This window comes from Lissotriton vulgaris, chromosome 1_1 (assembly GCF_964263255.1).
Source record: "Lissotriton vulgaris chromosome 1_1, aLisVul1.2, whole genome shotgun sequence".
Classification (NCBI taxonomy): domain Eukaryota; kingdom Metazoa; phylum Chordata; class Amphibia; order Caudata; family Salamandridae; genus Lissotriton; species Lissotriton vulgaris.
This window is the reverse complement of record NC_141685.1, coordinates 1,302,102,489-1,302,246,667: the sequence shown is the minus strand read 5'-3', so window position 1 is coordinate 1,302,246,667 and position 144,179 is coordinate 1,302,102,489.

Genomic DNA, 144,179 nt, shown 5'->3' with positions numbered 1-144,179 from the left:
ACAAAGTTAATGATTTTCAAGGTCTCTTTGATTTAATTGCATGGGAGCACTTGTCTGATCACTGTTTTCCTGAGTTACGCCAACACCTGATCGATAGCAAGCTGTCCAACCCGAGGAAGCTTGCTGAGGAGGCGGACCGCTGGCTCAGCACCAGGGTCCACAAGGGTCCCGTGGGAGATTCCGCCAAGAGTGGGCAGGGTCCCCAGCAGAAGAGTGGGGGGGACAAGGGGGGAAAACAGAAAGGGTTCCAAAAAGGCCCCCAAAGTAGTTCCCAAGGGAATCCGCAGCAGGGTTCTCAGCCTCCCCCACCCCCGAAGCAGAATGGGGCCCCGACAGGTAAACCTGTTCCAAAGGGGCCCTTCAATTGTTTCAAATGTGGCGAGCCTGGGCACATATCCAGTGACCCCAAGTGTCGCCTATTTGGAAAACCCGCACCCACTGGTGCTCCGCCCCGACAAGTGACTAGCGTTCACCTGGAAGAAGAAATGATGGTCCCGGGGGGTGGAGATCCCGTTCACATGACCCTGGTCTCGTTAGGAGACAGCGAGATGATCCCTACGAACTACCTGCCCTCTAACACTAAAAAATATGGGCAGGTGGTGATCATCAATGGTAAGGAAGCCGAGGCTCTTAGAGACACAGGAGCCAGTGTGACTGCAGTGAGGCAGCATCTGGTGTCTCAAGAGCAGGTTGTACCCCATGCCTACTGTAGGGTTATCAACGCTGATAATTCTGAGAGTCAGTGTCTGATGGCTCAAGTTCCCTTCGAGTGGGGGGGGTCTCTGGTACTCTGCAGGTCTGTGTGAGAAAAACCATGCCTGTTGACTGTTTGCTAGGGAACGACTTGGAGCACTCCCCTTGGGAAAAGGTGGAGAAAACGACTCACCTGCGGATGGTGGGTCTGCCTGACTGGGCGTGCGTGACCACCCGGTCAATGGCCGCCAGTAGGGGTGATCGAGAGGTCCTGGGGCCTGAAGGAGAGGCCCAGGAACCGGCCTTAGGGAGAAGGCGCAGGGGGCGCGGGAAGCCGGCCCCTGAAGTTCCTACGGTCCAGGAAGAGGCAGACCTTGAGGGGGATGCCCTGGAGCCTACAGGGGAACAGATCACCGAACTGGGGGACCTGCCTGAGCTGACCCATTGGCAGCAAGAAGGAGGACCCTCCAGGGAGGAATTCTGCAGGGAGCAGAAAGAATGCCCTTCTCTCATGGGTATGCGGCAGCAGGCTGCAGACCAGGCCAATGGTGTTCAGGCCAAAACACATTACGTGTACTGGGAGAACGACCTCCTGTATTCGGAGCCTAAGGCTGCTGAACCTGGGTCAGCCCGTGTGCTGGTGGTACCCCAGAAGTTCAGAGCCTTCCTACTGGGTCTGGCTCATGATGTGCCTTTAGCAGGACATTTGGGGATGGACAAGACCTATGACAGGCTTGTCACCCACTTTTACTGGCCCCAAATGCACAAGAGTTCCGATGCTTATTGCAGAACCTGTCCGACTTGCCAGGCAAGTGGAAAGACGGGAGGGAAGAACAAGGCTCCCCTCCAACCCTTCCCTGTGGTCGGTACGCCATTCCAGCGAGTGGGTATTGACATCGTTGGGCCTCTGGACCCCAAGACAGCCATGGGCAACAGGTTCATCCTGGTCTTGGTGGACCATGCCACCCGGTACCCTGAAGCCATCCCTCTGAGGACAGTGACGGCTCCCGTGGTGGGGCGTGCACTGATGGGAATTTTCTCACGAGTAGGATTCCCTCTAGAGGTGGTGAGCGACAGGGGGACCAATTTCATATCGAAATATATGAAGTCTCTTTGGCAGGAGTGTGGCGTAACGTACAAGTTCACCACACCCTACCATCCCCAAGGTAACAGGTTGGCTGAAAGATTCAACCGAACCCTCAAAGGCATGATCATGGGCCTGGAAGGTCCGATGAGGCGTAAGTGGGACGTCCTCTTGCCATGCCTGCTTTTTGCATATCACGAGGTACCACAGAAGTCCCTAGGGTTCAGCCCCTTTGAACTACTGTACGGCCACCCCGTGAGAGGACCACTGAGTTTGGTAAAGGAAGGCTGGGAGCAATCTCCCAGGAAACCTCCCCAGAATGTATATAGCTACATGCTGGCCTTCAGAAACCAAACCAGACGCTTCAGACAACTTGCCGAGGCAAATCTGGAAGCGAGCCAGGAGGAAATGAAGCGGTGGTACGATCAGAATGCCACTCTGGTCGAGCTTCAGCCTGGACAGAAGGTGTATGTCCTGGCCCCAGTGGAGCCCTGTGCCCTTCAGGATAAGTGGACAGGACCATTTGAGGTTGTGGAGCGCAAGAGCCCCGTGACATACTTGGTGGACATGAAGACGCCCAGGAACCCTTTGCGGGTCCTACATGTCAACCGCCTCAAGCCCCACTTGCGAAGGTCTGAAGTGGGCATGTTGTTGGCAACCGATGACGGAATGGAGGAGGAGTCGGAGCCTCTTCCTGACCTCTTGGTGGCCTGTGAGAAGGATGGGTCAGTGGATGGAGTTAACCTCTCACCCTCCCTGACCGCCGAACAACAGGAGGACTGCCGCCAGTTGCTGGGGCAGTTTCCAGACCTGTTCTCCCTGGTTCCGAGTGTCACAGATTGGTGCGTCCATGATGTGGACACTGGAGACAGCTTACCGGTGAAGCATAAGGCTTACCGGGTAACTGACAGGGTACGGGCCTGCATCAAGGAGGAGGTCTCCAAGATGCTTGCCCTCGGGGTGGTTGAGTCTTCCAGCAGTCCTTGGTCCAGCCCCGTGGTCTTGGTTCCGAAGGCTGCTGCGCCGGGAGCCACACCCGAACTCCGGTTCTGTGTGGACTACAGAGGACTCAATTCAGTCACGAAGACTGACGCGCACCCCATCCCCAGAGCTGACGAGCTCATTGATCGGCTAGGGGCTGCCCGGTTCCTCAGCACGTTTGATTTAACGTCTGGGTACTGGCAGATCGCCTTGACCGATGGGGCAAAGGAGAGGTCGGCATTCTCAACCCCAGATGGGCATTTCCAGTTCCGGGTTATGCCATTTGGAATGAAGAATGCCCCTGCCACCTTTCAGAGATTGGTCAACCAGGTGTTGGCTGGACTGGACGAGTTCAGTGCCGCCTACCTGGATGACATCGCGGTGTTCAGCGGCACTTGGCCCGAACACCTGCGACACCTCTGGGAAGTGTTGATGGCCCTGCGCAGAGCAGGCCTCACAATCAAGGCAAGCAAGTGCCAGATTGGGCAGGGTTCAGTGGTGTACTTGGGACACCAAGTTGGGAGTGGCAAGGTAGCCCCCTTGCAGCCCAAAATCGAAACCATCCTGGCTTGGGAACCCCCCAAGACCCAGACTGCAGTGAGAGCCTTCCTGGGGCTCACTGGGTATTACAGGAGGTTTGTCAAGGGCTATGGCACGATCGTGACCCCCTTGACAGAGCTGACTTCGAAAAAGCAGCCCAGGAATGTGATTTGGACTGACACCTGTCAGAAGGCTTTCGACACCCTGAAGACTGCCATGTGCACGGCGCCCGTGCTCCTGGCCCCCGATTTCTCCAAGGAGTTCATTGTGCAAACAGACGCTTCAGAGCATGGTGTAGGGGCTGTTCTTTCACAGATGACTGAGGAGGGCTTTGACCAACCCGTAGCCTTCATAAGTCGGAGGTTACTTCCACGGGAAAGTAGGTGGAGTGCAATAGAACGTGAAGCATTTGCTGTGGTCTGGGCGCTGAAGAAGCTAAGACCCTACTTGTTTGGGTCTCACTTCCGAGTTCAGACGGACCACAGGCCCCTCAGATGGTTGATGCAAATGAGGGGTGAGAACCCGAAACTGTTGAGGTGGTCCATTTCTCTACAGAGTATGGACTTTACGGTGGAACACCGCCCTGGCACCGATCACGCCAACGCTGACGGTCTGTCCAGATTTTTCCGCCTTAGTGATGTGGAACTCCCTGGGGAAGGGTAGTTCCCCCCACATTTCAGCTGGAGGGGACACATGTTAGACCTGGCACCTTGGCGTGAGTCTCCCTTCCACTTTTTGCTGATGTGCCTCCGATGTTTTGCTGGTTTTCCGATACTCAGGGCACTGCGCCACGGCTGATCCGTGCCGCAGTGCAAGTGCTCCCTACTGTAAATTGTACATACGATTGGTATCCATGATTGGTGCATTGGATTTACTGTTAGTCCCTAGTAAAGTGCACGAGAGAGTGCCGGGGCTTGTAGATGCCAATACTGCTGGTGGGCCTGCAGCGCTGGTTGCGCCACCCACCGAAGCAGCCATAAAGATGTGTCTGGGAACTGCGACCGCAGAACCCGCGTGCGGTCTCGTACTGTCACGCTAGCTGGGCAAGTGTCCCCACTTGCCCGCACCGACCCTTCCCTTGACTACATATTAGTCACCCCTATGGTAGGCCTGCGGGCAGGGTGCGTTGTAGGTGTAAGGTAGGACAAGCCCTGATGTGCGTGGCATGTCCTAGTAGTGACTTACAACGAAGACCGTATTTCACTACTGAAGGCTACCTGCTCCATTAGGCCAGACTGAGCTGCGAGGATTATTACACCCTATAATCCCCGCAGGCTCAAGGAGCATGGTAGTGAGTCATGTTTAGTATGCCTGAACTCAGGATAATGAGATATTTCTTGTAGTCAAGTTTATTTTAGTATCCTGGGTTTGCAAATGCTACTTTTAGAAAGTTAGCATTTGCTTGCTTAACCATTTCAGCCGCCTCTGCTGGTATGTGTATCTGTCTGTCTGGGATGTGTGAGTGACAGGGCTGGAGGGATGACAGGTGGTGAATGCGCAGATTACACCTTAGTGGGAGGTAGGAGTGCCTCTTGACTCGAACTGTCACTGTGCTCGGCCACCACAATGCTGGCTCCACCCTCCTGGGGAGCGGCGGATGACTCTGCCGGCACCTGGCCCAGGAAGGGCGAAGCCCCCATCAACAAGGTACTTTGGCCACCCCTGTCCGGACAATGCTGGCTCCACCTCCTGTGGGGCGTCTGATGCGCCTGCCCCTCACACTTGAAGCAGAAGCCGGAGTACACCCGCCGGGGTACTCCAGAACTGAGAGTGGCTATGCAAAGGCCCCCCTGGCCTGCGAGAACAAAAGAATTGGCCTATAAAAGAAGGAGCCCTGCTCCTTGAAAATTAGATCCGGTTTGGGCCACAGAAGGACTCTGCCCTACGAGAAGGACCGTGAGAGACAAGGAAGGGTGCTGACTCTTGCCTGTGTCTGGTGCCTTGCTGCTGAAGGAGAGGAAGACGAAAAGACTACGAAAAGACTTTTGCTCTACTTGTGCCAAACTCTGCTAAAGAGATCTCCAAGGGCTTGCAACTGAACTTGCCCCCTGACCAGCGTCCCAGGACCAGTGGACGCTACCCCCTTGGAAGAAAGCGACTGCGGGTGCTGACCATCGCCGCAGCACTGACGGAGGAATCTCCTCCAAGGCAACGACATCCACCTGACCACCGTGACCGGGGCCCACAGCAACAGCGGGAGCAAAGTAAGGACCAGCCGCCGCTGGCCCGAACACCGTGACCGCAACTGCACCGGGAGCCCGAGAGCAAAGCAAAGGAGGACCCGTCCGGTCCGAGCTCTCGAGGTGACTTTATAACGAGCAGCCACTCACCTGCAAAGACGGACAGTTGCCCTACGAGAATCCGCAAAGTCGGTAGTCTGCCCGCCAGCCCAGCTGTGAGCCCACAGCTGCACCGACATTTGGCTGGGTACGTCCTGCACTTGGGGACCGTACTACCACTTGTCACCACCGCACAGCCGCCGCCTCCAGGGTCGGAGCGGACGACGAGGAGAGGACCCTGCTGCCACAGAACACCGCTGCCCCGGAGGACCAGTGACCTGCTCGGCTGAAGAGCCGCAACGATCAACGACCCCGGGAAGGCAACGCGACGTGGGACAGATCCCCTGGAAGCCGCCGGCTCCACAAGAACTTTGAGTAACACCGGCCTACGGGCCTCAAGAGAACTGCATAAGAACTGTGGTAACCCGAATCAAGTAATCTGCAACCGTTTCCATAAAGTATATTGACTGTATTCACAAGCCTGCTTAAAATCTATATAAAGATATATATTTTTACAGAATACAGTCTGGTCTCGTTGTGTGGTAGGTTGGTTGTAAAGGTGTACTGTTGCAAGTGTTTAACCCTATGTGCCCCAAAGATTAGCCTGCGACTGCTTAAGCCACACTACCTAGAGGGTAAGCAGAGGTTGTCTGGAAGGTAACCCTCAGCCCTGACGAGGAAGAGAGAGTCCCTGCTTGTCGCTAGTGCTACACTGTGCCAACTAGAGCCTCCCCCTTCCTACAGTGTGTGTGTGTGCCTGGTGAAAGCGTGCACAGACAGCTGGTGGTGTGTGTGTGCCTGGTGAAAGCATGCACTGACGGCTGGTGGTGTGTGTGTGCCTGTTGAAAGCGCGCACTGACAGCTGGTGGTGTGTGTGTGCCTGGTGAAAGCGTGCACTGATGGCTGGTGGTGTGTGTGTGCCTGGTGAAAATGCACACTGACGTCTGGTGGTGTGTGCCTGGTGGGAGTGTGCACTAATGGCTGGTGGTGTTTGCGTCCGGTGAAAGGTGCACTTACGGCTGGTGGTGTTTGTGCCCGGTGAAAGCGTGCACTGATGACTGATGGTGTCTGTGCTTGGTGAAGTGTGCACTGACGGTTTGTTCTGTGTGTGGTTGTGTGTGTGTGGTTGTGTATGGTTGTATGTGTGGTTGTATGTGTGGTTGTGTGTGGTTATGTGTGTGTTTGTGTTGTTGTGTGTGTTGTGTGTGTGTGTGCTTGTGTGTGTGTGTGCTTGTGTGTGTTGTGTTTGTGGTTATGTGTGTATGGGTGTGTGGTTGTGTGTGTGTGTGTGTGTGTGGTTGTGTGTGTGGCTGTGTGTGTGTGGCTGTGTGAGTATGTGTGGTTGTGCGTGTGTGTGGTTGTGTGTGTGTGTGGCTGTGTGTGTGTGTGTGGGGCGGGTGAGGGGGCAGATAAGCATAATGTTGTCAGCTCTGACGAGCACACAGTTTATGCTCATATTCTGAAGCATGTGTTTCCAGACTCCCTGCTCCCTCTTGAGGGTCGGTCCGAGTTATACCTTGCACTGCTGTTAAGCCTCAATACATCCCAGGCACACTTCCGCTTTGCATCTATCGCCACTGGGAAGACGCAGTGTACCAGTACATTGATTAATCAGCAGGCTGATGGAGACACTCCTGTGAAATCTAAAGCATTTATTAAAATAACCCTCATGTTAGCTCTTAAAGTGACCCTCACATTATATCCTCCAATGACCTTCACATGAGATAATAAAGTGACCCTCCGGTGAGACCAAAGAGTTAGCCTCTTGAGATCCAAGGGTGATTATACCTGGGACGCCAAAAGAAGCTGCTGTGACATGTCCAGGAGCCACCTAAATGACCCAACTGTATTTACAAAAACTACCGAAATGTGAGAAAATAGATGCAAAATAGGTCATGTGCGAGACCCCGACATGCCCCCCTACGCTAGACGATTAGAAAAGTATGCACATGCCTATTTCTGAGCTTTTAATCTCTCCTGACATAGAAATAGTGGTCTAACTAGAACATTATATCTAGGACCACTGGGATTATGTGGCAGTGATGGACCAAAGTATGCTACTAAATTATTTGGCAAGAAACTGCAAATTATGCTGCATAATGCAACATATTTTGTTGTATTACTTAACTATTTTGTCTTTTTTTACTCACGGTAACACCATCTGGGCAAAGATTTTACCTTATTAGCAGTACCTGTTTAACATCCAAATGCACCAATAAACAAATGAAAGATAACTAGTCAACTATAGTAAAAGATCTTCCATTGCGCTTGAACTCATCGTCAAGCTTTAGTGAGCTAGAAGCATGCAGCACTAGGAGAAAGCAGCTGTGTGTAGAGCAAGGTGCTACGGGAGATAGATGTACAGAGAAGGAGAAGAGACGCCTTGTGTGTAGAGCCATCAGGAAGGGAGCGAGGTCTTGTGGCATCACCTTACAGTACACTCTTCGTTTAATGCCGTCCACATCAGCAGAGCAGAGGCCTGTAGAGAGGTCCTGGCAGGCTCGGCTCAGCTCCCTGAATACTGGAGGGTGGTGGGAGATGCCTGGCTCTGGCTCAGCCCGAGGACCTGTTGGCACCTCGAGCTCATGACGAGCTGAGCCTTCTTGTGGCATTGCCTGCCCCTCTCCCCTTACCCCAGGATGCGGTGTAATGGCCAGACCTGCTGACTTTAGAACTGAGAATCGGGTTTGATTCATGGAGTTGCTCGACATCCTATAGTTCTGGACGAATAAGCTAATATTCCCAGGACAATAAAAATGAATGTGACCTTGTGTAAGGTAACTGGAATGAATGACGTCCCTTAACAGGAGACACACCCATCCAATACCTGACCTCTCTGAAGAGAGCACGCAGCAATGGTCAGCTATGTGAAGGGGTGCACAGCGCTGAAGGAGGTTACAATGAGTTGAGAGCGGGTGAAGGGTAAAATAACTTGCAATACCACCTACCATCGTCCTGCCCTAACAGCCCCACATAACGCCTTAATTTGCTAAAATGTGAGGGACAGTACAGCAGCAACAAGTGGATTGAAAGGATAACGCCAGCAGCAAGGGTATTGTAATAAGGGGAGTGGCTTAAATAACGTGCAAAAAAAAAATCGTGCTTAGCTTAGTGTGCTGCCCCACTTGTATTTTGGCTGTTTCTGTCATTGCATCCAGATATATGATACAAAGAGTAGTGGCATACCGACAATAATTCGGGTATATTGGCTTTGTCAATGGTTGTTAGTTGCATAAGATAAATAAGCAGCAACGATGGCTTGGGTTATATTATGCAGCAGGGTTGTGTATAAAAAATAATTAAAAAAAGAGGCCAAATTATGCGGCATAATGCAGCACATTTGGGTGCTTGGGAGGACTAAACAGGCGCAAGTTGCGGAAAGATAGTGGGAACACAAGTCACTTGGGGGACATTACCTGGCCTGTAGTCACATGACAGGGCTGATGTACGCCCATCCAATACCTGGCCTCTCTGAAGAGAGCACGTAGCGATGATCAGCTATGTGCGAGTGTGTGAAGGAGTGCACAGCGCTGAAGGAGGTTACAATGGGTTGAGAGGGGGTGAAGGATGAAATAACTTGCAATACCACTTACCATCGTCCTGCCCTAACAGCCCCATAATAACGCCTTCATTTGTTAAAATGTGAGGGACAGTACAGCAGCAAAAAGTGGATTGAAAGGATAACGCCAGCAGCAAGGGTAATGTAATAAAGGGAGTGGCTTAAATAACGTGCAAAAAAAAGAAATCGTGCTTAGCTTAGGGTGCTGCCCCACTTGTATTTCGGCTGTTTCTGTCATTGCATCCAGATATATGATACAACGAGTAGCAGCATACTGACAATAAGTTGGGTCTATTGTCTTTGTCAATGGTTGTTAGTTGCATAAGATAAATAAGCGGCAACGATGGCTTGGGCTATGGTATGAAGCAAGGCTGGGTATAATTTTTTTTTTAAAAAGAGGCAAATTATGCGGTATATTGCAGCACATTTGGGTGCATGGGTGGACTAAACAGGCGCAAGCTGCGGAAAGATAGTGGGAACACAAGTAACTTGGGGGACATTACCTGGCCTGTAGTCACATCACACAGCTGATGTACGCTCATCCAATTCCTGGCCTCTCTGAAGAGAGCACGCAGCGATGGTCAGCTATGTGCGAGTGTGTGAAGGGGTGCACAGCGCTGAAGGTTACAATGGGTTGAGAGGGGGTGAAGGGTGAAATAACTTGCAATACCACCTACCGTCGTCCTGCCCTAACAGCCCCACATAACGCCTAACTTTGCTAAAATGTGAGGGACAGTACAGCAGCAAAAAGTGGATTGAAAGGAGAACGCTAGCAGCGTGGGTAATGTAATAAAGGGAGTGGCTTAAATAACGTGCAAAAAAAAATAAGAAATCGTGCTTAGCTTAGTGTGCTGCCCCACTTGTATTTTGGCTGTTTCTGTCATTGCATCCAGATATATGAAACAACGAGTAGCAGCATACTGACAATAAGTCGGGTCTATTGGCTTTGTCAATGGTTGTTAGTTGCATAAGATAACTAAGCAGCAACGAGGGCTTGGGCTATAGCATGCGGCAGCGTTGGGTATAAAAAATAAAAAAAGAGGCCAAATTATGCGATATAATGCAGCACATTTGGGTGCATGGGGGGACTAAACAGGCGTAAGCTGTGGAAAGATAGTGGGAACACAAGTCACTTGGGGGACATTATCTGGCCTGTAGTCACATCACACGGCTGATGTACGCCCATCCAATACCTGGCTTCTCTGAAGATGGCATGCAGCGATGGTCCGCTATGTGCGAGTGTGTGAAGGGGAGCACAGCGCTGAAGGTTACAATGGGTTGAGAGGGGGTGAAGGGTGAAATAACTTGCAATGCCACCTACCATCGTCCTACCCTAACAGCCCCACATAACTCCTTAATTTGCTCAAATGTGAGGGACAGTACAGCAGCAAAAAGTGGATTGAAAGGATAAAGCCAGCAGCGTGGGTAATGTAATAAAGGGAGTAGCTTAAATAACTTGCAAAATAATAAATAAATCGTGCTTAGCTTAGTGTGCTGCCCCACTTGTATTTTGGCTGTTTCTGTCATTGCATCCAGATATATGATACAAGGAGTAGCAGCATACTGATAATAAGTCGGGTCTATTGGCTTTGTCAATGGTTGTTAGTTGCATAAGATAAATAAGCAGCAACGATGGCTTGGGCTATAGCATGCGGCAGCATTGGGTATAAAAAATAATAAAAAGAGGTCAAATTATGCGGTATAATGCAGCACATTTGGGTGCATGGGGGGACTAAACAGGTGCAAGCTGCGGAAAGATAGTGGGAACAAAAGTCACTTGGGGGACATTACCTGGCCTGTAGTCACATCACACGGCTGATGTGCGCCCATCCAATACCTGGCCTCTCTGAAGAGAGCACGAAGCAATGGTCAGCTATGTGCGAGTGTGTGAAGGGGTGCACAGCGCTGAAGGAGGTTACAGTGGGTTGAGAGGGAGTGAAGGGTGAAATAATTTGCAATACCACCTACCATCGTCCTGCCCTGACAGCCCCACATAACGCCTTAATTTGCTAAAATGTGAGGGACAGTACAGCAGCAAAAAGTGGATTGAAAGGATAACGCCAGGAGCGTGGGTAATGTAATAAAGGGAGTGGCTTAAATAATAAGCAAACAAAAAAAAAATCTTGCTTAGCTTAATGTGCTGCCCCACTTGTATTTTGGCTGTTTCTGTCGTTTCATCCAGATATATGATACAAGAGTAGCAGCATACTGACAATAAGTCGGGTCTATTGGCTTTGTCAATGGTTGTTAGTTGCATAAGATAAATAAGCAGCAACGATGGCTTGGGCTATAGTATGCGGCTGGGTTGGGTATAAAAAGAAACAAAAAACAAGCGATGCGCGCTCTGTGCTGGGGGAGGGCCATTAAAGGAAGGGGGCGGAGAGGAGCCTGTGAGTACTTGCGCTGAAAGTTCAAAGAAAAGGGGAGATCAAAGGAAGGGTGGGAGGGACATTGGCGAGCGAGCATATGGGGGGTGAGGGGGTGTGCAGCCTGGTGAGTTGAATGCGTGTGGCAGTAGAGGCGGAGCGCTGCGCACGCGCACAAAGTGTCTGGTGGCAAATGGACGCTGTGCACAATGCGCGTGGTTGTGCTCACATGCACTGCACCCAATCCGCATTTTAGGAGCACTTTTCTAAGCCCTTATCTTATATCTTATAGCTAACGCAATGGCTCAGCGAGTCCTAAAAAGGGGCAAGGGAGTGCTTTGGGAAGGGGCAACATACCATACCTCAACTGTGAGTGGCTCCCTTGGTGCTGTGGACTTTCTCAGAGGGATCACTGAGACTCCAGAGTATAAATAATTGGATCTTTTCCCAACTAGGGGAGAAGGAGTGCTTAGTTAAAGGGCACAAGGGACAGGGGGCTAGGCAGAGTAGCACGCAAGGGAAGAGATTCAGGTGAGAGGGGATAGGAGCAGAGAAAGTAGACAAAGAATGAAAGAGGGAAAGCGGTGGGGGAGGGTGAGAGACAGAGCAAGAAAGGGGGGGAGGGTGAAGGGTGCACAAACCGGTAAACGGGGTAAAAAACACGTCCAAGGTCCGGTAAGCTGTGATCCCAGGGGAAGTGGTATCATTCCCACATCTCCGCTGCGTGAGGCTCACTTTATGCAGTTGCCTCTCACAGAGGGGTCTCTTAGACTCCAAGGTCTACTTACTGGATCCTTTCCCAACAAGGGGAGAGGGAGTGCTTTGGTAAGGGGCGCCATACCATGCCTCAGCTGTACGTGGTTCCATTGACACTGTGGACTCTCTCAGAGGGGTCACTTCAACTCCAGAGTATGAATATTGGATCTTTCCCCAACTAGGGGAGAAGGAGTGCTTAGTCAAAGGGCAACAAGGGACAGGGGGCTAGGAAGTGGGTCGGAACTGGCAGGTCAACAGAGGTGGAACAAACGTCAAAAGAAAAAATCACATTAATTACAGAAAGATAACACATTCAATACCGGGGTAAATTAGCAATCCAGAAAAAGACAGGATCCACGAAAGGCAAGGGTCAGGGAGGACAAAGGGAGAGTCAGCGAGTTGAAGAGTTCCACAAGGAAGACATACAGACAGCAGAAAAGGAAAAGTATACGCTGTAGAGTCACTCAGGAGAGAGAGGCAAACGGGAAAGCTCAGAATCACAAAATAGTTATATTAAGTACTAAGAACTACTACATATACTAGTGGTTAGAGTTGTAACCATGCAAATAGTAAATTCACTCAGGGTTCCATATTTCTGCAAAGCAATGCATAAAACATTTAAGATGAGATTCTTGCATTCCAACCCAGAGGCTCTCACATGGACTGGGAGTCTAGGAGCTGCCTAGTAATTAGGAAAGTGCAAAGGTTCATGTTTTTCTCTCATGAACTTCCAGTAAATCTCGTTAATACTATAATTAATATCTTTAGTTGAAAAAGTCTTCTGTATGTGGGTTTTCTCATTGAAATTGAAACTTTCCCGCCCTTTTTAAGTTGTTTCAAGAAATAAAATCTCAATAATCATCCATCTAGTTAGAAATCACAAGAGAACTTTTTAATGGTAATTTGTGAATCCTGTCTTGTGCCAACTTCCCCTCTGATAGTTCTACCGTCCAGCTTGCCCGTAGTCCGCAACCTTCTGCTGCCTGTCTTCTTGCTATCCTCTGTTTGTACCTCCTCTGCTCGTTTTATTGCTGTTTTGCCTTTCCTGCTTGTTTTTCTGCCCTCTGTTTTACCTTTTCTGCTCATTTTTTCTGCCCTATGTTTTGACCTCTTCTGTTCTGTTTTGCCTTTTCTGACCATTTTTAGGTTTTGACTTTTCTGCTTGTTTTTCTGCCCTCCGTTTTACCTTTTCTGCTCATTTTTATGCCCTGTTTTTCCTCTTCTGCTCGTTTTTCTACCCTGTTTTACCTTTCCTGCTTATTTTTATGTCATGTTTTGCCTTTTCTGTTCGTTTCTCTGTCGTCGGTTTTGCCCTGTCTGCTCTGTTTTGCCCTGTCTGATCGTTTTTCTATTTTGATTTCTGCTTGTTTCTCTGCCCTTAGTTTTGCCGTTTCTGCTTGGTTTTTTTTGCTACCTGTTATTCCCTTTTTTGCTCTGTTTTGCCGTTTTCTGCTCATTTTTCTGCCCTCTTTTGTGTGCCTTTTTTTGTTTCTTTCCACCGTTTCCCTCCTCTCGCCACCCAGTGTCCCTTTCTCCCCCAGAACCTACCTAATGGAGGCCAAAGCCTAACCCCATTGAGCGGGTCCTCCAACCAGGTCCCCCGTGACAGTTTTCCTGTCTAACTTGCGCCCAGTCTGCTATACTCGGCTGCCCATCTACATGCTCCACTCTGTTTGTGCCGCCTCTGGTCATTTCCTGCTCTGTTTTGCCTTTTTTCTGTTCATTTTTCTGCCCTCCATTTTGCCTGTTCTGCTTGTTATTGTGCCCTCTGTTTTACTCTCTCCTGCTCTGTTTTGCATTTTCTGCTTGTTTGTCTGCACTGTTTTGCTTTTTCTGCTTATTTTTTGGCCCTCTGTTTTGCCTTTTTGTTTTTTCGGCCCTCTGTTGTCCCTTTTCTGTTTTGCGTTTCCTGCTCGCTCATTTTCTACCCTCTGTTTTGTGTTTTCCTGCTAATTTCTTCCCTCTTCCTGCTGTTTTCTCAAGATCTGGCTTTTTGACTGAGACCTTGCACCCCAGCGCCCAGATACCCCCAAGGGTGATATTGCCGAGCTCCACAAATGCTGATTGATTGATTGAAAAAAGTTCCTACTGCCATCTAGTACTTGTGAGGAAATATCACCAGTTTGCATGGAAAAAGTATGCCAGTGTAAACACAGAAAAAAACAAAAAACTCTGCAAACAACAGCTAGAGAAATAATCTGGGTCTATGTGATAAATTGTGTGTGTAATAAAAACTTTGCAAGCCTTTGTGGTTGGCCTAGTTAGCTCCCTTTGTTCTGGCAGTGCCATTTAAAGATTTTGGGCAAGATGTATTTTAGGGCTCCCTGTTTGAAACAGCTTTACCTTTATCACTTATTTTCTTCTAATTTATGCCCCAGTGATGCCAAACAATGTTGAATTATATGTTAAACTTTCAAAAACTGATGCATGCAAAAACAGCCAGGAGCTGAAGCTGCCTAGAATCACAGGCAACCCTCAAATTAACCTGTGCTCAACCCGTTAGTAGCTTGGCACAGAACAGTCAGGCTTAACTTAGAGGCAATGTGCAAAATATTTATGCAGCAACTCAAAGAGTAATAAGGTAATACACAACACAAGAAAAATCCCACACAAATTTAGAAAGATAGAGTACAATGCAATAATAATTTAAGACTGAAATGACAAAGATCCAATCAGTAGAACTGTCGATACGCAATTTAAAAGATTTAAGACAAAATAGTGCCTAGAAGACACACAAAGCGACAACTGTGGTTATCTGGTTGTACCAGACCGGGACAAAGTCATAAGTTCAAGCTGATTGCGATGGAGCGTGGGCTGGCTATCAGGACCAATCAAAGCATGCTGAACAAGAGTACCTTAATACCTGGTTGTGGAGCATTGTGAGATCCTGCTTCCCCGATGCATCGCTCATGGAGGCTATGTGAGGTCCGGGTGTGGATATGTGTGACACAGCATCAGTTCCCGGAAGCTGTGAGGCTGCAATGCGAGGTCCTTTTCGATGATATTATTGATGAGGGCTTGTGATGCGAGGTCCTGCTTCCAAGAATAAGCACGTACTGGCTAGTTCCGAAGAAGTTTCTGGCCTTGCGATGCATAGTCCTGCGTCATCATCAAGGATGTAGTTGAGGAGGGGCTTGGGGTGGGAAGGTCTGCATCGAGGATCTGTCTCGCAGCGGTGGTTCTGAGGTGGCTGCGATGGGAAGCCCTGCATCGGTGATGCATTGTGCAGCGTTTTTGATGTAGAGTCCTGTGAGGCATTGCGTTGCGGCTCCCATGCAAAGTTTTGTGAGGTGATGCATCGTGTTGCATCGGTTCTGCTGGGACCACAGCTGGACTGGCAGAGCACCTTCAGGCCAACTTCCAAGGGTCCAGGACTATGATGGTGTTACTGGGGGGTGGGCAGGACTCACAGCTGGCAGAGTCCAGGTGCCAGGTTTAAGGCAGTTGGAGCCCATTCTGTCCCTGAGTCTCTGATCAGGAGGCCTGAAAACTAGCCTTTGGAGTCACTCTGTTGGTCCTGGGTTCAAGATGCAGGTCCAGTCTTTCTCACTCAGACAGGAGGGCAGCACAGCAGGGTAGCAGAGTGGCAGTCCAGCTTGCAGCAAATCAGTCCTTCTTCTGAGTCTTCCACAGGTCCAGATGAGTACTGAAGAGTTGGGTATGAGGGTCCATTGTTTTTGCCTGGTGGCCTTTTTAAAGTAGGAGAAGGTTCTGGAGGTTTCCACCCCCTGAGGTGTCAGGCATCCACTTCCTCACTGCCCTGACCCAAGCTTGTCTGAGGGGGCAAGGCTAGTAGCAAACCCTCTGTGAGTGTGTTCAGGGCCTTTTGTGATGTACACGTATGGTAGGTGACAAATCTACCACCTCAATAAGTCAGAGTGGCCCGTCTTACCAACACCTATCGCCCCTTGGTTTTAATGTCTGGGAGCAATACACAAGAACCAACTACCAGGTACACCTAGTCATGTGACTCAGGGACTGGCTGCAGGTACCAAATGGTTAGGATAAGAAAATGCCAACTTTCTAAAAGTAAAAAGAACAGATGATGGACGGAATGCTGAACAAATCAAATATTAACCCCCCAGTCACAATTCTGGGTTAATTCTATTGTTTTTTTGCTCGCCATGCCATTCCAGTTTGGACCCAGCCATGTGCAACTTAGTCTTGACACTCCTCCCCATGGGAACAATCCAGCCCAAGCTGCCAAGCCAGGTCCTCCCTGGACCAGAAGTATTTGATTAATTTTTGTATTTTTTAACGTATTTTGCTTTGACTGTGAATGATTTGCTGTCACCATCTCCTGCAAATCTACAGTTGTGTTTAAGGACACAGTTTACACAATGATACAGAGACCCTGCTGCAGGATTCATGCAAGCATACCAACCTGTTTTACCACTGTAAACAGAAAGCATCCCTAACAGGCTGGCAGGGCTGAGACAGCCATTCTCCTGCCGAGCTAAATCTGACTGTCCCCTGCCCCTATCATCATTTCAGAGGCTGTTTGCTGGTGGTACCTCTCTCCATTTTCCATTGGCCAGTCCATGATTGTTACCACACACTTTCTAGTTCACTTTCTCAACAGTGCAGACAACTCCTGATGTTGTTAAGTGAGCGTGCATCATGCTAAGGTTCACCTGTGTGTGAACTTCTGGAATCGGCAGGTCATTAACCTAGGTCATTAGGCACCATTAACCTGATTTAAGACGTCTTGCACCACCTATGTATACACATAACAGCACACCTGAGGGCATGTAATTGCACATCTATAGCGTTTTGTTCTGTAGTCTTTAATAATCCATTGACATAAAGGGAGGGACTTTTCTGCTCTTGCTTTCACCCTTCAGGCTTTCCTTTAACCCCCATGAACTGGTTCTCCATTGAATTTATCGAGATATTCTCTGCCCAACTTTTATCTCATTAAAAATCCATTTATAGTTTTGTGGTAGTCCAAGTCTCCCTGCACACAGGAGTCTCCAAGGCTAATTTGCTCTCTCCTCAGTGGTGACAAAGTTCTCCAGAACCTGCCAGGAAATTATGAACTAAAAACCCCAACTATTTTGAGGATATTAGTATTTAAGCTTATTTTTTAAATGGAGAGGCTCGCTACCTGCGGATTTATATGACAACCTGAAAAACCTTCTTTACAAATTCATAATTTGCAGCTCCTCGAAACAAGGACGGCATGACACTTCCAATTTTCTCCTCGTATTACTTGGTCTCATTTATGTATGGACTCGCTGCTGTCATGGGACTTCATGAATAGCCATTACCTTTGTTGATAAACCCAGCAGAGGACCTCTTGACTCCACCCACTTCAACACACCAGATTTCAATCACTTTTGGTCTACCATAAAATCCTGGGACCGGTTTTGGAGTATCATCCCCTCATCAGCTAGGCTAGCTTTGATTCCAGTGGCATAGCGAGCATGGGGTCTACATCTGACATACCCTTCCCACTTAAGGGACAAATGGAAAAAGAACAGATGATGGAAGGAATGCTTACAATTTAACCATTCACCCACAGTCATCGATCTAGGTTAAATCCATTGTTTTTGCTCGCCATGCCATTCCAGCTTGGAGCATGGTGAGTGAGTCTGCCATAGTGAGGAAGGTGAAGCAGGTGGAGAAGGGTGGCAAAGATGGAGCTGAAGTAAGAAGCATATGTGGCATAAGGAGCGATGTAAAGTAACGAGGACGGTGAGATAGTCAGAGAAAAAATACAGAGAGGTATAATGAGGTAGAGGTAGGTAGAGAAAAAGGGGTAGCAAGAAAGATAACGTTTTAGAATGAGGTACAGAGAGTAAGGGATAGTGAGGAGAAAATACAGAGAGACGGTTAAGGTCCAGAGAGAAGTAAGGAGGTAGGGTAGAGAGGTGAAATTATGTAGAGTATTGAGAGAAGGGGGTAGAGGTAAATGGGAAGAAAGATACAGTAGTAATACAAATCTAATGATACAAGGTAGAGTATGTAGTGACTGACAGAAGGGCAAAATGAGACGTGATAAACAGAAGAGAACAATAAAGAAAGTCATGAAGCAAAGAGAAAGGGGCCGGAGAGGGGCGAAGGGTAGAAAGATATGGGTTGTAGAGAGAAAAGAGGTTACATACAGAGGCTGAGGTGAGGTAGATAAAGAGAAGTGAGGTTAATGAAGAGGATAAGGTAGAGAGAGTTGAATTAGAGACAGAGGTGAGGTAGAGAGATGCAAAAAGAAAGAAAAGTAATATAGAAAGTGTGAGTTTAAAAAGAAAAGGAGGTACAAAGAGAGATACAGGGAAGAGAGCAGGTAGCTTTGTTGATAGAAAAAAGTGATAGAGCTAGAAAAAGAAAGGTATCTTTTCAATACTTTTTTTAAATCATCTTAATATAAAAACAACAACAAAATTACAATATTCGGATGATACAAGCACATAAAAAATAACATCAAATCATGTATATAATGTAAAATCATGTTGAAGAAACATTAGAGAAGTCAAGGATTCCAAGTCACCTAGTGACAGATGTAAGGTAAAGGGAGGAGACAGAGGTAGAAAGAGATGAGACGTGAGATAAGATAACAAATGGATGGGGAGGGTTATTGAAAGATTAGGTAGTGAGAGGCAGAGAGAGTGGGGTGGACTAAGAAAGAGATGAGATAGTGCGATCTGAGTTAGAGACATGAGTACGAGGGATGTGATAAAGAGCTGTGAGACAGAGAGATTGGTGTTTGAAAAGTGGAGAGAGGCGAGGCATTGAGTGAGGAGGCGAGAGAGATAACGAGGTGAGGTAAAGTCTAAAGAGAGAAATAAGGTTGAAAGAGAGGTAAAGTATATTTAATATTTAAGAGAGCACTGTTTCACAAAAGGCCGTAACTTTAAATGTGGGCCTTTTTTTATTTTGGTGCCATTGCCCGGCCTGCTTTTAGTGCCAATCCCGACCATGGTGGCTCAGGAAGGGGCTCTGGGCATCGGCTGACTTTGTATTTCTGACAGACTTCACTCTAAATTTCCAAGCTCTTGCTCCTCAAGTCCAATCAACTTTCAGCACCTCGCCAACCACAGTAGACACGTATTCAAAGTAAACTATTCCGCTGCCCATAACCGCCTGCCCCCACAGGGCCCCCAGGCAGGCAGGCATCAGGTCGACAGTGCCTGGCCCACAACATCAAACCTGCTCAGCGCCACTAAGAAACCTTGCTGGCTCAATAAAAAGGACTTCCTCGACTTAAGAGAAGCACAGAGGCACATTATGCCCGGCACGTCCCTCGGTTCTAGTTTAAGCTCTAGCAGCCATGGGTTTGGCACTCATAACTGCTCGCTTTCAAAAGACCCGTTTGCGGCTCCGGGTAAATGTTGAGCTCGGGGTGGGCACCGGATGTGGGGGTCAGGGGAGGATGGCGCACTTTGGAATTAACGGGAAATATAACCGCCGTTGGGCTGGAGCAGTAAACCAGCAAGTTGGCACTGGCACCGTTTTCAGCACTGGGGGACTTTGTGTGCCAAGCAGCTGGGCATGCGGGTCGGAGGTGTGCTGTTAATTAACCCTTTGTGGATCTCACTACTGATATAGGGAAGTTGATGGTGTGCGAGACTGAGGTGCACTTGCATAGCCATGTATAAAAGGTCAGCAGTGAAATGAGAGGTACCTCTACTCTGCAGTAGTGAGGAGTTTTCATAGACCGAGGACGAAATAACAAGTTATTTATGGATAGATAGAAAATTCTCAACAGCAGGGGAACTGTGTGCAAGGCACAAGTCCTAAAGAAAGGAAGTGGGGGGGGGGACTAACCAGGCTAGGCAGTATGCAAGTGAAATAATCATGACGTGTGCCATCACAGCGTATGATGTCCCGACATGTGGCATTGCACCTGACATCACAGGAAGTGACATCAGATATTAAGATATGTTTATCAGGTATATCATGAGTACATTTAAGAACATTAAGAGATTTAACAAATGAGATTTGGCGTTGAGGTGGTGCCAAAAAAGTGGCGCAATCCCGATGCAAAATCAGGGACTCAACTAATACATTTCTTTTTTAAATCTAACCACAAAGAAATAGGCAACAAGGAGAAGCATGGTAGTATATGTTATGCTTAATTGGTTGCAAAGTCTACTTTTCAAAATATTTGATTTGGTTAAAGCATCTGCTGTGAAGGTGCCCAGTAAATCTCAGGGAATAGTAATTATGATAAGATAACTCTGGTGGTTAATGCACTTGCTGGAGAGATCTGTGTTTTGTAAAGTCCCGGATTTGAATCAAAGTAGTACAGAAGGTAAATGTGTGTCCTGCAAAGCACATCATCGAACATGCAAATTACAGATTTTTATTTTATATGTAGATAGTAAAGTGGGTTACTGCTTTAACACAGAGATCCTTTTGTTACCCTCAGTTCATAAATTGTAATCCTTCTAAAAGACCTCAGTGAGGTATGAAGGACATGTGACTCCTACACCTTGTAACCCTCACTGTCTCATGCAACTCATCTTGTACACTGATTTACACATTTACAAGATTTATTGTCAATGTATAATGTGTATGTTACCTAAAGAGCTTTGAAACCCTGCATTGGGTTGCATAGTGCTATAAAAGAAATAAAATAGTGCTATTGAAATTGTTATTTGTGTAAATACTGGCACAGACCAACACACCTGACATTCTTACAATACATGCATCTCTTATATACAGGGATTGAACAAAGGCAAAATCTGCCTCCCTTAAGTACTTGTGAAGAGATAACCAGTAACCAGTAACCAGTAAGTAGTTTATTGTGTATGGTTAATTAAAACCTTTCCAATTTTGCTAGAATTAAAAACTTGTGAAGAGATAACAAGCTGTGTGCCGTTGTTTCCACTCCGTGGGATTTACATTGAAGTGTGAAGTTCCAGGCCGCCTTTAGTCAGGATATTCAAACAAAAGGAGGCCTGATGGCCCCTTAACTTCGGCCCAGCTGGAGGTAAAAACAAGTTTCTGGGAATAGAAAGCAGACAACATGCAGGTGCTGCTGAACGTGTCCCGTTGGCTGAAAATTACACCGGGACACGTCAGCACATTTCTGTGGGGCCCAACTTCTTGGCTGCGGGGGGAATGCCATCCACCATGTGAAAAGACTGGGTGGACCCTGTGTACCTGCGTGTACCCCCGACTTGTGCCCTAACTGTTTGTCAGGGTTGGGGTGTACTGGAACAGCTGTGTTCCTGGCTCACTACTGAAACAATGGGTGCTGTTAGAAACAATAGGTGCTGTTATTCTTCAGGATTGAGATGCATTGGCAAATCATTGTTTGCGGAGCAGGCACAGCTCTGAAAAAGCAGGGTCATTTTAGGTTCCGATTAGGACACTGGGAAGGCTCTTGGTGCAGCCAGATCTGCAGCTGTATGCAGTGGTTGAAGTGAGAGGGATCGGAAGGGCGCGGCGTGCCCCTACTTCTTCAATTCAATAGATTCCGTTCCCCTACTTTTTTATTTTTTTAAACATGCGTCCCAGGACGGCAGAAATAGCCAATGCCTATAGATGAGCCTCTGCGTTCCTGGACGTTTGTGGACGGGCGGGTTGGCACAGAAGTGAAAGGACTCTCTTTCCTTCTTGCCCAAAGAAGGCAAGGACAGTGTCCATTTCGGCGCTGCCACTGTGCCTTTAAGAAATGGCTCTTACCCTCTCTTTCCTCCTTTCGTTCCTGTGAAATGAATCCAAAAAAGAAAAACACTTTTGCGGGAAATGTTTATTTTTGTTGACACTTTTCTATTCCAAAGTGCAGCCTCTGAAATAAAAGGTTCAAAATATGAAAAAAAGAACTAAAAATAGCAACACAGAGTGGTCACAAAGTGGCCAGATTGATTTTATTTACACCCAAACACATCAGAGTCACTTTACAGAGTTTGCCAATGAAGCACAACTTTTATTTTTTCAGCTTTCGTTGAAGAGCATCGTTTTCCATGGGTGGGGAAGTGCACCAATCCTGAAGGTACTGCAATGCCTGATTGATGGGTGGATTGGAAAACAAAATGTGTATCCCAGCTCTCTGTTCACGGATGTGGTCTTTTTAAGCCACACTGCTTACATTTTGTAATGATATAAGCAATGGACTTTGAAATGGGTCCTTCTGGGCCCTGATGTTATGTCCTTAACTTTTCATGCAAAAGCCTTCACTAGGTTCTGAATAGTGAGTGCAAAAACATAAAGGTAACTATGTTGTTCCTGCTTACATTTCACATGCCTTACTTAATCTTGCATTCCCTATGAGTGTTTGCTTATTGAAGGATGTTACTTTTTTGGCAACATATTGCTCTTGTCTAGTGCGTAATTTGAATTGAGTCGCATCCAGGTGTTTATAGCTGTGCACAATTGGGTTGTAGTTCAAGGCAGTGCAAGGTTCTCTCAGTGGGGATATTATTGTGTTCAGTGGTAGAGAGGATGTGGCACTATGGTCAGAGCTGCCAAATTTGGAACTGAGGATCCAGGTTCAGCCTTCATGAGCAGTACCCCAGACCACTCTCCTGAGGAAGCACATTCCCATACTAGACAGTAGAATGACCCACAAGACCTTAGAAGCCCTGGTGTCTTAGTGGCAGCAGGTGGACCCGAGCGATGGTAAGTGCAGGTTAACCTGGAAGGCTTGTCCACCACAATCCATAATGAAGTTCACCTCCAGTCTGGCAGACAGGCTTGTGAAGCAGTACACCCTACAGCGACAGTACCTCTGTCACTGAGGTCACAGTACCCTTGAGGAGGGCCGGCTCTAGGGCGGTACGACCTGTGTGACCACATGAGGTTCTGACTTTAGATGGGGGTGTCAGAAACAATAAAAATGTCATGATAAATCCAGTGATTAATGTTCTTTCTAGAGATGTCAGAGTGTTTTCTAGTGGAATTTTGACTCATAGAATGGTAGCGCAGATGGTTAATGTGCCTGCTGTAAAGAACATGTACCATGCACATAATGTAAATGGGTCAGTGGATTACTGCTTTTTTCAGAGAGATCCTTTTGTTAGTTGCAGTTTATAAATTAATCTAAGAGCTACATGCAAACTGCAAGGTATAACTTAGACCATTATGTTTTTCCCCCAGTCTTTGACTATCCTAATGTTGGAAAAAGTGTTCATTTTGATAAAAATCCATTCTGATTATTAAAGAGAACACCCAACCGTGGTATTATGGTTTAACATTCTGACTTTGTGTTTCAGATCAATCACTATTAAACTATACTGCCAACTAGTATGGTTGTCAGGTGACTCCAACACCTTGTAGTCCTTAGTCATATATATAATTTCCTATACAGTGAGTACACATGTATAATTGATTGTTTCTGTGTAATATGTGTGATGTGAAGAGCTCTGACACCCTACACTGGTATGATTGGCACTGTAAATCAAATTAAATGCATATGAGAGTGTGGTTATGGAGACTTGAGGGGCACTGTTGAAGAGTGGTAGTGAGGAAATCCGTGGCGGAGGTGATCATTGGGAGGTACCTACAAACATTGTTGCACAAGACAAGGCGCCACAGGCCCGAAAGCCGGCCCTGCCCTTGAGGCCAGTCTGCCTCACCCATCGGTACCTGCATTGGCCTTGTTTCAGCAGTAGTAGCTGCAACTCAGCAGGGATCGGCAATGTAGGATTTTCAGGCACACCAAACTAAGTTTGCAAACTTCACAGTCTCTTCGCTTAATGCACAAGCACATTTAACATGTGCTACCTGCTTTGAGGTCATTGGAATTATGCATCAAAGGAGGCCAAAATGATGCCGCATAGTTGACTAAATCATGCTGCAAAAAAAGGCTGGAGCGTAATGCATCATATTTTCTGATACTTTATCATTTTGACATCTTTACACGTGCTAACAGTCTATGGAAAGATTTTGCCTTATTTGTACCAGTGTAACATACAAATGCAGCAGTGAGAAAGGTGATCAGTCAACATTTGCAAAGGGCCGTCCACTTCGCAATGACACAAGTCACATTTTTTTGGTAACTTTTGGTCCGTTTGAGCTACAATGTATTAGTTAAAATTGTCAGACTATGCAGCAGATGTTGTATTATGTGGCAAATATGTCAGAGCCATAATTATATAGAAAACATTTGCAAACTAGGATATTTCGCCATTCAAGTTTGAACATCTCTTGTGGAAAAAGGGAGAAGTGCTGATGACAGAAACTCCATGGCTCAGAGTCAAATGGCTTACGCTTCCAATTTTAAGAGTATTTGGGACATTCTTTGGTTGGAAACATATACCACTTTGTGAATGTATTTTAATGTCAATAACTCATATTAAACCTTAAATAATCATGAGTATCCATTGGTTGCATTGAATACCATAATAGGCTGTAACTGGTCAGTGAAATACCAAACAAATACTACAAATTGTAATGTTTTGTGCATTCTGGCCACACCTCTGACCACCCACTGATCCCATTCTCGGGTTATTCCCATCCTCTGATTCTCCGCCACAGTTCCCCTACTATTTTCCCCCACTTTGTCCACTGGCTGTATGGTAGGTAATGCACGCCAAGAATTAGACTTGTTGGCAGCGATACCTTTGGGACTCTGCTGGAGAGTAGCAAGGGCTACTGAGGGTCATGCCTGGGGTGCAGTTCTCGGGATGTTTAGGGGTTCCGTTCTGCAATAGCAGGGCCATGTTACCATCTAGAGCATTTCGAAGAGATATATGTGGGTCTTATTATAGTAGAATAGCAGGGGTACTGTCTTCATCAGAGAAGTGATGCGCTTTGGGAGGCCTGCTTATGTGTCCTAGCGTTGATACAGCCCTGGCTATGGAAGGAAGAGGTGACAAACAGGACTGAAGTGCATTTCCAAGCCGATGTGCAGGTATTAGTTGTATGGAACAACCAAGGTTGCTTTAGGCCAACAGCGTTAGCAGAGCTTCATGTGTGCCCCAGATCTGGAATATTGGGGAGAGTAGCAGGTCAACATTGGCGTGCACCCGCAGAGGTGCGTGTAGCTCCCAGTACTGTAATAGTAGGGGCTGTGCAGTGAGGTGCACTGGCAGACTGTGGCGTGGGTCACTGAAACCGCAAATGTGGCTGCGTGGCAGGAATGAGGTGCGCGTGCACCTGTGTGTGGGCATCAGGATTGGAACAGTAGGAGCAAATGTGGGACAGAGAGTTCTAGAATAGATGGCGGTGTCTGTAGCAGGTGAGACGGGAGATGCATCGGGTGAGCTCCGGGTGAGTCCCCGTGCTGCACTGAGAGGATGGAGCAGAGCTGGACTGAGGTGCCTCTGCAGGCGCCACTGGAGTCTGCTCACTGTCCTTCCGCGCCGTGCCTAGCTGTGACTATTGGTATGCGCGCCTTGAGCTCAGATATGGGTCCCCCGCGGATTACATCACCAGTTCCATCCAGCCTGGGAGCATGCTGTCGCCCTGACAACCCGCTGCATTTTCATAAAGTCCAACCAGAGGCCCCGTTGGAAGTGAGAGCCAAAGTCTGCCACTCACCCCGCCTCGGAAAATAAACGCGGTGACAGACTCACGTACAGAAAACTTCGAATCCACGTCCTGCCAGCAGCACTTAAAACGCACAAGCTCCAAGGAGAAAGCAATATCCAGGGCCACTAGCCCAGGACCCTTGCCTTGCTACTAGCTACGCGATATGTGCGAGTTCATACATGTAATTCTATATACCACAAACACACGCGTTGCCGTTTTCCTGCATCTAGCTTTTTCCTAGTCAGAAAAAGAGGAATTGCCACCACCTAGCGTAGGGACAATGAACTGCTCCCAACAAACAGATGTAGGCAAAGCTTTGTGCTGTAAGCATTCATCATAAATGCAGCGCATGCGCACTCAGAACGTTGCCCTTGCTGCTTAACGAAACCACGTCAGCTTCCTGTTTTAATCTTTTCCCTTTCCTGCCCATATTCTCGAGTTCTGGCTCCTTCGCTTACATACTAATTTTTTTTCATATTTTTGCTGATATCTTCTGTCTACTTTATCTACCTTTTCATTTTTATCTCAGTTTTTTCCCTCCTCTGGTCTCTTCTTGCTTTTCCGGCTCTCTCAACTTGTTCTCTCCTTCCTGTTGAAGTGAGCAGAATTTTTTCAAGAGCTGCTACTTTTGAGCTACTGATCCTAAATATCTCAGAGAGGAGAGTCCCAGAAGAGCGTCTGACAACCCCTGGAACATCTGCTAAGACAGGCCCTCTGCAAAGCGGTAGGCCCAAAAAACACTGCAAACACGCCTCATACAGACACACACACTGAATTCATTTTGGTCACTCCCTCTCTCCTGCTTTGCTTCTCTGATCCTACCTCCCATCACACAAGAACTTGATTTTTTGCAACTATACCCACTACACTACACCTTGCCAACTAGATTAATTTGTGGGACACCCCCGTGCCGCACGGCCACCAGCTGCTGCGTGTGCCCCATTGCCTGCCTTCTGCCTCACCGCCGGCCTCGCTGCCGCCTTGGTCGCTCCCCTTTGGTTTTCGCCAGTTGTTTTGCCCTAAATTTGTGCTTGTTTATTTTTGTGCCGTGTGATAGTTTCTTTAGCTGTTTTTCCATTGTTTTGCCCGCCATTTGTGCCTGTATTTTTTGTGCCGTGACATCGTTTTCCTTCCTGTTTTGCCTTTCATTTTGCCCTCCATTTGTGCCTGTTTAATTGATTGTAACCTCTGTGCCGTGTTTCAGTCTCCTTCCTGTTTGCCCGCCTACCTCGCCGCCCTCCGCTCTCCCTCCCCGCTTCCCGCTTCCCGCCACCGCCATTTGCCCCGCCCCTTTTCTCTTCTGTTCCCTCCCCGCTCCCGCCTCCCAGCTGCTCCGCCCACCCGCGCACTTGGCCTTAAATGGCGACCGTGCGACGCAGGTGAGTGTGACCCACTTGTGGGACATCCCCGCGCCGCACGGCCACCAGCTGCTGCGTGTGCCCCATTGCCTGCCTTCTGCCTCACCGCCGGCCTCGCTGCCGCCTTGGTCGCTCCCCTTTGGTTTTCGCCAGTTGTTTTGCCCTAAATTTGTGCTTGTTTCTTTTTGTGCCGTGTGATCGTTTCTTTAGCTGTTTTTCCATTGTTTTGCCCGCCATTTGTGCCTGTATTTTTTGTGCCGTGACATCGTTTTCCTTCCTGTTTTGCCTTTCATTTTGCCCTCCATTTGTGCCTGTTTAATTGATTGTAACCTCTGTGCCGTGTTTCAGTCTCCTTCCTGTTTGCCCGCCTACCTCGTCGCCCTCCGCTCTCCCTCCCCGCTTCCCGCCACCGCCATTTGCCCCGCCCCTTTTCTCTTCTGTTCCCTCCCCGCTCCCGCCTCCAAGCTGCTCCGCCCACCTGCGCACTTCGCCTTAAATGGCGACCGTGCGAATGCGCAGCGGGCGCGCCGATTGTGCGCCGAAGGCGCGCCAAAGGTAAGCCCGTCTGCGCCCGTCCGCGACCGGATCGCGACCTGCGCCAGGACCCCTGGCCCCCGAAGACCCCGACCGACCCGCCTGACGTACTCCGCCGCCACCCTCATCGCACTCAACACCGGCCGACTCCCAGAATGCCATCAAGCCACTCCACGACGTACCCACGGACCTTTCAGCTGCCACGCCTGCAAATTCACCTGCATCCGGACCTGCCTCGCACCAGCACCCGCCAAGTCGAACACCAGCAGCACCCACCTCAAGTGCATCCTGCTCAACACCCGCTCCGTCCACAGACACGCCATCGAACTCTGGAACCTCCTAGACGCCACAGCCCCTGACGTTGCCTTCCTCACGGAGACCTGGATGAACGCCTCTTCAGCTCCCGACATCGCCATCGCTATCCCAGAGGGCTACAAGATCGTCCGGAGGGACCGCAACGCCAACCAGATGGGAGGAGGCATCGCCATCATCCACAGGAACACCATCCGTCTCACGACCAGCACCGACAACACCCTGACCACCGCCGAACACCTGCATTTCCAGATCCACACCAACCCGAACACCACCCTCAGAGGCACCCTGATCTACCGACCCCCTGGACCACGCACACAATTCAGCGAGGACATCGCCGACTTCGTCAGCCCGCTTGCCCTCCCATACTCTGACTACATCCTCCTGGGGGACCTCAACTTCCACCTGGAGAACAACAACGACCGCAACACCACCACCCTGCTGGACAACCTCGCCAACCTGGGACTCAAGCAACTGGTGTCCACCCCCACCCACCTCGCCGGACACACACTCGACGCAGTCTTCTCTTCCAGCACAGACATCGACTTCAGCCACGCCACAGAGCTTCAATGGACGGACCACAGCTGCGTCCACTTCACCTTCAAGAGAACGACGACCCACCACCACCAGCAACAGGCCGCCCGCAGAAGCTGGAACAAGATCACAGCAGACCAGCTCGCCACCTCCCTGAGCCAGCACCCTCCTGCCAGCTCAGCGAACCCCAGCCAGGCCGCCGACAACCTCACGAAGTGGATCAGCATCTGCGCGGACGAGCTCGCCCCGCTGAGGACCCCGCCCAGCAGACCCGGCAGCAAGAAAGCCCCGTGGTTCACCGACGAACTCAAGAGCTCCAAGAAGAACTGCCGAGCCCTCGAGAAAGTCTGGAGAAGGGAACCTACACCGGACAACAGGACCTCCTTCAAGCTTGTCACCCGGAAGCACCACCAGCTGATCTGCGCAGCCAAGAAAACAGCATTCAAGGACCGGTTGGACAACAACGCACACAACTGCAAGGAACTCTTCAACATCGTGAAAGAGCTTCCCAACCCCAGCGCAGGAAACAACGACATCACCCCATCGCAAGACCTCTGCAACTCCCTTGCTTCATACTTCCACAACAAGATCGCGGACATACACAACAGCTTCAACAACCAACCAACGCACACCATGACCGAACAACCACCCCCCACCACCACCCTCCACGCCTGGACCCCGATCAGCACCGAAGACACCATCCGCACGATGAACTCCATCCACTCCGGATCACCGACCGACCCCTGCCCTCACCACGTCTTCAACAAGGCCGACGCTGTCATCGCACCCCACCTGCGAGACATCATCAACACATCCTTCGACACCGCCACCTTCCCTGAGAGCTGGAAACATGACGAACTCAGCGCTCTACTCAAGAAACCAACAGCGGACCCCACCGAACTCAAGAACTACCGCCCCATCTCGCTCCTCCCGTTTCCAGCCAAAGTCATCGAGAAGACCGTCAACAAGCAGATGGCCGCCTTCCTCGAGACGAACGGATCCCTCGACCCCTCACAGTCCGGCTTCCGAGCCAATCGCCGCCACCGATGACATCCGAGCCCTGATGGACAATGGAGAAACAGCGGCCCTCATCCTCCTAGACCTCTCCGCGGCATTCGACACGGTCTGCCACCGCACCCTAGTACAGCGCCTCAGCAACATCGGAATCCAGGACAAGGCGCTGGAATGGATCATCTCCTTCCTCGACGGAAGAACACAGAGAGTCTGCCTATCACCGTACAAGTCAGAGGCCTCCGAAGTCATCTGCGGCGTCCCTCAAGGATCATCTCTGAGCCCCACCCTCTTCAACGTCTACATGAGCCCCCTCGGGGCCATCGTACGCAAACACAACCTCAGCATAATCTCCTACGCCGACGACACCCAGCTGATCCTCTCCCTGACCAACGACCCCGCCTCCGCCAGAGCCAACCTGCACGAAGGGATGAAAGAGGTAGCCGAGTGGATGACGACCAGCCGCCTGAAACTGAACTCTGACAAGACGGAGGTCCTCATCCTGGGCTCTTCACCCTCCGCCTGGGACGACTCCTGGTGGCCTCCCGCCCTGGGCACCGCACCCAAACCGACAGATCATGCACGCAACCTGGGCTTCATCCTGGACTCCTCCCTCTCCATGACCAGGCAAGTCAACAACGTCTCCTCGGCGTGCTTCAACATCCTACGCATGCTACGGAAGATCTTCCGGTGGATCCCCACCGAGACCAGGAAGACCGTCACCCAGGCCCTCGTCACCAGCCGACTGGACTATGGCAACGCCCTCTACGCCGGTACCACCGCCAAGCTCCAGAAGAGACTCCAGCGGATCCAGAACGCCTCAGCCAGACTCATCCTCGACATCCCACGAACCAGCCACATCACCGGACATCTGAGAGACCTTCACTGGCTCCCCGTCAACAAAAGAATCACCTTCCGCCTCCTCACCCACGCACACAAAGCCCTACACGACCAAGGCCCGAGCTACCTCAACAGCCGGATCAACTTCTACGCTCCCAAACGCCACCTCCGATCAGCCAACCACGCCCTCGCCGCCGTCCCCCGCATCCGAAGAGCGACTACAGGAGGAAGGTCCTTCTCCTACCTGGCCGCCAAGACCTGGAACTCCCTCCCGACCGACCTGCGCCTGACCCAAGACCACCTCTCCTTCAGGAAGAAGCTGAAGACCTGGCTGTTCGAGCAGTAGCGGCACCCCCTCCCCCCCAGCGCCTTGAGACCCTACGGGTATGTAGCGCGCTATATAAGTGTCACTGATTGATTGATTGATTGATCTTTATTTTCTCAAACACAAAAGATAGCTTCACTGACTGCACATGAGAACACCAAAGTCATATCCATCAATCAATCAGACGGTATTGGTATAGCGCTGCTTATCACCCTGGGGGTAGCCTGGCACTGTATACAGTTGGCAAAGTGCTGCCAGCTCTACAGCTCTACCCAAGTAACACATCAACATACGCCTTGTAGGCATTCAGATAATCTTAACCTAAATCTACTACACACATTGCATCAGTAACTTTTACCAGACTAGTGATGCTGCCAGAAAACAATCTCCCTTGGCCGGCCAATGGACAACTGACCACCCAGCTCAATAAAATACACAAAAGTGCTTCAGCACACCACAAACTCCGACCACTAAAAAGGCCTTTACTAGAATCAGCTCATGCTAGTTTCATGTTAAGTAACAATAAACTTTACTAAACAAGACCTTTAAGGAATTACTACTAACCATCACAATCAAACAATTAACAATTGATTGAAGGAAATCTGCCAATGTATGAAAGGGCACAAATGTGAAAACACTACAATACCACAGCGGCGGCTCCTTTGATAAGGGCGAGAAGTGTCGACCCCCCCTCCCCCCCACAGACCCCCTCACCCTGCCGGCTGTCTCAAAATGGCAGGAAAGGAATAGTAAAACGATAATAAATACTTTTTATTATTGTTTTATTTTTCCTTTACTGACCAGTCTTTGGGGGTGGGCAGGGGGAGTTACAGGCACTGAGGGGTAGTGGTGGGCCCTGCCTTCAGTGAGCAAGACGGTTTGGCCGGCCAAACCCACATGCGCACTGAAGCTGTCTCTATCCCGAGCTGGAGAAAGCAGGCACAGGCTCCCAGTCTCACTGGGAGCGTAAGTTCATGGCGCTCGGGACAATCCTGACACTGCTTTCATGCTGCAACCAGCAGCATGAGAGCAGCGTCCGGATTGGCCGCAGTGGAGTCTGGGAGCCTGTGCTTGGAGGAGAGGAGAAGAGAGGAGAGGAGCAAAAGAGTGTGAAGCGGCAGGTCGAAGGTACATTTTTTTTTCCATCTCCCCACCCGCCATTCTTGGTCAACACCAACCGCTAACGCAATACCATACTAATGGTACAAGCCTAACAGAACAGATAACATGACAACATAACATTAGAAAACCAGATACCTACACATTACATACATTATCTCTTTGCTGCCAAGTCTAATGCCCCTTGACATACCCTACTAACTCAGCATGGCACATATTCGCCCATTTTTCAGAACCCAATAGAAATGTACTCACTTGCCCCATTTCCACAATGTCACAACAATGCACATATTACCACAACATAGCACAATTCAGTGACACACGGGCGGAGGAATGCACCCCATACCGAGAGGCTGGGGAATCAGCAGAAGGGTAGATAGATGTGGCGGACAGGCAGAGGTTGGCGGGAAAAACTTTGAGAAAATCAGCTTTCTGCTATGCAACACACATTGGGAATGGGCATGCCCACTCCATGTGCTGGTACTTGTATGTGGGGGGCTTAAACCCGGTTCCTCCCCATGCTACTCCTTCATTTACCACCAGACCCAACGACGACAACCAACAGTGGACAATGCAGTCAGTTAGAACTGGCCCACACTGGCTGTCAGTCTAGCACTGAGGGAGAGCACTGGCCCTCTATTCCAGCCTCCAATTATTCTGCCCTTGCACCACAGCCTCCATTTATTTTCACACTCATCAAACTGATGACATCTTCTGACTTCACTACCTCTCTAATCCCCCCAAAGCTAATCCTCAACCCCAGTCAAACCCATGACCACATCGTCATCGTAGAAGCTCGTCCTTTGCTTGATAAACATGCCACAACTCTCTCTCCCTAAACCCACAACTCCCTCCTCTGACTCACCAAGCTCTACCCATCCCTTAACTCTCCCTGAGGTCTCCTTTTATCAGATTCCCCAGCCTCGACGCGCTCCTTGACTCTCCCAGAGGTCTCCCTTCATCTCACTCCCCAGCCTCTACCCACCCCTTGACTCTCCCGAGGTCTCCCTTCATCTCACTCGACAGCCTCTACCCACCCCTTGACTCTCCCCTGAGGTCTCCCTTCATCTTACTCCCCAGCCTCTATCCATCCCTTGACTCTCCCTGAGGTCTCCCTTCATCTCACTCCCCAGCCTCTACCCATCCCTTGACTTTCCCAGAGGTCTCCCTTCATCTCACTCCCCAGCCTCTACCCACCCCCTGACTCTCCCCGAGGTCTCCCTTCATCTCACTCCTCAGCCTCTACCAATCCCTTGACTCTCCCTGAGGTCTCCCTTCATCTCACTCCCCCGCCTCTACCCATCCCTTGACTCTCCTCTGAGGCCTCCCTTAATTTACCTCCGCAGCCTCTACCCATCCCTTGACTCTCCCCGAGGTCTCCCTTCATCTCACTCCCCATCCTCTTCCCATCACTACACTCTCAACGAGGTCTCACTTCATCTCACTCCCCAGCCTCTACCCATCCATTGACTCTCCCCGAGGTCTCCCTTCATCTTACTCCTCAGCCTCTACCCATCCCTTGACTCTCCCCCGAGGTCTACCTTCATCTCACTCCCCAGCCTCTACCCACCCCTTGACTCTCCCGCGAGGTCTCCCTTCATCTCACTCCCCCGCCTCTACCCATCCCTTGACTCTCCCCCGAGGTCTCCCTTCATCTCACTCCCAAGCCTCTACCCATCCCTTGACTTTCCAGAGGTCTCCCTTCATCTCACTCCCCATCCTCTACCCATCCCTCGACTCTCCTCTGAGGTCTCCCTTCATCTCACTCCTCAGCCTCTCCCCATCCCTTGACTCTCCCTGAGGTCTCCCGTCATCTCACTCCTCAGCCTCTACCCATTCCTTGACTCTCCCCCGAGGTCTCCCTTCATCTCACTCCCCATCCTCTACCCATCCCTTGTCTCTCCCCGAGGTCTCCCTTCATCTCACTCCTCAGCCTCTACCCATCCCTTGACTCTCCCCCAAGGTTTCCCTTCATCTCACTCCTCAGCCTCTACCCATCACGTGACTCTCCTCTGAGGTCTCCCTTCATCTCTCTCCAGCCTCTACCCATCCCTTGACTCTCCCCGAGGTCTCCCTTTCTCTCGCTCTCCAGCCTCTACCCATCCCTTGACTCTCCTCTGAGGTCTCCCTTCATCTCAGTTCTCAGCCTCTACCGATCCCTTGACTCTCCCCCGAGGTCTCCTTTCATCTCACTCCCCCGCCTCTACCCATCCCTTGACTCTCCCCTAGGTCTCCATTCATCTCAGTCCTCAGCCTCTACCCATCCCTTGACTCTCCTCTGAGGTCTCCCTTCCTCTCACTTCCCAGCCTCTACCCACCCCTTGACTCTCCCTGAGGCCTCCCTTCATCTTACTCCCCCGCCTCTACCCATCCCTTGACTCTCCTCTGAGGCCTCCCTTCATCTCACTCCCCAGCCTCTACCCATCCCTTGACTCTCCCCGAGGTCTCCCTTCATCTCACTCCCCAGCCTCTTCCCATCCCTTGACTCTCCCCGAGGTCTCACTTCTGCTCATTCCCCAGCCTCTACTCATCCCTTGACTCTCCCCCGGGGTCTCCCTTCATCTCACTCCCCAGCCTCTACCCACCCCTTGACTCTCCCCCGAAGTCTCCCTTCATCTCACTCCCCCGCCTCTACCCATCCCTTGACTCTCCCCCGAGGTCTCCCTTCATCCTACTCCCCAGCCTCTATCCATCCCTTGACTCTCTCCGGGGTCTCCCTTCATCTCACTCCCCAGCCTCTACCCATCCCTTGACTTTCCCCGAGGTCTCCCTTCATCTCACTCCCCATCCTCTACCCATCCCTCGAATCTCCTTTGAGGGCTCCCTTCATCTCACTCCTCAGCCTCTCCCCATCCATTGACTCTCCATGAGGTCTCCCGTCATCTCACTCCTCAGCCTCTACCAATACCTTGACTCTCCCCCGAGGTCTCCCTTCATCTCACTCCCCAGCCTCTACCCACCCCCTGACTCTCCCCGAGGTCTCCCTTCATCTCACTCCCCAGCCTCTACCCATCTCTTGACTCTCCCTGAGGTCTCCCTTCATCTCACTCCCCCGCCTCTACCCATCCCTTGACTCTCCCCCGAGGTCTCCCTTCATCTCACTCCTCAGCCTCTACCCATCCCTTGACTCTCCCCGAGATCTCCCTTCATCTCACTCCTCATCCTCCACCCATCCCTTGACTCTCCCCGAGGTCTCCCTTTATCTCACTCCCCAGCCTCTACCTATCCCTTGACTCTCCCTGAGGTCTCCCTTCATCTCACTCCCCAGCCTCTACCCATCCCTTGACTTTCCCCGAGGTCTCCCTTCATCTCACTCCCCAACCTCTACCCACCCCTTGACTCTCCCCCGAGGTCTCCCTTCATCTCACTCCCCCGCCTCTACCCATCCCTTGACTCTCCCCAAGATCTCCCTTCATCTCACTCCCCAGCCTCTACCCATCCCTTGACTCTCCCCGAGGTCTCCCTTCATCTCACTCCTCAACCTCTACCCATCCCCTGACTCTCCCCGAGGTCTCCCTTCATCTCACTCCTCAGCCTCTACCCATCCCCTGACTCTCCCCGAGGTCTCCCTTCATCTCACTCCTCTGCCTCTACCCATCCCCTGACTCTCCCCGAGGTCTCCCTTCATCTCTCTCCAGCCTCTACCCATCCCTTGACTCTCCTCTGAGGTCTCCCTTCATCTCTCTGCAGCCTCTACCCATCCCTTGACTGTCCCCGAGGCCTCCCTTCATCTCACTCCTCAGCCTCTACCCATCCCCTGACTCTCCCCGAGGTCTCCCTTTATCTCACTCCTCAGCCTCTACCCATCCCCTGACTCTCCCCGAGGTCTCCCTTCATCTCACTCCCCCGCCTCTACCCACCCCTTGACTCTCCCCGAGGTCTCCCTTTCTCTCGCTCCCCAGCCTCTACCCATCCTTTGACTCTCCCCGAGGTCTCCCTTCATCTCACTCCTCATCCTCCACCCATCACTTGACTCTCCTCGAGGTCTCCCTTCATCTCACTCCCCATCCTCTACCCAACCCCTTGACTCCCCCTGTGGTCTCCCTTCATCTCACTCCCCCGCCTCTACCCACCCCTTGACTCTCCCCGAGGTCTCCCTTCATCTCACTCCCCAGCCTCTACCCACCCCTTGACTCTCCCCAAGGTCCCCCTTCATCTCACTCCCCAGCCTCTACCCACCCCTTGACTCTCCCCGAGGTCTCCCTTCATCTCACTCCCCAGCCTCTACCCACCCCTTGACTCTCCCCCGAGGTCTCCCTTCATCTCACTCCCCCGCCTCTACCCATACCTTGCCTCTCCCCCGAGGTCTCCCTTCATCTCACTCCCCAGCCTCCACCCACTCCTTGACTCCCCTCGAGGTCTTCCTTCATCTCACTCCTCAGCCTCTACCCACCCCTTGACTCTCCTCAAGGTTTCCCTTCATCTCACTCCCCCGCCTCTACCAACCCCCTGACTCTCCCCCAAGGTCTCCCTTCATCTCACTCCCCCGCCTCTATCCATCCCTTGACTCTCCCCCGAGGTCTCTCTTCATCTCACTCCTCAGCCTCTACCCATCCCTTGACTCCCCCCGAGGTCTCCCTTCATCTCACTCCCCCGCCGCTATCCATCCCTTGACTCTCCCCCGAGGTCTCACTTCCCATCCTCTACCCAACCCCTTGACTCCCCCTGTGGTCTCCCTTCATCTCACTCCCCCGCCTCTACCCATCCCTTGACTCTCCCCCGAGGTCTCCCTTCATCTCACTTCCCCGCCTCTATCCATCCCTTGACTCTCCCCCGAGGTCTCTCTTCATCTCACTCCCCCGCCTCTACCCATCCCTTGACTCTCCCCGAGGTCTCCCTTCATCTCACTCCCCCGCCTCTACCCATCCCTTGTCTCTCCCCGAGGTCTCCCTTCATCTCACTCCCCCGCCTCTACCCATCCCTTGTCTCTCCCCAAAGTCTCCCTTCATCTCACTCCCCCGCCTCTATCCATCCCTTGACTCTCCCCGAGGTCTCCCTTCATCTCACTCCCCCGCCTCTACCCATCCCTTGACTCTCCCTGAGGTCTCCCTTCATCTCACTCCCCAGCCTCTACCCACCCCTTGACTCTCCCCGAGGTCTCCCTTCATCTCACTCCCCAGCCTCCACCCACTCCTTGACTCTCCTCAAGGTCTCCCTTCATCTCACTCCCCCGCCTCTACCCACCCCCTGACTCTCCCCCGAGGTCTCCCTTCATCTCACTCCCCCGCCTCTATCCATCCCTTGACTCTCCCCCGAGGTCTCCCTTCATCTCACTCCCCCGCCTCTATCCATACCTTGACTCTCCCCGAGGTCTCCCTTCATCTCACTCCCCAGCCTCTACCCACCCCTTGACTCTCCCCCGAGGTCTCCCTTCATCTCACTCCCCCGCCTCTACCCATACCTTGACTCTCCCCCGAGGTCTCTGTTGGACTTGGCCCTTATGGCAGGTTCACCCCTAGACTTTTTGCTTGTAATGGTGACCTAGTGATGGTGATTTTAGGGTTCTGCGCACTTTCACTGTGTCCCAGTGGAAAGTGCGTGCGCACTCTGAGTGCATGCGATGAGATAGGCCTGCCCTCCCATAGGAATGCATGGGGAATGTATGTGTCCCTGGTAGTTCCTGATGCGTGGGGTGTACAGGTTGGAATCTGATATGTGCGAACTCGTGAGAGTGAATGCTTCGCAATGGTGTGTGTTGCATGCGTGTGTCATATGTAGAAGTGCAACTTCTAGGAGTTGGCATATTAGAGTAAAATATGTCTGTCGTGTGATTGGCTGGAGCAGGCTGGTGAGCCTGGCTCCAGGAAGGCTGGATGGGTCTGCCCGGTGGTGAGTGGGAGATTAGCATGCTGATGGCTGGGGAGGAGTGTACCTGTGGCCTGAATGAGGCTGGGTTTTTCCCAGACAATGCTGGCTCCGCCCCCCTGTGGTGTGACTGATGACCCTAGCCCTGCCAGTGAAAGAAAGGGGTGGTTGGGCCATCAAGGGTACTCAAGGACCAGCTGCGACTGGGTCTGCCCCCACCCTGTGCCAGAACAAAGGATTTGGTGTATAAAAATGGGGCTGTGTCCCCACTGAAACTGTTCTCTTCCAGGATCCTGAGGGGGCTGCTGCTGCTTTTGCTGGGCGAGAGGACCGCCACTTGGGGTGTCTCCCTGCCTGGAGACCCAGTGTGCTGGCTCTGGGCCCAGCCTTGCCCCCCTGCCTGCCTACAAGGACTTTGACTGGGCTTTAGGGGCTCCTGGCGCTGGGGAGCACCTTACCTTGCCCTATAGCGCCTGGGAGCGCTTTGTTCGGCTTGCTAGCGCTTGGGAGCGCTATTCTGGCTCAGCCGGTGCCCACCCGGCGATTACCCCGTGTTGCCGATTTTGAAATCCCCTGGCAGGTGCCCACCCTGCCAGGGACATTGCTGCCCCAAATTCGAGTGCCCACCTCGATTTATTTGCCCTTTTAAAAGAGCCGGTGCCCACCCAGCATTTCCTGCTTATCCCCCGCCTAAAAGTGCCTGGAACGGGTCGCCGCGCTGCCCGCGACGACCCGGAAGTGGTTTGCCGGCCGGCCAATCGGAGAGCGGCCCGACGGAAGTCCCGCCCCCACAGCCGCGACCCGGAAGTCAGGCAGGCCGGGGGCAGGATAGAGAGGCAACCGGAAGCGGACGGGAGGCCACCCCGCGCTCCGGTGAGGGAGAGAAGCCGGCGTCTTTCCTTGCCCCCCCCCAGGCTCCCAAAGCGAGGGAGAGCCCAGGAGAGAGAGAGGGGAGAAGTGTGCATAGAGCCCCGAGGTGCGGGAGCTCTCCGACTGCCGCCGCCCAGGAGAAAGGACCGGAGTCCCCCACGAACCGCCCGGTAAGTAAAGGAGGGCTGGTGGGGGCTCCGTGACTGTGCAAGGCTCTGGGGGCAGTTCCTATTTGTTCGCCGAGCAGCCCCAGTTGGCAGAGGGCCGCTCCAACGCTTCAGGCGGCATCTTTTCGAGCCGAAGGCTCAGGGGGCATTTGTTTAGAGCCGGTGAGGCTCTACCTTGTCGGGGCACATTGTCGGTGCCCGCGCCCCCCCCTCCGGTGTTGAGGAGCCCGGAGGGGCTCTTGGGCATTTGTATTTAGGAGCCCCGAGGCTCCAGGGCCCCATTGCTGTTTAAGAGCTCAGAGAGGCTCCAAGGGGACAGTCATTCTGCAGAGCCTGTGAGGCTCCCCCATCGTGTTGGCCCCATCAATGTGCTACCCAGTTGCCCAGCACTTTGTGGGCAACTGCCACGTTTAGGCCCCCTGACATTGGACACAGGGCGTCCTAGCCCCAACAAGGCCAGAGGGCCTAGGGACAGTCACAGGTGGTGACTTACGTGAGTTTGGCGCAATTGTTCATTTTCTGCACCTCTGAATGTATTGTTGATGCATCATGTGTTTTCCCTCCTTACACCTCTGAATTAAGCATGGGCGGAAAATCCGTTTCGCTTGCGGATTTTGCGGATTTTCGGTAAATTCGCAATCCGCGAGATTCGCGAATCTCCCGCAAAATCCGCAAATCCGCGAGCAGCGGATTTTATGGCTTGCTCGCACTGTTCACGTGAGTTTGCGGCTTCCCAGTACAACTTTGCGCCCCGCGAATAAGCGCAAAATTGCAGAAATACGATCTTAGCAAAACTGAAACTACTTACCAGGTTCAAAAGTTCAGGCTCATCATTAGTAGCCATTTCCTGTAGTGCTTCCTGAGGGGCCCCTCCAGAGTTCAGTTGCCAGTTGCAACTATTATGTGACCCTGCTCTGAACCTCAGAATAGTTACACATATGCCACAAAGGTCCTGAATTACAGCTAAGGGAGACAAGCAGGAGCCAGGCTGGAAGTTCAAATCCATTAATCAGCCCCTAATTCATTATTGTCAGTTGGGGCAGGGCAGGTGTTGTAACTAATTTTGCAACAATGAAAGCACTTAGCAAGTGCAAAAGATCACTAATCAGGAAGCACTAAGGAAGCAGGTGCCAGCTAAAAAAATATTCTGTGACACATTAATCAGCCCCAAATTAATTCAGGTTACTTGAGGCAGGGAAGGTGTGCTTGCTTTGCCACAATAATGTACACTGACTGGACAACCAGAGGGTGCTGTGATGAAACAGAGGGTGGCATGGGTGGGCCAGAGGGTGGCATGAGTAGTCAGAGAGTGGCAGTGGTGACAGAGAGTGGCAGTGATGAAGAAGAGTGTCCCAAACAGGCTGGACACGTAGAAACAACAAGTTCGCGAAACTTGCGACCCGACAGGTAAGTTCGCGTTTTGCGAAATTGTACAAAACCCTCGCGAACTGGCAGAAACCCGCGCGAACACAAAAAAAAAATCCGCTAATTCGCGGATTTTGCGGATTGCGAGTTCGCAAATCCGCAAAATTCGCAAACGCGAGATTCGCAAAATTCGCCCGTGCTTACTCTGAATGAATGTTATGCATTGCATCATGTGTTATGTTCTTACACCCCTACAGGTATAGCGATACTTAGGTGGTTTCCTTCTTGCTAGTACAGGTGGTACTAGCGAGGCCCAGGTTCCCTAGTGTAATCTCCTAAGATAGTGAGGGTTGCATAGGTGGTGCTCACCTGGTACCAGTAGTGACTGGTTGTATGTTATTTTTGTGCTACATTGATTTTACATTCTAAAAGTGCTATTTCTGAAAGTGTTACTTCTGATTCCTGACAGTGGTCCAGGTGGGAATCAAAAGTGTGTACAGAGTTCCCCCCAGAGGGTTGGGTAGGTGAAGGGAATGTCTCTCTCGCTAGAATGTGTTGTGTGATCGGGATTGAGGAAATCCCTTGACGGAATTAAGGACGCCTCACACAATTCAAAGGTTGGACGACTGTTGCCATCCCACCCGATGATTGTTTTGTGTCATCATTGGCCTCCTGCTCCAACGGCAGGCTGGCGGTGCAATGCCTGTCGGGTAGCACTGGGTGCTACTCTTTAGTGGAGATCTTCTATTCCTCAGCCAATAGATGCATGTGTGTGAGGGGCCAGAAGGGTGTGCAATTGTGAGCGTGAGTGAAAAGTTAAAAAAGGTCAGTGGAGTCCATTAAGAACCTTTAATGATATGGCTCACTGCCTCGTTTAAAAGTGGTGAAGGGAGGGGTACCAAGGCACAAAGAGTAAGGTGATCTGGCCTCGTTCAACCCTCGCCTATGGTGCGGTCAACATGTTTCATGCCACTAGGGCAATTCTTCAGGACCTAAATGCTCATCAACTTGCAGGGATTGTTTAACCGTAAGCAAAAGTTAGATATACAACCTGCAGAGTGTCGCAGGATGGGATCCTGCGTGATTTCCCGCCCTAGGTGTGGGAAAAAAAGGAGAGAAGGGCACAGTCAATGTTGTGCCTAACCACTGGAAGATTAGACAAGTATAGTCAACATGCACAAAGGGTATGGTACAATGAACCCTACCAACACAAAGTGAAGGTGCTAGAGAGAGAAATTACTTACAAAACAAAGTAAGCGGGGAGAGGGTTTGCAATTTAAGTACCAAATGTCATAAGTGGTAAGGTTGCAAAAAGACGATGTACATAAGGCTATACACTCCATGCTTTGTCACTCTTTTGTGGTTTACAGCCAAGGGGTAGTGTATTCATTAAATTGGGAGTTGAAAATCAAAAATAAAATTAAAATCAGAACCAAGGCACTTCGATCGATGAAGAACACCCGGGAACATCAGGGACAAATATTCTCAAGAGGTCCTTACCCTTAGTCCCTGGTAGACGGACCCCACTGACTGTCCTTGTGGGGCCTGAGCTGTAAGGTAGTTACCTGAATGGAATAAATATTCCGGTTAAGATTGTGGTTGACGGAGCAAGACGGTTTTAAATGGTTAAGCCAAAGGGAGTGCCAATTGATGGCACACAGAACCATCGTGTCCGTAGACCACATCTTACCTTGTATGCTCGAGGCACTGGGCTTGTAAGCACCTACCCCTACCACAGCGGCGAGATCGCAGGACAGCCGGTGAATCGGTGTGTGGCTGAGCTGCTAAAGAAGCAGAATGCAGCGGGCGCCGTAAGTGGGCGTGTGTGCAAAGCGTTGCTAGGTAACGCAGGCAAGCGTAGTGTAGAAAGAGAGGGCAGCCACAGTCCGAATCAACGTTCGCAGCAAAGCGCCATCTTGGAATGGAGTAACCCCAATTGAGAGAATGCTGGGGGTGCCTTCAATGGGTGTAGCAGGATAGTACTAGGTCTTGGGTAAGAACAATCCAAGGCTAGATTATCTGGCTAGCATATTCCAAGGTACAGAATCATTTAGACCATGTTTATCTGTTCGGAGACGATGCACCCATCGCTGTTCCTTTCTGAATAATGCCTGTTGGCTAATGGAAGGGTGGCATTCAAGGATAGTCCATTGTATGTTTTCCGCCAGGTGGCTGTGTTGTCTACAGTGTTCATACAGCCTGGTGTGTGTCTTTTTACAGCGGATGTTGCTGTTATGTTCCATGATGCGTAGTTTCACGGTGCGCATCGTCATGCCGATGTAGATCATCTTGCATGGGCATATCAGCATGTAGATGCATCTTGCGCTGTTGCAGTTTGTATGCTTGTTGATGTGCCAGGTAAAACCGTTTGGAAGTTCTGTGGTTTTACCTTGGATGGTCTGAGGGCAAACAACACAGGAACCACAACGATAGTGTCCCGTCACTGGTGGCAGGTCCCAAAGTGTATTAACTGGGCGGGTACTCGTTTTCTTGGGGCGGGTATGGATCAAGGTATCCTTGATGTTGGATGTCCTCTTAAATGCAAAACGCGGCCGAGGTATTTCAAGACCCGCCGTATTGAGGATTCCCCAATGTGAGTTCACAGTCTTTTTTATGAAATTGGAGTTTCTTGTGTAAGATGTTACACATGTGATTGTGTCGTCTTGCTCCTTAGTATGGACTTCCAGCAGTGAGTCTCTGTTATTGTTGAGAGCCCTTTTAGATGATGACTTAAGAAGTCGAGTCGGGTACCCCCTGTCCTGTAGCTTGTGTTGGAGATTATTAGCTTCTTGTTTATAGTCTGTTACTGATGTACAGTTTCTGCGAAGCCGCAGGAATTGCCCAAAAGGCAGATTGTCCTTCAGGGCTCTGGTATGGTGGATGTTATACAAAAGCAGACTATTCCTGTCTGTCCCTTTCTTAAACAGTGTTGTTGTGATTGCTGTAGGTTCCAGCTTAATTGTCAGGTCTAGAAAGGGTACAGATTCCTCAGAGATCGTGCCTGTCAATTTCAAAAAGGGGTCTTGCAGGTTAATCCACGCACAAAATGCTTCGCAGCTAGTCCGATCACCTTTCCAAAAGACTAAAATATCGTCAATATATCGGTGCCAGAGTGTGAGATGTTCTCGGAACGGGTTCTGCTCGGGTGGGTAGATGTGTTTTTTTTCGAAGGTTGCCATATAGATGCAGGCCAGGCTCGGTGCAAACGTCGAACCCATCGAGCTCCCGCGGATCTGGTGATAGAGTTGCGACTCATACCTGAAAATTTTTTCAGTGAGGGCTAAATGGGCTAGTTCCATGATGAAGGCTATCGGGGTGGAGGAGGACCACTCTTCCTGCGCAGAACGGAGTCCACAGCCTCCAGGGTAGCTTGTTGCGGGATTTGGTGTACAACGCTTCTACGTCTAGAGTTAGAAGGAGATCAACATCTTCTCTGCCGTCCACTTCATTATTCAGACGGAGGACGTCTCTGGTGTCCTGTAGGTATGAAGGAATCTGCTTCACCAAAGGTTGAAGGAAGGCATTGCAGAATTGGGATAGTGGCTCCAAAAGTGATCCAATTCCGGAGACAATGGGTCTCCCTGGGACTGGGGTGGTCCCTTTGTGGATCTTGGGGAGGGTGTAGAAGTAAGGCGTGACGGGTTCCGTGATGGTCAGGAAATCAGCCTCTTTCTTACTGATCCATTCGTTGGTCTCCGCTTCGATTATGAGGCTCATGATGGTTGTCGTGAGCCGTTTAGTAGGATCCTCGGTGAGTGGTCTATAGTGAGTGGTATTGGACAGTTGTCGTCTACATTCGCGGTCGTAGTCCTCATAGTCTTGTATGACTGTTGCTCCCCCCTTGTCTGCCTGTTTGATGACGATTGATTCATCCTTTCCCAGGTTGATGGATGCTTGTCTTTCTGCAGTGGTCAAGTTGTGAAACTGTTTGATGGATGGTTTATTCTGCAGACTTGTCAGAACAGCTCGTTCGAAAGTAAGGACTTCCGGGGGGACCATCCCATCAGTGGGGGTGAAAGTAGAGGGTTTTCTCAATCCACTGTCTTGGGTAGTGGGCTCAGGTTTGTTATCAAAGAAAGCACAAAGCCGCACTTTCCTGAATAGTTGTTTTACCTCAATCATTTCTTGGAAGCTGTCTGGGGTTGGTGTAGGAACAAAACCAAGGCCTTTTTCCAATAAGCTTGTCTCTGTTGGTGAGAGGACTTTCTTAGAGAGATTAACAATCAGGCTTTTCTCCCCCTGGAGGTTGTGCTCCTGGTTTCCATTGATGTTGGCGGTGTCGGCTGATCTTGCCACTGGACTCCTTTTTGCCCGCCTCGCTTTCGCCCTCTTCCTCTGCCCCAACCTCTGCCTTGAAAAGGTGGCGGATTAAGAGGGTAAAACTGTGGAGGGCCTTGTGGGAAGAATGGATAGTGCCAAGGTGGTGTCATATGGGGCGGGCCATGGAAGGCTGGGCCCTGTTGGTAGCCATGATGCCAGTTGGTACGTGGTGGGGCTCGAGGGTTTCTTGCAGGGTAGCCACCACTGGAATCGCTGCTTGTTGAGCCACGTCTGTTGTTGTTGTCTGAGTTCTCATCAGAAGAATAACTAATCCTTTTCCCTTTAAAACCATCCTTAAGATAGGGGTAGACTTTCTCTTTTTCAAATTTGGTGATGTATTTTTGGAGTTTGGTTGTTTTTTGTTTTAAGAGAAACTCGTGATGGTCAGCAATTTCTTGGTTGATCTCGGCTAGCTTCGTAGTAAAGGCCGCTTTGTTATTTTTGTGAATGGCGCTCTTCATTGTGGCTTCTAAGGCTGAGATTTTCTCTAATAATGCGTCAGAGAGGCGCTTCGCTGTTTGCAAAATCAGGAATAGTAGGTCTTTAGTACATTTCCAGGAGACCTGGCACCAGTCGACTTTGAACTGCTTGTCCTCCAGAAATAGTCGTGGAACTATGTTGACGATTAGGCCCTGTGGGGCTATGTTACTCCTCAGGTATTCGGTCATCATAATACCGTGGATCGTGATTCTTATTAGTTCTTTTTTCATCTCCGTTAGGGTTGCCCACTCGTCAGAGGACGTGCCAGATGTAGAGGCAGGGGGGTTGGTCAGTAATGGTGGCGCTGATCTTAACACCTCGGCTATGGTATCCTCGTCGAAACTAAGTCCTGGAACATCCTCCATGTTGGCGGGAGATGATCAAGGTGCGAGAGAATATGCCAGCCAGAGTAGTGCGGGTTCTGATTAAAGGGGTAATCAGTAACACTGATTAGGGATGGACCAAACTAGTGAGAATTTTTCACCGTTGGTAACCCAAAAGGTCCCGTGGGGGGAGCCCACGCTGAGAATTATAACAACAAGGGGGACAAATAGGGGACAATGTTTACCGGGGTCCAATGTACGTGTCCTATAACTGGGAATCAAAAGTGTGTACAGAGTTCCCCCCAGAGGGTTGGGTAGGTGAAGGGAATGTCTCTCTCTCTAGAATGTGTTGTGTGATCGGGATTGAGGAAATCCCTTGACGGAATTAAGGACGCCTCACACAATTCAAAGGTTGGACGACTGTTGCTATCCCACCCGATGATTGTTTTGTGTCATCATTGGCCTCCTGCTCCAACGGCAGTCTGGCGGTGCAATACCTGTCGGGTAGCACTGGGTGCTACTCTTTAGTGGAGATCTTCTATTCCTCAGCCAATAGATGCATGTGTGTGAGGGGCCAGAAGGGGGTGCAATTGTGAGCGTGAGTGAAAAGTTAAAAAAGGTCAGTGGAGTCCATTAAGAACGTGTACTGAAAGTGTTACTTCTGATTCCTGACAGTGGTCCAGGTGGCCCTGTCTTGTACATATCCCCTGTAAATTCTGCCCGTGCCTCTGGCACATTGTAAAGTGTGTGTTTTATCTAATGTGTTTTGGTGTAATACAAAGGCTATTTTTATATATAACCTTGTGTGGAGTTTCCTTTGTGGTGGGCCTTGGGTGTTGTTGCTGGGGTGCGGGCGCAAATACTTAACTCATATCGCCTCCAAGTTTAGCCTTGCTGCTCGCGCCACGTTACCTAGAGGGTGAGTAGGGGTTATCTTGGCCTGCCCTGACTTAGGAGTGGTGGTCTCTGACTGACTTTGGCGAAAGCCCTGGCCAGCCAGGGATCCCATTTCTAACAGTCTCCCTTCATCTCACTCCCCAGCCTCCACCCACTCCTTGACTCTCCTCGAGGTCTCCCTTCATCTCACTCCCCCGCCTCTACCCACCCCCTGACTCTCCCCCGAGGTCTCCCTTCATCTCACTCCCCCGCCTCTATCCATCCCTTGACTCTCCCCAGAGGTCTCCCTTCATCTCACTCCCCCCGCCTCTATCCATCCCTTGACTCTCCCCCGAGGTCTCTCTTCATCTCACTCCTCAGCCTCTACCCATCCCTGGACTCCCCCCGAGGTCTCCCTTCATCTCACTCCCCCGCCTCTATCCATCCCTTGACTCTCCCCGAGGTCTATCTTCATCTCACTCCTCAGCCTCTACCCATCCCTTGACTCTCCCCGAGGTCTCCCTTCTTCTCACTCCCCCGCCTCTACTCATCCCTTGACTCTCCCCGAGGTCTCCCTTCATCTCACTCACCCGCCTCTACCCACCCCTTGACTCTACCGAGGTCTCCCTTCATCTCACTCCTCAGCCTCTACCCATCCCTTGACCCTCCCCGAGGTCTCCCTTCATCTCACTCCTCAGCCTCTACCCATCCCTTGATGCACCCCAAGGTCTCCCTTCTTCTCACTCCCCCGCCTCTACTCATCCCTTGACTCTACCCGAAGTCTCCCTTCATCTCACTCCCCCGCCTCTACCCATCCCTTGACTGTACCCCGAGGTCTCCCTTCATTTCACTCCTCAGCCTCTACCGATCCCTTGACTCTCCCCCGAGGTCTCCCTTCATCTCACTCCTCAGCCTCTACCCATCCCTTGACTCTCCTCCGAGGTCTGCCTTCATCTCACTCCTCAGCCTCTACCCATCCCTTGACTCTCCCCTGAGGCCTCCCTTCATCTCACTCCCCCGGCTCTACCCATCCCTTGACTCTCCCCGAGGTCTCCCTTCATCTCACTCCCCGCCTCTACCCACCCCTTGACTCTCCCTCGAGGCCTCCCTTCATCCCACTCCCCAGCCTCTACCCATCCCTTGACTCTCCCTGAGGTCTCCCTTCATCTCTCTCCAGCCTCTACCCATCCCTTGACTCTACCCGAGGACTCCCTTCATCTCACTCCTCAGCCTCTACCCATCCCTTGACTCCCCCCGAGGTCTCCCTTCATCTCACTCCTCAGCCCCTACCCACCCCTTGACTCTCCCTGTGGTCTCCCTTCATCTCACTCCCCAGCCTCTACCCATCCCTTCACTCTCCTCCGAGGTCTCCCTTCATCTCACTCCCCAGCCTCTACCCATCCCTTGACTCTCCTCCGAGGTCTCCCTTCATCTCACTCCTCAGCCTCTACCCATCCCTTGACCTTCCACCGAGGTCTCCCTTCATCTCACTCCCCAGCCTCTACCCACCCCTTGCCTCTCCCCCGAGGCCTCCCTTCATCTCACTCCACAGCCTCTACCCATCCCTTGACTCTCCTCCGAGGTCTCCCTTCATCTCACTCCTCAGCCTATACACATCCCTTGACTCTCCACCGAGGTCTCCCTTCATCTCACTCCCCAGCCTCTACCCACCCCTTGCCTCTCCCCCGAGGTGTCCCTTCATCTCACTCCTCAGCCTCTACCCATCCCTTGACTCTCCTCCGAGGTCTCCCTTCATCTCACTCCTCAGCCTCTACCCATCCCATCCCTTGACTCTCCCCCGAGGCCTCCCTTCATCTCACTCCCCCGCCTCTACCCATCCCTTGACTCTCCCCGAGGTCTCCCTTAATCTCACTCCCGCCTCTACCCACCCCTTGACTCTCCCCGTGGTCTCCCTTCATCTCACTCCCTAACCCTTCCCACCCCTTGACTCTCCCCGTGGTCTCCCTTCATCTCACTCCCCAGCCTCTACCCATCCCTTGACTCTCCCCGAGATCTCCCTTCATCTCACTCCCCCGCCTCTACCCATCCTTTGACTCTCCCCGAGGTCTCCCTTCATCTCACTCCCCGCCTATACCCACCCCTTGACTCTCCCCGTGGTCTCCCTTCATCTCACTCCCCCGCCTCTATCCATCCCTTGACTCTCCCCCGAGGTCTCCCTTCATCTCACTCCCCCGCCTCAATCCATCCCTTGACTCTCCCCGAGGTCTCTCTTCATCTCACTCCTCAGCCTCTACCCATCCCTGGACTCCCCCGAGGTCTCCCTTCATCTCACTCCCCCGCCTCTATCCATCCCTTGACTCTCCACCGAGGTCTCTCTTCATCTCACTCCTCAGCCTCTACCCATCCCTTGACTCTCCCCGAGGTCTCCCTTCATCTCACTCCTCAGCCTCTACCCATCCCTTGACTCTCCCCGAGGTCTCCCTTCTTCTCACTCCCCCGCCTCTACCCATCTCTTGACTCTCCCTGAGGTCTCCCTTCATCTCACTCCCCGTCTCTACCCACCCCTTGACTCTCCCCGTGGTCTCCCTTCATCTCACTCCCCGCCTCTACCCATCCCTTGACTCTCCCCGAGGTCTCCCTTCATCTCACTCCCCAGCCTCTTCCCATCCCTTGACTCTCCCCGAGGTCTCACTTCATCTCACTCCCCAGCCTCTACTCATCCCTTGACTCTCCCCTGAGGTCTCCCTTCATCTCACTCCCCAGCCTATACCCACCCCTTAACTCTCCCCCGAAGTCTCCCTTCATATCACTCCCCCTCCTCTACCCATCCCTTGACTCTCCCCCTAGGTGTCCCTTCATCTTACTCCCCAGCCTCTATCCATCCCTTGACTCTCCCCGAGGTCTCCCTTCATCTCACTCCCCATCCTCTACCCATCCCTCGACTCTCCTCTGAGGGCTCCCTTAATCTCACTCCTCATCCTCTCCCCATACCTTGACTCTCCCTGAGGTCTCCCGTCATCTCACTCCTCAGCCTCTACCAATCCCTTGACTCTCCCCCGAGGTCTCCCTTCATCTCACTCCCAAGCCTCTACCCACCCCCTGACTCTCCCCGAGGTCTCCCTTCATCTCACTCCCCAGCCTCTACCCATCTCTTGACTCTCCCTGAGGTCTCCCTTCATCTCACTCCCCCGCCTCTACCCATCTTTTGACTCTACCCCGAGGTCTCCCTTCATCTCACTCCTCAGCCTCTACCCATCCCTTGACTCTCCTCCGAGGTCTCCCTTCATCTCACTCCTCAGCCTCTACCCATCCCTTGACTCTCCCCCGAGGCCACCCTTCATCTCACTCCCCCACCTCTACCCTTCCCTTGACTCTCCCCGAGGTCTCCCTTCATCTCACTCCCCGCCTCTACCCACCCCTTGACTCTCCCCCGAGGCCTCCCTTCATCTCTCTCCCCAGCCTCTACCCATCCCTTGACTCTCCCTGAGGTCTCCCTTCATCTCTCTCCAGCCTCTACCCATCCCTTGACTCTCCCCCGAGGTCTCCCTTCATCTCACTCCTCAGCCTCTACCCATCCCTTGACTCCCCCCGAGGTCTCCCTTCATCTCACTCCTCAGCCCCTACCCACCCCTTGACTCTCCCTGTGGTCTCCCTTCATCTCACTCCCCAGCCTCTACCCATCCCTTGACTCTCCCCCGAGGTCTCCCTTCATCTCACTCCCTAGCCTCTACCCATCCCTTGACTCTCCTCCGAGGTCTCCCTTCATCTCACTCCTCAGCCTCTACCCATCCCTTGACCTTCCACCGAGGCCTCCAATCACCTCACTCCCCAGCCTCTACCCACCCCTTGCCTCTCCCCCGAGGCCTCCCTTCATCTCACTCCTCAGCCTCTACCCACCCCTTGACTCTCCTTGAGGTTTCCCTTCATCTCACTCCCCCGCCTCTACCCACCCCCTGACTCTCCCCCGAGGTCTCCCTTCATCTCACTCCCTCGCCTCTATCCATCCCTTGACTCTCCCCCGAGGTCTCCCTTCATCTCACTTCCCCGCCTCTATCCATCCCTTGACTCTCCCCCGAGGTCTCTCTTCATCTCACTCCTCAGCCTCTACCCATCCCTTGACTCCCCCCGAGGTCTCCCTTCATCTCACTCCCCCGCCTCTATCCATCCCTTGACTCTCCCCCGAGGTCTCTCTTCATCTCACTCCCCATCCTCTACCCAACCCCTTGACTCCCCCTGTGGTCTCCCTTCATCTCACTCCCCCGCCTCTACCCACCCCTTGACTCTCCCTGAGGTCTCCCTTCATCTCACTCCCCAGCCTCTACCCACCTCTTGACTCTCCGCGAGGTCTCCCTTCATCTCACTCCCCAGCCTCCACCCACTCCTTGACTCTCCTCGAGGTCTCCCTTCATCTCACTCCTCAGCCTCTACCCACCCCTTGACTCTCCCCGAGGTTTCCCTTCATCTCACTCCCCCGCCTCTACCCACCCCCTGACTCTCCCCTGAGGTCTCCCTTCATCTCACTCCCCTGCCTCTATCCATCCCTTGACTCTCCCCTGAGGTCTCCCTTCATCTCACTCCCCCGCCTCTACCCACCCCCTGACTCTCCCCTGAGGTCTCCCTTCATCTCACTCCCCAGCCTCTACCCACCCCTTGACTCTCTCCCGAGGTCTCCCTTCATCTCACTTCCCCGCCTCTACCCATACCTTGACTCGCCCCCAAGGTCTTCCTTCATCTCACTCCCCAGCCTCCACCCACTCCTTGACTCTCCTCGAGGTCTCCCTTCATCTCACTCCTCAGCCTCTACCCACCCCTTGACTCTCCTCGAGGTTTCCCTTCATCTCACTCCCCCGCCTCTACCCACCCCTGACTCTCCCCCGAGGTCTCCCTTCATCTCACTCCCCCGCCTCTATCCATCCCTTGACTCTCCCCGAGGTCTCCCTTCATCTCACTCCCCCGCCTCTATCCATCCCTTGACTCTCCCCCGAGGTCTCTCTTCATCTCACTCCTCAGCCTCTACCCATCCCTGGACTCCCCCGAGGTCTCCCTTCATCTCACTCCCCCGCCTCTATCCATCCCTTGACTCTCCACCGAGGTCTCTCTTCATCTCACTCCTCAGCCTCTACCCATCCCTTGACTCTCCCCGAGGTCTCCCTTCATCTCACTCCTCAGCCTCTACCCATCCCTTGACTCTCCACGAGGTCTCCCTTCTTCTCACTCCCCCGCCTCTACCAATCCCTTGACTCTCCACGAGGTCTCCCTTCATCTCACTCCCCGCCTCTACCCACCCCTTGACTCTCCCCGTGGTCTCCCTTCATCTCACTCCCTGCCTCTACCCACCCCTTGACTCTCCCCGTGGTCTCCCTTCATCTCACTCCTCAGCCTCTACCCATCCCTTGACTCTCCCCCGAGGTCTCCCTTCATCTCACTCCCCAGCCTCTTCCCATCCCTTGACTCTCCCCGAGGTCTCACTTCATGTCACTCCCCAGCCTCTACTCATCCCTTGACTCTCCCCCGAGGTCTCCCTTCATCTCACTCCCCCGCCTCTATCCATCCCTTGACTCTCCCCAGAGGTCTCCCTTCATCTCACTCCCCCCGCCTCTATCCATCCCTTGACTCTCCCCCGAGGTCTCTCTTCATCTCACTCCTCAGCCTCTACCCATCCCTGGACTCCCCCCGAGGTCTCCCTTCATCTCACTCCCCCGCCTCTATCCATCCCTTGACTCTCCCCGAGGTCTATCTTCATCTCACTCCTCAGCCTCTACCCATCCCTTGACTCTCCCCGAGGTCTCCCTTCTTCTCAATCCCCCGCCTCTACTCATCCCTTGACTCTCCCCGAGGTCTCCCTTCATCTCACTCACCCGCCTCTACCCACCCCTTGACTCTACCGAGGTCTCCCTTCATCTCACTCCTCAGCCTCTACCCATCCCTTGACCCTCCCCGAGGTCTCCCTTCATCTCACTCCTCAGCCTCTACCCATCCCTTGATGCACCCCAAGGTCTCCCTTCTTCTCACTCCCCCGCCTCTACTCATCCCTTGACTCTACCCGAAGTCTCCCTTCATCTCACTCCCCCGCCTCTACCCATCCCTTGACTGTACCCCGAGGTCTCCCTTCATCTCACTCCTCAGCCTCTACCGATCCCTTGACTCTCCCCCGAGATCTCCCTTCATCTCACTCCTCAGCCTCTACCCATCCCTTGACTCTCCTCCGAGGTCTGCCTTCATCTCACTCCTCAGCCTCTACCCATCCCTTGACTCCCCCCTGAGGCCTCCCTTCATCTCACTCCCCCGGCTCTACCCATCCCTTGACTCTCCCCGAGGTCTCCCTTCATCTCACTCCCCGCCTCTACCCACCCCTTGACTCTCCCTCGAGGCCTCCCTTCATCCCACTCCCCGGCCTCTACCCATCCCTTGACTCTCCCTGAGGTCTCCCTTCATCTCTCTCCAGCCTCTACCCATCCCTTGACTCTACCCGAGGACTCCCTTCATCTCACTCCTCAGCCTCTACCCATCCCTTGACTCCCCCCGAGGTCTCCCTTCATCTCACTCCTCAGCCCCTACCCACCCCTTGACTCTCCCTGTGGTCTCCCTTCATCTCACTCCCCAGCCTCTACCCATCCCTTCACTCTCCTCCGAGGTCTCCCTTCATCTCACTCCCCAGCCTCTACCCATCCCTTGACTCTCCTCCGAGGTCTCCCTTCATCTCACTCCTCAGCCTCTACCCATCCCTTGACCTTCCACCGAGGTCTCCCTTCATCTCACTCCCCAGCCTCTACCCACCCCTTGCCTCTCCCCCGAGGCCTCCCTTCATCTCACTCCCCAGCCTCTACCCATCCCTTGACTCTCCTCCGAGGTCTCCCTTCATCTCACTCCTCAGCCTATACACATCCCTTGACTCTCCACCGAGGTCTCCCTTCATCTCACTCCCCAGCCTCTACCCACCCCTTGCCTCTCCCCCGAGGTGTCCCTTCATCTCACTCCTCAGCCTCTACCCATCCCTTGACTCTCCTCCGAGGTCTCCCTTCATCTCACTCCTCAGCCTCTACCCATCCCATCCCTTGACTCTCCCCCGAGGCCTCCCTTCATCTCACTCCCCCGCCTCTACCCATCCCTTGACTCTCCCCGAGGTCTCCCTTAATCTCACTCCCGCCTCTACCCACCCCTTGACTCTCCCCGTGGTCTCCCTTCATCTCACTCCCTAACCCTTCCCACCCCTTGACTCTCCCCGTGGTCTCCCTTCATCTCACTCCCCAGCCTCTACCCATCCCTTGATTCTCCCCGAGATCTCCCTTCATCTCACTCCCCCGCCTCTACCCATCCTTTGACTCTCCCCGAGGTCTCCCTTCATCTCACTCCCCGCCTATACCCACCCCTTGACTCTCCCCGTGGTCTCCCTTCATCTCACTCCCCCGCCTCTATCCATCCCTTGACTCTCCCCCGAGGTCTCCCTTCATCTCACTCCCCCGCCTCAATCCATCCCTTGACTCTCCCCGAGGTCTCTCTTCATCTCACTCCTCAGCCTCTACCCATCCCTGGACTCCCCCAAGGTCTCCCTTCATCTCACTCCCCCGCCTCTATCCATCCCTTGACTCTCCACCGAGGTCTCTCTTCATCTCACTCCTCAGCCTCTACCCATCCCTTGACTCTCCCCGAGGTCTCCCTTCATCTCACTCCTCAGCCTCTACCCATCCCTTGACTCTCCCCGAGGTCTCCCTTCTTCTCACTCCCCCGCCTCTACCCATCTCTTGACTCTCCCTGAGGTCTCCCTTCATCTCACTCCCCGTCTCTACCCACCCCTTGACTCTCCCCGTGGTCTCCCTTCATCTCACTCCCCGCCTCTACCCATCCCTTGACTCTCCCCGAGGTCTCCCTTCATCTCACTCCCCAGCCTCTTCCCATCCCTTGACTCTCCCCGAGGTCTCACTTCATCTCACTCCCCAGCCTCTACTCATCCCTTGACTCTCCACTGAGGTCTCCCTTCATCTCACTCCCCAGCCTATACCCACCCCTTAACTCTCCCCCGAAGTCTCCCTTCATATCACTCCCCCTCCTCTACCCATCCCTTGACTCTCCCCCTAGGTGTCCCTTCATCTTACTCCCCAGCCTCTATCCATCCCTTGACTCTCCCCGAGGTCTCCCTTCATCTCACTCCCCATCCTCTACCCATCCCTCGACTCTCCTCTGAGGGCTCCCTTAATCTCACTCCTCAGCCTCTCCCCATACCTTGACTCTCCCTGAGGTCTCCCGTCATCTCACTCCTCAGCCTCTACCAATCCCTTGACTCTCCCCCGAGGTCTCCCTTCATCTCACTCCCAAGCCTCTACCCACCCCCTGACTCTCCCCGAGGTCTCCCTTCATCTCACTCCCCAGCCTCTACCCATCTCTTGACTCTCCCTGAGGTCTCCCTTCATCTCACTCCCCCGCCTCTACCCATCTTTTGACTCTACCCCGAGGTCTCCCTTCATCTCACTCCTCAGCCTCTACCCATCCCTTGACTCTCCTCCGAGGTCTCCCTTCATCTCACTCCTCAGCCTCTACCCATCCCTTGACTCTCCCCCGAGGCCACCCTTCATCTCACTCCCCCACCTCTACCCTTCCCTTGACTCTCCCCGAGGTCTCCCTTCATCTCACTCCCCGCCTCTACCCACCCCTTGACTCTCCCCCGAGGCCTCCCTTCATCTCTCTCCCCAGCCTCTACCCATCCCTTGACTCTCCCTGAGGTCTCCCTTCATCTCTCTCCAGCCTCTACCCATCCCTTGACTCTCCCCCGAGGTCTCCCTTCATCTCACTCCTCAGCCTCTACCCATCCCTTGACTCCCCCCGAGGTCTCCCTTCATCTCACTCCTCAGCCCCTACCCACCCCTTGACTCTCCCTGTGGTCTCCCTTCATCTCACTCCCTAGCCTCTACCCATCCCTTGACTCTCCTCCGAGGTCTCCCTTCATCTCACTCCCTAGCCTCTACCCATCCCTTGACTCTCCTCCGAGGTCTCCCTTCATCTCACTCCTCAGCCTCTACCCATCCCTTGACCTTCCACCGAGGCCTCCAATCACCTCACTCCCCAGCCTCTACCCACCCCTTGCCTCTCCCCCGAGGCCTCCCTTCATCTCACTCCTCAGCCTCTACCCACCCCTTGACTCTCCTTGAGGTTTCCCTTCATCTCACTCCCCCGCCTCTACCCACCCCCTGACTCTCCCCCGAGGTCTCCCTTCATCTCACTCCCTCGCCTCTATCCATCCCTTGACTCTTCCCCGAGGTCTCCCTTCATCTCACTTCCCCGCCTCTATCCATCCCTTGACTCTCCCCCGAGGTCTCTCTTCATCTCACTCCTCAGCCTCTACCCATCCCTTGACTCCCCCCGAGGTCTCCCTTCATCTCACTCCCCCGCCTCTATCCATCCCTTGACTCTCCCCCGAGGTCTCTCTTCATCTCACTCCCCATCCTCTACCCAACCCCTTGACTCCCCCTGTGGTCTCCCTTCATCTCACTCCCCCGCCTCTACCCACCCCTTGACTCTCCCTGAGGTCTCCCTTCATCTCACTCCCCAGCCTCTACCCACCTCTTGACTCTCCGCGAGGTCTCCCTTCATCTCACTCCCCAGCCTCCACCCACTCCTTGACTCTCCTCGAGGTCTCCCTTCATCTCACTCCTCAGCCTCTACCCACCCCTTGACTCTCCCCGAGGTTTCCCTTCATCTCACTCCCCCGCCTCTACCCACCCCCTGACTCTCCCCTGAGGTCTCCCTTCATCTCACTCCCCTGCCTCTATCCATCCCTTGACTCTCCCCTGAGGTCTCCCTTCATCTCACTCCCCCGCCTCTACCCACCCCCTGACTCTCCCCTGAGGTCTCCCTTCATCTCACTCCCCAGCCTCTACCCACCCCTTGACTCTCTCCCGAGGTCTCCCTTCATCTCACTTCCCCGCCTCTACCCATACCTTGACTCGCCCCCAAGGTCTTCCTTCATCTCACTCCCCAGCCTCCACCCACTCCTTGACTCTCCTCGAGGTCTCCCTTCATCTCACTCCTCAGCCTCTACCCACCCCTTGACTCTCCTCGAGGTTTCCCTTCATCTCACTCCCCCGCCTCTACCCACCCCTGACTCTCCCCCGAGATCTCCCTTCATCTCACTCCCCCGCCTCTATCCATCCCTTGACTCTCCCCGAGGTCTCCCTTCATCTCACTCCCCCGCCTCTATCCATCCCTTGACTCTCCCCCGAGGTCTCTCTTCATCTCACTCCTCAGCCTCTACCCATCCCTGGACTCCCCCGAGGTCTCCCTTCATCTCACTCCCCCGCCTCTATCCATCCCTTGACTCTCCACCGAGGTCTCTCTTCATCTCACTCCTCAGCCTCTACCCATCCCTTGACTCTCCCCGAGGTCTCCCTTCATCTCACTCCTCAGCCTCTACCCATCCCTTGACTCTCCCCGAGGTCTCCCTTCTTCTCACTCCCCCGCCTCTACCAATCCCTTGACTCTCCACGAGGTCTCCCTTCATCTCACTCCCCGCCTCTACCCACCCCTTGACTCTCCCCGTGGTCTCCCTTCATCTCACTCCCTGCCTCTACCCACCCCTTGACTCTCCCCGTGGTCTCCCTTCATCTCACTCCTCAGCCTCTACCCATCCCTTGACTCTCCCCCGAGGTCTCCCTTCATCTCACTCCCCAGCCTCTTCCCATCCCTTGACTCTCCCCGAGGTCTCACTTCATGTCACTCCCCAGCCTCTACTCATCCCTTGACTCTCCCCCGAGGTGTCCCTTCATCTCAGTCCCCAGCCTATACCCACCCCTTAACTCTCCCCCGAAGTCTCCCTTCATCTCACTCCCCCGCCTCTACCCATCTCTAGACTCTCCCCGAGGTCTCCCTTCATCTTACTCCCAGCCTCTACCCACCCCTTGACTCTCCCCGAGGTCTCCCTTCATCTCACTCCCCATCCTCTACCCATCCCTCGACTCTCCTCTGAGGGCTCCCTTAATCTCACTCCTTAGCCTCTCCCCATCCCTTGACTCTCCCTGAGGTCTCCTGTCATCTCACTCCTCAGCCTCTACCAATCCCTTGACTCTCCCCCGAGGTCTCCCTTCATCTCACTCCCAAGCCTCTACCCACCCCCTGACTCTCCCCGAGGTCTCCCTTCATCTCACTCCCCAGCCTCTACCCATCTCTTGACTCTCCCTGAGGTCTCCCTTCATCTCACTCCACCGCCTCTACCCATCCCATAACTCTACCCCGAGGTCTCCCTTCATCTCACTCCTCAGCCTCTACCCATCCCTTGACTCTCCCCCGAGGTCTCCCTTCATCTCACTCCTCAGCCTCTACCCATCCCTTGACTCTCCTCCGAGGTCTCCCTTCATCTCACTCCTCAGCCTCTACCCATCCCTTGACTCTCCCCCGAGGCCTCCCTTCATCTCACTCCCCCGCCTCTACCCATCCCTTGACTTTCCCCGAGGTCTCCCTTCATCTCACTCCCCGCCCCTTGACTCTCCCCCGAGGCCTCCCTTCATCTCCCTCCTCAGCCTCTACCCATCCCTTGACTCTCCCTGAGATCTCCCTTCATCTCTCTCCAGCCTCTACCCATCCCTTGACTCTCCCCCGAGGTCTCCCTTCATCTCACTCCTCAGCCTCTACCCATCCCTTGACTCCCCCCGAGGATTCCCTTCATCTCACTCCTCAGCCTTTACCCATCCCTTGACCTTCCACCGAGGCCTCCCTTCATCTCACTCCCCAGCCTCTACCCACCCCTTGCCTCTCCCCCGAGGCCTCCCTTCATCTCACTCCCCAGCCTCTACCCATCCCTTGACTCTCCTCCGAGGTCTCCCTTCATCTCACTCCTCAGCCTATACACATCCCTTGACTCTCCACCGAGGTCTCCCTTCATCTCACTCCCCAGCCTCTACCCACCCCTTGCCTCTCCCCCGAGGTGTCCCTTCATCTCACTCCTCAGCCTCTACCCATCCCTTGACTCTCCTCCGAGGTCTCCCTTCATCTCACTCCTCAGCCTCTGCCCATCCCATCCCTTAACTCTCCCCCGAGGCCTTCCTTCATCTCACTCCCCCGCCTCTACCCCTCCCTTGACTCTCCCCGAGGTCTCCCTTCATCTCACTCCCCGCCTCTACCCACCCCTTGACTCTCCCCGTGGTCTCCCTTCATCTCACTCCCTAACCCTACCCACCCCTTGACTCTCCCCGTGGTCTCCCTTCATCTCACTCACCAGCCTCTACCCATCCCTTGACTCTCCCCGAGGTCTCCCTTCATCTCACTCCCCCGCCTCTACCCATCCCTTGACTCTCCCCGAGGTCTCCCTTCATCTCACTCCCCGCCTCTACCCACCCCTTGACTCTCCCCGTGGTCTCCCTTTATCTCACTCCCCGCCTCTACCCACCCCTTGACTCTCCCCGTGGTCTCCCTTCATCTCACTCCTCAGCCACTACCCATCCCTTGACTCTCCCCCGAGGTCTCCCTTCATCTCACTCCCCAGCCTCTTCCCATCCCTTGACTCTCCTGAGGTCTCACTTCATCTCACTCCCTAGCCTCTACTCATCCCTAGACTCCCCCCCGAGGTCTCCCTTCATCTCACTCCCCAGCCTCTACCCACCCCTTGACTCTCCTCCGAAGTCTCCCTTCATCTCACTCCCCCGCCTCTACCCATCCCTTGACTCTCCCCCGAGGTCTCCCTTCATCTTACTCCCCAGCCTCTATCCATCCCTTGACTCTCCCCGAGGTCTCCCTTCATCTCACTCCCCAACCTTTACCCATCCCTTGACTTTCCCCGAGGTCTCCCTTCATCTCACTCCCCATCCTCTACCCATCCCTCGACTCTCCTCTGAGGGCTCCCTTCATCTCACTCCTCAGCCTCTCCCCATCCCTTGACTCTCCCTGAGGTCTCCCGTCATCTCACTCCTCAGCCTCTACCAATACCTTGACTCTCCCCAAGGTCTCCCTTTATCTCACTCCCCAGCCTCTACCCACCCCCTGACTCTCCCCGAGGTCTCCCTTCATCTCACTACCCAGCCTCTACCCATCTCTTGACTCTCCCTGAGGTCTCCCTTCATCTCACTCCCCCGCCTCTACCCATCCCTTGACTCTCCCCCGAGGTCTCCCTTCATCTCACTCCTCAGCCTCTACCCATCCCTTGACTCTCCCGGAGATCTCCCTTCATCTCACTCCTCATCCTCCACCCATTCCGTGACTCTCCCCGAGGTCTCCCTTCATCTCACTCCCCAGCCTCTACCTATCCCTTGACTCTCCCCGAGGTCTCCCTTCATCTCACTCCCCAGCCTCTACCCATCCCTTGACTTTCCCCGAGGTCTCCCTTCATCTCACTCCCCAACCTCTACCCACCCCTTGACTCTCCCCCGAGGTCTCCCTTCATCTCACTCCCCCGCCTCTACCCATCCCTTGACTCTCCCCGAGATCTCCCTTCATCTCACTCCCCAGCCTCTACCCATCCCTTGACTCTCCCCGAGGTCTCCCTTCATCTCACTCCTCAGCCTCTATCCATCCCCTGACTCTCCCCGAGGTCTCCCTTCATCTCACTCCTCAGTCTCTACCCATCCCTTGACTCTCCCCGAGATCTCCCTTCATCTCACTCCTCATCCTCCACCCATCCCTTGACTCTCCCCGAGGTCTCCCTTCATCTCACTCCCCAGCCTCTACCTATCCCTTGACTCTCCCCGAGGTCTCCCTTCATCTCACCCCCCAGCCTCTACCCATCCCTTGACTTTCCCCGAGGTCTCCCTTCATCTCACTCCCCAACCTCTACCCACCCCTTGACTCTCCCCCGAGGTCTCCCTTCATCTCACTCCCCCGCCTCTACCCATCCCTTGACTCTCCCCAAGATCTCCCTTCATCTCACTCCCCAGCCTCTACCCATCCCTTGACTCTCCCCGAGGTCTCCCTTCATCTCACTCCTCAGCCTCTACCCATCCCCTGACTCTCCCCGAGGTCTCCCTTCATCTCACTCCTCAGCCTCTACCCATCCCCTGACTCTCCCCGAGGTCTCCCTTTATCTCACTCCTCTGCCTCTACCCATCCCCTGACTCTCCCCGAGGTCTCCCTTCATCTCTCTCCAGTCTCTACCCATCCCTTGACTCTCCTCTGAGGTAGGTCTCCCTTCATCTCTCTCCAGCCTCTAACCATCCCTTGACTCTCCCCGAGGCCTCCCTTCATCTCACTCCCTAGCCTCTACCCATCCCTTGACTCTCCCCGAGGTCTCCCTTCATCTCACTCCTCAGCCTCTACCCATCCCCTGACTCTCCCTGAGGTCTACCTTCATCTCACTCCTTAGCCTCTACCCATCCCCTGACTCTCTCCGAGGTCTCCCTTCATCTCACTCCCCCGCCTCTACCCACCCCTTGACTCTCCCCGAGGTCTCCCTTTCTCTCGCTCCCCAGCCTCTACCCATCCTTTGACTCTACCCCGAGGTCTCCCTTCATCTCACTCCTCAGCCTCTACCCATCACTTGACTCTCCTTGAGGTCTCCCTTCATCTTACTCCCCATCCTCTACCCAACCCCTTGACTCCCCCTGTGGTCTCCCTTCATCTCACTCCCCCACCTCTACCCACCCCTTGACTCTCCCTGAGCTCTCCCTTCATCTCACTCCCCAGCCTCTACCCACCCCTTGACTCTCCCCGAGGTCTCCCTTCATCTCACTCCCAGGCCTCTACCCACCCCTTGACTCTCCCCAAGGTCTCCCTTCATCTCACTCCCCCGCCTCTACCCACCCCTTGACTCTCCCCGAGGTCTTCCTTCATCTCACTCCCCAGCCTCTACCCACCCCTTGACTCTCCCTGAGGTCTCCCTTCATTTCACTCCCCAGCCTCTACCCATCCCATCCCTTGACTCTCCCCCGAGGCCTCCCTTCATCTCACTCCCCCGCCTCTACCCATCCCTTGACTCTCCCCGAGGTCTCCCTTCATCTCACTCCCCGCCTCCACCCACCCCTTGACTTTCCCGGTGGTCTCCCTTCATCTCACTCCCTAACCTCTACCCACCCCTTGACTCTCCCCGTGGTCTCCCTTCATCTCACTCCCCAGCCTCTACCCATCCCTTGACTCTCCCCGAGGTCTCCCTTCATCTCACTCCCCGCCTCTACCCACCCTTGACTCTCCCCGTGGTCTCCCTTCATCTCACTCCCCGCCTCTACCCACCCCTTGACTCTCCCCGTGGTCTCCCTTTATCTCACTCCCTAACCTCTACCCACCCCTTGACTCTCCCAGTGGTCTCCCTTCATCTCACTCCCTGCCTCTACCCACCCCTCGACTCTCCCCTTGGTCTCCCTTCATCTCACTCCCCGCCTCTACCCACCCCTTGACTCTTCCCGTGGTCTCCCTTCATCTCACTCCTCTGCCTCTACCCATCCCTTGACTCTCCCCCGAGGTCTCCCTTCATCTCACTCCCCAGCCTCTTCCCATCCCTTGACTCTCCCCGAGGTCTCACTTCATCTCACTCCCCAGCCTCTACTCATCCCTTGACTCTCCCCCGAGGTCTCCCTTCATCTCACTTCCCAGCCTCTACCCACCCCTTGACTCTCCCCCAAAGTCTCCCTTCATCTCACTCCCCCGCCTCTACCCATCCCTTGACTCTCGCCCGAGGTCTCCCTTCATCTTTCTCCCCAGCCTCTATCCATCCCTTAACTCTCCCCGAGGTCTCCCTTCATCTCACTCCCCAGCCTCTACCCATCCCTTGACTTTCCCCGAGGTCTCCCTTCATCTCACTCCCCATCCTCTACCCATCCCTCGACTCTCCTCTGAGGGCTCCCTTCATCTCACTCCTCAGCCTCTCCCCATCGATTGACTCTCCCTGAGGTCTCCCGTCATCTCACTCCTCAGCCTCTACCAATCCCTTGACTCTCCTCCGAGGTCTCCCTTCATCTCACTCCCCAGCCTCTACCCACCCCCTGACTCTCCCCGAGGTCTCCCTTCATCTCACTCCCCAGCCTCTACCCATTTCTTGACTCTCCCTGAGGTCTCCCTTCATCTCACTCCCCCGCCTCTACCCATCCCTTGACTCTACCCTGAGGTCTCCCTTCATCTCACTCCTCAGCCTCTACCCATCCCTTGACTCTCCCCCGAGGTCTCCCTTCATCTCACTCCTCAGCCTCTACCCATCCCTTGACTCTCCTCTGAGGTCTCCCTTCATCTCACTCCTCATCCTCTACCCATCCCTTGACTCTCCCCCGAGGCCTCCCTTAATCTCACACCCCCGCCTCTACCCACACCTTGACTCTCCCCCGAGGCCTCCCTTCATCTCACTCCCCAGCATCTACCCATCCCTTGACTCTCCCCGAGGTTTCCCTTCATCTCACTCCCCCGCCTCTACCCACCCCCTGACTCTCCCCTGAGGTCTCCCTTCATCTCATTCCCCCGCCTCTATCCATCCCTTGACTCTCCCCTGAGGTCTCCCTTCATCTCACTCCCGCCTCTATCCATACCTTGACTCTCCCAGAGGTCTCCCTTCATCTCACTCCCCAGCCTCTACCCAACCCTTGACTCTCTCCCGAGGTCTCCCTTCATCTCACTTCCCCACCTCTACCCATACCTTGACTCTCCCCGAGGTCTCCCTTCATCTCATCCCCAGCCTCCACCCACTCCTTGACTCTCCTCGAGGTCTCCCTTCATCTCACTCCTCAGCCTCTACCCACCCCTTGACTCTCCTCGAGGTTTCCCTTCATCTCACTCCCCCGCCTCTACCCACCCCTGACTCTCCCCCGAGGTCTCCCTTCATCTCACTCCCCCACCTCTATCCATCCCTTGACTCTCCCCCGAGGTCCCCCTTCATCTCACTCCCCCTCCTCTATCCATCCCTTGACACTCCCCCGAGGTCTCTCTTCATCTCACTCCTCAGCCTCTACCCTACCCTGGACTCCCCCGAGGTCTCCCTTCATCTCACTCCCCCGCCTCTATCCATCCCTTGACTCTCCACCGAGGTCTCTCTTCATCTCTCTCCTCAGCCTCTACCCATCCCTTGACTCTCCCCGAGGTCTCCCTTCCTCTCACTCCTCAGCCTCTACCCATCCCTTGACTCTCCCCGAGGTCTCCCTTCTTCTCACTCCCCCGCCTCTACCCATCCCTTGACTCTCCCCGAGGTCTCCGTTCATCTCACTCCCCGCCTCTACCTATCCCTTGACTCTCCCCGAGGTCTCCCTTCATCTCACTCCCCAGCCTCTACCCATCCCTTGACTTTCCCCGAGGTCTCCCTTCATCTCACTCCCCAACCTCTACCCACCCCTTGACTCTCCCCGAGGTCTCCCTTCATCTCACTCCCCCGCCTCTACCCATCCCTTGACTCTCCCCGAGATCTCCCTTCATCTCACTCCCCAGCCTCTACCCATCCCTTGACTCTCCCCGAGGTCTCCCTTCATCTCACTCCTCAGCCTCTATCCATCCCCTGACTCTCCCCGAGGTCTCCCTTCATCTCACTCCTCAGTCTCTACCCATCCCTTGACTCTCCCCGAGATCTCCCTTCATCTCACTCCTCATCCTCCACCCATCCCTTGACTCTCCCCGAGGTCTCCCTTCATCTCACTCCCCAGCCTCTACCTATCCCTTGACTCTCCCCGAGGTCTCCCTTCATCTCACTCCCCAGCCTCTACCCATCCCTTGACTTTCCCCAAGGTCTCCCTTCATCTCACTCCCCAACCTCTACCCACCCCTTGACTCTCCCCCGAGGTCTCCCTTCATCTCACTCCCCCGCCTCTACCCATCCCTTGACTCTCCCCAAGATCTCCCTTCATCTCACTCCCCAGCCTCTACCCATCCCTTGACTCTCCCCGAGGTCTCCCTTCATCTCACTCCTCAGCCTCTACCCATCCCCTGACTCTCCCCGAGGTCTCCCTTCATCTCACTCCTCAGCCTCTACCCATCCCCTGACTCTCCCCGAGGTCTCCCTTTATCTCACTCCTCTGCCTCTACCCATCCCCTGACTCTCCCCAAGGTCTCCCTTCATCTCTCTCCAGTCTCTACCCATCCCTTGACTCTCCTCTGAGGTAGGTCTCCCTTCATCTCTCTCCAGCCTCTAACCATCCCTTGACTCTCCCCGAGGCCTCCCTTCATCTCACTCCCTAGCCTCTACCCATCCCTTGACTCTCCCCGAGGTCTCCCTTCATCTCACTCCTCAGCCTCTACCCATCCCCTGACTCTCCCTGAGGTCTACCTTCATCTCACTCCTTAGCCTCTACCCATCCCCTGACTCTCTCCGAGGTCTCCCTTTATCTCACTCCTCTGCCTCTACCCATCCCCTGACTCTCCCCAAGGTCTCCCTTCATCTCTCTCCAGTCTCTACCCATCCCTTGACTCTCCTCTGAGGTAGGTCTCCCTTCATCTCTCTCCAGCCTCTAACCATCCCTTGACTCTCCCCGAGGTCTCCCTTTCTCTCGCTCCCCAGCCTCTACCCATCCTTTGACTCTACCCCGAGGTCTCCCTTCCTCTCACTCCTCAGCCTCTACCCATCACTTGACTCTCCTTGAGGTCTCCCTTCATCTTACTCCCCATCCTCTACCCAACCCCTTGACTCCCCCTGTGGTCTCCCTTCATCTCACTCCCCCACCTCTACCCACCCCTTGACTCTCCCCGAGCTCTCCCTTCATCTCACTCCCCAGCCTCTACCCACCCCTTGACTCTCCCCGAGGTCTCCCTTCATCTCACTCCCCAGCCTCTACCCACTCCTTGACTCTCCTCGAGGTCTCTCTTCATCTCACTCCTCAGCCTCTACCCATCCCTTGACTCCCCCCGAGGTCTCCCTTCATCTCCCTCCCCCGCCTCTATCCTTCCCTTGACTCTCCCCCGAGGTCTCTCTTCATCTCACTCCCCATCCTCTACCCAACCCCTTGACTCCCCCTGTGGTCTCCCTTCATCTCACTCCCCCGCCTCTACCCACCCCTTGACTCTCCCTGAGGTCTCCCTTCATCTCACTCCCCAGCCTCTACCCACCCCGTGACTCTCCCCGAGGTCTCCCTTCATCTCACTCCCCAGCCTCCACCCACTCCTTGACTCTCCTCGAGGTCTCCCTTCATCTCACCCCTCAGCCTCTACCCACCCCTTGACTCTCCCCGAGGTTTCCCTTCATCTCACTCCCCCGCCTCTACCCACCCCCTGACTCTCCCCTGAGGTCTCCCTTCATCTCATTCCCCCGCCTCTATCCATCCCTTGACTCTCCCCTGAGGTCTCCCTTCATCTCACTCCCGCCTCTATCCATACCTTGACTCTCCCAGAGGTCTCCCTTCATCTCACTCCCCAGCCTCTACCCAACCCTTGACTCTCTCCCGAGGTCTCCCTTCATCTCACTTCCCCACCTCTACCCATACCTTGACTCTCCCCGAGGTCTCCCTTCATCTCATCCCCAGCCTCCACCCACTCCTTGACTCTCCTCGAGGTCTCCCTTCATCTCACTCCTCAGCCTCTACCCACCCCTTGACTCTCCTCGAGGTTTCCCTTCATCTCACTCCCCCGCCTCTACCCACCCCTGACTCTCCCCCGAGGTCTCCCTTCATCTCACTCCCCCACCTCTATCCATCCCTTGACTCTCCCCCGAGGTCCCCCTTCATCTCACTCCCCCTCCTCTATCCATCCCTTGACACTCCCCCGAGGTCTCTCTTCATCTCACTCCTCAGCCTCTACCCTACCCTGGACTCCCCCGAGGTCTCCCTTCATCTCACTCCCCCGCCTCTATCCATCCCTTGACTCTCCACCGAGGTCTCTCTTCATCTCTCTCCTCAGCCTCTACCCATCCCTTGACTCTCCCCGAGGTCTCCCTTCCTCTCACTCCTCAGCCTCTACCCATCCCTTGACTCTCCCCGAGGTCTCCCTTCTTCTCACTCCCCCGCCTCTACCCATCCCTTGACTCTCCCCGAGGTCTCCGTTCATCTCACTCCCCGCCTCTACCCACCCCTTGACTCTCCCCATGGTCTCCCTTCATCTCACTCCCTGCCTCTACCCACCCCTTGACTCTCCCCGTGGTCTCTCTTCATCTCACTCCTCAGCCTCTACCCATCCCTTGACTCTCCCCCGAGGTCTCCCTTCATCTCACTCCCCAGCCTCTTCCCATCCCTTGACTCTCCCCGAGGTCTCACTTCATCTCACTCCCCAGCCTCTACCCATCCCTTGACTTTCCCCGAGGTCTCCCTTCATCTCACTCCCCAACCTCTACCCACCCCTTGACTCTCCCTCGAGGTCTCCCTTCATCTCACTCCCCCGCCTCTACCCATCCCTTGACTCTCCCGAGATCTCCCTTCATCTCACTCCCCAGCCTCTACCCATCCCTTGACTCTCCCCGAGGTCTCCCTTCATCTCACTCCTCAGCCTCTATCCATCCCCTGACTCTCCCCGAGGTCTCCCTTCATCTCACTCCTCAGTCTCTACCCATCCCTTGACTCTCCCCGAGATCTCCCTTCATCTCACTCCTCATCCTCCACCCATCCCTTGACTCTCCCCGAGGTCTCCCTTCATCTCACTCCCCAGCCTCTACCTATCCCTTGACTCTCCCCGAGGTCTCCCTTCATCTCACTCCCCAGCCTCTACCCATCCCTTGACTTTCCCCGAGGTCTCCCTTCATCTCACTCCCCAACCTCTACCCACCCCTTGACTCTCCCCCGAGGTCTCCCTTCATCTCACTCCCCCGCCTCTACCCATCCCTTGACTCTCCCCAAGATCTCCCTTCATCTCACTCCCCAGCCTCTACCCATCCCTTGACTCTCCCCGAGGTCTCCCTTCATCTCACTCCTCAGCCTCTACCCATCCCCTGACTCTCCCCGAGGTCTCCCTTCATCTCACTCCTCAGCCTCTACCCATCCCCTGACTCTCCCCGAGGTCTCCCTTTATCTCACTCCTCTGCCTCTACCCATCCCCTGACTCTCCCCGAGGTCTCCCTTCATCTCTCTCCAGTCTCTACCCATCCCTTGACTCTCCTCTGAGGAAGGTCTCCCTTCATCTCTCTCCAGCCTCTAACCATCCCTTGACTCTCCCCGAGGCCTCCCTTCATCTCACTCCCTAGCCTCTACCCATCCCTTGACTCTCCCCGAGGTCTCCCTTCATCTCACTCCTCAGCCTCTACCCATCCCCTGACTCTCCCTGAGGTCTACCTTCATCTCACTCCTTAGCCTCTACCCATCCCCTGACTCTCTCAGAGGTCTCCCTTCATCTCACTCCCCCGCCTCTACCCACCCCTTGACTCTCCCCGAGGTCTCCCTTTCTCTCGCTCCCCAGCCTCTACCCATCCTTTGACTCTACCCCGAGGTCTCCCTTCATCTCACTCCTCAGCCTCTACCCATCACTTGACTCTCCTTGAGGTCTCCCTTCATCTTACTCCCCATCCTCTACCCAACCCCTTGACTCCCCCTGTGGTCTCCCTTCATCTCACTCCCCCACCTCTACCCACCCCTTGACTCTCCCTGAGCTCTCCCTTCATCTCACTCCCCAGCCTCTACCCACCCCTTGACTCTCCCCGAGGTCTCCCTTCATCTCACTCCCCAGCCTCTACCCACCCCTTGACTCTCCCCAAGGTCTCCCTTCATCTCACTTCCCCGCCTCTACCCACCCCTTGACTCTCCCCGAGGTCTTCCTTCATCTCACTCCCCAGCCTCTACCCACCCCTTGACTCTCCCTGAGGTCTCCCTTCATTTCACTCCCCAGCCTCTACCCATCCCATCCCTTGACTCTCCCCCGAGGCCTCCCTTCATCTCACTCCCCCGCCTCTACCCATCCCTTGACTCTCCCCGAGGTCTCCCTTCATCTCACTCCCCGCTTCCACCCACCCCTTGACTTTCCCCGTGGTCTCCCTTCATCTCACTCCCTAACCTCTACCCACCCCTTTACTCTCCCCGTGGTCTCCCTTCATCTCACTCCCCAGCCTCTACCCATCCCTTGACTCTCCCCGAGGTCTCCCTTCATCTCACTCCCCGCCTCTACCCACCCTTGACTCTCCCCGTGGTCTCCCTTCATCTCACTCCCCGCCTCTACCCACCCCTTGACTCTCCCCGTGGTCTCCCTTTATCTCACTCCCTAACCTCTACCCACCCCTTGACTCTCCCAGTGGTCTCCCTTCATCTCACTCCCTGCCTCTACCCACCCCTTGACTCTCCCCTTGGTCTCCCTTCATCTCACTCCGCGCCTCTACCCACCCCTTGACTCTCCCCGTGGTCTCCCTTCATCTCACTCCTCTGCCTCTACCCATCCCTTGACTCTCCCCCGAGGTCTCCCTTCATCTCACTCCCCAGCCTCTTCCCATCCCTTGACTCTCCCCGAGGTCTCACTTCATCTCACTCCCCAGCCTCTACTCATCCCTTGACTCTCCCCCGAGGTCTCCCTTCATCTCACTCCCCAGCCTCTACCCACCCCTTGACTCTCCCCCGAAGTCTCCCTTCATCTCACTCCCCCGCCTCTACCCATCCCTTGACTCTCGCCCGAGGTCTCCCTTCATCTTTCTCCCCAGCCTCTATCCATCCCTTAACTCTCCCCGAGGTCTCCCTTCATCTCACTCCCCAGCCTCTACCCATCCCTTGACTTTCCCCGAGGTCTCCCTTCATCTCACTCCCCATCCTCTACCCATCCCTCGACTCTCCTCTGAGGGCTCCCTTCATCTCACTCCTCAGCCTCTCGCCATCCCTTGACTCTCCCTGAGGTCTCCCGTCATCTCACTCCTCAGCCTCTACCAATCCCTTGACTCTCCTCCGAGGTCTCCCTTCATCTCACTCCCCAGCCTCTACCCACCCCCTGACTCTCCCCGAGGTCTCCCTTCATCTCACTCCCCAGCCTCTACCCATTTCTTGACTCTCCCTGAGGTCTCCCTTCATCTCACTCCCCCGCCTCTACCCATCCCTTGACTCTACCCTGAGGTCTCCCTTCATCTCACTCCTCAGCCTCTACCCATCCCTTGACTCTCCCCCGAGGTCTCCCTTCATCTCACTCCTCAGCCTCTACCCATCCCTTGACTCTCCTCTGAGGTCTCCCTTCATCTCACTCCTCATCCTCTACCCATCCCTTGACTCTCCCCCGAGGCCTCCCTTAATCTCACACCCCCGCCTCTACCCACGCCTTGACTCTCCCCCGAGGCCTCCCTTCATCTCACTCCCCAGCATCTACCCATCCCTTGACTCTCCCTGAGGTCTCCCTTCATCTCTCTCCAGCCTCTACCCATCCCTTGACTCTCCCCGAGGTCTCCCTTCATCTCACTCCTCAGCCTCTACCCATCCCTTGACTCCCCCCGAGGTCTCCCTTCATCTCACTCCTCAGCCCCTACCCACCCCTTGACTCTCCCTGTGGTCTCCCTTCATCTCACTCCCCAGCCTCTACCCATCCCTTGACTCTCCTCCGAGGTCTCCCTTCATCTCACTCCCCAGCCTCTACCCACCCCTTGCCTCTCCCCCGAGGCCTCCCTTCATCTCACTCCTCAGCCTCTACCCACCCCTTGACTCTCCTTGAGGTTTCCCTTCATCTCACTCCCCCGCCTCTACCCACCCCCTGACTCTCCCCCGAGGTCTCCCTTCATCTCACTCTCCCGCCTCTATCCATCCCTTGACTCTCCCCTGAGGTCTCCCTTCATCTCACTCCCCCGCCTCTATCCATCCCTTGACTCTCCCCTGAGGTCTCTCTTCATCTCACTCCTCAGCCTCTACCCATCCCTTGACTCCCCCCGAGGTCTCCCTTCATCTCCCTCCCCCGCCTCTATCCTTCCCTTGACTCTCCCCCGAGGTCTCTCTTCATCTCACTCCCCATCCTCTACCCAACCCCTTGACTCCCCCTGTGGTCTCCCTTCATCTCACTCCCCCGCCTCTACCCACCCCTTGACTCTCCCTGAGGTCTCCCTTCATCTCACTCCCCAGCCTCTACCCACCCCGTGACTCTCCCCGAGGTCTCCCTTCATCTCACTCCCCAGCCTCCACCCACTCCTTGACTCTCCTCGAGGTCTCCCTTCATCTCACCCCTCAGCCTCTACCCACCCCTTGACTCTCCCCGAGGTTTCCCTTCATCTCACTCCCCCGCCTCTACCCACCCCCTGACTCTCCCCTGAGGTCTCCCTTCATCTCATTCCCCCGCCTCTATCCATCCCTTGACTCTCCCCTGAGGTCTCCCTTCATCTCACTCCCGCCTCTATCCATACCTTGACTCTCCCAGAGGTCTCCCTTCATCTCACTCCCCAGCCTCTACCCAACCCTTGACTCTCTCCCGAGGTCTCCCTTCATCTCACTTCCCCACCTCTACCCATACCTTGACTCTCCCCGAGGTCTCCCTTCATCTCATCCCCAGCCTCCACCCACTCCTTGACTCTCCTCGAGGTCTCCCTTCATCTCACTCCTCAGCCTCTACCCACCCCTTGACTCTCCTCGAGGTTTCCCTTCATCTCACTCCCCCGCCTCTACCCACCCCTGACTCTCCCCCGAGGTCTCCCTTCATCTCACTCCCCCACCTCTATCCATCCCTTGACTCTCCCCCGAGGTCCCCCTTCATCTCACTCCCCCGCCTCTATCCATCCCTTGACACTCCCCCGAGGTCTCTCTTCATCTCACTCCTCAGCCTCTACCCTACCCTGGACTCCCCCGAGGTCTCCCTTCATCTCACTCCCCCGCCTCTATCCATCCCTTGACTCTCCACCGAGGTCTCTCTTCATCTCTCTCCTCAGCCTCTACCCATCCCTTGACTCTCCCCGAGGTCTCCCTTCCTCTCACTCCTCAGCCTCTACCCATCCCTTGACTCTCCCCGAGGTCTCCCTTCTTCTCACTCCCCCGCCTCTACCCATCCCTTGACTCTCCCCGAGGTCTCCGTTCATCTCACTCCCCGCCTCTACCCACCCCTTGACTCTCCCCATGGTCTCCCTTCATCTCACTCCCTGCCTCTACCCACCCCTTGACTCTCCCCGTGGTCTCTCTTCATCTCACTCCTCAGCCTCTACCCATCCCTTGACTCTCCCCCGAGGTCTCCCTTCATCTCACTCCCCAGCCTCTTCCCATCCCTTGACTCTCCCCGAGGTCTCACTTCATCTCATTCCCCAGCCTCTACTCATCCCTTGACTCTCCCCCGAGGTCTCCCTTCATCTCACTCCCCAGCATATACCCACCCATTAACTCTCCCCCGAAGTCTCCCTTCATCTCACTCCCCCGCCTCTACCCATCCCTTGACTCTCCCCCGAGGTCTCTCTTCATCTTACTCCCCAGCCTCTATCCATCCCTTGACTCTCCCCGAGGTCTCCCTTCATCTCACTCCCCAGCCTGTACTGGAGTTCTGGACTTTTTGGTTCCGTCCAGAGGTGTCAGGGAACAACACCCAAAGACCCCGGAGTTCCACCTGCCTTGGTGCACAAATGAACAGAAACACGGGCTTCTCGATGGTGGCGTCAAAGACCAAAGGTTTATTACTGCAGGGACACAGAAGTCACAGAAACTACGCATGGGCAGTAACTAGGAGCCTGTTCGAATTGTACAAAGAGGGTTGCTCCTTATATACTAAATTTTGGCCTTTAGGCGAATTCTTCACATGTTAGTACATTCCCAAACCTTTGTGTCATAAACAATAAATATTTGGTGTACACAGGAATCGTCGACAATATCTGATGTCAAAACATTACGAACGAGGGGTTCCCACTTTTCCATCATAATCTCATGTCAACTTTTCATTCAAGACCCGGACCGCCTCATCGTAAATTTCGTTACCTCCCCCTAATAAAGACCCAGAAGGAAAGGAACAGAGCCAGGTGCAGAAGATAGAAAAGCAGGATAAGGAATGTTTGTGGGTTGTAAATGGGCAAGGCTACCGGCTTCGGTCGCCTAATCGTGATCAGGACAATGGACACGAAGACCAGTTTGGCAGGACTGGCCTCGGGCAGAGGAGGCAGCCTTTGTCGAGTCATGCAGCTACAGCGTGATCTGGTTTAAGGTGCACGTGTCATGAAAGAGGTGAATCTCCGGCTAAGGCTACGTGTCCTTAATCGAAATGAAGTGATCAGAGGTTATTGCGTATGTGAGGGCAAGAAACACAAAATGGCGGCCATGATCTAAGATGGATGCCGTGGGTAGATCAGAAATGTGTTTATAAAAGGAGTGCTCTTGCTCGTAGCGTAGCGAAAACACCAGGATATGCTAAATGGATCATTTGCGGTTCGCTGATACCAATATTATGTATTTCCGACAATATTGAAAACACGGGTTCAAATCGTCACGGAACCTCAGGCCCTCCTTTTGCCCTTACATAGGCAATTACTCAGTCTATGTCAGAGTCTAATTCTATGCTCATCAGGTCAGTGACATGCTGTTGTATCATCATCCTTTCTCGTGCCTTTTCTCCAAACGCAGGTGGTTTTCTAAGACAAGTTGCAGCACAAAGACTGCACAGAGCAGGACCACACTGGATAATCAGGCAACATGAGAACAGGAATACTAAGATGACACCAATGACCATTAGAACCTTCCATCCCCACGCTGAGATCAGAGTCCAAAACCACTCCATGAAGGACCAGTTTCCCTTGTCTACGTGAATAGAGTAAATACACTCGCAATTCGTCTCTAGGGTATGATGGAGTATTATTGACGTCCTTGATCATGTCAATAATTCCCTGGACTAAAGCTTTGTTGGCAGAGTTATATTTAGTGGAACGTGGTGGACGTGGAGGATAGGTCTCAAGGGCATAAGCAAAGATGGTTTGAAGGGCCTGAAATGATCCATTGTAGCTGAAAGGCAAAACCAGATAAGGAATACCTTTATCCATAGTGTGGGGTATCAAGCTACACACCCAGCAGTCTGTAGTGTTAACTACCAGTTGGTGTTGGTGCAAGAGCTGTACAAAAGTGTTGTTAATGAATTCTGAGCGTCGGGCTTGCTCATGTTCGGGAAACGAATGAAAAGAGTGTATTGAAGAAACAGTAGAAGTAGCAGGATCAAGGGGAGGTACTGTAGTAACTGGCACAAAAATCAAATTTATACTGAAAACGATTCCACCCACCAACGTTATCAAAACAATCAAGAATGTAATGGCACATTGCATCAAAAAGCATTTGCTGTGAAGAATTCTATAAAGTCTGTTTCTGCGAACATAAACCACATTTTCTCGTTGCAGCGCAGGAAGCTCCATCTTCTACAATCCGCTCGCGACCACTGATGATGTGTACGTAGATGAAAATGCCTCTATCAGCCCTGGGAGTTCCCAGAACCAACAGAAAGATCGACCTTGTGTCAGACCCCTGCAAATTCAACTAGGCACACAGCCACGACCCTACGGCTACCCAGACGGCAAGGCAATTTTAAAACAACAAAACAATAGCAAACTTCCTGGCTGAAGGCAAAAGTTCAAAATTTCAAAATATCACAATAGGCAGTTGCCTGCTTTATTTGTCCATTTTACGGTTTCGTAAATTATATCTTTGCTTCGCAGGTACTGTCTGATCGGCAAATAGCGTTTCACTGGTAGCTGTTGCAGTGTTCAAGTTCGCAGATGACAGAGTTTTTCCTGATGCAGGGGACAAATGTTCAGAGTTCAAAGGAGTCTTTTCTGAAGGAGAGTCAGAGCTTGGAGTGTCCGTGATCAATTCGGCATCGCTGAAAGGGATGAATTTTGGCGTGCTTTCAAATTCGGAGGAACCAATTCCCTTCTTTACCCAGTCGTCGTAAGGAAGTGGCAAAGGTACACGCTTTACATGGGATGCATGCACCCAATGCTTGCGGCCAGCCACACGAACTGCTGTTCTCGTTGCAAGTAGGACTTGAAAGGGGCCGACGAATCTCGGCTGAAGGTTCTTCGTTCTTGCGAAATTTCTGATAACCACAAGATCTCCTGGTTTCAGCTGATGCCCTGGACTCTCCGGAGGCTTTGGCAAAGCATCGAAAACCTGTTGGTGAATAAGACTCAATTTAGCAGTCAAGTCGTAAAGGTAGTCTATCAACATAGGATATTCTAGAGAACAAAACTCCTTAGGCCTCGGCACACCCCAAATATTTGCCGGGCGGCCAAAAACGATTTCGTAGGGGCTAAGCCCCACTCTAGAATGTACAGTTGCTCTCGTTGATAACAACGCCAAAGGAAGTGCGTCTGGCCAGGCCAAACCTGTGGATGCTTGTATTTTAGCTAGTTTCAGCTTAAGGGTACCATTGTAACCCTCCACTAAACCAGCAGACTGGGGATGGTTCGCACTGTGGAACTTTTGTTTCAGACATAGGCCGGCACACACACTCTGCATAACTTTCCCTATAAACTCACTTCCGTTATCTGACCATACAATCCGTGGCATACCGAATCTAGGGAAATATTCTTTGAGAAGAATCTTGGCAGTTGATAGGGCAGTGTTGTCCTTTAGTGGATATGCTTCAATCCACCTGGAAAAAGCACAAACTACCACCAGAACATATTTCAAATTATTACAGCGATCCATGTGAATGAAGTCTAACTGAATCACTTCAAAGGGGCAAGAGGGAGGAGCGAAGTGACCAGCTGGAGTTGGAGTTCCCTTGCCAGGATTATGCATCAGGCATACCATACAATTTTTCACCACTCTCTCTGCACACTTACTGATCCCATCATTCTTCCAGACCGGAGCCAACATCTTACAGATTCCTTTAGAACTTATATGCGCTACTCCATGCGCCATTGTCACCACTGCAAGCACATACGCGTCAGGCAACATCCATCGCTGCTGTTCTGTCAAATCAATCTAACACCCATTCGAATCCAACTTGCCCGTACTTTCTTTCCATACACGTTTTTCTTCCTCAGTTGCTTCTTTCTGAATCTCTTTCACACTTTCCATAGTATCTTCACACATTCCAGACTCCGCAATCCATCTTGCAGACGTAGCAACATACATTCTGCTCATCGTGTCTCTAGCTGTCTGTTTAGCAGTTTCATCAGCAAAAGCATTCCCGCGACCAACATCATCCGTGATTGCTTTATGAGCACTGCACTTTACAATCGCAACTTCAGTCGGCAAGGTTAGAGATTCCAACAAGTCGTTAACTAGCTGACCATGTTGAATCTTAGTCCCATGGGACGTAATGAAACCTCTTTCTCTCCACAAACGGCCAAAACTATGGGCCACGCCAAATGCGTACTGACTATCTGTAAAGACATTCACTCTCTTTCCCTTAGCTAAAACACACGCTCTTGTTAGAGCTATTAATTCTGCAGCTTGGGCAGAATTCTGACTCACTCTTGCAGTCTCCACAATCGTCTTCAAAGTCGTTACTGCGTAAGCAGCAGTCACATCACCATTCTCCAACTTAAAACATGACCCGTCCACATACAGCGTACCATCTGGATCGGATAACGGAGTATCCTTTAAGTCAATGTGTCCTTTTGTCTCTTTCTCCGTTTTAAAACAACAATCATGTGGCTCGGGATCACTCGACTCTTGATCAGTCGGCAACAGCGTTGCTGGATTCAATACATTACATCTTTTGATCTGAATATGACTCGCTAGTAATGTCAGCTCGTAACCAGATAGTCTCGCACTGATAAGGTGTTGTGTCTTCGTTCGATTCATGAGTGTATCCACCGCATGAGGAACCATGACCACTAGCATGTTGTTCATCACCAAACCAGCAGATTGTCGAATGGAAGCCGCAGCTGCCGCTGTAGCTCTCAAACAACTAGGCAACGCTCTAGCTACCGGATCTAATGTTGATGAAAAATACGCACAAGGGCGTTGTTTGTCACCAAACTTCTGTGTCAGAACACTCAACGCGCAACCTTCTCTCTCATGAACATAGAGCGTGAATGGCTTACTGTAATCAGGTGTACCCAATACAGGAGCTGAACACAATGCTTTTCGTAATTCAGTAAAACTTTCTTGACATTCATCAGACCATGGCACCGGACTCGGAACATTTTTCCCAGTCAAAGCTACCAAAGGTTTTGCTAAAAGAGAAAAATTTGGGATCCACTGCCTACAGTAAGAGGTAATGCCTAAAAAGGCACGCACTTCTCTCTGTGTGCGTGGAACACTCATCTGCGTAATTGCTTTTATTCTCTCTGGGGTCAACTTCCTTCCCTCCTTTGACAAGAGATGACCTAGGTAGGTCACTTCTTGGCAGCAGTATTGCATTTTCGAAGGTGACACCTTATGATTCAAATTAGCCAAATGATGCAATAACGAAATTGTAGCTGCTTTGCAAGTTTCCTTGTCATCGGCAGCCACTAGAAGATCGTCTACATACTGTACTAGAGCAGAACCTGGAGGAAGGACAAAGGAATCTAACTGGCTTTTTAATGCTTGACTGTAAATAGATGGGCTCTCACAATAGCCTTGTGGAGCGCGTTTAAATCTGAAACTTCGACCTCCTAGACAGAAGCCAAAAATATCTCTGCTTTCCTCGGCTATTGGAATGCTGAAAAAGGCATTTTTCAAGTCGATGACTGAGAACCAAGTGGCTGTAGCAGGAATCAGTGTTAACAAGGCAGTAATGTCTGGGACTACAGGAAACTGCAGAACTACAATCTTATTAACTTCTCTAAGGTCGATAACAAACCTATACACTGGAGGCTTTGTAGGATCAGTTCGTTTCAAAATCGGTAGTACAGGACTGTTACAGACATTTCCTCTCGTTTCCTCAACCACACCTTTTTTAATCAAATCTTGCACAATCAATAAAAGTGCACGCTCACCTTCACTAGATATTTTGTATTGAGGAATTCTTGGAAATTTTACATTTGCTTTCAAAGTTACTACATATGGTGGTATTTCCAAAAGGCCTACATCGTTAGGACCAGTCGCCCAAAGAGAATCAGGGAGTGAACGTAGCTCTGGCGGGAGTGCATCCATTGACAAGTACATCGGAGAAGTGATGTTTTTACCCAACGTAAGCTGTACTCCTTCCGGAGAACAGTACAATGTCGCATATAGTCGTTTTAACAAATCTAAACCAAGCAGATTTTCATTACAACCTGTCGTCAAAATCAGAGGTGCTTTCAAGTGACACGGTCCAACAGAAATAGACAAAGGACCAGATATCGGGTTGTAAACAGGGGCGCCTGAAAAACCTACAGAAACATTTGTTGAGCCGGACAAAGGTGCGCCAGGGAGTTTCGCATGAATGATAGAACTTTTTGCGGCACCAGTATCCAACAGAAACGGTTCGACTACACCTGATGTTGCTACTGCGACATAAGGCCCACTCTGATCCACTGGAACTGATACTACTCCCTCTCTCTGTCCATGGCTGTCCTAGTACCCATTTTGCTGAAATCCCTCATCCACTTCACAATAATCTTCAACAAGATATTGTTGAGATCTATTTTGCTGAGTAGACTGTCCATTTCGTTGATCAAAGTGATTGGAAGGACGATCATTCGTTTGTGGAGGCATAGTACCTCGCCCTCGACCTCTAGAATTTTGCACAAAACCACCACGACCTCTCTGAGCTGCTGCTGCATTATTTTGCGCTAAGATCGGACATTCATTTTTGTAGTGACCCTCTTTCTTACAGTACGCACATTGGTTCCACTGATATTGAGGTCTCGATGTACTATAATCTGTCCTTTGATACGAACCCTGTTGCGTATTAGTGTGATTCGTGCGAGGCGGATACGCCTGCTGCAAAAGAACTTTAGTCTTTAAATCCTTCGTTTTCTTATCTGATTTTTCCTTTTCCTCTTTATCCCTGTTTTCGTAGTACTGTGCAGTCGCAAGTATTTGCGCAGTTGTGGATACAGCCCACGCACTCTCTGAATCCTTTAATTTATTGCATAATTCAGGTAACAAATTATGCACAAATTTATCGACAAACAGTCTTTGCCCTCCTTCTGTGCTCATGTCCTGACCACTATGATCTACAAAAGTCTCTTCGAACCTCGTGAAGAAGTCGGAGACACTTTCGTCTTTCTTCTGCCTGCATGCTGATAACTTGTCCCAATTAACACGCAATGCGGGCATCAGAGTCTTCATTAGATCAATTATTCTACCTGGAAGGTTAGCAATTAGGGGTTCGGGTTTTGCACCACCTACTTGCTGACCATCCGCTGCAGTGATAGCTGCCCAGTCACCACCTAAGGCAACTTGATGATCCTCTCTGCGAATTTTAGCCCACACTGGTTGCGGAACTACGTTGCCAAATAACATATCGATGTCTGCTAAGTTCATTATACAAGCCTCAACTGTCTGTGTTAATTCCTTATAGTATCCAGCAGGATTCTTACGCGGATCTGGCAAGGCCTGCTTCACTGCTAATACTTCAGCTCGCTTCCACGGAATGTGTATCCACACTCTTTGGAATTGGGCCGGAGCGGCTGCAATATTATTCGGTGCGTCAGCTTGCACAGCTTCGCGCCAAATTGGAGGAACCTCCCTCATTGGATATTGGCGACTTAGCTTCGTCTTGCTTTTCTCTAAATCTCTTGGTGAACGAAGTGATGGATCATTCCTATAACTTAAAATCAGTTCCATCGCTCCTTCTATATTATCACCCACTATCATTCCTGCAGCAAACTCTTTCTGAACCTTAATTAAGTCTTCTAGATTTGATTCAACATCGTCTTCTTCTATCTCCTCACGTAACAACGAGCACATCTCGTCAAAGACATACCGTTGCGTTGGTTCTTTCCACTGCATAAACGTGTCTAGCACATCTCTCGTACTATATCTCCTACTCTTCGAAATCCATCTGAGAGCCGTGGAATCTAAAATTCCCCGTTCCTCAGTACTCGGAAGCTGACTACGTCTCTGAACAGAGTCGGAAGTAGGAGTCTTGATTAAAGTTTTATAGAAAGGGGACAGCATATTAGACACAGAATCAGTGATTCTCCGACGAACAGAAAGTGGAGTCAACACACTCGCAGACGCAGAGAACACAGTAGAGGTAGGAACAGATAACGGAACAGTAGAAGTATCGAGGAAGATAGTTTGTGGAACAGTAGGTGTAAGCGAGACAGATACAGGTATAGAAGTCGGCAATCCAGGAGGAGGAGGAGCCGTAGGAACATTTACATTGACCACAGGAGGTACAGGAACCTGATTCTGAGGGACAGGAGCAGGAACACCAGGTTGTCCAGCAACCGGCAATTGTACATTTGGCACAAATTGGGCCGTAGCACCTTGTGCATACGGTGGAGGTGACCGAAACAAATAAGATAGCAGAGGATCATTTTCGGAATCCTCCAGTATCTTAGCCGTTTTCGATGGCAAGGCAGGATAGCACTTGTCAATCGCTAAATTGTGCTCTCTAATGGCCTCCTCTATGGCTTTCTCACACTCGTTAACTTGCAGCTGCTTAGCCGCTTGCTCCAGAGTCAACTCTTCTTGCTCTTTCTGTTCTTTCTTTAACCTTTTCATTTCTCTCTGTTTGGATTCTTTTCGGCAGTAACGGAAAGAATCAAACATTGCCGGCCGGGCTTTCTTCTTAAATAATTTCGCTTCTAAATTGTCGAGAATTTCGGGTTCAAAACTACCATGCAGTGGCCAACTAAGGACACCATCTTTCTCAGTGTATCGTACCCACACCTCATTATAAGATATAGGACCCACACCATGTTTACAATACAAGTCATATAGGGGAGTCCCAATCGGAGGAACCAGACATGAGTCCTCCAATCGTGAGTCACTGTTGCAACCGAAACAAGACAACATACAGTTTCTCCGACTTACCATTTTTCAGTCCGGAACACAAAACAAACAAAACACGAAACAGATATGTGCACTTAAACCAAGAACTTAGGCCTACCAAAACGAACTGATGTATCGATACCCAAACTAAACCAAATAGATTATCGTAACCAGAACAACCAGTGATAATCTTACGAAACCAAACCAAACCAAGAACCAAAAAGGATTTTAACAACCCTCACGAAGTAACCAGCTAGCTATCACTAAATACTTAACTGAGGCACTGAAGACGTCACCACGGAGAAACCCGTCACGTTTCGCTGTACTAAGGACTGCACCTCGGGTCCAAGACAGGGCGACGGTCAAGGCAACGGCCCACTGCAGCCGTCCTGAACGGGAACCCTCGTGGAAGAGAACGTCGGGCCACTTTTGCGATATGCCGGGATCGATGAAGTGGGGCGCCTCCCTCAGGAATCTTCACACGAAGCTTCTCGAACTCTTCAGGCTTTTGGACCGGTACCGAATGACGTCGCCCCACGTTGGGCGCCAATTGGAGTTCTGGACTTTTTGGTTCCGTCCAGAGGTGTCAGGGAACAACACCCAAAGACCCCGGAGTTCCACCTGCCTTGGTGCACAAATGAACAGAAACACGGGCTTCTCGATGGTGGCGTCAAAGACCAAAGGTTTATTACTGCAGGGACACAGAAGTCACAGAAACTACGCATGGGCAGTAACTAGGAGCCTGTTCGAATTGTACAAAGAGGGTTGCTCCTTATATACTAAATTTTGGCCTTTAGGCGAATTCTTCACATGTTAGTACATTCCCAAACCTTTGTGTCATAAACAATAAATATTTGGTGTACACAGGAATCGTCGACAATATCTGATGTCAAAACATTACGAACGAGGGGTTCCCACTTTTCCATCATAATCTCATGTCAACTTTTCATTCAAGACCCGGACCGCCTCATCGTAAATTTCGTTACCTCCCCCTAATAAAGACCCAGAAGGAAAGGAACAGAGCCAGGTGCAGAAGATAGAAAAGCAGGATAAGGGGTGTTTGTGGGTTGTAAATGGGCAAGGCTACCGGCTTCGGCCGCCTAATCGTGATCAGGACAATGGACACGAAGACCAGTTTGGCAGGACTGGCCTTGGGCAGAGGAGGCAGCCTTTGTCGAGTCATGCAGCTACAGCGTGATCTGGTTTAAGGTGCACGTGTCATGAAAGAGGTGAATCTCCGGCTAAGGCTACGTGTCCTTAATCGAAATGAAGTGATCAGAGGTTATTGCGTATGTGAGGGCAAGAAACACAAAATGGCGGCCATGATCTAAGATGGATGCCGTGGGTAGATCAGAAATGTGTTTATAAAAGGAGTGCTCTTGCTCGTAGCGTAGCGAAAACACCAGGATATGCTAAATGGATCATTTGCGGTTCGCTGATACCAATATTATGTATTTCCGACAATATTGAAAACACGGGTTCAAATCGTCACGGAACCTCAGTACCCATCCCTTGACTTTCCCCGAGGTCTCCCTTCATCTCACTCCCCATCCTCTACCCATCCCTCGACTCTCCTCTGAGGGCTCCCTTAATCTCACTCCTCAGCCTCTCCCCATCCCTTGACTCTCCCTGAGGTCTCCCGTCATCTCACTCCTCAGCCTCTTCCAATCCCTTGACTCTCCCCCGAGGTCTCCCTTCATCTCACTCCCAAGCCTCTACCCACCCCCTGACTCTCCCCGAGGTCTCCCTTCATCTCACTCCCCAGCCTCTACCCATCTCTTGACTCTCCCTGAGGTCTCCCTTCATCTCACTCCCCCGCCTCTACCCATCCCTTTACTCTACCCCGAGGTCTCCCTTCATCTCACTCCTGAGCCTCTACCCATCCCTTGACTCTCCCCCGAGGTCTCCCTTCATCTCACTCCTCAGCCTCTACCCATCCCTTGACTCTCCTCCGAGGTTTCCCTTCATCTCACTCCTCAGCCTCTACCCATCCCTTGACTCTCCCCCGAGGCCTCCCTTCATCTCACTCTCCGTCTCTACCCATCCCTTGACTCTCCTGAGGTCTCCCTTCATCTCACTCCCCGCCCCTTGACTCTCCCCCGAGGCCTCCCTTCATCTCTCTCCCCAGCCTCTACCCATCCCTTGACTCTCCCTGAGGTCTCCCTTCATCTCTCTCCAGCCTCTACCCATCCCTTGACTCTCCCCGAGGTCTCCCTTCATCTCACTCCTCAGCCTCTACCCATCCCTTGACTCCCCCCGAGGTCTCCCTTCATCTCACTCCTCAGCCCCTACCCACCCCTTGACTCTCCCTGTGGTCTCCCTTCATCTCACTCCCCAGCCTCTACCCATCCCTTGACTCTCCTCCCAGGTCTCCCTTCATCTCACTCCCCAGCCTCTACCCATCCCTTGACTCTCCTACAAGGATTCCCTTCATCTCACTCCTGAGCCTCTACCCATCCCTTGACCTTCCACCGAGGCCTCCCTTCATCTCACTCCCCAGCCTCTACCCACCCCTTGCCTCTCCCCCGAGGCCTCCCTTCATCTCACTCCCCAGCCTCTACCCATCCCTTGACTCTCCTCCGAGGTCTCCCTTCATCTCACTCCTCAGCCTATACACATCCCTTGACTCTCCACAGAGGTCTCCCTTCATCTCACTCCCCAGCCTCTACCCACCCCTTGCCTCTCCCCCGAGGTGTCCCTTCATCTCACTTCTCAGCCTCTACCCATCCCTTGACTCTCCTCCGAGGTCTCCCTTCATCTCACTCCTCAGCCTCTACCCATCCCATCCCTTGACTCTCCCCCGAGGCCTCCCTTCATCTCACTCCCCCGCCTCTACCCATCCCTTGACTCTCCCCGAGGTCTCCCTTCATCTCACTCCCCGCCTCTACCCACCCCTTGACTCTCCCCGTGGTCTCCCTTCATCTCACTCCCTAACCCTACCCACCCCTTGACTCTCCCCGTGGTCTCCCTTCATCTCACTCCCCAGCCTCTACCCATCCCTTGACTCTCCCCGAGGTCTCCCTTCATCTCACTCCCCCGCCTCTACCCATCCCTTGACTCTCCCCGAGGTCTCCCTTCATCTCACTCCCCGCCTCTACCCACCCCTTGACTCACCCCGTGGTCTCCCTTTATCTCACTCCCCGCCTCTACCCACCCCTTGACTCTCCCCGTGGTCTCCCTTCATCTCACTCCTCAGCCACTACCCATCCCTTGACTCTCCCCCGAGGTCTCCCTTCATCTCACTCCCCAGCCTCTTCCCATCCCTTGACTCTCCCCGAGGTCTCACTTCATCTCACTCCCTAGCCTCTACTCATCCCTTGACTCTCCCCCAAGGTCTCCCTTCATCTCACTCCCCAGCCTCTACCCACCCCTTGACTCTCCCCCGAAGTCTCCCTTCATCTCACTCCCCCACCTCTACCCATCCCTTGACTCTCCCCCGAGGTCTCCCTTCATCTTACTCCCCAGCCTCTATCCATCCCTTGACTTTCCCCGTGGTCTCCCTTCATCTCACTCCCCATCCTCTACCCATCCCTCGACTCTCCTCTGAGGGCTCCCTTCATCTCACTCCTCAGCCTCTCCCCATCCCTTGACTCTCCTTGAGGTCTCCCGTCATCTCACTCCCCAGCCTCTACCCATCCCTTGACTATCCTCCGAGGTCTCCCTTCATCTCACTCCTCAGCCTATACACATCCCTTGACTCTCCACCGAGGTCTCCCTTCATCTCACTCCCCAGCCTCTATCCACCCCTTGCCTCTCCCCCGAGGTGTCCCTTCATCTCACTCCTCAGCCTCTACCCATCCCTTGACTCTCCTCCGAGGTCTCCCTTCATCTCACTCCTCAGCCTCTACCCATCCCATCCCTTGACTCTCCCCCGAGGCCTCCCTTCATCTCACTCCCCCGCCTCTACCCATCCCTTGACTCTCCCCGAGGTCTCCCTTCATCTCACTCCCCGCCTCTACCCACCCCTTGACTCTCCCCGTGGTCTCCCTTCATCTCACTCCCTAACCCTACCCACCCCTTGACTCTCCCCGTGGTCTCCCTTCATCTCACTCCCCAGCCTCTACCCATCCCTTGACTCTCCCCGAGGTCTCCCTTCATCTCACTCCCCCGCCTCTACCCATCCCTTGACTCTCCCCGAGGTCTCCCTTCATCTCACTCCCCGCCTCTAACCACCCCTTGACTCTCCCCGTGGTCTCCCTTTATCTCACTCCCCCCCTCTACCCACCCCTTGACTCTCCCCGTGGTCTCCCTTCATCTCACTCCTCAGCCACTACCCATCCCTTGACTCTCCCCCGAGGTCTCCCTTCATCTCACTCCCCAGCCTCTTCCCATCCCTTGACTCTCCCCGAGGTCTCACTTCATCTCACTCCCTAGCCTCTACTCATCCCTTGACTCTCCCCCAAGGTCTCCCTTCATCTCTCTCCCCAGCCTCTACCCACCCCTTGACTCTCCCCCGAAGTCTCCCTTCATCTCACTCCCCTGCCTCTACCCATCCCTTGACTCTCCCCCGAGGTCTCCCTTCATCTTACTCCCCAGCCTCTATCCATCCCTTGACTCTCCCCGAGGTCTCCCTTCATCTCACTCCTCAACCTCTACCCATCCCTTGACTTTCCCCGAGGTCTCCCGTCATCTCACTCCTCAGCCTCTCCCCATCCCTTGACTTTCCCCGAGGTCTCCCGTCATCTCACTCCTCAGCCTCTACCAATAATTTGACTCTCCCCTAGGTCTCCCTTCATCTCACTCCCCAGCCTCTACCCACCCCCTGACTCTCCCCGAGGTCTCCCTTCATCTCACTCCCCAGCCTCTACCCATCTCTTGACTCTCCCTCTCCTATTCTTTTGAATTGACGCTCTGAGGACTGCTCTGAGGATTGCTGCTTACCTCCAACAGACCGGCGCCTTCACCCGCCCGCCTCCCGCTCCTACAACCAGCTTCGAAGACGGTGAGCGGAGCGCGGTGCAGGGCGAGGAGACTACTACTCCCAGAAGCCCTAGCGGCACCGGCCGCGTCAGTTTGGCGCCAGGAGGCGCAGAAAAGCGGAGTCACCCCGGTCGAGGGGGTATTCTTTTGAATTGACGCTCTGAGGACTGCTCTGAGGATTGCTGCTTACCTCCAACAGACCGGCGCCTTCACCCGCCCGCCTCCCGCTCCTACAACCAGCTTCGAAGACGGTGAGCGGAGCGCGGTGCAGGGCGAGGAGACTACTACTCCCAGAAGCCCTAGCGGCACCGGCCGCGTCAGTTTGGCGCCAGGAGGCGCAGAAAAGCGGAGTCACCCCGGTCGAGGGGGTATTCTTTTGAATTGACGCTCTGAGGACTGCTCTGAGGATTGCTGCTTACCTCCAACAGACCGGCGCCTTCACCCGCCCGCCTCCCGCTCCTACAACCAGCTTCGAAGACGGTGAGCAGAGCGCGGTGCAGGGCGAGGAGACTACTACTCCCAGAAGCCCTAGCGGCACCGGCCGCGTCAGTTTGGCGCCAGGAGGCGCAGAAAAGCGGAGTCACCCCGGTCGAGGGGGTATTCTTTTGAATTGACGCTCTGAGGACTGCTCTGAGGATTGCTGCTTACCTCCAACAGACCGGCGCCTTCACCCGCCCGCCTCCCGCTCCTACAACCAGCTTCGAAGACGGTGAGCGGAGCGCGGTGCAGGGCGAGGAGACTACTACTCCCAGAAGCCCTAGCGGCACCGGCCGCGTCAGTTTGGCGCCAGGAGGCGCAGAAAAGCGGAGTCACCCCGGTCGAGGGGGTATTCTTTTGAATTGACGCTCTGAGGACTGCTCTGAGGATTGCTGCTTACCTCCAACAGACCGGCGCCTTCACCCGCCCGCCTCCCGCTCCTACAACCAGCTTCGAAGACGGTGAGCGGAGCGCGGTGCAGGGCGAGGAGACTACTACTCCCAGAAGCCCTAGCGGCACCGGCCGCGTCAGTTTCGCGCCAGGAGGCGCAGAAAAGCGGAGTCACCCCCGTCTCGCGGGACGCGAGCGGGACGCCGGGCTAAGCCCGGGCAAAGGGCGGGCCCTCCGTGGCCCTCAGAGGCCGAGGTAGGCTGGGCTGGGCCCACTTTCTTTCAAATATTTTTAAATATACCATCAGTCGATATAGCTGACGGATACTTGGCGAGGAGACCGTTCACTCATTGGGTCTGGCACATACAGCATAACACGTGCATTGACTTTTATATAGTTTAAGTCAGTCCATTTCCAATTTTTTATCCCAGATTTTAATTTCTTAAATTTGATTCTAATCACAAAACGACTGACAGGTTTCTGCAGAGTGCACTATGTCAGTTAGGAAATTACGTTCTGGAAGAACGCTTGAAGGGCGGCCAAATGCATTAATAAGATCGAACCCCTTGCAGAACAAATACGCTAATAGCTTGCAATTGAAGGGACAAAGGCAGTTAATGGAAATTTGGGAAAATTCGGCTAAAAAGGAAATGGAAAGATCTCCTCCAAAGGAAGAGGGGTCGCTACCGCAATTAGACTTTCCTTTTGAGTCTGATTTTAATCAAGACTCAATTTCAATGTTTCTACCAATCTCTAAGGAGGCAAGTACTTTGCCAGCTTCTACTGACAGTGAGCTCCCTAAGTTGATATCATCAAAGTTAGAAGTAAAACAGCAAAATGAGAAAGTCGGACAGATGGAGAAGGATGCAGTGGAACTATCTATGTTGTCCAGTATTGATTTAGAACTCTGTGGTCGATACATGGATGAGAGACAGGGGAACCAATCCGAACTGAACAAAACTCCCAACAAAGTAAATCCCCCTGGACTAACATTATATAGCAGTACTCCATCCATTGCATCCAACGACATTCCCTCTATGCAAAGTGAGATGAAATCTCCAAATCTCAATCTATCAGGGATTCGTGCTTATGTAGAGACCGAATATCCAAAAAATGAAAAACCGATTTCAGACTCTCTAATAGCTCTCGAGGACCTTCTGGCCTCTATATTACTGCTATTAGGAAAATTTGCTGTGAGTACTGATTGTATTATGGACTCAGTAACTGAGATTTTGAAAGTCCTAGTGACAAAGCATACGGAGAATGGAAAAGTCATCCCCAGTACTCCAGTGACCTCAAATACTGCGGAAGGCAATAACATATTAAGAATAACTCCTGTGAATTCAAATACTGTGGAAGGCAATAACATATTAAGAACAACTCCTGTGGTTGGGCCAACGCTCCAGGTAGAAGTACATGAGCATGTTGAAACCTTAATACCACCCTCCACAATAAAGTTGAATGAAAAACAAAGAGACTCTATAGTGATGGAAGAAAGTTCACGCCTCACATCTGATACTACATCAAAGAGTCAAACAAAGGAGGAAGAAGGCCCTGTAGAGGACAATCAAACCACTGGAAATGCGTTATTCCCTATCTTTAGTCATGACAAAAAAGTATATGAATTAACATCCGATACTAAGGGAACCAAAAAGGGAAAATGTAAAAAATATAAAGGAAAGAACAGGAAGCCAGTCCGCAAGTATACAAGGAGACGACAAAGGCAAGTTATATTTCAGCAACATGTAAATGAAGCTTTGGATGAACTGGAAATCTCAGAAAACTCCATATTAGATACCAATATGAAAGTGGCAGAGGTTTGCGTCTCCAGCTTGACTGTGAAAGACATTCCTGCTGTTAAAATTAGTGATGGAAGAGCCCCAAGCTCTGAGATTAACGAGTCAGAACCACGTGTTTCAGCAGAAGAAAACATAAGAAAGGAGACTACGGTAATACGGACACTTAATCCATCTGCCCCTATTTTTCAATTGCCTTCTGAAGTACCACTGGTATCAATTAATGTACCACCAAAAGTTGCTCCGGTATGGGTAGATACACTGTCATTGGACTTTTTGCCATTATTTGACTTTGACCTAACTTTAAATAGGTCATGGCTGCTTAGCTGCCTTAAAGATATTGAAAGTTTAAAATTAATTCAGTCAAGTGACATCGATCTGGTTTCAATAGTAACATGTGAGAATGGTCAACGAGCAAGGGTTAAATTCTGCTCAAAAATAATTGCTAATATCATTCTACAGCAAGCAGAAGCTTTTCAATGTCGAGGTATAGATGTATTACCATTAACTAGTATCTGTTATAGAGAAGGACCATCTAACTTGGGTATTAAACAAAATGTCTTGTCTGCTTGGAACAAGGATTTAAAAATTTGTGTATCAAGGGGAAAGCGTATGGTTTCAAAGATTCCAACATGTAATGAGAGCATGATTTCATCTCAATATCATGACCCCCAGCAATGGAATTGGCTACCTGGAGCATTATCGAGTAACACATCGATGAGTAAATGTCTATTTCAGCATCTTTAACAGACAACTTAATATTATCTCTTGGAATGCTGCAGGTCTGTACAATTCCCCTGAGAAATTGAACTATCTCCTTTCTCTGAATGCTGATATATTGTGTATCCAAGAAACATGGTGTAAAGATATACAATATGGGGGGAAAGACTATTTTGTTTTTGAGGCCCCCGCTACTCCATCAAATAGAGGTCATGCAAAAGGGGGAATTGTCTGTTTTTTATCTAACGCTTTCCAATGGCAATTCTCTCATCATGTTGATATTAGCAAACTTTTTCAAGTAATAACCATCAATAATCTAGCTTTAGAAGGTCCTCGAAAGTCACTCGTAGTTATTAATGCATATATACCCCCAGAACATAATTTTAATGCTGTCTTAAAGCGAATGTTCTTGTACATAAAACAGTTGATAGAGGGGGCTTTCCCTCCATATATCCTTCTTATGGGTGACCTGAACAGTAAAATCTCTAACATAAGCCTAGAGTTATTTAGAAATAAGACAAAGGAAGAAGCGTATAATATACCTCAATCTGTTTTTCCTAATAAAATAAAAACCAACAAAAGAGGAAAGATCTTATTAGAGGAAATAAGCTTGGTAGAGGGGCTTATAGTAAATGGCAGAATGCCCTCTGATGTCCCAGCTAAGTTCACACATGGGTCATATAGAGGTGAATCTATCTTAGATTATGTTATCACAGACTATGAGACGTACTCTTTTATTCAGGATATTGTGATTTCTAACTCTACCTTGAGTGATCATAAAATCATTAATATAACAATTTCCCTCCAACCCCCTGCGACTGAGTCCTGGACTTTGAGTAATACAGGAATTAATATTAAGTGTAAGGGAGGAAGATGTTACTGGGATTCTAGATCTATAAGGAACGTTCAAAGTATTCTTGCCCAAACCATATTGGAACTAGAGGAATGGCAAGGTTCAGAACTCCTTCAGTTTGAATTACTATCGCAGAAACTAAGAAGGGTGGCAAAGATGAATAGTAATCCTAAGAATCTCCCACGCCCTCCGCCTTTATTACTATCCTTAAATAAGGAAGTAAATAAACTCGTTAGGCAACAATACCTAAACAGAACTAGAGAAAACGAACGAAATTTAGCCTTACTCAAAAGAAGAAGGAACAGATTAAAAAATAAATTAAAGAAAGAAAAAGAAGATAAGCTATGGATACGGTTAAGAGAGGCATCTGTCAATAATAACTCTAGAGACTTCTGGTCTGTAATAGGAAAAGGATGCGGAGCGAGAACTCTTCCTACTCCAGTTTCTATTGCAGAGGAAGTATGGATGACATTTATCTCTAATCTTTACGCTTCCAATGGAGTGGAGGATAATAATTTGGAATTAATCCTGAATAAAGATGATAATATAGATCTTCCTACTGAAGAATCTATAGCAGCTGTGATAAGAAGTATGCGCTCTTCCGGAGCCATGGGCCCGGATGAATTGCCCATGACTATGATAAAGCAGGATGTTACTTTATGGAGTAAGATATTACTCCCACTGTTTCAGACATGTTTTATTACTAAATTAGTCCCCAATTCTTGGAGGGGTAGTATTCTGATTCCCATATTTAAAAAGGGAGAACGGGATAACCCTAAGAATTATCGCTTAATAGCACTTTTAGATTCAATAGGAAAAATTTTCTCAAAATGTGTTTTATTATTAATTATGAAATGGATAGATGTAAATGATATTTTACCTATGCAGCAAACTGGCTTTCGTAAAGAGCATGGAACTCTGGATAATTTAACTGCCTTACAGGTGCTTGTAGACAAATATGTCCGAGTTCGAGGAGGCGGAATATATGTGGCATTCATTGATTTTTCAACCGCGTTTGATAAGGTAGACCGGTCAATGTTATGGAAAAAACTTGCCACAATGGGTATGCCAGCATATTTACTAGAATTGGTAAAGTCCCTTCACACCAATACATGGTGCAAGTTGTTACTAGGTGGGGAAAGGGGACTTTCCCAATCAATCCCTTCCCCGAATGGATTAAAACAAGGATGCATATTAGCCCCTATACTGTTCTCCCTATATACAGCTGACCTACCGTCCCAAATAACATCCAGTGGAGGACTAGCCCCAAAAATCGGGGGAGTACCGATATCTGTTCTAATGTATGCAGACGATATACTTGTTCTTGATCTAACTCCGAAGGGCCTGTCAAATCGCCTGCATGCATTAACACTCTTCGCAGAAACACACTTTATGAAGATTAATGCTACTAAAAGCAAGATTATGTGTATTTTCGGTAAGAAAAAATGCAGGTCTGCAAACTATAACTGGATATTAGGAGGACAGAAATTAGAGGTCGTTAAAACCTACACCTTTTTAGTGAAAATAATTACAGCAAACATAAGTGAGACTGCCCACATAGAGCACAATTCTCGTAAAGCATTATCACATGGGATGGGATTGTGCTCCTTATATAATGCTACAGGGAAGAGACACTTCACATTATTCCTTGATGTATTCAAAGCTAAGATACCTGCCACTCTCCTTTATGGGATGGAATTAGTGGATATAAAACACTGGGGATTTGTGCAGAAAACAGAAGGAAAGATCTTAAGGAAAATATCATCTCTAAATACGGCCTGCTCTGACAGTTCATGCAGGCTAGAATTCGGTTTGAGAAGTGGTTGGGTGCAGGGGTTGATTGCCCTTATAAGATGGGTAGCCTGTCTGGTTAGAGGAAAAAATGGTTCCCTCAGAGAAGCGATTAAAAGAGAACTTTTGGGGGATCTCAACGACTTCTCTTTATTGGTAAAAAACTTTAGAATGGCTGTTGGTCTACTAGAGTTGGATGCAAACATCTTGTTCTTATTAGACCCTGTTGAACTTAAGATGAAATTAAAAAATGCATCCTGGGAACTATGTTACAAACTAGATAGGATAGCCCAATCAAGGAAAAAAGATAGACAATCTCTGTTAAATACATACATGTTTAAACAGCCCCAACAATATCTCATCTGGAACATCCCTCACAGAATCAGAAGGTTATGGTTTTTATTGAGACAAGATCTGCTTCCTTTAAATTCTCTTCACGCAAAATGGTACGGTGTGTCTCCCGTATGTAATTTCTGTTATAATGGTGTACAGAATCGTAATCATGTTTTGTTTGTATGCAAGGTATTGCGTCCTTTTCGCCTCAAATGGCTAAAACCAATTTGTCTGCAGCTAGGAATTTTAAATGTAAATACTTTTCTCCATGCACTTTATTGCCCACCTAATGAAATGTTTTGCTACAGAATTTTTAACTTTTTTAAAAGTTTTTTTAGATATTTATTAATAATGCACGTGGAACTGCTGGGGATTGCTAGACTAATGATTGTATGTGCCACATCGCTTTTACTAGACTGTATGGTTTTACGTTGTTGTTTCCTTTATGTGATGTATACTGTGTGTTTTATTTTATGTGGCCCTCACTGAGAGCCAAAACATAATAAACTTTGACTTGACTTGACTTGACTTGACTCCCTGAGGTCTCCCTTCATCTCACTCCCCCGCCTCTACCCATCCCTTGACTCTCCCCCGAGGTCTACCTTCATCTCACTCCTCAGCCTCTACCCATCCCTTGACTCTCCCGGAGATCTCCCTTCACCTCACTCCTCATCCTCCACCCATCCCGTGACTCTCCCCGAGGTCTCCCTTCATCTCACTCCCCAGCCTCTACCTATCCCTTGACTCTCCCCAAGGTCTCCCTTCATATCACTCCCCAGCCTCTACCCATCCCTTGACTTTCCCCGAGGTCTCCCTTCATCTCACTCCCCAACCTCTACCCACCCCTTGACTCTCCCCCGAGGTCTCCCTTCATCTCACTCCCCCGCCTCTACCCATCCCTTGACTCTCCCCGAGATCTCCCTTCATCTCACTCCCCAGCCTCTACCCATCCCTTGACTCTCCCCGAGGTCTCCCTTCATCTCACTCCTCAGCCTCCACCCATCCCCTGACTCTCACCGAGGTCTCCCTTCATCTCACTCCTCAGCCTCTACCCATCCCTTGACTCTCCCCGAGATCTCCCTTCATCTCACTCCTCATCCTCCACCCATCCCTTGACTCTCCCAGAGGTCTCCCTTCATCTCACTCCCCAGCCTCTACCTATCCCTTGACACTACCCGATGTCTCCCTTCATCTCACTCCCCAGCCTCTACCCATCCCTTGACTTTCCCCGAGGTCTCCCTTCATCTTACTCCCCAACCTCTACCCACCCCTTGACTCTCCCCCGAGGTCTCCCTTCATCTCACTCCCCCGCCTCTACCCATCCCTTGACTCTCCCCGAGATCTCCCTTCATCTCACTCCCCAGCCTCTACCCATCCCTTGACTCTCCCCGAGGTCTCCCTTCATCTCACTCCTCAGCCTCTACCCATCCCCTGACTCTCCCCGAGGTCTCCCTTCATCTCAATCCTCAGCCTCTACCCATCCCCTGACTCTCCCCGAGGTCTCCCTTCATCTCTCTCCAGTCTCTACCCATCCCTTGACTCTCCTCTGAGGTCTCCCTTCATCTCTCTCCAGCCTCTAACCATCCCTTGACTCTCCCAGAGGCCTCCCTTCATCTCACTCCCCAGCCTCTACCCATCCCTTGACTCTCCCCGAGGTCTCCCTTCATCTCACTCCTCAGCCTCTACCCATCCCCTGACTCTCTCCGAGGTCTACCTTCATCTCACTCCTTAGCCTCTACCCATCCCCTGACTCTCCCCGAGGTCTCCCTTCATCTCACTCCCCCGCCTCTACCCACCCCTTGACTCTCCCCGAGGTCTCCCTTTCTCTCGCTCCCCAGCCTCTACCCATCCTATGACTCTCCCCCGAGGTCTCCCTTCATCTCACTCCTCAGCCTCTACCCATCACTTGACTCTCCTCGAGGTCTCCCTTCATCTCACTCCCCATCCTCTACCCAACCCCTTGACTCCCCCTGTGGTCTCCCTTCATCTCACTCCCTCGCCTCTACCCACCCCTTGACTCTCCCCGAGGTCTCCCTTCATCTCACTCCCCAGCCTCTACCCACCCCTTGACTCTCCCCAAGGTCTCCCTTCATCTCACTCCCCCGCCTCTACCCACCCCTGGACTCTCCCCGAGGTCTCCCTTCATCTCACTCCTCAGCCTCTACCCATCCCCTGACTCTCCCCGAGGTCTCCCTTCATCTCACTCCCCAGCCTCTACCTATCCCTTGACTCTCCCCGAGGTCTCCCTTCATATCACTCCCCAGCCTCTACCCATCCCTTGACTTTCCCCGAGGTCTCCCTTCATCTCACTCCCCAACCTCTACCCACCCCTTGACTCTCCCCCGAGGTCTCCCTTCATCTCACTCCCCCGCCTCTACCCATCCCTTGACTCTCCCCGAGATCTCCCTTCATCTCACTCCCCAGCCTCTACCCATCCCTTGACTCTCCCCGAGGTCTCCCTTCATCTCACTCCTCAGCCTCCACCCATCCCGTGACTCTCCCCGAGGTCTCCCTTCATCTCACTCCCCAGCCTCTACCTATCCCTTGACTCTCCCCAAGGTCTCCCTTCATATCACTCCCCAGCCTCTACCCATCCCTTGACTTTCCCCGAGGTCTCCCTTCATCTCACTCCCCAACCTCTACCCACCCCTTGACTCTCCCCCGAGGTCTCCCTTCATCTCACTCCCCCGCCTCTACCCATCCCTTGACTCTCCCCGAGATCTCCCTTCATCTCACTCCCCAGCCTCTACCCATCCCTTGACTCTCCCCGAGGTCTCCCTTCATCTCACTCCTCAGCCTCCACCCATCCCCTGACTCTCACCGAGGTCTCCCTTCATCTCACTCCTCAGCCTCTACCCATCCCTTGACTCTCCCCGAGATCTCCCTTCATCTCACTCCTCATCCTCCACCCATCCCTTGACTCTCCCAGAGGTCTCCCTTCATCTCACTCCCCAGCCTCTACCTATCCCTTGACACTACCCGATGTCTCCCTTCATCTCACTCCCCAGCCTCTACCCATCCCTTGACTTTCCCCGAGGTCTCCCTTCATCTTACTCCCCAACCTCTACCCACCCCTTGACTCTCCCCCAAGGTCTCCCTTCATCTCACTCCCCCGCCTCTACCCATCCCTTGACTCTCCCCGAGATCTCCCTTCATCTCACTCCCCAGCCTCTACCCATCCCTTGACTCTCCCCGAGGTCTCCCTTCATCTCACTCCTCAGCCTCTACCCATCCCCTGACTCTCCCCGAGGTCTCCCTTCATCTCAATCCTCAGCCTCTACCCATCCCCTGACTCTCCCCGAGGTCTCCCTTTATCTCACTCCTCTGCCTCTACCCATCCCCTGACTCTCCCCGAGGTCTCCCTTCATCTCTCTCCAGTCTCTACCCATCCCTTGACTCTCCTCTGAGGTCTCCCTTCATCTCTCTCCAGCCTCTAACCATCCCTTGACTCTCCCAGAGGCCTCCCTTCATCTCACTCCCCAGCCTCTACCCATCCCTTGACTCTCCCCGAGGTCTCCCTTCATCTCACTCCTCAGCCTCTACCCATCCCCTGACTCTCTCCGAGGTCTACCTTCATCTCACTCCTTAGCCTCTACCCATCCCCTGACTCTCCCCGAGGTCTCCCTTCATCTCACTCCCCCGCCTCTACCCACCCCTTGACTCTCCCCGAGGTCTCCCTTTCTCTCGCTCCCCAGCCTCTACCCATCCTATGACTCTCCCCCGAGGTCTCCCTTCATCTCACTCCTCAGCCTCTACCCATCACTTGACTCTCCTCGAGGTCTCCCTTCATCTCACTCCCCATCCTCTACCCAACCCCTTGACTCCCCCTGTGGTCTCCCTTCATCTCACTCCTCAGCCTCTACCCATCCCCTGACTCTCCCCGAGGTCTCCCTTCATCTCACTCCCCAGCCTCTACCTATCCCTTGACTCTCCCCGAGGTCTCCCTTCATATCACTCCCCAGCCTCTACCCATCCCTTGACTTTCCCCGAGGTCTCCCTTCATCTCACTCCCCAACCTCTACCTACCCCTTGACTCTCCCCCGAGGTCTCCCTTCATCTCACTCCCCCGCCTCTACCCATCCCTTGACTCTCCCCGAGATCTCCCTTCATCTCACTCCCCAGCCTCTACCCATCCCTTGACTCTCCCCGAGGTCTCCCTTCATCTCACTCCTCAGCCTCCACCCATCCCCTGACTCTCACCGAGGTCTCCCTTCATCTCACTCCTCAGCCTCTACCCATCCCTTGACTCTCCCCGAGATCTCCCTTCATCTCACTCCTCATCCTCCACCCATCCCTTGACTCTCCCCGAGGTCTCCCTTCATCTCACTCCCCAGCCTCTACCTATCCCTTGACACTACCCGATGTCTCCCTTCATCTCACTCCCCAGCCTCTACCCATCCCTTGACTTTCCCCGAGGTCTCCCTTCATCTTACTCCCCAACCTCTACCCACCCCTTGACTCTCCCCCGAGGTCTCCCTTCATCTCACTCCCCCGCCTCTACCCATCCCTTGACTCTCCCCGAGATCTCCCTTCATCTCACTCCCCAGCCTCTACCCATCCCTTGACTCTCCCCGAGGTCTCCCTTCATCTCACTCCTCAGCCTCTACCCATCCCCTGACTCTCCCCGAGGTCTCCCTTCATCTCAAACCTCAGCCTCTACCCATCCCCTGACTCTCCCCGAGGTCTCCCTTTATCTCACTCCTCTGCCTCTACCCATCCCCTGACTCTCCCTGAGGTCTCCCTTCATCTCTCTCCAGTCTCTACCCATCCCTTGACTCTCCTCTGAGGTCTCCCTTCATCTCTCTCCAGCCTCTAACCATCCCTTGACTCTCCCAGAGGCCTCCCTTCATCTCACTCCCCAGCCTCTACCCATCCCTTGACTCTCCCCGAGGTCTCCCTTCATCTCACTCCTCAGCCTCTACCCATCCCCTGACTCTCTCCGAGGTCTACCTTCATCTCAATCCTTAGCCTCTACCCATCCCCTGACTCTCCCCGAGGTCTCCCTTCATCTCACTCCCCCGCCTCTACCCACCCCTTGACTCTCCCCGAGGTCTCCCTTTCTCTCGCTCCCCAGCCTCTACCCATCCTATGACTCTCCCCCGAGGTCTCCCTTCATCTCACTCCTCAGCCTCTACCCATCACTTGACTCTCCTCGAGGTCTCCCTTCATCTCACTCCCCATCCTCTACCCAACCCCTTGACTCCCCCTGTGGTCTCCCTTCATCTCACTCCCTCGCCTCTACCCACCCCTTGACTCTCCCCGAGGTCTCCCTTCATCTCACTCCCCAGCCTCTACCCACCCCTTGACTCTCCCCAAGTTCTCCCTTCATCTCACTCCCCCGCCTCTACCCACCCCTTGACTCTCCCCGAGGTCTCCCTTCATCTCACTCCTCAGCCTCTACCCATCCCTTGACTCTCCCCGAGGTCTCCCTTCTTCTTACTCCCCCGCCTCTACCCATCCCTTGACTCTCCACGAGGTCTCCCTTCATCTCACTCCCCGCCTCTACCCACCCCTTGACTCTCCCCGTGGTCTCCCTTCATCTCACTCCCTGCCTCTACCCACCCCTTGACTCTCCCCGTGGTCTCCCTTCATCTCACTCCTCAGCCTCTACCCATCCCTTGACTCTCCCCCGAGGTCTTCCTTCATCTCACTCCCCAGCCTCTTCCCATCCCTTGACTCTCCCCGAGGTCTCACTTCATCTCACTCCCCAGCCTCTACTCATCCCTTGACTCTCCCCCGAGGTCTCCCTTCATCTCACTCCCCAGCCTATACCCACCCCTTAACTCTCCCACGAAGTCTCCCTTCATCTCACTCCCCCGCCTCTACCCATCTCTTGACTCTCCCCCGAGGTCTCCCTTCATCTTACTCCCCAGCCTCTATCCATCCCTTGACTCTCCCCGAGGTCTCCCTTCATCTCACTCCCCCGCCTCTACCCATCTCTGGACTCTCCCTGAGGTCTCCCTTCATCTCACTCCCCAGCCTCTACCTATCCCTTGACTCTCCCCGAGGTCTCCCTTCATCTCTCTCCAGTCTCTACCCATCCCTTGACTCTCCTCTGAGGTCTCCCTTCATCTCTCTCCAGCCTCTAACCATCCCTTGACTCTCCCCGAGGCCTCCCTTCATCTCACTCCCCCGCCTCTACCCATCCCCTGACTCTCCCCGAGGTCTCCCTTTATCTCACTCCTCTGCCTCTACCCATCCCCTGACTCTCCCCGAGGTCTCCCTTCATCTCTCTCCAGTCTCTACCCATCCCTTGACTCTCCTCTGAGGTCTCCCTTCATCTCTCTCCAGCCTCTAACCATCCCTTGACTCTCCCCGAGGCCTCCCTTCATCTCACTCCCCAGCCTCTACCCATCCCTTGACTCTCCCCGAGGTCTCCCTTCATCTCTCTCTTCAGCCTCTACCCATCCCCTGACTCTCCCCAAGGTCTACCTTCATCTCACTTCTTAGCCTCTACCCATCCCCTGACTCTCCCCGAGGTCTCCCTTCATCTCACTCCCCCGCCTCTACCTATCCCTTGACTCTCCCCGAGGTCTCCCTTCATCTCACTCCCCAGCCTCTACCCATCCCTTGACTTTCCCCGAGGTCTCCCTTCATCTCACTCCCCAACCTCTACCCACCCCTTGACTCTCCCCCGAGGTCTCCCTTCATCTCACTCCCCCGCCTCTACCCATCCCTTGACTCTCCCCGAGATCTCCCTTCATCTCACTCCCCCGCCTCTACCCATCCCTTGACTCTCCCCCGAGGTCTCCCTTCATCTTACTCCCCAGCCTCTATCTATCCCTTGACTCTCCCCGAGGTCTCCCTTCATCTCACTCCCCAACCTCTACCCATCCCTTGACTTTCCCCGAGGTCTCCCTTCATCTCACTCCCCATCCTCTACCCATCCCTCGACTCTCCTCTGAGGGCTCCCTTGATCTCACTCCTCAGCCTCTCCCCATCCCTTGACTCTCCCTGAGGTCTCCCGTCATCTCACTCCTCAGCCTCTACCAATACCTTGACTTTCCCCGAGGTCTCCCTTCATCTCACTCCCCAGCCTCTACCCACCCCCTGACTCTCCCCGAGGTCTCCCTTCATCTCACTCCCCAGCCTCTACCCATCTCTTGACTCTCCCTGAGGTCTCCCTTCATCTCACTCCCCCGCCTCTACCCATCCCTTGACTCTCCCCCGAGGTCTCCCTTCATCTCACTCCTCAGCCTCTATCCATCCCTTGACTCTCCCGGAGATCTCCCTTCATCTCACTCCTCATCCTCCCCCCATCCCGTGACTCTCCCCGAGGTCTCCCTTCATCTCACTCCCCAGCCTCTACCTATCCCTTGTCTCTCCCCGAGGTCTCCCTTCATCTCACTCCCCAGCCTCTACCCATCCTTTGACTTTCCCCGAGGTCTCCCTTCATCTCACTCCCCAACCTCTACCCACCCCTTGACTCTCCCCCGAGGTCTCCCTTCATCTCACTCCCCCGCCTCTACCCATCCCTTGACTCTCCCCGAGATCTCCCTTCATCTCACTCCCCAGCCTCTACCCATCCCTTGACTCTCCCCGAGGTCTCCCTTCATCTCACTCCTCAGCCTCTACCCATCCCCTGACTCTCCCCGAGGTCTCCCTTCATCTCACTCCTCAGCCTCTACCCATCCCTTGACTCTCCCCGAGATCTCCCTTCATCTCATTCCTCATCCTCCACCCATCCCTTGACTCTCCCCGAGGTCTCCCTTTATCTCACTCCCCAGCCTCTACCTATCCCTTGACTCTCCCCGAGGTCTCCCTTCATCTCACTCCCCAGCCTCTACCCATCCCTTGACTTTCCCCGAGGTCTCCCTTCATCTCACTCCCCAACCTCTACCCACCCCTTGACTCTCCCCCGAGGTCTCCCTTCATCTCACTCCCCCACCTCTACCCATCCCTTGACTCTCCCCAAGATCTCCCTTCATCTCACTCCCCAGCCTCTACCCATCCCTTGACTCTCCCCGAGGTCTCCCTTCATTTCACTCCTCAGCCTCTACCCATCCCCTGACTCTCCCCGAGGTCTCCCTTCATCTCACTCCTCAGCCTCTACCCATCCCATGACTCTCCCCGAGGTCTCCCTTTATCTCACTCCTCTGCCTCTACCCATCCCCTGACTCTCCCCGAGGTCTCCCTTCATCTCTCTCCAGTCTCTACCCATCCCTTGACTCTCCTCTGAGGTAGGTCTCCCTTCATCTCTCTCCAGCCTCTAACCATCCCTTGACTCTCCCCGAGGCCTCCATTCATCTCACTCCCCAGCCTCTACCCATCCCTTGACTCTCCCCGAGGTCTCCCTTCATCTCACTCCTCAGCCTCTACCCATCCCCTGACTCTCCCCGAGGTCTACCTTCATCTCACTCCTTAGCCTCTACCCATCCCCTGACTCTCTCCGAGGTCTCCCTTCATCTCACTCCCCCGCCTCTACCCACCTCTTGACTCTCCCCGAGGTCTCCCTTTCTCTCGCTCCCCAGCCTCTACCCGTCCTTTGACTCTCCCCTGAGGTCTCCCTTCATCTCACTCCTCAGCCTCTACCCATCACTTGACTCTCCTCGAGGTCTCCGTTCATCTCACTCCCCATCCTCTACCCAACCCCTTGACTCCCCCTGTGGTCTCCCTTCATCTCACTCCCCCACCTCTACCCACCCCTTGACTCTCCCTGAGCTCTCCCTTCATCTCACTCCCCAGCCTCTACCCACCCCTTGACTCTCCCCGAGGTCTCCCTTCATCTCACTCCCCAGCCTCACCCACCCCTTGACTCTCCCCAAGGTCTCCCTTCATCTCACTCCCCCGCCTCTACCCACCCCTTGACTCTCCCCGAGGTCTCCCTTCATCTCACTCCCCAGCCTCTACCCACCCCTTGACTCTCCCCGAGGTCTCCCTTCATCTCACTCCCCAGCCTCTACCCATCCCATCCCTTGACTCTCCCCCGAGGCCTCCCTTCATCTCACTCCCCCGCCTCTACCCATCCCTTGACTCTCCCCGAGGTCTCCCTTCATCTCACTACCGGCCTCTACCCACCCCTTGACTCTCCCCGTGGTCTCCCTTCATCTCACTCCCTAACCTCTACCCACCCCTTGACTCTCCCCGTGGTCTCCCTTCATCTCACTGCCCAGCCTCTACCCATCCCTTGACTCTCCCCGAGGTCTCCCTTCATCTCACTCCCCGCCTCTACCCATCCCTTGACTCTCCCCGTGGTCTCCCTTCATCTCACTCCCCGCCTCTACCCACCCCTTGACTCTCCCCGTGGTCTCCCTTCATCTCACTCCTCTGCCTCTACCCATCCCTTGACTCTCCCCCGAGGTCTCCCTTCATCTCACTCCCCAGCCTCTTCCCATCCCTTGACTCTCCCCGAGGTCTCACTTCATCTCACTCCCCAGCCTCTACTCATCCCTTGACTCTCCCCCGAGGTCTCCCTTCATCTCACTCCCCAGCCTCTACCCACCCCTTGACTCTCCCCCGAAGTCTGCCTTCATCTCACTCCCCCGCCTCTACCCATCCCTTGACTCTCCCCCGAGGTCTCCCTTCATCTTACTCCCCAGCCTCTATCCATCCCTTAACTCTCCCCGAGGTCTCCCTTCATCTCACTCCCCAGCCTCTACCCATCCCTTGACTTTCCCCGAGGTCTCCCTTCATCTCACTCCCCATCCTCTACCCATCCCTCGACTCTCCTCTGAGGGCTCCCTTCATCTCACTCCTCAGCCTCTCCCCATCCCTTGACTCTCCCTGAGGTCTCCCGTCATCTCACTCCTCAGCCTCTACCAATCCCTTGACTCTCCTCCGAGGTCTCCCTTTATCTCACTCCCCAGCCTCTACCCACCCCCTGACCCTCCCCGAGGTCTCCCTTCATCTCACTCCCCAGCCTCTACCCATCTCTTGACTCTCCCTGAGGTCTCCCTTCATCTCACTCCCACACCTCTACCCATCCCTTGACTCTCCCCCGAGGTCTCCCTTCATCTCACTCCTCAGCCTCTACCCATCCCTCGACTCTCCTCCGAGGTCTCCCTTCATCTCACTCCCCATCCTCTACCCATCCCTTGACTCTCCCCCGAGGTCTCCCTTCATATCACTCGCCATCCTCTACCCACCCCTTGACTCTCCTCCGAGGTCTCCCTTCATCTCACTCCCCAGCCTCTACCCACCCCCTGACTCTCCCCGAGGTCTCCCTTCATCTCACTCCCCAGCCTCTACCCATTTCTTGACTCTCCCTGAGGTCTCCCTTCATCTCACTCCCCCGCCTCTACCCATCCCTTGACTCTACCCTGAGGTCTCCCTTCATCTCACTCCTCAGCCTCTACCCACCCCTTGACTCTCCCCCGAGGTCTCCCTTCATCTCACTCCTCAGCCTCTACCCATCCCTTGACTCTCCTCTGAGGTCTCCCTTCATCTCACTCCTCATCCTCTACCCATCCCTTGACTCTCCCCCGAGGCCTCCCTTAATCTCACACCCCCGCCTCTACCCACACCTTGACTCTCCCCGAGGCCTCCCTTCATCTCACTCCCCAGCATCTACCCATCCCTTGACTCTCCCTGAGGTCTCCCTTCATCTCTCTCCAGCCTCTACCCATCCCTTGACTCTCCCCGAGGTCTCCCTTCATCTCACTCCTCAGCCTCTACCCATCCCTTGACTCCCCCCGAGGTCTCCCTTCATCTCACTCCTCAGCCCCTACCCACCCCTTGACTCTCCCTGTGGTCTCCCTTCATCTCACTCCCCAGCCTCTACCCACCCCTTGACTCTCCTCCGAGGTCTCCCTTCATCTCACTCCCCAGCCTCTACCCACCCCTTGCCTCTCCCCCGAGGCCTCCCTTCATCTCACTCCTCAGCCTCTACCCACCCCTTGACTCTCCTTGAGGTTTCCCTTCATCTCACTCCCCCGCCTCTACCCACCCCCTGACTCTCCCCCAAGGTCTCCCTTCATCTCACTCCCCCGCCTCTATCCATCCCTTGACTCTCCCCCGAGGTCTCCCTTCATCTCACTCCCCCGCCTCTATCCATCCCTTGACTCTCCCCTGAGGTCTCTCTTCATCTCACTCCTCAGCCTCTACCCATCCCTTGACTCCCATGAGGTCTCCCTTCATCTCCCTCCCCTGTCTCTATCCTTCCCTTGACTCTCCCCCGAGGTCTCTCTTCATCTCACTCCCCATCCTCTACCCAACCCCTTGACTCCCCCTGTGGTCTCCCTTCATCTCACTCCCCCGCCTCTACCCACCACTTGACTCTCCCTGAGGTCTCCCTTCATCTCACTCCCCAGCCTCTACCCACCCCTTGACTCTCCCCGAGGTCTCCCTTCATCTCACTCCCCAGCCTCCACCCACTCCTTGACTCTCCTCGAGGTCTCCCTTCATCTCACCCCTCAGCCTCTACCCACCCCTTGACTCTCCCCGAGGTTTCCCTTCATCTCACTCCCCAGCCTCTACCCACCCCCTGACTCTCCCCTGAGGTCTCCCTTCATCTCATTCCCCCGCCTCTATCCATCCCTTGACTCTCCCCTGAGGTCTCCCTTCATCTCACTCCCGCCTCTATCCATACCTTGACTCTCCCAGAGGTCTCCCTTCATCTCACTCCCCAGCCTCTACCCAACCCTTGACTCTCTCCCGACGTCTCCCTTCATCTCACTTCCCCACCTCTACCCATACCTTGACTCTCCCCGAGGTCTCCCTTCATCTCACTCCCCAGCCTCCACCCACTCCTTGACTCTCCTCGAGGTCTCCCTTCATCTCACTCCTCAGCCTCTACCCACCCCTTGACTCTCCTCGAGGTTTCCCTTCATCTCACTCCCCCGCCTCTACCCACCCCTGACTCTCCCCCGAGGTCTCCCTTCATCTCACTCCCCCACCTCTATCCATCCCTTGACTCTCCCCCGAGGTCCCCCTTCATCTCACTCCCCCGCCTCTATCCATCCCTTGACTCTCCCCCGAGGTCTCTCTTCATCTCACTCCTCAGCCTCTACCCTACCCTGGACTCCCCCGAGGTCTCCCTTCATCTCACTCCCCCGCCTCTATCCATCCCTTGACTCTCCACCGAGGTCTCTCTTCATCTCCCTCCTCAGCCTCTACCCATCCCTTGACTCTCCCCGAGGTCTCCCTTCCTCTCACTCCTCAGCCTCTACCCATCCCTTGACTCTCCCCGAGGTCTCCCTTCTTCTCACTCCCCCGCCTCTACCCATCCCTTGACTCTCCCCGAGGCCTCCGTTCATCTCACTCCCCGCCTCTACCCACCCCTTGACTCTCCCCGTGGTCTCCCTTCATCTCACTCCCTGCCTCTACCCACCCCTTGACTCTCCCCGTGGTCTCTCTTCATCTCACTCCTCAGCCTCTACCCATCCCTTGACTCTCCCCCGAGGTCTCCCTTCATCTCACTCCCCAGCCTCTTCCCATCCCTTGACTCTCCCCGAGGTCTCACTTCATCTCATTCCCCAGCCTCTACTCATCCCTTGACTCTCCCCCGAGGTCTCCCTTCATCTCACTCCCCAGCCTATACCCATCCCTTAACTCTCCCCCGAAGTCTCCCTTCATCTCACTCCCCCACCTCTACCCATCCCTTGACTCTCCCCCGAGGTCTCTCTTCATCTTACTCCCCAGCCTCTATCCATCCCTTGACTCTCCCCGAGGTCTCCCTTCATCTCACTCCCCAGCCTGTACCCATCCCTTGACTTTCCCCGAGGTCTCCCTTCATCTCACTCCCCATCCTCTACCCATCCCTCGACTCTCCTCTGAGGGCTCCCTTAATCTCACTCCTCAGCCTCTCCCCATCCCTTGACTCTCCCTAAGGTCTCCCGTCATCTCACTCCTCAGCCTCTACCAATCCCTTGACTCTCCCCCGAGGTCTCCCTTCATCTCACTCCCAAGCCTCTACCCACCCCCTGACTCTCCCCGAGGTCTCCCTTCATCTCACTCCCCAGCCTCTACCCATCTCTTGACTCTCCCTGAGGTCTCCCTTCATCTCACTCCCCCGCCTCTACCCATCCCTTTACTCTACCCCGAGGTCTCCCTTCATCTCACTCCTCAGCCTCTACCCATCCCTTGACTCTCCCCCGAGGTCTCCCTTCATCTCACTCCTCAGCCTCTACCCATCCCTTGACTCTCCTCCGAGGTTTCCCTTCATCTCACTCCTCAGCCTCTACCCATCCCTTGACTCTCCCCCGAGGCCTCCCTTCATCTCACTCTCCGTCTCTACCCATCCCTTGACTCTCCCGAGGTCTCCCTTCATCTCACTCCCCGCCCCTTGACTCTCCCCCGAGGCCTCCCTTTATCTCTCTCCCCAGCCTCTACCCATCCCTTGACTCTCCCTGAGGTCTCCCTTCATCTCTCTCCAGCCTCTACCCATCCCTTGACTCTCCCCGAGGTCTCCCTTCATCTCACTCCTCAGCCTCTACCCATCCCTTGACTCCCCCCGAGGTCTCCCTTCATCTCACTCCTCAGCCCCTACCCACCCCTTGACTCTCCCTGTGGTCTCCCTTCATCTCACTCCCCAGCCTCTACCCATCCCTTGACTCTCCTCCCAGGTCTCCCTTCATCTCACTCCCCAGCCTCTACCCATCCCTTGACTCTCCTACAAGGATTCCCTTCATCTCACTCCTGAGCCTCTACCCATCCCTTGACCTTCCACCGAGGCCTCCCTTCATCTCACTCCCCAGCCTCTACCCACCCCTTGCCTCTCCCCCGAGGCCTACCTTCATCTCACTCCCCAGCCTCTACCCATCCCTTGACTCTCCTCCGAGGTCTCCCTTCATCTCACTCCTCAGCCTATACACATCCCTTGACTCTCCACAGAGGTCTCCCTTCATCTCACTCCCCAGCCTCTACCCACCCCTTGCCTCTCCCCCGAGGTGTCCCTTCATCTCACTTCTCAGCCTCTACCCATCCCTTGACTCTCCTCCGAGGTCTCCCTTCATCTCACTCCTCAGCCTCTACCCATCCCATCCCTTGACTCTCCCCCGAGGCCTCCCTTCATCTCACTCCCCCGCCTCTACCCATCCCTTGACTCTCCCCGAGGTCTCCCTTCATCTCACTCCCCGCCTCTACCCACCCCTTGACTCTCCCCGTGGTCTCCCTTCATCTCACTCCCTAACCCTACCCACCCCTTGACTCTCCCCGTGGTCTCCCTTCATCGCACTCCCCAGCCTCTACCCATCCCTTGACTCTCCCCGAGGTCTCCCTTCATCTCACTCCCCCGCCTCTACCCACCCCTTGACTCTCCCCGAGGTCTCCCTTCATCTCACTCCTCAGCCTCTACCCATCCCCTGACTCTCCCCGAGGTCTCCCTTCATCTCACTCCCCAGCCTCTACCTATCCCTTGACTCTCCCCGAGGTCTCCCTTCATATCACTCCCCAGCCTCTACCCATCCCTTGACTTTCCCCGAGGTCTCCCTTCATCTCACTCCCCAACCTCTACCTACCCCTTGACTCTCCCCCGAGGTCTCCCTTCATCTCACTCCCCCGCCTCTACCCATCCCTTGACTCTCCCCGAGATCTCCCTTCATCTCACTCCCCAGCCTCTACCCATTCCTTGACTCTCCCCGAGGTCTCCCTTCATCTCACTCCTCAGCCTCCACCCATCCCCTGACTCTCACCGAGGTCTCCCTTCATCTCACTCCTCAGCCTCTACCCATCCCTTGACTCTCCCCGAGATCTCCCTTCATCTCACTCCTCATCCTCCACCCATCCCTTGACTCTCCCCGAGGTCTCCCTTCATCTCACTCCCCAGCCTCTACCTATCCCTTGACACTACCCGATGTCTCCCTTCATCTCACTCCCCAGCCTCTACCCATCCCTTGACTTTCCCCGAGGTCTCCCTTCATCTTACTCCCCAACCTCTACCCACCCCTTGACTCTCCCCCGAGGTCTCCCTTCATCTCACTCCCCCGCCTCTACCCATCCCTTGACTCTCCCCGAGATCTCCCTTCATCTCACTCCCCAGCCTCTACCCATCCCTTGACTCTCCCCGAGGTCTCCCTTCATCTCACTCCTCAGCCTCTACCCATCCCCTGACTCTCCCCGAGGTCTCCCTTCATCTCAATCCTCAGCCTCTACCCATCCCCTGACTCTCCCCGAGGTCTCCCTTTATCTCACTCCTCTGCCTCTACCCATCCCCTGACTCTCCCCGAGGTCTCCCTTCATCTCTCTCCAGTCTCTACCCATCCCTTGACTCTCCTCTGAGGTCTCCCTTCATCTCTCTCCAGCCTCTAACCATCCCTTGACTCTCCCAGAGGCCTCCCTTCATCTCACTCCCCAGCCTCTACCCATCCCTTGACTCTCCCCGAGGTCTCCCTTCATCTCACTCCTCAGCCTCTACCCATCCCCTGACTCTCTCCGAGGTCTACCTTCATCTCAATCCTTAGCCTCTACCCATCCCCTGACTCTCCCCGAGGTCTCCCTTCATCTCACTCCCCCGCCTCTACCCACCCCTTGACTCTCCCCGAGGTCTCCCTTTCTCTCGCTCCCCAGCCTCTACCCATCCTATGACTCTCCCCCGAGGTCTCCCTTCATCTCACTCCTCAGCCTCTACCCATCACTTGACTCTCCTCGAGGTCTCCCTTCATCTCACTCCCCATCCTCTACCCAACCCCTTGACTCCCCCTGTGGTCTCCCTTCATCTCACTCCCTCGCCTCTACCCACCCCTTGACTCTCCCCGAGGTCTCCCTTCATCTCACTCCCCAGCCTCTACCCACCCCTTGACTCTCCCCAAGGTCTCCCTTCATCTCACTCCCCCGCCTCTACCCACCCCTTGACTCTCCCCGAGGTCTCCCTTCATCTCACTCCTCAGCCTCTACCCATCCCTTGACTCTCCCCGAGGTCTCCCTTCTTCTTACTCCCCCGCCTCTACCCATCCCTTGACTCTCCACGAGGTCTCCCTTCATCTCACTCCCCGCCTCTACCCACCCCTTGACTCTCCCCGTGGTCTCCCTTCATCTCACTCCCTGCCTCTACCCACCCCTTGACTCTCCCCGTGGTCTCCCTTCATCTCACTCCTCAGCCTCTACCCATCCCTTGACTCTCCCCCGAGGTCTTCCTTCATCTCACTCCCCAGCCTCTTCCCATCCCTTGACTCTCCCCGAGGTCTCACTTCATCTCACTCCCCAGCCTCTACTCATCCCTTGACTCTCCCCCGAGGTCTCCCTTCATCTCACTCCCCAGCCTATACCCACCCCTTAACTCTCCCACGAAGTCTCCCTTCATCTCACTCCCCCGCCTCTACCCATCCCTTGACTCTCCCCCGAGGTCTCCCTTCATCTTACTCCCCAGCCTCTATCCATCCCTTGACTCTCCCCGAGGTCTCCCTTCATCTCACTCCCCCGCCTCTACCCATCTCTGGACTCTCCCTGAGGTCTCCCTTCATCTCACTCCCCAGCCTCTACCTATCCCTTGACTCTCCCCGAGGTCTCCCTTCATCTCTCTCCAGTCTCTACCCATCCCTTGACTCTCCTCTGAGGTCTCCCTTCATCTCTCTCCAGCCTCTAACCATCCCTTGACTCTCCCCGAGGCCTCCCTTCATCTCACTCCCCCGCCTCTACCCATCCCCTGACTCTCCCCGAGGTCTCCCTTTATCTCACTCCTCTGCCTCTACCCATCCCCTGACTCTCCCCGAGGTCTCCCTTCATCTCTCTCCAGTCTCTACCCATCCCTTGACTCTCCTCTGAGGTCTCCCTTCATCTCTCTCCAGCCTCTAACCATCCCTTGACTCTCCCAGAGGCCTCCCTTCATCTCACTCCCCAGCCTCTACCCATCCCTTGACTCTCCCCGAGGTCTCCCTTCATCTCTCTCTTCAGCCTCTACCCATCCCCTGACTCTCCCCAAGGTCTACCTTCATCTCACTTCTTAGCCTCTACCCATCCCCTGACTCTCCCCGAGGTCTCCCTTCATCTCACTCCCCCGCCTCTACCTATCCCTTGACTCTCCCCGAGGTCTCCCTTCATCTCACTCCCCAGCCTCTACCCATCCCTTGACTTTCCCCGAGGCCTCCCTTCATCTCACTCCCCAACCTCTACCCACCCCTTGACTCTCCCCCGAGGTCTCCCTTCATCTCACTCCCCCGCCTCTACCCATCCCTTGACTCTCCCCGAGATCTCCCTTCATCTCACTCCCCCGCCTCTACCCATCCCTTGACTCTCCCCCGAGGTCTCCCTTCATCTTACTCCCCAGCCTCTATCTATCCCTTGACTCTCCCCGAGGTCTCCCTTCATCTCACTCCCCAACCTCTACCCATCCCTTGACTTTCCCCGAGGTCTCCCTTCATCTCACTCCCCATCCTCTACCCATCCCTCGACTCTCCTCTGAGGGCTCCCTTGATCTCACTCCTCAGCCTCTCCCCATCCCTTGACTCTCCCTGAGGTCTCCCGTCATCTCACTCCTCAGCCTCTACCAATACCTTGACTTTCCCCGAGGTCTCCCTTCATCTCACTCCCCAGCCTCTACCCACCCCCTGACTCTCCCCGAGGTCTCCCTTCATCTCACTCCCCAGCCTCTACCCATCTCTTGACTCTCCCTGAGGTCTCCCTTCATCTCACTCCCCCGCCTCTACCCATCCCTTGACTCTCCCCCGAGGTCTCCCTTCATCTCACTCCTCAGCCTCTATCCATCCCTTGACTCTCCCAGAGATCTCCCTTCATCTCACTCCTCATCCTCCCCCCATCCCGTGACTCTCCCCGAGGTCTCCCTTCATCTCACTCCCCAGCCTCTACCTATCCCTTGTCTCTCCCCGAGGTCTCCCTTCATCTCACTCCCCAGCCTCTACCCATCCTTTGACTTTCCCCGAGGTCTCCCTTCATCTCACTCCCCAACCTCTACCCACCCCTTGACTCTCCCCCGAGGTCTCCCTTCATTTCACTCCCCCGCCTCTACCCATCCCTTGACTCTCCCCGAGATCTCCCTTCATCTCACTCCCCAGCCTCTACCCATCCCTTGACTCTCCCCGAGGTCTCCCTTCATCTCACTCCTCAGCCTCTACCCATCCCCTGACTCTCCCCGAGGTCTCCCTTCATCTCACTCCTCAGCCTCTACCCATCCCTTGACTCTCCCCGAGATCTCCCTTCATCTCACTCCTCATCCTCCACCCATCCCTTGACTCTCCCCGAGGTCTCCCTTCATCTCACTCCCCAGCCTCTACCTATCCCTTGACTCTCCCCGAGGTCTCCCTTCATCTCACTCCCCAGCCTCTACCCATCCCTTGACTTTCCCCGAGGTCTCCCTTCATCTCACTCCCCAACCTCTACCCACCCCTTGACTCTCCCCCGAGGTCTCCCTTCATCTCACTCCCCCACCTCTACCCATCCCTTGACTCTCCCCAAGATCTCCCTTCATCTCACTCCCCAGCCTCTACCCATCCCTTGACTCTCCCCGAGGTCTCCCTTCATTTCACTCCTCAGCCTCTACCCATCCCCTGACTCTCCCCGAGGTCTCCCTTCATCTCACTCCTCAGCCTCTACCCATCCCATGACTCTCCCCGAGGTCTCCCTTTATCTCACTCCTCTACCTCTACCCATCCCCTGACTCTCCCCGAGGTCTCCCTTCATCTCTCTCCAGTCTCTACCCATCCCTTGACTCTCCTCTGAGGTAGGTCTCCCTTCATCTCTCTCCAGCCTCTAACCATCCCTTGACTCTCCCCGAGGCCTCCATTCATCTCACTCCCCAGCCTCTACCCATCCCTTGACTCTCCCCGAGGTCTCCCTTCATCTCACTCCTCAGCCTCTACCCATCCCCTGACTCTCCCCGAGGTCTACCTTCATCTCACTCCTTAGCCTCTACCCATCCCCTGACTCTCTCCGAGGTCTCCCTTCATCTCACTCCCCCGCCTCTACCCACCCCTTGACTCTCCCCGAGGTCTCCCTTTCTCTCGCTCCCCAGCCTCTACCCGTCCTTTGACTCTCCCCTGAGGTCTCCCTTCATCTCACTCCTCAGCCTCTACCCATCACTTGACTCTCCTCGAGGTCTCCGTTCATCTCACTCCCCATCCTCTACCCAACCCCTTGACTCCCCCTGTGGTCTCCCTTCATCTCACTCCCCCACCTCTACCCACCCCTTGACTCTCCCTGAGCTCTCCCTTCATCTCACTCCCCAGCCTCTACCCACCCCTTGACTCTCCCCGAGTTCTCCCTTCATCTCACTCCCCAGCCTCTACCCACCCCTTGACTCTCCCCAAGGTCTCCCTTCATCTCACTCCCCCGCCTCTACCCACCCCTTGACTCTCCCCGAGGTCTCCCTTCATCTCACTCCCCAGCCTCTACCCACCCCTTGACTCTCCCCGAGGTCTCCCTTCATCTCACTCCCCAGCCTCTACCCATCCCATCCCTTGACTCTCCCCCGAGGCCTCCCTTCATCTCACTCCCCCGCCTCTACCCATCCCTTGACTCTCCCCGAGGTCTCCCTTCATCTCACTCCCCGCCCCTACCCACCCCTTGACTCTCCCCGTGGTCTCCCTTCATCTCACTCCCTAACCTCTACCCACCCCTTGACTCTCCCCGTGGTCTCCCTTCATCTCACTCCCCAGCCTCTACCCATCCCTTGACTCTCCCCGAGGTCTCCCTTCATCTCACTCCCCCGCCTCTACCCATCCCTTGACTCTCCCCGAGGTCTCCCTTCATCTCACTACCGGCCTCTACCCACCCCTTGACTCTCCCCGTGGTCTCCCTTCATCTCACTCCCTAACCTCTACCCACCCCTTGACTCTCCCCGTGGTCTCCCTTCATCTCACTCCCCAGCCTCTACCCATCCCTTGACTCTCCCCGAGGTCTCCCTTCATCTCACTCCCCGCCTCTACCCATCCCTTGACTCTCCCCGTGGTCTCCCTTCATCTCACTCCCCGCCTCTACCCACCCCTTGACTCTCCCCGTGGTCTCCCTTCATCTCACTCCTCTGCCTCTACCCATCCCTTGACTCTCCCCCGAGGTCTCCCTTCATCTCACTCCCCAGCCTCTTCCCATCCCTTGACTCTCCCCGAGGTCTCACTTCATCTCACTCCCCAGCCTCTACTCATCCCTTGACTCTCCCCCGAGGTCTCCTTTCATCTCACTCCCCAGCCTCTACCCACCCCTTGACTCTCCCCCGAAGTCTGCCTTCATCTCACTCCCCCGCCTCTACCCATCCCTTGACTCTCCCCCGAGGTCTCCCTTCATCTTACTCCCCAGCCTCTATCCATCCCTTAACTCTCCCCGAGGTCTCCCTTCATCTCACTCCCCAGCCTCTACCCATCCCTTGACTTTCCCCGAGGTCTCCCTTCATCTCACTCCCCATCCTCTACCCATCCCTCGACTCTCCTCTGAGGGCTCCCTTCATCTCACTCCTCAGCCTCTCCCCATCCCTTGACTCTCCCTGAGGTCTCCCGTCATCTCACTCCTCAGCCTCTACCAATCCCTTGACTCTCCTCCGAGGTCTCCCTTTATCTCACTCCCCAGCCTCTACCCACCCCCTGACCCTCCCCGAGGTCTCCCTTCATCTCACTCCCCAGCCTCTACCCATCTCTTGACTCTCCCTGAGGTCTCCCTTCATCTCACTCCCACACCTCTACCCATCCCTTGACTCTCCCCCGAGGTCTCCCTTCATCTCACTCCTCAGCCTCTACCCATCCCTTGACTCTCCCCCGAGGTCTCCCTTCATATCACTCGCCATCCTCTACCCACCCCTTGACTCTCCTCCGAGGTCTCCCTTCATCTCACTCCCCAGCCTCTACCCACCCCCTGACTCTCCCCGAGGTCTCCCTTCATCTCACTCCCCAGCCTCTACCCATTTCTTGACTCTCCCTGAGGTCTCCCTTCATCTCACTCCCCCGCCTCTACCCATCCCTTGACTCTACCCTGAGGTCTCCCTTCATCTCACTCCTCAGCCTCTACCCATCCCTTGACTCTCCCCCGAGGTCTCCCTTCATCTCACTCCTCAGCCTCTACCCATCCCTTGACTCTCCTCTGAGGTCTCCCTTCATCTCACTCCTCATCCTCTACCCATCCCTTGACTCTCCCCCGAGGCCTCCCTTAATCTCACACCCCCGCCTCTACCCACACCTTGACTCTCCCCGAGGCCTCCCTTCATCTCACTCCCCAGCATCTACCCATCCCTTGACTCTCCCTGAGGTCTCCCTTCATCTCTCTCCAGCCTCTACCCATCCCTTGACTCTCCCCGAGGTCTCCCTTCATCTCACTCCTCAGCCTCTACCCATCCCTTGACTCCCCCCCGAGGTCTCCCTTCATCTCACTCCTCAGCCCCTACCCACCCCTTGACTCTCCCTGTGGTCTCCCTTCATCTCACTCCCCAGCCTCTACCCACCCCTTGACTCTCCTCCGAGGTCTCCCTTCATCTCACTCCCCAGCCTCTACCCACCCCTTGCCTCTCCCCCGAGGCCTCCCTTCATCTCACTCCTCAGCCTCTACCCACCCCTTGACTCTCCTTGAGGTTTCCCTTCATCTCACTCCCCCGCCTCTACCCACCCCCTGACTCTCCCCCGAGGTCTCCCTTCATCTCACTCCCCCGCCTCTATCCATCCCTTGACTCTCCCCCGAGGTCTCCCTTCATCTCACTCCCCCGCCTCTATCCATCCCTTGACTCTCCCCTGAGGTCTCTCTTCATCTCACTCCTCAGCCTCTACCCATCCCTTGACTCCCCCCGAGGTCTCCCTTCATCTCCCTCCCCTGTCTCTATCCTTCCCTTGACTCTCCCCCGAGGTCTCTCTTCATCTCACTCCCCATCCTCTACCCAACCCCTTGACTCCCCCTGTGGTCTCCCTTCATCTCACTCCCCCGCCTCTACCCACCCCTTGACTCTCCCTGAGGTCTCCCTTCATCTCACTCCCCAGCCTCTACCCACCCCTTGACTCTCCCCGAGGTCTCCCTTCATCTCACTCCCCAGCCTCCACCCACTCCTTGACTCTCCTCGAGGTCTCCCTTCATCTCACCCCTCAGCCTCTACCCACCCCTTGACTCTCCCCGAGGTTTCCCTTCATCTCACTCCCCAGCCTCTACCCACCCCCTGACTCTCCCCTGAGGTCTCCCTTCATCTCATTCCCCCGCCTCTATCCATCCCTTGACTCTCCCCTGAGGTCTCCCTTCATCTCACTCCCGCCTCTATCCATACCTTGACTCTCCCAGAGGTCTCCCTTCATCTCACTCCCCAGCCTCTACCCAACCCTTGACTCTCTCCCGACGTCTCCCTTCATCTCACTTCCCCACCTCTACCCATACCTTGACTCTCCCCGAGGTCTCCCTTCATCTCACTCCCCAGCCTCCACCCACTCCTTGACTCTCCTCGAGGTCTCCCTTCATCTCACTCCTCAGCCTCTACCCACCCCTTGACTCTCCTCGAGGTTTCCCTTCATCTCACTCCCCCGCCTCTACCCACCCCTGACTCTCCCCCGAGGTCTCCCTTCATCTCACTCCCCCACCTCTATCCATCCCTTGACTCTCCCCCGAGGTCCCCCTTCATCTCACTCCCCCGCCTCTATCCATCCCTTGACTCTCCCCCGAGGTCTCTCTTCATCTCACTCCTCAGCCTCTACCCTACCCTGGACTCCCCCGAGGTCTCCCTTCATCTCACTCCCCCGCCTCTATCCATCCCTTGACTCTCCACCGAGGTCTCTCTTCATCTCCCTCCTCAGCCTCTACCCATCCCTTGACTCTCCCCGAGGTCTCCCTTCCTCTCACTCCTCAGCCTCTACCCATCCCTTGACTCTCCCCGAGGTCTCCCTTCTTCTCACTCCCCCGCCTCTACCCATCCCTTGACTCTCCCCGAGGTCTCCGTTCATCTCACTCCCCGCCTCTACCCACCCCTTGACTCTCCCCGTGGTCTCCCTTCATCTCACTCCCTGCCTCTACCCACCCCTTGACTCTCCCCGTGGTCTCTCTTCATCTCACTCCTCAGCCTCTACCCATCCCTTGACTCTCCCCCGAGGTCTCCCTTCATCTCACTCCCCCACCTCTACCCATCCCTTGACTCTCCCCCGAGGTCTCTCTTCATCTTACTCCCCAGCCTCTATCCATCCCTTGACTCTCCCCGAGGTCTCCCTTCATCTCACTCCCCAGCCTGTACCCATCCCTTGACTTTCCCCGAGGTCTCCCTTCATCTCACTCCCCATCCTCTACCCATCCCTCGACTCTCCTCTGAGGGCTCCCTTAATCTCACTCCTCAGCCTCTCCCCATCCCTTGACTCTCCCTAAGGTCTCCCGTCATCTCACTCCTCAGCCTCTACCAATCCCTTGACTCTCCCCCGAGGTCTCCCTTCATCTCACTCCCAAGCCTCTACCCACCCCCTGACTCTCCCCGAGGTCTCCCTTCATCTCACTCCCCAGCCTCTACCCATCTCTTGACTCTCCCTGAGGTCTCCCTTCATCTCACTCCCCCGCCTCTACCCATCCCTTTACTCTACCCCGAGGTCTCCCTTCATCTCACTCCTCAGCCTCTACCCATCCCTTGACTCTCCCCCGAGGTCTCCCTTCATCTCACTCCTCAGCCTCTACCCATCCCTTGACTCTCCTCCGAGGTTTCCCTTCATCTCACTCCTCAGCCTCTACCCATCCCTTGACTCTCCCCCGAGGCCTCCCTTCATCTCACTCTCCGTCTCTACCCATCCCTTGACTCTCCCGAGGTCTCCCTTCATCTCACTCCCCGCCCCTTGACTCTCCCCCGAGGCCTCCCTTTATCTCTCTCCCCAGCCTCTACCCATCCCTTGACTCTCCCTGAGGTCTCCCTTCATCTCTCTCCAGCCTCTACCCATCCCTTGACTCTCCCCGAGGTCTCCCTTCATCTCACTCCTCAGCCTCTACCCATCCCTTGACTCCCCCCGAGGTCTCCCTTCATCTCACTCCTCAGCCCCTACCCACCCCTTGACTCTCCCTGTGGTCTCCCTTCATCTCACTCCCCAGCCTCTACCCATCCCTTGACTCTCCTCCCAGGTCTCCCTTCATAATAATAATAATGGGTCTTGTAGAGCGCAATGGTGACGCACAACGGCGTGTCCCCGCGCTGAAATGTGAGCGTGTTCAGAGGGAGTCCTGCGGGGAGGGCCGCTATCTGGTGTAAAGATATGTTTTCAGCTTGGCTCTGAAGATAAGCTCTGATGGTTCCAGACGCAGTGCTACTGGAAGTTTATTCCAGCAGGATGCGGCGAGGTACCTGAAGGACCTGCCACCCATCCTTGCTCTGGACACCTTTGGGATAGTTAGGCGCCCTGAACCAGAGGATCTCAGCGCGCGGGATGGCTCGTATTGTGTCAGGAGACCCTGAAGAGGAGGGGGTGCCCTGCCATTAATGATCCGGTGACAGGTGCAGAGGGCCTTGAATTCTACCCTGCTCCTGACCGGAAGCCAGTGCAAGGCTTGGAGCGCGGCTTTGGAGGCTGATCTTCTAGGAAGTTTGAGAACTAGCCGAGCAGCGGCATTTTGCAGGACCTGTAAGCGGCTCAGATTCTTCTCGGGGATACCTAGATAGAGAAGGTTGCCATAGTCCATCTTGGACGTGACTAAAGCATGCACTAATGTTCGGCGGGCTCTGATGGGAAGGAGCTCCAAAACCTTCCTGAGAGTCTTAAGGATCCCGAAACAGGTGCCGACCACCCGGGTGACCTGGGGGCCAAAGGTAAGATCGGAGTCGAACCAGACACCTAAATTCCTCGCCTCCAGGCAGGGGGTAGGTGTTGGTCCCAAGCAAGGAGGCCACCACGCCGACGTCCACGCCGCCCGGTCTCCCCCTACCACCAGCACCTCAGTCTTGTTGCCGTTAAGTTTAAGGCAGTTGGCAGACATCCAGGCAGCAAGATCTTGCATGCATGCTCTGAAGATGTCCGCCGCAAGGCCGGGTGTACGCGATAGGGAGATGACCAGCTGCGTGTCGTCGGCGTATGACACCATGCGCAGACCGTAGCTCTCCACTATGGAGGCGACCGGGGCCACATATAGATTAAAAAGCGTTGGGCTTAGGGACGAGCCCTGTGGAACCCCCTGATCCAGTGCCATTCGCCTGGAGTAGCAGTCACCCTGCCTGACTTGGAAACCACGGCCCGAGAGGAACGACTGAATCCATTTTAGCGCTGCGTCACCCATCCCTGCTTTGTTCAGACACTGTAGCAAGGTGGAATGTGCTACAGTGTCGAACGCAGCGCTGAGGTCCAGCAGGATCAGGGCCATAGTGTGGCCCTCGTCGGCCCCCTGTCTGATGGATTCGGAAGCCATAAGGAGTGCTGACTCAGTCGAGTGTCGAGGTCTGAATCCAAACTGGGTGGCGTGAAGGAGATTAGACTCTTCCACAAACTGCATTAACTGCTGGTTCACCAACTTCTCCGCCACTTTCGAGAAGTAGGGAAGGAGGGAGATGGGACGCAGATTCTCCAGCTTTTCGAAGCTGATATTAGGCTTCTTGCGGAGGGGGAGCACCACTGCTTGTTTCCATTCCCAAGGCACAGTGCTGGACCTGAAGGAGATATCCAACAGGTGCCTAATGTATGGCTCTAGTGTTGTCAGGCTGTCGGCCAGCCGTTTAGGAGATGCTGGGTCCCGTGGGGAACCTGATTTCACTGATCTACATATGTTGATCAGGTCTTCAGCTGGCGGGGTAGAGAAATTGAGCAGCAGCTTGTGACCATCTTCCTCTCTAACTGACGCCTCGAACTTTCCATCTGCCGCTGGTTGGGCAGGGAAGGCGGTATAGATTTTGGACACTTTGTCACTGAAGTAATCGGCAATGCGGTTGCAGGCAGCCACAGAGCAGTCCTCTGATCCCGCTGAGGATTTAGGGACAGCAAGAGATTTGTATACACAGAACAGTTCTTTCGCTGAGTTCTCTGCATCCAGAATTCTTTCAGCATAGTGGGCAGTTTTCGTTATCCTGATAAGATTATGATGTGCTCGTCTGTGGATGAGGTATCTCTCTCTCTCCTGATTGTCATATGCTTTCCTCCACTGCCTTTCCGCACGCTTACACTCCCTCTTGGCACCCCGCAATTCCTCATTAAACCATGGTGCCGATCTCTGTTTACGACCATCCTTCTTTGGATGGTCTAACGGGGCCGTTTGGTCCAGCGCAGCCGTGATGCGGTCGTTAAGTAGTTTGTTTACCGAATCCGCATCATCGCCTCCAATGGGGCCATTGGCTATAAGAGCCTCATTGAATTTGGGCAGGGAAAACCTCGCCCATTTGCGCCTGGGATGGTTAAAGGGAGTGGGAGCAGTGACCTTGTTCTTAGGGAGAGAGATTTCAAAAGGCACCAAGAAATGGTCAGTCCACGGGAGAGGCACTGGGGGGGCCACCCTAACTTCCTCCCAGTTTGCAAAAACTGGGTCGAGCAGATGACCATGTTGGTGAGTAGGAAGGTGGCCCTTTAGCTCTAACTGTAGTGCTTGAAGATCCTGCCGGAACTCCATCGCTCCCTTGTCTAGTGAATCTTCGAGGTGCATGTTAAAGTCTCCGAGTAGTAGAAACTTGTCTCTCCGCAGCACCATCTCTGTGGCACATTCTATGAGAGTGCCCTTAAACCTAGCCAGAGGGCCAGGTGGTCGGTAGACTAAATAACCCTTCACAGTTGTACCCCCATTGATTTTTATTGTGAACATCCCCACCTCACTTGCCGCCATGTGGACGGATTCAATTTGACAGGCAAGGTAGTGTTTAAATGCAAGTGCAATACCTCCTCCTCTGCCCTCAGGTCTATCCAGTCTTACCATCAGATAGTCATCCGGCAGTGCCTGAATGATATCAGGGTCGGAGTGTGTATCCAGCCAAGTTTCTGTAAGAAATAACAGGTCCAATTGTCTGTCCACGAGCAGGTCGTGGATGTCAAACTTATGGCAGCGCAGCGACCTCACATTAAGCAAGCCGCACGAGAGGGTGGGGCTGTCCCGGGTGTCAGCCATTGCAGTGCAGAATCGGAATTGGCAGAATCTGCAGCTTGTGTCCACCCCTGTATGCATGCTGTGGAGCCCGTCACTACATGTGACGGCGGACAGATTCAACAGCTCGTCCCTACTCCACCGGGTCCGGTTAACAGGACCAGGGGCTTTGGCCCTGGGCCGTGTCCGGTCGCGGACGGGCGCAGACGGGCTTGGCTTTGGCGCGGCTTCGGCGCGCGCCCAGCGTGCCCGCTGCGCTCGTCCGCTGCGCTTCCTTGGCCAGGGTACCATTTTGTAGAGTCAAGGGCGGGCGGGTCTGAGCACTAGAGTGCTCGCCCAGCTCGTCCCCCTCACCCAAGATGGCGGGAGCGGTGAGGAGGGAACGGGGGTTCGCGCCCTGCTTCTGCAAAGTCCGTATAAAAACACAATGGAGCAGTTTTTACAAGCACTCAGTGTAAAATCAAATAGCAGCAATTTTAAAAAGATAGCAGCAATTTGTGGGCATAAAACAGTCCCGGCTTTCCGCCTCAGGACAGCACTCTTACCACGCTAACAATCAGCGGGGGCACGGGTGCGAGGAGCTTTTGTAGAGTCAAGGGCGGGCGGGTCTGAGCACTAGAGTGCTCGCCCAGCTCGTCCCCCTCACCCAAGATGGCGGGAGCCTCTACCCATCCCTTGACTCTCCTACAAGGATTCCCTTCATCTCACTCCTGAGCCTCTACCCATCCCTTGACCTTCCACCGAGGCCTCCCTTCATCTCACTCCCCAGCCTCTACCCACCCCTTGCCTCTCCCCCGAGGCCTCCCTTCATCTCACTCCCCAGCCTCTACCCATCCCTTGACTCTCCTCCGAGGTCTCCCTTCATCTCACTCCTCAGCCTATACACATCCCTTGACTCTGGACAGAGGTCTCCCTTCATCTCACTCCCCAGCCTCTACCCACCCCTTGCCTCTCCCCCGAGGTGTCCCTTCATCTCACTTCTCAGCCTCTACCCATCCCTTGACTCTCCTCCGAGGTCTCCCTTCATCTCACTCCTCAGCCTCTACCCATCCCATCCCTTGACTCTCCCCCGAGGCCTCCCTTCATCTCACTCCCCCGCCTCTACCCATCCCTTGACTCTCCCCGAGGTCTCCCTTCATCTCACTCCCCGCCTCTACCCACCCCTTGACTCTCCCCGTGGTCTCCCTTCATCTCACTCCCTAACCCTACCCACCCCTTGACTCTCCCCGTGGTCTCCCTTCATCGCACTCCCCAGCCTCTACCCATCCCTTGACTCTCCCCGAGGTCTCCCTTCATCTCACTCCCCCGCCTCTACCCATCCCTTGACTCTCCCCAAGGTCTCCCTTCACCTCACTCCCCGCCTCTACCCACCCCTTGACTCACCCCGTGGTCTCCCTTTATCTCACTCCCCGCCTCTACCCACCCCTTGACTCTCCCCGTGGTCTCCCTTCATCTCACTCCTCAGCCACTACCCATCCCTTGACTCTCCCCCGAGGTCTCCCTTCATCTCACTCCCCAGCCTCTACCCATCCCTTGACTCTCCCCGTGGTCTCCCTTTATCTCACTCCCCGCCTCTACCCACCCCTTGACTCTCCCCGTGGTCTCCCTTCATCTCACTCCCCAGCCTCTACCCATCCCTTGACTCTCCCCCGAAGTCTCCCTTCATCTCACTCCCCAGCCTCTTCCCATCCCTTGACTCTCCCCGAGGTCTCACTTCATCTCACTCCCTAGCCTCTACTCATCCCTTGACTCTCCCCCAAGGTCTCCCTTCATCTCTCTCCCCAGCCTCTACCCACCCCTTGACTCTCCCCGAAGTCTCCCTTCATCTCACTCCCCTGCCTCTACCCATCCCTTGACTCTCCCCCGAGGTCTCCCTTCATCTTACTCCCCAGCCTCTATCCATCCCTTGACTCTCCCCGAGGTCTCCCTTCATCTCACTCCTCAACCTCTACCCATCCCTTGACTTTCCCCGAGGTCTCCCTTCATCTCACTCCCCATCCTCTACCCATCCCTCGACTCTCCTCTGAGGGCTCCCTTCATCTCACTCCTCCGCCTCTCCCCATCCCTTGACTCTCCCTGAGGTCTCCCGTCATCTCACTCCTCAGCCTCTACCAATAATTTGACTCTCCCCGAGGTCTCCCTTCATCTCACTCCCCAGCCTCTACCCACCCCCTGACTCTCCCCGAGGTTTCCCTTCATCTCACTCCCCAGCCTCTACCCATCTCTTGACCCTCCCTGAGGTCTCCCTTCATCTCACTCCCCCGCCTCTACCCATCCCTTGACTCTCCCCCGAGGTCTACCTTCATCTCACTCCACAGCCTCTACCCATCCCTTGACTCTCCCGGAGATCTCCCTTCATCTCACTCCTCATCCTCCACCCATCCCGTGACTCTCCCCGAGGTCTCCCTTCATCTCACTCCCCAGCCTCTACCTATCCCTTGACTCTCCCCGAGGTCTCCCTTCATATCACTCCCCAGCCTCTACCCATCCCTTGACTTTCCCCGAGGTCTCCCTTCATCTCACTCCCCAACCTCTAACCACCCCTTGACTCTCCCCCGAGGTCTCCCTTCATCTCACTCCCCCGCCTCTACCCATCCCTTGACTCTCCCCGAGATCTCCCTTCATCTCACTCCCCAGCCTCTACCCATCCCTTGACTCTCCCCGAGGTCACCCTTCATCTCACTCCTCAGCCTCCACCCATCCCCTGACTCTCACCGAGGTCTCCCTTCATCTCACTCCTCAGCCTCTACCCATCCCTTGACTCTCCCCGAGATCTCCCTTCATCTCACTCCTCATCCTCCACCCATCCCTTGACTCTCCCCGAGGTCTCCCTTCATCTCACTCCCCAGCCTCTACCTATCCCTTGACACTACCCGATGTCTCCCTTCATCTCACTCCCCAGCCTCTACCCATCCCTTGACTTTCCCCGAGGTCTCCCTTCATCTTACTCCCCAACCTCTACCCACCCCTTGACTCTCCCCCGAGGTCTCCCTTCATCTCACTCCCCCGCCTCTACCCATCCCTTGACTCTCCCCGAGATCTCCCTTCATCTCACTCCCCAGCCTCTACCCATCCCTTGACTCTCCCCGAGGTCTCCTTTCATCTCACTCCTCAGCCTCTACCCATCCCCTGACTCTCCCCGAGGTCTCCCTTCATCTCACTCCTCAGCCTCTACCCATCCCCTGACTCTCCCCGAGGTCTCCCTTTATCTCACTCCTCAGCCTCCACCCATCCCCTGACTCTCACCGAGGTCTCCCTTCATCTCACTCCTCAGCCTCTACCCATCCCTTGACTCTCCCCGAGATCTCCCTTCATCTCACTCCTCATCCTCCACCCATCCCTTGACTCTCCCCGAGGTCTCCCTTCATCTCACTCCCCAGCCTCTACCTATCCCTTGACACTACCCGATGTCTCCCTTCATCTCACTCCCCAGCCTCTACCCATCCCTTGACTTTCCCCGAGGTCTCCCTTCATCTTACTCCCCAACCTCTACCCACCCCTTGACTCTCCCCCGAGGTCTCCCTTCATCTCACTCCCCCGCCTCTACCCATCCCTTGACTCTCCCCGAGATCTCCCTTCATCTCACTCCCCAGCCTCTACCCATCCCTTGACTCTCCCCGAGGTCTCCCTTCATCTCACTCCTCAGCCTCTACCCATCCCCTGACTCTCCCCGAGGTCTCCCTTCATCTCTCTCCAGCCTCTAACCATCCCTTGACTCTCCCTGAGGCCTCCCTTCATCTCACTCCCCAGCCTCTACCCATCCCTTGACTCTCCCCGAGGTCTCCCTTCATCTCACTCCTCAGCCTCTACCCATCCCCTGACTCTCTCCGAGGTCTACCTTCATCTCACTCCTTAGCCTCTACCCATCCCCTGACTCTCCCTGAGGTCTCCCTTCATCTCACTCCCCCGCCTCTACCCACCCCTTGACTCTCCCCGAGGCCTCCCTTTCTCTCGCTCCCCAGCCTCTACCCATCCTATGACTCTCCCCGAGGTCTCCCTTCATCTCACTCCTCAGCCTCTACCCATCACTTGACTCTCCTCGAGGTCTCCCTTCATCTCACTCCCCATCCTCTACCCAACCCCTTGACTCCCCCTGTGGTCTCCCTTCATCTCACTCCCTCGCCTCTACCCACCCCTTGACTCTCCCCGAGGTCTCCCTTCATCTCACTCCCCAGCCTCTACCCACCCCTTGACTCTCCCCAAGGTCTCCCTTCATCTCACTCCCCCGCCTCTACCCACCCCTTGACTCTCCCCGAGGTCTCCCTTCATCTCACTCCTCAGCCTCTACCCATCCCTTGACTCTCCCCGAGGTCTCCCTTCTTCTTACTCCCCCGCCTCTACCCATCCCTTGACTCTCCACGAGGTCTCCCTTCATCTCACTCCCCGCCTCTACCCACCCCTTGACTCTCCCCGTGGTCTCCCTTCATCTCACTCCCTGCCTCTACCCACCCCTTGACTCTCCCCGTGGTCTCCCTTCATCTCACTCCTCAGCCTCTACCCATCCCTTGACTCTCCCCCCAAGGTCTTCCTTCATCTCACTCCCCAGCCTCTTCCCATCCCTTGACTCTCCCCGAGGTCTCACTTCATCTCACTCCCCAGCCTCTACTCATCCCTTGACTCTCCCCCGAGGTCTCCCTTCATCTCACTCCCCAGCCTATACCCACCCCTTAACTCTCCCCCGAAGTCTCCATTCATCTCACTCCCCCGCCTCTACCCATCCCTTGACTCTCCCCCGAGGTCTCCCTTCATCTTACTCCCCAGCCTCTATCCATCCCTTGACTCTCCCCGAGGTCTCCCTTCATCTCACTCCCCCGCCTCTACCCATCTCTGGACTCTCCCTGAGGTCTCCCTTCATCTCACTCCCCAGCCTCTACCTATCCCTTGACTCTCCCCGAGGTCTCCCTTCATCTCTCTCCAGTCTCTACCCATCCCTTGACTCTCCTCTGAGGTCTCCCTTCATCTCTCTCCAGCCTCTAACCATCCCTTGACTCTCCCCGAGGCCTCCCTTCATCTCACTCCCCCGCCTCTACCCATCCCCTGACTCTCCCCGAGGTCTCCCTTTATCTCACTCCTCTGCCTCTACCCATCCCCTGACTCTCCCCGAGGTCTCCCTTCATCTCTCTCCAGTCTCTACCCATCCCTTGACTCTCCTCTGAGGTCTCCCTTCATCTCTCTCCAGCCTCTAACCATCCCTTGACTCTCCCCGAGGCCTCCCTTCATCTCACTCCCCAGCCTCTACCCATCCCTTGACTCTCCCCGAGGTCTCCCTTCATCTCTCTCTTCAGCCTCTACCCATCCCCTGACTCTCCCCGAGGTCTACCTTCATCTCACTTCTTAGCCTCTACCCATCCCCTGACTCTCCCCGAGGTCTCCCTTCATCTCACTCCCCCGCCTCTACCTATCCCTTGACTCTCCCCGAGGTCTCCCTTCATCTCACTCCCCAGCCTCTACCCATCCCTTGACTTTCCCCGAGGTCTCCCTTCATCTCACTCCCCAACCTCTACCCACCCCTTGACTCTCCCCCGAGGTCTCCCTTCATCTCACTCCCCCGCCTCTACCCATCCCTTGACTCTCCCCGAGATCTCCCTTCATCTCACTCCCCCGCCTCTACCCATCCCTTGACTCTCCCCCGAGGTCTCCCTTCATCTTACTCCCCAGCCTCTATCTATCCCTTGACTCTCCCCGAGGTCTCCCTTCATCTCACTCCCCAACCTCTACCCATCCCTTGACTTTCCCCGAGGTCTCCCTTCATCTCACTCCCCATCCTCTACCCATCCCTCGACTCTCCTCTGAGGGCTCCCTTGATCTCACTCCTCAGCCTCTCCCCATCCCTTGACTCTCCCTGAGGTCTCCCATCATCTCACTCCTCAGCCTCTACCAATACCTTGACTCTCCCCGAGGTCTCCCTTCATCTCACTCCCCAGCCTCTACCCACCCCCTGACTCTCCCCGAGGTCTCCCTTCATCTCACTCCCCAGCCTCTACCCATCTCTTGACTCTCCCTGAGGTCTCCCTTCATCTCACTCCCCCACCTCTACCCATCCCTTGACTCTCCCCCGAGGTCTCCCTTCATCTCACTCCTCAGCCTCTATCCATCCCTTGACTCTCCCGGAGATCTCCCTTCATCTCACTCCTCATCCTCCCCCCATCCCGTGACTCTCCCCGAGGTCTCCCTTCATCTCACTCCCCAGCCTCTACCTATCCCTTGTCTCTCCCCGAGGTCTCCCTTCATCTCACTCCCCAGCCTCTACCCATCCTTTGACTTTCCCCGAGGTCTCCCTTCATCTCACTCCCCAACCTCTACCCACCCCTTGACTCTCCCCCGAGGTCTCCCTTCATCTCACTCCCCCGCCTCTACCCATCCCTTGACTCTCCCCGAGATCTCCCTTCATCTCACTCCCCAGCCTCTACCCATCCCTTGACTCTCCCCGAGGTCTCCCTTCATCTCACTCCTCAGCCTCTACCCATCCCCTGACTCTCCCCGAGGTCTCCCTTCATCTCACTCCTCAGCCTCTACCCATCCCTGGACTCTCCCCGAGATCTCCCTTCATCTCACTCCTCATCCTCCACCCATCCCTTGACTCTCCCCGAGGTCTCCCTTCATCTCACTCCCCAGCCTCTACCTATCCCTTGACTCTCCCCGAGGTCTCCCTTCATCTCACTCCCCAGCCTCTACCCATCCCTTGACTTTCCCCGAGGTCTCCCTTCATCTCACTCCCCAACCTCTACCCACCCCTTGACTCTCCCCCGAGGTCTCCCTTCATCTCACTCCCCCACCTCTACCCATCCCTTGACTCTCCCCAAGATCTCCCTTCATCTCACTCCCCAGCCTCTACCCATCCCTTGACTCTCCCCGAGGTCTCCCTTCATCTCACTCCTCAGCCTCTACCCATCCCCTGACTCTCCCTGAGGTCTCCCTTCATCTCACTCCTCAGCCTCTACCCATCCCATGACTCTCCCCGAGGTCTCCCTTTATCTCACTCCTCTGCCTCTACCCATCCCCTGACTCTCCCAGAGGTCTCCCTTCATCTCTCTCCAGTCTCTACCCATCCCTTGACTCTCCTCTGAGGTAGGTCTCCCTTCATCTCTCTTCAGCCTCTAACCATCCCTTGACTCTCCCCGAGGCCTCCATTCATCTCACTCCCCAGCCTCTACCCATCCCTTGACTCTCCCCGAGGTCTCCCTTTATCTCACTCCTCAGCCTCTACCCATCCCCTGACTCTCCCCGAGGTCTACCTTCATCTCACTCCTTAGCCTCTACCCATCCCCTGACTCTCTCCGAGGTCTCCCTTCATCTCACTCCCCCGCCTCTACCCACCCCTTGACTCTCCCCGAGGTCTCCCTTTCTCTCGCTCCCCAGCCTCTACCCGTCCTTTGACTCTCCCCTGAGTTCTCCCTTCATCTCACTCCTCAGCCTCTACCCATCACTTGACTCTCCTCGAGGTCTCCGTTCATCTCACTCCCCATCCTCTACCCAACCCCTTGACTCCCCCTGTGGTCTCCCTTCATCTCACTCCCCCACCTCTACCCACCCCTTGACTCTCCCTGAGCTCTCCCTTCATCTCACTCCCCAGCCTCTACCCACCCTTTGACTCTCCCCGAGGTCTCCCTTCATCTCACTCCCCAACCTCTACCCACCCCTTGACTCTCCCCAAGGTCTCCCTTCATCTCACTCCCCCGCCTCTACCCACCCCTTGACTCTCCCCGAGGTCTCCCTTCATCTCACTCCCCAGCCTCTACCCACCCCTTGACTCTCCCCGAGGTCTCCCTTCATCTCACTCCCCAGCCTCTACCCATCCCATCCCTTGACTCTCCCCCGAGGCCTCCCTTCATCTCACTCCCCCGCCTCTACCCATCCCTTGACTCTCCCCGAGGTCTCCCTTCATCTCACTCCCCGCCTCTACCCACCCCTTGACTCTCCCCGTGGTCTCCCTTCATCTCACTCCCTAACCTCTACCCACCCCTTGACTCTCCCCGTGGTCTCCCTTCATCTCACTCCCCCGCCTCTACCCATCCCTTGACTCTCCCCGAGGTCTCCCTTCATCTCACTACCGGCCTCTACCCACCCCTTGACTCTCCCCGTGGTCTCCCTTCATCTCACTCCCTAACCTCTACCCACCCCTTGACTCTCCCCGTGGTCTCCCTTCATCTCACTCCCCAGCCTCTACCCATCCCTTGACTCTCCCCGAGGTCTCCCTTCATCTCACTCCCCCGCCTCTACCCATCCCTTGACTCTCCCCGAGGTCTCCCTTCATCTCACTCCCCGCCTCTACCCACCCCTTGACTCTCCCCGTGGTCTCCCTTCATCTCACTCCTCTGCCTCTACCCATCCCTTGACTCTCCCCCGAGGTCTCCCTTCATCTCACTCCCCAGCCTCTTCCCATCCCTTGACTCTCCCCGAGGTCTCACTTCATCTCACTCCCCAGCCTCTACTCATCCCTTGACTCTCCCCAGAGGTCTCTCTTCATCTCACTCCCCAGCCTCTACCCACCCCTTGACTCTCCCCCGAAGTCTGCCTTCATCTCACTCCCCCGCCTCTACCCATCCCTTGACTCTCCCCCGAGGTCTCCCTTCATCTTACTCCCCAGCCTCTATCCATCCCTTAACTCTCCCCGAGGTCTCCCTTCATCTCACTCCCCAGCCTCTACCCATCCCTTGACTTTCCCCGAGGTCTCCCTTCATCTCACTCCCCATCCTCTACCCATCCCTCGACTCTCCTCTGAGGGCTCCCTTCATCTCACTCCTCAGCCTCTCCCCATCCCTTGACTCTCCCTGAGGTCTCCCGTCATCTCACTCCTCAGCCTCTACCAATCCCTTGACTCTCCTCCGAGGTCTCCCTTCATCTCACTCCCCAGCCTCTACCCACCCCCTGACCCTCCCCGAGGTCTCCCTTCATCTCACTCCTCAGCCTCTACACATCCCTTGACTCCCCCCGAGGTCTCCCTTCATCTCACTCCTCAGCCCCTACCCACCCCTTGACTCTCCCTGTGGTCTCCCTTCATCTCACTCCCCAGCCTCTACCCATCCCTTGACTCTACTCCGAGGTCTCCCTTCATCTCACTCCCCAGCCTCTACCCACCCCTTGCCTCTCCCCCGAGGCCTCCCTTCATCTCACTCCTCAGCCTCTACCCACCCCTTGACTCTCCTTGAGGTTTCCCTTCATCTCACTCCCCCGCATCTACCCACCCCTGACTCTCCCCCGAGGTCTCCCTTCATCTCACTCCCCTGCCTCTATCCATCCCTTGACTCTCCCCCAAGGTCTCCCTTCATCTCACTCCTCAGCCTCTACCCATCCCTTGACTCCCCCCGAGGTCTCCCTTCATCTCACTCCCCCGCCTCTATCCATCCCTTGACTCTCCCCTGAGGGCTCTCTTCATCTCACTCCCCATCCTCTACCCAACCCCTTGACTCCCCCTGTGGTCTCCCTTCATCTCACTCCCCAGCCTCTACCCACCCCTTGACTCTCCCCGAGGTCTCCCTTCATCTCACTCCCCAGCCTCCACCCACTCCTTGACTCTCCTCGAGGTCTCCCTTCATCTCACTCCTCAGCCTCTACCCACCCCTTGACTCTCCCCGAGGTTTCCCTTCATCTCACTCCCCCGCCTCTACCCACCCCCTGACTTTCCCCTGAGGTCTCCCTTCATCTCACTCCCCCACCTCTATCCATCCCTTGACTCTCCCCTGAGGTCTCCCTTCATCTCACTCCCCCGCCTCTATCCATACCTTGACTCTCCCCGAGGTCTCCCTTCATCTCACTCCCCAGCCTCTACCCAACCCTTGACTCTCTCCCCAGGTGTCCCTTCATCTCACTTGCCCACCTCTACCCATACCTTGACTCTCCCCGAGGTCTCCCTTCATCTCACTCCCCAGCCTCCACCCACTCCTTGACTCTCCTCGAGGTCTCCCTTCATCTCACTCCTCAGCCTCTACCCACCCCTTGACTCTCCTCGAGGTTTCCCTTCATCTCACTCCCCCGCCTCTACCCACCCCTGACTCTCCCCCGAGGTCTCCCTTCATCTCACTCCCCCGCCTCTATCCATCCCTTGACTCTCCCCCGAGGTCCCCCTTCATCTCACTCCCCCGCCTCTATCCATCCCTTGACACTCCCCCGAGGTTTCTCTTCATCTCACTCCTCAGCCCCTACCCATCCCTGGACTCCCCCGAGGTCTCCCTTCATCTCACTCCCCCGCCTCTATCCATCCCTTGACTCTCCACCGAGGTCTCTCTTCATCTCACTCCTCAGCCTCTACCCATCCCTTGACTCTCCCCGAGGTCTCCCTTCATCTCACTCCTCAGCCTCTACCCATCCCTTGACTCTCCCCGAGGTCTCCCTTCTTCTCACTCCCCCGCCTCTACCCATCCCTTGACTCTCCCCGAGGTCTCCCTTCATCTCACTCCCCGCCTCTACCCACCCCTTGACTCTCCCCGTGGTCTCCCTTCATCTCACTCCCTGCCTCTACCCACCCCTTGACTATCCCCGTGGTCTCCCTTCATCTCACTCCTCAGCCTCTACCCATCCCTTGACTCTCCCCCGAGGTCTCCCTTCATCTCACTCCCCAGCCTCTTCCCATCCCTTGACTCTCCCCGTGGTATCCCTTCATCTCACTCCTCAGCCTCTACCCATCCCTTGACTCTCCCCCGAGGTCTCCCTTCATCTCACTCCCCAGCCTCTTCCCATCCCTTGACTCTCCCCGAGGTCTCACTTCATCTCACTCCCCAGCCTCTACTCATCCCTTGACTCTCCCCGAGGTCTCCCTTCATCTCACTCCCCAGCCTATACCCACCCCTTAACTCTCCCCCGAAGTCTCCCTTCATCTCACTCCCCCGCCTCTACCCATCCCTTGACTCTCCCCTGAGGTCTCCCTTCATCTTACTCCCCAGCCTCTATCTATCCCTTGACTCTCCCCGAGGTCTCCCTTAATCTCACTCCCCAGCCTGTACCCATCCCTTGACTTTCCCCGAGGTCTCCCTTCATCTCACTCCCCATCCTCTACCCATCCCTCGACTCTCCTCTGAGGGCTCCCTTAATCTCACTCCTCAGCCTCTCCCCATCCCTTCACTCTCCCTGAGGTCTCCCGTCATCTCACTCCTCAGCATCTACCAATCCCTTGACTCTCCCCCGAGGTTTCCCTTCATCTCACTCCCCCGCATCTACCCACCCCTGACTCTCCCCCGAGGTCTCCCTTCATCTCACTCCCCTGCCTCTATCCATCCCTTGACTCTCCCCCAAGGTCTCCCTTCATCTCACTCCTCAGCCTCTACCCATCCCTTGACTCCCCCCGAGGTCTCCCTTCATCTCACTCCCCCGCCTCTATCCATCCCTTGACTCTCCCCTGAGGGCTCTCTTCATCTCACTCCCCGCCTCTACCCACCCCTTGACTCTCCCCGTGGTCTCCCTTCATCTCACTCCCTGCCTCTACCCACCCCTTGACTCTCCCCGTGGTCTCCCTTCATCTCACTCCTCAGCCTCTACCCATCCCTTGACTCTCCCCCGAGGTCTCCCTTCATCTCACTCCCCAGCCTCTTCCCATCCCTTGACTCTCCCCGTGGTATCCCTTCATCTCACTCCTCAGCCTCTACCCATCCCTTGACTCTCCCCCGAGGTCTCCCTTCATCTCACTCCCCAGCCTCTTCCCATCCCTTGACTCTCCCCGAGGTCTCACTTCATCTCACTCCCCAGCCTCTACTCATCCCTTGACTCTCCCCCGAGGTCTCCCTTCATCTCACTCCCCAGCCTATACCCACCCCTTAACTCTCCCCCGAAGTCTCCCTTCATCTCACTCCCCCGCCTCTACCCATCCCTTGACTCTCCCCTGAGGTCTCCCTTCATCTTACTCCCCAGCCTCTATCTATCCCTTGACTCTCCCCGAGGTCTCCCTTAATCTCACTCCCCAGCCTGTACCCATCCCTTGACTTTCCCCGAGGTCTCCCTTCATCTCACTCCCCATCCTCTACCCATCCCTCGACTCTCCTCTGAGGGCTCCCTTAATCTCACTCCTCAGCCTCTCCCCATCCCTTCACTCTCCCTGAGGTCTCCCGTCATCTCACTCCTCAGCATCTACCAATCCCTTGACTCTCCCCCGAGGTTTCCCTTCATCTCACTCCCCCGCATCTACCCACCCCTGACTCTCCCCCGAGGTCTCCCTTCATCTCACTCCCCTGCCTCTATCCATCCCTTGACTCTCCCCCAAGGTCTCCCTTCATCTCACTCCTCAGCCTCTACCCATCCCTTGACTCCCCCCGAGGTCTCCCTTCATCTCACTCCCCCGCCTCTATCCATCCCTTGACTCTCCCCTGAGGGCTCTCTTCATCTCACTCCCCATCCTCTACCCAACCCCTTGACTCCCCCTGTGGTCTCCCTTCATCTCACTCCCCAGCCTCTACCCACCCCTTGACTCTCCCCGAGGTCTCCCTTCATCTCACTCCCCAGCCTCCACCCACTCCTTGACTCTCCTCGAGGTCTCCCTTCATCTCACTCCTCAGCCTCTACCCACCCCTTGACTCTCCCCGAGGTTTCCCTTCATCTCACTCCCCCGCCTCTACCCACCCCCTGACTTTCCCCTGAGGTCTCCCTTCATCTCACTCCCCCACCTCTATCCATCCCTTGACTCTCCCCTGAGGTCTCCCTTCATCTCACTCCCCCGCCTCTATCCATACCTTGACTCTCCCCGAGGTCTCCCTTCATCTCACTCCCCAGCCTCTACCCAACCCTTGACTCTCTCCCCAGGTGTCCCTTCATCTCACTTGCCCACCTCTACCCATACCTTGACTCTCCCCGAGGTCTCCCTTCATCTCACTCCCCAGCCTCCACCCACTCCTTGACTCTCCTTGAGGTCTCCCTTCATCTCACTCCTCAGCCTCTACCCACCCCTTGACTCTCCTCGAGGTTTCCCTTCATCTCACTCCCCCGCCTCTACCCACCCCTGACTCTCCCCCGAGGTCTCCCTTCATCTCACTCCCCCGCCTCTATCCATCCCTTGACTCTCCCCCGAGGTCCCCCTTCATCTCACTCCCCCGCCTCTATCCATCCCTTGACACTCCCCCGAGGTTTCTCTTCATCTCACTCCTCAGCCTCTACCCATCCCTGGACTCCCCCGAGGTCTCCCTTCATCTCACTCCCCCGCCTCTATCCATCCCTTGACTCTCCACCGAGGTCTCTCTTCATCTCACTCCTCAGCCTCTACCCATCCCTTGACTCTCCCCGAGGTCTCCCTTCATCTCACTCCTCAGCCTCTACCCATCCCTTGACTCTCCCCGAGGTCTCCCTTCTTCTCACTCCCCCGCCTCTACCCATCCCTTGACTCTCCCCGAGGTCTCCCTTCATCTCACTCCCCGCCTCTACCCACCCCTTGACTCTCCCCGTGGTCTCCCTTCATCTCACTCCCTGCCTCTACCCACCCCTTGACTCTCCCCGTGGTCTCCCTTCATCTCACTCCTCAGCCTCTACCCATCCCTTGACTCTCCCCCGAGGTCTCCCTTCATCTCACTCCCCAGCCTCTTCCCATCCCTTGACTCTCCCCGTGGTATCCCTTCATCTCACTCCTCAGCCTCTACCCATCCCTTGACTCTCCCCCGAGGTCTCCCTTCATCTCACTCCCCAGCCTCTTCCCATCCCTTGACTCTCCCCGAGGTCTCACTTCATCTCACTCCCCAGCCTCTACTCATCCCTTGACTCTCCCCCGAGGTCTCCCTTCATCTCACTCCCCAGCCTATACCCACCCCTTAACTCTCCCCCGAAGTCTCCCTTCATCTCACTCCCCCGCCTCTACCCATCCCTTGACTCTCCCCTGAGGTCTCCCTTCATCTTACTCCCCAGCCTCTATCTATCCCTTGACTCTCCCCGAGGTCTCCCTTAATCTCACTCCCCAGCCTGTACCCATCCCTTGACTTTCCCCGAGGTCTCCCTTCATCTCACTCCCCATCCTCTACCCATCCCTCGACTCTCCTCTGAGGGCTCCCTTAATCTCACTCCTCAGCCTCTCCCCATCCCTTCACTCTCCCTGAGGTCTCCCGTCATCTCACTCCTCAGCATCTACCAATCCCTTGACTCTCCCCCGAGGTCTCCCTTCATCTCACTCCCAAGTCTCTACCCACCCCCTGACTCTCCCCGAGGTCTCCCTTCATCTCACTCCCCAGACTCTACCCATCTCTTGACTCTCCCTGAGGTCTCCCTTCATCTCACTCCCCCGCCTCTACCCATCCCTTTACTCTACCCCGAGGTCTCCCTTCATCTGACTCCTCAGCCTCTACCCATCCCTTGACTCTCCCCCGAGGTCTCCCTTCATCTCACTCCTCAGCCTCTACCCATCCCTTGACTCTCCTCCGAGGTTTCCCTTCATCTCACTCCTCAGCCTCTACCCATCCCTTGACTCTCCCCCGAGGCCTCCCTTCATCTCACTCCCCCGCCTCTACCCATCCCTTGACTCTCCCCGAGGTCTCCCTTCATCTCACTCCCCGTCCCTTGACTCTCCCCCGAGGCCTCCCTTCATCTCTCTCCCCAGCCTCTACCCATCCCTTGACTCTCCCTGAGGTCTCCCTTCATCTCTCTCCAGCCTCTACCCATCCCTTGACTCTCCCCCGAGGTCTCCCTTCATCTCACTCCTCAGCCTCTACCCATCCCTTGACTCCCCCCGAGGTCTCCCTTCATCTCACTCCTCAGCCCCTACCCACCCGTTGACTCTCCCTGTGGTCTCCCTTCATCTCACTCCCCAGCCTCTACCCATCCCTTGACTCTCCTCCGAGGTCTCCCTTCATCTCACTCCCCAGCCTCTACCAATCCCTTGACTCTCCTCCGAGGATTCCCTTCATCTCACTCCTCAGCCTCTACCCATCCCTTGACCTTCCACCGAGGCCTCCCTTTATCTCACTCCCCAGCCTCTACCCACCCCTTGCCTCTCCCCCGAGGCCTCCCTTCATCACACTCCCCAGCCTCTACCCATCCCTTGACTCTCCTCCGAGGTCTCCCTTCATCTCACTCCTCAGCCTATACACATCCCTTGACTCTCCACCGAGGTCTCCCTTCATCTCACTCCCCAGCCTCTACCCACCCCTTGCCTCTCCCCCGAGGGGTCCCTTCATCTCACTCCTCAGCCTCTACCCATCCCTTGACTCTCCCCGAGGTCTCCCTTCATCTCACTCCCCACCTCTACCCACCCCTTGACTCTCCCCGTGGTCTCCCTTCATCTCACTCCCTAACCCTACCCACCCCTTGACTCTCCCCGTGGTCTCCCTTCATCTCACTCCCCAGCCTCTACCCATCCCTTGACTCTCCCCGAGGTCTCCCTTCATCTCACTCCCCCGCCTCTACCCATCCCTTGACTCTCCCCGAGGTCTCCCTTCATCTCACTCCGTGCCTCTACCCACCCCTTGACTCTCCCTGTGGTCTCCCTTTATCTCACTCCCTGCCTCTACCCACCCCTTGACTCTCCCCGTGGTCTCCCTTCATCTCACTCCTCAGCCTCTACCCACCCCTTGACTCTCCTTGAGGTTTCCCTTCATCTCACTCCCCCGCCTCTACCCACCCCTGACTCTCCCCCGAGGTCTCCCTTCATCTCACTCCCCTGCCTCTATCCATCCCTTGACTCTCCCCCAAGGTCTCCCTTCATCTCACTCCCCCGCCTCTATCCATCCCTTGACTCTCCCCTGAGGTCTCTCTTCATCCCACTCCTCAGCCTCTACCCATCCCTTGACTCCCCCCGAGGTCTCCCTTCATCTCACTCCCCCGCCTCTATCCATCCCTTGACTCTCCCCTGAGGGCTCTCTTCATCTCACTCCCCATCCTCTACCCAACCCCTTGACTCCCCCTGTGGTCTCCCTTCATCTCACTCCCCAGCCTCTACCCACCCCTTGACTCTCCCCGAGGTCTCCCTTCATCTCACTCCCCAGCCTCCACCCACTCCTTGACTCTCCTCGAGGTCTCCCTTCATCTCACTCCTCAGCCTCTACCCACCCCTTGACTCTCCCCGAGGTTTCCCTTCATCTCACTCCCCCGCCTCTACCCACCCCCTGACTTTCCCCCGAGGTCTCCCTTCATCTCACTCCCCCGCCTCTATCCATCCCTTGACTCTCCCCCGAGGTCCCCCTTCATCTCACTCCCCCGCCTCTATCCATCCCTTGACACTCCCCCGAGGTTTCTCTTCATCTCACTCCTCAGCCTCTACCCATCCCTGGACTCCCCCGAGGTCTCCCTTCATCTCACTCCCCCGCCTCTATCCATCCCTTGACTCTCCACCGAGGTCTCTCTTCATCTCACTCCTCAGCCTCTACCCATCCCTTGACTCTCCCCGAGGTCTCCCTTCATCTCACTCCTCAGCCTCTACCCATCCCTTGACTCTCCCCGAGGTCTCCCTTCTTCTCACTCCCCCGCCTCTACCCATCCCTTGACTCTCCCCGAGGTCTCCCTTCATCTCACTCCCCGCCTCTACCCACCCCTTGACTCTCCCCGTGGTCTCCCTTCATCTCACTCCCTGCCTCTACCCACCCCTTGACTCTCCCCGTGGTCTCCCTTCATCTCACTCCTCAGCCTCTACCCATCCCTTGACTCTCCCCCGAGGTCTCCCTTCATCTCACTCCCCAGCCTCTTCCCATCCCTTGACTCTCCCCGTGGTCTCCCTTCATCTCACTCCTCAGCCTCTACCCATCCCTTGACTCTCCCCCGAGGTCTCCCTTCATCTCACTCCCCAGCCTCTTCCCATCCCTTGACTCTCCCCGAGGTCTCACTTCATCTCACTCCCCAGCCTCTACTCATCCCTTGACTCTCCCCCGAAGTCTCCCTTCATCTCACTCCCCCGCCTCTACCCATCCCTTGACTCTCCCCTGAGGTCTCCCTTCATCTTACTCCCCAGCCTCTATCTATCCCTTGACTCTCCCCGAGGTCTCCCTTAATCTCACTCCCCAGCCTGTACCCATCCCTTGACTTTCCCCGAGGTCTCCCTTCATCTCACTCCCCATCCTCTACCCATCCCTCGACTCTCCTCTGAGGGCTCCCTTAATCTCACTCCTCAGCCTCTCCCCATCCCTTCACTCTCCCTGAGGTCTCCCGTCATCTCACTCCTCAGCATCTACCAATCCCTTGACTCTCCCCCGAGGTCTCCCTTCATCTCACTCCCAAGCCTCTACCCACCCCCTGACTCTCCCCGAGGTCTCCCTTCATCTCACTCCCCAGACTCTACCCATCTCTTGACTCTCCCTGAGGTCTCCCTTCATCTCACTCCCCCGCCTCTACCCATCCCTTTACTCTACCCCGAGGTCTCCCTTCATCTGACTCCTCAGCCTCTACCCATCCCTTGACTCTCCCCCGAGGTCTCCCTTCATCTCACTCCTCAGCCTCTACCCATCCCTTGACTCTCCTCCGAGGTTTCCCTTCATCTCACTCCTCAGCCTCTACCCATCCCTTGACTCTCCCCCGAGGCCTCCCTTCATCTCACTCCCCCGCCTCTACCCATCCCTTGACTCTCCCCGAGGTCTCCCTTCATCTCACTTCCCGTCCCTTGACTCTCCCCCGAGGCCTCCCTTCATCTCTCTCCCCAGCCTCTACCCATCCCTTGACTCTCCCTGAGGTCTCCCTTCATCTCTCTCCAGCCTCTACCCATCCCTTGACTCTCCCCCGAGGTCTCCCTTCATCTCACTTCTCAGCCTCTACCCATCCCTTGACTCCCCCCGAGGTCTCCCTTCATCTCACTCCTCAGCCCCTACCCACCCGTTGACTCTCCCTGTGGTCTCCCTTCATCTCACTCCCCAGCCTCTACCCATCCCTTGACTCTCCTCCGAGGTCTCCCTTCATCTCACTCCCCAGCCTCTACCAATCCCTTTACTCTCCTCCGAGGATTCCCTTCATCTCACTCCTCAGCCTCTACCCATCCCTTGACCTTCCACCGAGGCCTCCCTTCATCTCACTCCCCAGCCTCTACCCACCCCTTGCCTCTCCCCCGAGGCCTCCCTTCATCACACTCCCCAGCCTCTACCCATCCCTTGACTCTCCTCCGAGGTCTCCCTTCATCTCACTCCTCAGCCTATACACATCCCTTGACCTTCCACCGAGGCCTCCCTTCATCTCACTCCCCAGCCTCTACCCACCCCTTGCCTCTCCCCCGAGGCCTCCCTTCATCACACTCCCCAGCCTCTACCCATCCCTTGACTCTCCTCCGAGGTCTCCCTTCATCTCACTCCTCAGCCTATACACATCCCTTGACTCTCCACCGAGGTCTCCCTTCATCTCACTCCCCAGCCTCTACCCACCCCTTGCCTCTCCCCCGAGGGGTCCCTTCATCTCACTCCTCAGCCTCTACCCATCCCTTGACTTTCCTCCGAGGTCTCCCTTCATCTCACTCCCCCGCCTCTACCCATCCCTTGACTCTCCCCGAGGTCTCCCTTCATCTCACTCCCCACCTCTACCCACCCCTTGACTCTCCCCGTGGTCTCCCTTCATCTCACTCCCTAACCCTACCCACCCCTTGACTCTCCCCGTGGTCTCCCTTCATCTCACTCCCCAGCCTCTACCCATCCCTTGACTCTCCCCGAGGTCTCCCTTCATCTCACTCCCCCGCCTCTATCCATCCCTTGACTCTCCCCTGAGGGCTCTCTTCATCTCACTCCCCATCCTCTACCCAACCCCTTGACTCCCCCTGTGGTCTCCCTTCATCTCACTCCCCAGCCTCTACCCAACCCTTGACTCTCCCCGAGGTCTCCCTTCATCTCACTCCCCAGCCTCCACCCACTCCTTGACTCTCCTCGAGGTCTCCCTTCATCTCACTCCTCAGCCTCTACCCACCCCTTGACTCTCCCCGAGGTTTCCCTTCATCTCACTCCCCCGCCTCTACCCACCCCCTGACTTTCCCCTGAGGTCTCCCTTCATCTCACTCCCCCACCTCTATCCATCCCTTGACTCTCCCCTGAGGTCTCCCTTCATCTCACTCCCCCGCCTCTATCCATACCTTGACTCTCCCCGAGGTCTCCCTTCATCTCACTCCCCAGCCTCTACCCAACCCTTGACTCTCTCCCCAGGTGTCCCTTCATCTCACTTGCCCACCTCTACCCATACCTTGACTCTCCCCGAGGTCTCCCTTCATCTCACTACCCAGCCTCCACCCACTCCTTGACTCTCCTCGAGGTCTCCCTTCATCTCACTCCTCAGCCTCTACCCACCCCTTGACTCTCCTCGAGGTTTCCCTTCATCTCACTCCCCCGCCTCTACCCACCCCTGACTCTCCCCCGAGGTCTCCCTTCATCTCACTCCCCCGCCTCTATCCATCCCTTGACTCTCCCCCGAGGTCCCCCTTCATCTCACTCCCCCGCCTCTATCCATCCCTTGACACTCCCCCGAGGTTTCTCTTCATCTCACTCCTCAGCCTCTACCCATCCCTGGACTCCCCCGAGGTCTCCCTTCATCTCACTCCCCCGCCTCTATCCATCCCTTGACTCTCCACCGAGGTCTCTCTTCATCTCACTCCTCAGCCTCTACCCATCCCTTGACTCTCCCCGAGGTCTCCCTTCATCTCACTCCTCAGCCTCTACCCATCCCTTGACTCTCCCCGAGGTCTCCCTTCTTCTCACTCCCCCGCCTCTACCCATCCCTTGACTCTCCCCGAGGTCTCCCTTCATCTCACTCCCCGCCTCTACCCACCCCTTGACTCTCCCCGTGGTCTCCCTTCATCTCACTCCCTGCCTCTACCCACCCCTTGACTCTCCCCGTGGTCTCCCTTCATCTCACTCCTCAGCCTCTACCCATCCCTTGACTCTCCCCCGAGGTCTCCCTTCATCTCACTCCCCAGCCTCTTCCCATCCCTTGACTCTCCCCGTGGTCTCCCTTCATCTCACTCCTCTGCCTCTACCCATCCCTTGACTCTCCCCCGAGGTCTCCCTTCATCTCACTCCCCAGCCTCTTCCCATCCCTTGACTCTCCCCGAGGTCTCACTTCATCTCACTCCCCAGCCTCTACTCATCCCTTGACTCTCCCCCGAGGTCTCCCTTCATCTCACTCCCCAGCCTATACCCACCCCTTAACTCTCCCCCGAAGTCTCCCTTCATCTCACTCCCCCGCCTCTACCCATCCCTTGACTCTCCCCTGAGGTCTCCCTTCATCTTACTCCCCAGCCTCTATCTATCCCTTGACTCTCCCCGAGGTCTCCCTTAATCTCACTCCCCAGCCTGTACCCATCCCTTGACTTTCCCCGAGGTCTCCCTTCATCTCACTCCCCATCCTCTACCCATCCCTCGACTCTCCTCTGAGGGCTCCCTTAATCTCACTCCTCAGCCTCTCCCCATCCCTTCACTCTCCCTGAGGTCTCCCGTCATCTCACTCCTCAGCATCTACCAATCCCTTGACTCTCCCCCGAGGTCTCCCTTCATCTCACTCCCAAGCCTCTACCCACCCCCTGACTCTCCCCGAGGTCTCCCTTCATCTCACTCCCCAGACTCTACCCATCTCTTGACTCTCCCTGAGGTCTCCCTTCATCTCACTCCCCCGCCTCTACCCATCCCTTTACTCTACCCCGAGGTCTCCCTTCATCTGACTCCTCAGCCTCTACCCATCCCTTGACTCTCCCCCGAGGTCTCCCTTCATCTCACTCCTCAGCCTCTACCCATCCCTTGACTCTCCTCCGAGGTTTCCCTTCATCTCACTCCTCAGCCTCTACCCATCCCTTGACTCTCCCCCGAGGCCTCCCTTCATCTCACTCCCCCGCCTCTACCCATCCCTTGACTCTCCCCGAGGTCTCCCTTCATCTCACTCCCCGTCCCTTGACTCTCCCCCGAGGCCTCCCTTCATCTCTCTCCCCAGCCTCTACCCATCCCTTGACTCTCCCTGAGGTCTCCCTTCATCTCTCTCCAGCCTCTACCCATCCCTTGACTCTCCCCCGAGGTCTCCCTTCATCTCACTCCTCAGCCTCTACCCATCCCTTGACTCCCCCCGAGGTCTCCCTTCATCTCACTCCTCAGCCCCTACCCACCGGTTGACTCTCCCTGTGGTCTCCCTTCATCTCACTCCCCAGCCTCTACCCATCCCTTGACTCTCCTCCGAGGTCTCCCTTCATCTCACTCCCCAGCCTCTACCAATCCCTTGACTCTCCTCCGAGGATTCCCTTCATCTCACTCCTCAGCCTCTACCCATCCCTTGACCTTCCACCGAGGCCTCCCTTCATCTCACTCCCCAGCCTCTACCCACCCCTTGCCTCTCCCCCGAGGCCTCCCTTCATCACACTCCCCAGCCTCTACCCATCCCTTGACTCTCCTCCGAGGTCTCCCTTCATCTCACTCCTCAGCCTATACACATCCCTTGACTCTCCACCGAGGTCTCCCTTCATCTCACTCCCCAGCCTCTACCCACCCCTTGCCTCTCCCCCGAGGGGTCCCTTCATCTCACTCCTCAGCCTCTACCCATCCCTTGACTTTCCTCCGAGGTCTCCCTTCATCTCACTCCCCCGCCTCTACCCATCCCTTGACTCTCCCCGAGGTCTCCCTTCATCTCACTCCCCACCTCTACCCACCCCTTGACTCTCCCCGTGGTCTCCCTTCATCTCACTCCCTAACCCTACCCACCCCTTGACTCTCCCCGTGGTCTCCCTTCATCTCACTCCCCAGCCTCTACCCATCCCTTGACTCTCCCCGAGGTCTCCCTTCATCTCACTCCCCCGCCTCTACCCATCCCTTGACTCTCCCCGAGGTCTCCCTTCATCTCACTCCCTGCCTCTACCCACCCCTTGACTCTCCCTGTGGTCTCCCTTTATCTCACTCCCCGCCTCTACCCACCCCTTGACTCTCCCCGTGGTCTCCCTTCATCTCACTCCTCAGCCAATACCCATCCCTTGACTCTCCCCCGAGGTCTCCCTTCATCTCACTCCCCAGCCTCTTCCCATCCCTTGACTCTCCCCGAGGTCTCACTTCATCTCACTCCCTAGCCTCTACTCATCCCTTGAGTCTCCCCCAAGGTCTCCCTTCATCTCACTCCCCAGCCTCTACCCACCCCTTGACTCTCCCCCGAAGTCTCCCTTCATCTCACTCCCCCGCCTCTACCCATCCCTTGGCTCTCCCCCGAGGTCTCCCTTCATCTTACTCCCCAGCCTCTATCCATCACTTGACTCTCCCCGAGGTCTCCCTTCATCTCACTCCTCAACCTCTACCCATCCCTTGACTTTCCCCGAGGTCTCCCTTCATCTCACTCCCCATCCTCTACCCATCCCTCGACTCTCCTCTGAGGGCTCCCTTCATCTCACTCCTCAGCCTCTCCCCATCCCTTGACTCTCCCTGAGGTCTCCCGTCATCTCACTCCTCAGCCTCTACCAATACCTTGACTCTCCCCGAGGTCTCCCTTCATCTCACTCCCCAGCCTCTACCCACCCCCTGACTCTCCCCGAGGTCTCCCTTCATCTCACTCCCCAGCCTCTACCCATCTCTTGACTCTCCCTGAGGTCTCCCTTCATCTCACTCCCCCGCCTCTACCCATCCCTTGACTCTCCCCCGAGGTCTCCCTTCATCTCACTCCTCAGCCTCTACCCATCCCTTGACTCTCCCGGAGATCTCCCTTCATCTCACTCCTCATCCTCCACCCATCCCGTGACTCTCCCCGAGGTCTCCCTTCATCTCACTCCCCAGCCTCTACCTATCCCATGACTCTCAACGAGGTCTCCCTTCATCTCACTCCCCAGCCTCTACCCATCCCTTGACTTTCCCCGAGGTCTCCCTTCATCTCACTCCCCAACCTCTACCCACCCCTTGACTCTCCCCCGAGGTCTCCCTTCATCTCACTCCCCCGCCTCTACCCATCCCTTGACTCTCCCCGAGATCTCCCTTCATCTCACTCCCCAGCCTCTACCCATCCCTTGACTCTCCCCGAGGTCTCCCTTCATCTCACTCCTCAGCCTCCACCCATCCCCTGACTCTCCCCGAGGTCTCCCTTCATCTCACTCCTCAGCGTCTACCTATCCCTTGACTCTCCCCGAGATCTCCCTTCATCTCACTCCTCATCCTCCACCCATCCCTTGACTCTCCCCGAGGTCTCCCTTCATCTCACTCCTCAGCCTGTACCTATCCCTTGACTCTCCCCGAGGTCTCCCTTCATCTCACTCCCCAGCCTCTACCCATCCCTTGACTTTCCCCGAGGTCTCCCTTCATCTCACTCTCCAACCTCTACCCACCCCTTGACTCTCCCCCGAGGTCTCCCTTCATCTCACTCCCCCGCCTCTACCCATCCCTTGACTCTCCCCGAGATCTCCCTTCATCTCACTCCCCAGCCTCTACCCATCCCTTGACTCTCCCCGAGGTCTCCCCTCATCTCACTCCTCAGCCTCTACCCATCCCCTGACTCTCCCCGAGGTCTCCCTTCATCTCACTCCTCAGCCTCTACCCATCCCCTGACTCTCCCGGAGGTCTCCCTTTATCTCACTCCTCTTCCTCTACCCATCCCCTGACTCTCCCCGAGGTCTCCCTTCATCTCTCTCCAGTCTCTACCCATCCCTTGACTCTCCTCTGAGGTCTCCCTTCATCTCTCTCCAGCCTCTAACCATCCCTTGACTCTCCCCGAGGCCTCCCTTCATCTCACTCCCCAGCCTCTACCCATCCCTTGACTCTCCCTGAGGTCTCTCTTCATCTCACTCCTCAGCCTCTACCCATCCCCTGACTCTCCCCGAGGTCTACCTTCATCTCACTCCTTAGCCTCTACCCATCCTCTGACTCTCCCCAAGGTCTCCCTTCATCTCACTCCCCCGCCTCTACCCACCCCTTGACTCTCCCCGAGGTCTCCCTTTCTCTCGCTCCCCAGCCTCTACCCATCCTTTGACTCTCCCCCGAGGTCTCCCTTCATCTCACTCCTCAGCCTCTACCCATCACTTGACTCTCCTCGAGGTCTCCCTTCATCTCACTCCCAATCCTCTACCCAACCCCTTGACTCCCCCTGTGGTCTCCCTTCATCTCACTCCCTCGCCTCTACCCACCCCTTGACTCTCCCTGAGCTCTCCCTTCATCTCACTCCCCAGCCTCTACCCACCCCTTGACTCTCCCCGAGGTCTCCCTTCATCTCACTCCCCAACCTCTACCCACCCCTTGACTCTCCCCCGAGGTCTCCCTTCATCTCACTCCCCCGCCTCTACCCATCCCTTGACTCTCCCCGAGATCTCCCTTCATCTCACTCCCCAGCCTCTACCCATCCCTTGACTCTCCCCGAGGTCTCCCTTCATCTCACTCCTCAGCCTCTACCCATCCCCTGACTCTCCCCGAGGTCTCCCTTCATCTCACTCCTCAGCCTCTACCCATCCCCTGACTCTCCCGGAGGTCTCCCTTTATCTCACTCCTCTTCCTCTACCCATCCCCTGACTCTCCCCGAGTTCTCCCTTCATCTCTCTCCAGTCTCTACCCATCCCTTGACTCTCCTCTGAGGTCTCCCTTCATCTCTCTCCAGCCTCTAACCATCCCTTGACTCTCCCCGAGGCCTCCCTTCATCTCACTCCCCAGCCTCTACCCATCCCTTGACTCTCCCCGAGGTCTCCCTTCATCTCACTCCTCAGCCTCTACCCATCCCCTGACGCTCCCCGAGGTCTACCTTCATCTCACTCCTTAGCCTCTACCCATCCTCTGACTCTCCCCGAGGTCTCCCTTCATCTCACTCCCCCGCCTCTACCCACCCCTTGACTCTTCCCGAGGTCTCCCTTTCTCTCGCTCCCCAGCCTCTACCCATCCTTTGACTCTCCCCCGAGGTCTCCCTTCATCTCACTCCTCAGCCTCTACCCATCACTTGACTCTCCTCGAGGTCTCCCTTCATCTCACTCCCAATCCTCTACCCAACCCCTTGACTCCCCCTGTGGTCTCCCTTCATCTCACTCCCTCGCCTCTACCCACCCCTTGACTCTCCCTGAGCTCTCCCTTCATCTCACTCCCCAGCCTCTACCCACCCCTTGACTCTCCCCGAGGTCTCCATTCATCTCACTCCCCAGCCTCTACCCACCCCTTGACTCTCCCCAAGGTCTCCCTTCATCTCACTCCCCCGCCTCTACCCACCCCTTGACTCTCCCCGAGGTCTCCCTTCATCTCACTCCCCAGCCTCTACCCACCCCTTGACTCTCCCCGAGGTCTCCCTTCATCTCACTCCCCAGCCTCTACCCATCCCATCCCTTGACTCTCCCCGGAGGCCTCCCTTCATCTCACTCCCCCGCCTCTACCCATCCCTTGACTCTCCCCGAGGTCTCCCTTCACCTCACTCCCCGCCTCTACCCACCCCTTGACTCTCCCCGTGGTCTCCCTTCATCTCACTCCCTAACCTCTACCCACCCCTTGACTCTCCCCGTGGTCTCCCTTCATCTCACTCCCCAGCCTCTACCCATCCCTTGACTCTCCCCGAGGTCTCCCTTCATCTCACTTACCCGTCTCTACCCATCCCTTGACTCTCCCCGAGGTCTCCCTTCATCTCACTCCCCGCCTCTACCCACCCCTTGACTCTCCCCGTGGTCTCCCTTCATCTCACTCCCCGCCTCTACCCACCCCTTGACTCTACCCGTGGTCTCCCATCATCTCACTCCTCAGCCTCTACCCATCCCTTGACTCTCCTCCGAGGTTTCCCTTCATCTCACTCCTCAGCCTCTACCCATCCCTTGACTCTCCCCCGAGGCCTCCCTTCATCTCACTCCCCCGCCTCTACCCATCCCTTGACTCTCCCCGAGGTCTCCCTTCATCTCACTCCCCGTCCCTTGACTCTCCCCCGAGGCCTCCCTTCATCTCTCTCCCCAGCCTCTACCCATCCCTTGACTCTCCCTGAGGTCTCCCTTCATCTCTCTCCAGCCTCTACCCATCCCTTGACTCTCCCCCGAGGTCTCCCTTCATCTCACTCCTCAGCCTCTACCCATCCCTTGACTCCCCCCGAGGTCTCCCTTCATCTCACTCCTCAGCCCCTACCCACCGGTTGACTCTCCCTGTGGTCTCCCTTCATCTCACTCCCCAGCCTCTACCCATCCCTTGACTCTCCTCCGAGGTCTCCCTTCATCTCACTCCCCAGCCTCTACCAATCCCTTGACTCTCCTCCGAGGATTCCCTTCATCTCACTCCTCAGCCTCTACCCATCCCTTGACCTTCCACCGAGGCCTCCCTTCATCTCACTCCCCAGCCTCTACCCACCCCTTGCCTCTCCCCCGAGGCCTCCCTTCATCACACTCCCCAGCCTCTACCCATCCCTTGACTCTCCTCCGAGGTCTCCCTTCATCTCACTCCTCAGCCTATACACATCCCTTGACTCTCCACCGAGGTCTCCCTTCATCTCACTCCCCAGCCTCTACCCACCCCTTGCCTCTCCCCCGAGGGGTCCCTTCATCTCACTCCTCAGCCTCTACCCATCCCTTGACTTTCCTCCGAGGTCTCCCTTCATCTCACTCCCCCGCCTCTACCCATCCCTTGACTCTCCCCGAGGTCTCCCTTCATCTCACTCCCCACCTCTACCCACCCCTTGACTCTCCCCGTGGTCTCCCTTCATCTCACTCCCTAACCCTACCCACCCCTTGACTCTCCCCGTGGTCTCCCTTCATCTCACTCCCCAGCCTCTACCCATCCCTTGACTCTCCCCGAGGTCTCCCTTCATCTCACTCCCCCGCCTCTACCCATCCCTTGACTCTCCCCGAGGTCTCCCTTCATCTCACTCCCTGCCTCTACCCACCCCTTGACTCTCCCTGTGGTCTCCCTTTATCTCACTCACCGCCTCTACCCACCCCTTGACTCTCCCCGTGGTCTCCCTTCATCTCACTCCTCAGCCTC